The sequence below is a fragment of the Tamandua tetradactyla genome, chromosome 16 (genome assembly GCF_023851605.1).
Source record: "Tamandua tetradactyla isolate mTamTet1 chromosome 16, mTamTet1.pri, whole genome shotgun sequence".
Lineage (NCBI taxonomy): Eukaryota > Metazoa > Chordata > Mammalia > Pilosa > Myrmecophagidae > Tamandua > Tamandua tetradactyla.
This window is the reverse complement of record NC_135342.1, coordinates 51,987,037-52,099,240: the sequence shown is the minus strand read 5'-3', so window position 1 is coordinate 52,099,240 and position 112,204 is coordinate 51,987,037. Positions and strand designations below refer to the sequence as shown.

The 112,204-nt window shown below is 42.4% G+C and overlaps 1 protein-coding gene and 4 pseudogenes across 5 annotated transcripts; 1 reads left to right on the top strand and 4 right to left on the bottom strand.

Moving 5' to 3' along the window:
- Positions 1-33,449: 33,449 nt before the first annotated feature.
- LOC143658436 (small nuclear ribonucleoprotein-associated protein B' pseudogene) lies at positions 33,450-34,024 on the bottom strand (annotated as a pseudogene).
- A 15,982-nt stretch (positions 34,025-50,006) lies between these two features.
- LOC143658434 (tRNA (cytidine(32)/guanosine(34)-2'-O)-methyltransferase pseudogene) lies at positions 50,007-50,562 on the bottom strand (annotated as a pseudogene).
- A 4,981-nt stretch (positions 50,563-55,543) lies between these two features.
- LOC143659527 (large ribosomal subunit protein eL32-like) lies at positions 55,544-62,165 on the top strand (annotated as a pseudogene).
- On the bottom strand, positions 55,723-77,450 carry GINS3 (GINS complex subunit 3). Of its 5 annotated transcripts, none has more exons than XM_077132588.1 (4): positions 77,054-77,445; positions 60,535-60,768; positions 58,929-59,000; positions 55,723-57,828 (listed from the first exon to the last, which is right to left on the bottom strand). In XM_077132588.1, the coding sequence occupies exons 1-4, from the start codon at positions 77,234-77,236 to the stop codon at positions 57,718-57,720; spliced, it is 600 nt and encodes a 199-aa protein (XP_076988703.1). In that variant the 5' UTR covers positions 77,237-77,445; the 3' UTR covers positions 55,723-57,717. The 5 variants fall into 5 exon arrangements, 3 of the variants coding, with proteins under 3 accessions (XP_076988703.1, XP_076988702.1, XP_076988704.1); XR_013163596.1 differs by having other exon boundaries at positions 57,720-57,828; positions 58,641-59,000; XR_013163595.1 differs by having other exon boundaries at positions 57,728-57,828; positions 58,385-59,000.
- A 23,383-nt stretch (positions 77,451-100,833) lies between these two features.
- LOC143658433 (DDB1- and CUL4-associated factor 4 pseudogene) lies at positions 100,834-106,258 on the bottom strand (annotated as a pseudogene).
- Between the last annotated feature and the right edge of the window lie 5,946 nt (positions 106,259-112,204).

The window sequence follows — 112,204 nt, the reverse complement described above, 5'->3', positions numbered from 1 at the left end:
GAGTGACCAAGGCCACGTCAGATAACAATGGACTCGTGAAACTGATGTGAGATGATGTACGTGGAAACCTGGCATGGAGGGGACACTTGATCTCTGGCTGCCACAACTGCCAGTACCAATCACAGATCTATGGCAGATCTATGGTGTCAACCTGTGGTGCTCCGATGTACTTCAGTCTTGGTTTTTCAGGTGAAAGACTAAAGGACCTTGAAGGCAGCATGGCTTGCTGCCCTTCCAGATGCAGAGGCAGCTCCAGCCCTGTTGCCAGGAGGACAGGTGACTGGGTTTTTCCATTGTGGTGATGAATTGGGCTGAGTCACCGTCCTCTCAGGTCCCCTCGTGACCATGACTGGGAGCGGAGTGAAAAGAATTGGCTGATGGGGTCAGGGGTGAAGATGAGCCCAGGGTCACAGAAGCATCCCATCTCAGCAGGGGAGAATGGATTGGGAACAGCCCCTCATTTGTGCTCCCCACAGATGTTGAGCCATACCTCCCCAGAGAGAGAAGAGAAAACCCTTTCTCTTCCATTATAGTATTTTTTGAGCTCTTTGGTGTCAGGCTCTGTGCTGTGGGATCCACTGGAAAACAAGAGCTGACCAAGGCACTGACCTTGCCCTCAAGGTGTCCATGTACCAATGGAAGAAACCAACTTGAAGTTCCATAGCCTGGGTGCCAGGCAGACTCTTCTGAAATGCAGGGTTGAAGTTACCATGGAGCACTGTGGGAACCTGGGGAGGTCAGCAAGGATTTCCTGGAGGAGGAGGCATCTGAACCTGCAGAGAGGTGGAAGGTCAACAGACAGAGATGGGAAAGGCAGTGACTGGGGGAGAGCAACATCCATCCATCCACCCATCTGACATTGGGTGAGCTCCTATATGACCAAACCTTGTTCCACTTTCCAGGAGCCACAAAGCTGAATATTTGGCAGTCACGCCCCCAGCTCCTGGATTGAGGTGAGGAACCCTGGGTGTGTGTGAGCAGATGGTGAGGGAGCTGGAGAGAGGAGGTGGGCGGGGGAGAGCTCCTCGCCTCAGCCTGCCTCTGGCATCTCACCAGTCACCAGAGTATCTGCTTCGTGCTCCTGAGACACTCTGGACCACTCACTGGCTATGCTGCCGCCCCTTGCACCCATGACATGTGAGGACCCTTCTCCTTGAAGGGCCAGACCTTTGCTCCCCAGATAACTCCAAGCATTCCTCTAATACAGTAGACTCCTTGGAAAAGGCACCCCTTACCAGACTCATGGAGCCCAGTTTGTGGTGAGCAAAGGCAGGGGTGGATCTGATAATATCTTTCAAATTTACGCAAGGCTTATATTCTCAATGCAGAAAACTTAGAGGATGCAGAGGGAAGAATGAAAATCATTCATAATGGCCTAAACGTAACCAGCATAAACATTTGAGGGGATATGACCTTCAGCACTTTGTATATATATATACATACACACACTATATGTATGTATATGTACTATATATATAGTATACGTATATACTAATATATATATATAGCATATATGTACGAATATGTTTGTATACACACATACAAAGTGCTGAAGGTCATATGAAGTATGTAGATACAGACACGGTCACATGTATATGCATGTGTATCTCCCCCAGCAGGAATCATACTGCCCATATTTTTGGCAGTCTATCTTTGTTCACTTCCCAGTATATCATGAACATTAACCCTGATAAAAATTCTTCTTCTACAATATAATTATAACAGCTGCACTGTCTTTATTGTGCGGGTGCATCATAATATTCTTAACCAATCCCACCTTGTCAAGCATTTGGGTTGTTTCCAAGTTTTCATGAGTGAAAGCAGCGTCACAAGCAAACTACCCAACTCAGGCTTTGCCCTCAGCTCTCGGAGGCGCTGGTGTGATCCCTCCACAGCCACCCCTCGTCTGGCTACTTCCCTGGTCTCTGCCTCCCACCAGTGGCTGCCCACCCGTCCTTAGGAGGCCAGTGCAAGCCCCAAACACCTAATGGGTCCCAGACCTACAGAGGCTTTTGGGGACACCCCAGGGCAGAGTGGGCAGTTACCGGCCACTGCCTGCCAGAATGTGCCCATCTCATTTTGAAACCTGAGGTGGGATCTCCTGGTTTGATCTATAGTTATGTTAAGATGTTAACCATTAGGGGAAACTGACATCTCTGTACTATCTTTCCTACTTCTCGCAAATCTATAATCCCTTCAAAAGGCACAGGGATGTACTATCTGGCCCCAGGCTCTGTGATTAATGTTAAGTCTACACTGAGTCACAGGGACGAAAGCTAAGATTTCCTTGCCTCGGTTTCTCCTGCAGGGTGGCTGTTGTTTTAGGGAAAGGTACCCTCCTGGTGGGTTGTGGCCTCCAGTTTCTCCTCCATCCTAACGCTCTGTGTGACCCACCGGTGGTCTTGAGGCGGCTGAGCAGCCCTGCTCTTGGTGGGAGGGGAGAATTCGAGGGAGCCGGCAGGAGGCATGGATTCTGGGTGAGCTCCAGGGAGCTTCTCTACGGAAAGGGGCAGAACTCTGGCAGAAAGTGGATGCAAAAATGTGAGTTGCTGTTTGGGGGAGAACGAAGCCAATTTCCTTCCAAACAGATCTCATGTGCATAGAGGAGCCTCTGCCCTGAAGTGCTGGGAGTAACGGCCCCCCTTCCGCTAGTTTTCATGAGTGAAAGCAGCGTCACAAGCAAACTACCCAACTCAGGCTTTGCCCTCAGGCTTCTGGGAAAGCCCTTGTCCCAGCCTCTCTGAGACCTCACTCAGCCAAAGCTGCCCGCAGAGCCAGGCATGACCACCCCCATCTGTGGGGTGAGCTCGGTCCTGTGGCTGGAGCACCTGGGGAAACGCTCCCCTTCTCAGGGGCTGCTGTGTCTTCAGCATCACCACTGGGTTGGGTTGAATCAGGGGTCCCCAGGCTGAATGTCAGGGGCCAGCAGTTTCCAAAGAATAGAAATGGAATCACTGCTTGTTATGGGTTGAATCATGTCTCCCCAAAGACATGTCCATGTCCTAACCCCTGTCCCATGAATGTGAGGGTCCAGGGGTCTGCCACTGCAAGCCCTTTGCACGTGCATTTTCAGGTATTCTCTCAGTCTGGGGCCTTTTTCCCCATGTCCCCTGGCTAATCTTCTCCATCCCGTGGGTGTCACTTCACCTGCTCTGGGAAGATTCCCTTGTTCCCTCCTCTGTGCTCCCATCACACTCTTAGCGCTTAGTAATAATAACATCATCGTTGTTATTAATGGTTACCTACCATTCCTTAGGCTTTACTGTGTGCCAGGTATAACTACCCCCAGCATGGATGCCATCTATTCCATCCTCAGAGCATTTGGATAGAAAGCTAGACCTTTATTCTGATTTTTTTTTTTTTGTATGCTGTATGGTGGGGGTCACATTTCATTCTTTCTCCATGTGAATATCCCCTTACTGCAGCACCACTTGTTGAATTTTTTGTTTGCTTGATTTTTCGTTCATTTGTTTGGGAAGTGCATGGGCCAGGGATCGAATCCAGGTCTCCCACATGGCAGGCAAGAATTCTACCACTGAACTACCCTTGCGCCCTCTTTATTCTGATTTTATAGATGAATAAAGAGAGACGTGAAGTCAATGGCTCAACTCCCCTCCCTTAACCCTCGCTGTACCAGACAGTGGCTGTCTGTGGGCCTGTCTGTCTGTGCCTTGAACTAGGAGCTTCCTGGAGGCAGGGATTGTGTCCTGTTTGCAGCCCTGACATTCAGCAGTAGGTCTGGTATATAGTAAAGGCTCGGTAGCGGGGAGCCCTCCATCAATATTTGCTGAATGAATGAATGAGTGAGTGAGTGAGTGAGTGAGTGAGTGAATGTAAAGTGCCAACACAGCGCTTGGCACCCCGTGGGCAATCAACAAATATTAGTACCTATGAAAGGCAGAATAATGGGCCCCCAGAGGTACCGTGTCCTAATCCCTGGAACCTGTGAATACTTTTGGTTACATGGCGAAGGGAATGAAGGTTGCAGGTGGAATTAAATTTGTTAATGCACTGCCCTAAAGATCAGAAGGGTACCTGGGGTTATCCAGGTGGGCCCAGTGCAGTCACATGGGTCCTTAGAGCGGAAATGGAAGACTGACGAGGATCCAAGACATGGCGATGTGAGAAGGACTCAGTTCTACGTTGCTGGCTTTGACGATGGAGCAAGAAGCCATGAGCCAAGGAATGCAGGCAGGTTCTAGAAACTGGAAAAGGCCAGGAAACAGATTCTCTCCTAGAGCCTGCAGAAGGAATCCATCCTTTCTGACATCTTGATATTACCCCAGTGAGACTCAGACTTATGAGCTCCTTATTATGGTAAGTAATACATTTATGTTGTGTAAGCCACTCATGTCATTTGTTACAGAGCCACAGGAAATGGAAGGTCACAGCTCACACTTAGTGGTCACTTAGGAAATGATTGTTGAATTGATTTGGATTGTTACTGTAAACACCCCATTTACCATCTGGAAAGTCACGTAAGAAAAAAATTCTTTCCCATATTTCGGATTTATATATTGGGTGGGTTTTGGGAATCCTCAATGTGTATTGGTCCTTTCTGTCCATCTGAAGCATGGAACTGATAAGGATAAGAGACCCACTGGGGACAAAGAACTTGCACAAGATCACACAACCCAGGATCCAGCCCAGTTCTGTCTTGCGCGTTGCCTGATAGAGGCTGGGTTCTGAGTGACCTCAGTCATGGGCCAGGAGTGACATTGGCCAATATCAGCTCCCTATAGCCGCTGTAACAAATTACCACAAATGTAGCTGCCTAATGCCACTCAAATTTATTCTCTTACAGTTCTGGAGATCAGAAGTCTAGTTTCCTGGGCTAAAGTCAAGGTGCTGACAGGGCAGGTTCCTCCTGGAGGCTCTAAACGGAGGATTGTTTTCTTGTACCTTCAGCTTCTAGTGACCACCGTATTCCTTGGCGAGGGTCCCTTCCCCCATCTGCCAAGCACATCACTCCAAGTTTAGCGTCCATCGTTACGTGGCCTTCTCCTTGGACTCGGACTCCTCCTGTCCCTCTTGGAAGGACCATTGAGATTAGGTCAACCCACTTGGATAAGCCCCAACTCAAGATCCTTAACTCAATCCCATCCACATAATCCCTTTTGCCATAAAATTCATATTTTCATGTGTTCTGGGGATTAGGACGTGGATGCTCTGTGTCCCATTATTCCTCCTGCTGGCTGTGCAAGGGAGCTGCCTCCACCCCCAGGGCCGGAATGTCGCCTGCCCTTGGTGTTCTAGTTTGCTAGCTGCTGGAATGCAATATACCAGAAACGAAATGGCTTTTAAAAAGGGGAATTTAATGAGTTGCTAGTTTACAGTTCTAAGGCCGAGAAAATGTCCCAATTACAACAAGTCTATAGAAATGTCCAGTCACAGGCATCCAGGGAAAAGATACCTTGGTTCAAGATGGCCGATGAAGTTCAGGGTTTCCCTCTCAAGTGAGAAGGCACATGGCGAACACAGTCAGGGTTTCTCTCTCAGCTGGAAGGGCACATGGCGAATACGGCATCATCTGCTAGTGTCTTCTCCTGGCTTCCTGTTTCATGAAGCTCCCCGGGAGGCATTTTCCTTCTTCATCTCCAAAGGTTGCTGGCTTGTGGACTCTCTGCATCGTAGTGTTGCTCTCTCTGAGTCTCTTTCTCCAAAATGTTTCTTCTTTTATAGGACTCCAGTAAACCAATCAAGACCCACTCAAATGGATGGAGACGTCATCCCCTAATCCAGTTTAACAACCATTCTTGACTAAATCACGTCAACCAGGGAGATGATCTCATTACAGTTTCAAATATACAGTATTGAATAGAGATTATTCTACCTTTAAGAAATGAGATTTATATTAAAACATGGCTTTTCTTAGGGGGCATACTTCCTTTCAAACCAGCACACTTGGTATCTCAGGTTTTTGGTGCAAGCTTGGACCCAAGTGGAGATCTCACTGTAAAGCCAAATCCATGTGTAATTTGGTGTGGTCACCCGTGGCAATGGTGACTGTCCCTAGGGGATAGAAGGGGACAGGGTCTCAAGGGGAGTCTCAGTTTGGTCCTGAGACTGAGCCATTGGCTTGGCAGGCCGGCTGGGGAGTAGCCACTGAGAATGGTATGAGGGTGAGCTATCAACGAGGCTGGACGGGTAGAGATGAGCTCCCGGAGCCTTCCTAATTAGGGCTGCCAGGTAAGGCCCCACAACATCTGCCTGACAGCCCCATCGTGAAAGGCCCCTGGGGGCACCAGTCCGACAGAGCAGGGGCTGACCAGCCCTGGGGCAGCCTCCCCTGTGCCGGCTGTCTGCATGCTGAGCATCTTAGCCCTGCGGTCCCCGTAACTGTGCAGTTTTACAGATTAGGAACCAGACCCAAAAAGGCAAAGTCAGTTGCTCACATGCACAGCCAGAAGTTGGGACTGAGCCCAGGCAGTGTGGCTTCTGGGTCTGTGCGTTCAACCCTGTGCTCTAAATAATGACATGACAACAGGAACAGTAGCCCCTCACATTCGGTTGAGGCCTCTCTATTTATGAGACATTCTAACTCTGTTTCTTCTTGTCATCCTTTGCTGTCATGGTGATTTATGCCTTGGGCTTATGTTTTGGGAAAGAGGCCCGGAGAGGCCCCATCCGAGGCAAGGGAAGGATGCATTCCTGGGTCTCCTGGCTCCAACTCAACTCCAGAGTCACTCTCCTCCCCCAGCCACCCCACTCCCCTTGTGCTGGTACATTATTTACGGCCCATTACTCGCCTCCCACAGGTGCCCAGATGCTGCCTGCCAGAACCTGTGACCTCACTGTGTCCCCTGGAGAGGACCGAGGGTGGCTCCTCCCTCCCTCCCTGCTTCCCATCTCTCCTCCCCTCTCCCCAGGCAGCCTCTTTGGGCCACAGCTGGCTCCTGCTGCGTGGCTGGGCCTTGCCGCCTCTTTCCACCTGAGCCAAGTAGGCTGACACCTTCACCAGATTCCCGATTTCCTGAGCAGAGAAGTGCAGGCCGCGTCCCCTCCCGGGGCCCTGGTGTGAGCATCTGTGTGAGCGGGAATGGGCGTGGCTGTATATGGTGCATGTATGTGTGTTGTGGGGATGGGGTGTGTGTGCGCACATGGAGGCGAGGTGGTGTTCGTATATGTGTGTCCATATAACTGTGTCTACATACTTGTGGTGTGCATAGCACATGGTGTGTATCTATTTGTGTGTTTCGTGTGTGAGTATGTATATACCGGGGGTGTGTGGCACGTGTCTCTGCATGTGAACAAGGCACTTGTGTTCCTGTGTGCGTGTGTGTGTGTGTGTGTGTGTGTGTGTGTGGTAGCATGTGTAGTGCTCACTCTCATCCCTCCCGCGCTGCCCCCAGCCGTACCACCCCTTGGTGAGGGAAGCAAAGGTAGACCCCAGAGCCAGCAGGACGGGTGCTGGCAGGGCCAGGGAGGTGAGGCCCACCCACCACGGCTCCAACCCTCAGACCGCATAGACCTTCCTAGGAGGCGACTGGCAGAGTTTAGCCCCAGAGGGGCAGTGCACCCCAGCAGGTTTCTTTCCTCTCCCCCTTGCTTTTAGTGGAAAGCACAAAGAAAGCCTAAAGTTAATGCGAAAGAAATCATCCAGAATCCCCCTACTTGGAGACCATCATTGGATATTTTAGCCCTATTAGATGCAAGTTTTCCTTACACTGATGAAATCGTATTATAGATACGATGTGGCTTCTTGTTTAAGTTATTATCCAAGGCATTTAACCACATCATCAAGAACACAATTTTAAAGGACTGCCTTAACTGTTTGTCTTATAATTTACTTAACCATTCCCCGCCTGAGAAGTATTGAAGTTGTTTCCAGTCATTTGTGACAATAGCTGTAACGCCAGCATGTAACGCCCTTGACATTGGAAGGAGATGGTCTGGACCACTTTTCAAGCCTCCTGGCTGTGAGTTCAGACCAACAACCTCACCTCCAGGCCTGAGGTGTGCCTGCCGTGGGGCTTGGGTGGAGAAAGGCAGTCTCTCAACTCAGCCCCCCTCCTCGCGGGGCTCCTCAGTGGGAGCGTGTCTTCCATCTGGGTTTTGGGGCTGCCACCTCCTAACTCCCTTGCTTCCTTCCCCCATGGCCTCCTCCCCCTCCCTGGGCGTCCTGGCTGAGCTGGCGAGGGTTCGCCTTTAGACTATGCAGGTGAAATAGGTCCAAAGCGTTCAGATGGTTCGCAGAGCCCAGATGTACCTCCCATGTGTTATTTTGCTACATGAATCTCTTTCCCTTCCTTTGCCTCGATCTGCTTGCCAAATGCCCTCTCCTTTTTCTTCCCCCCCCCCCCCCGTTTCCTTAGTCTGGCTTCACATTCTGCCCAGGGGGGTGAGGGGGTGGGGACTCATCCCATCACAGAAATGCTTCCCTGAACACCTCGGTGAACACATCCGGGGGTGACTGCCCTTCCCTGGGGTGCTTCTGCTTCACGGTTTAGGGTCCTTGGCACTCACAGCATCTCTGATCCTGCTCCACCCTCCCTCCCCTCCCAGACTTTTCTGCTAACAGAGCCTTCAGTTTTGTTTGGCTGCTGGGGAAGGTGGGCTTCTCCTCAGACCCAGGGAAGGAACTTTGCCCCGTCTGGACCCATCGTGGAAACCCCATCCCCCTTCAGGGCTTGGGGGGGGCCAGGTGCTGTAACTCCCACCAGCAAGACCCACGGGCAGCACTTCCAGGAGTTTTCTCCTCTTTCCAAGGGGCAGGGGCGGTAGGCCGGTTTGAATCTGTTGTGAACCCCAGAAAAGCGAATTTCTTTAGTCCTCACTTGGCGCATGGTGCCAAGTCATTTTGGTAAATGTGGCAGCCCCCCCAGTCCAGAATCAGCTTGAACTTCATTACCACCGAGGGCCCACGGTGGACTAGGTGCTCTTTCTATAGCATCACCACCACCATCTGTGACGTACAGATAGAGATGATCCCCATTTGATAAATGAGAAACCAAGGGTTGAAGCTAAGAAAATTGCTCATGATTTCAGTTGGTCAGTAGTGGAGCAAAGAGTCTAAAGCTAGATCCCGAAGCCCATCCTCTTACGTGCTCTGCTGGAGAACCTCCTGCTTGGGCAGAAATACCTGGTTTCAGGGGACAGCCCCTTCCCCAAACCCTCTGCCACACACGCCTCCTCCAGCACCCCTTCTGGTTTGCAGGCCTGAGCCACCTTTCAACTGCTGTGAATATGCTCCCTCCCTGCTGCCTGCTGCTCATTATCTCCAAAAGACATTTGGGAGCACAGTTCTGCTGGGGCTAGCCTGTTCCCTTCTGCTAATTTAATAATTCTGTTTTTAAAAACTGGGCATGCTTTTTAGACTTGTTCCCTGAGGCTCTTGGTTATTTGATTATCCTCCAGATATTTCCTCATGGTTGTTTCCCTCTTTGAACACACGCTCATATAACCCCTGTTCAGAGCTGAGACCTGTATTTTGGGATTGGGACGCCTGCTGGTCAAGGGCAAGGCTTGGCCATGTGTGCCCGGCACAGCTGTGCAGGCAGGGCACGGGAAGTCCAGACTGAAATACCAGAAATCCGAAGTACCAGACAGTCTTACAAAGAAATGGCTTGGGTTCTTACTGGTGTCACCAGAGGCTAAGATGGATTATTTCTGAGAAGTGGATTTTAAGGGAATTTTTAGTCTCTTCTTTATACTTCTCTTTTCTGTTTTCTCTTCCCTTATTTTTACTTTACAAAGGCATGCATAATTTTAATAATAAAAATAGGATAAAGTTATTGTCATTAAAAAAAAAATGCATCCAGTGAGAGGAATAGGGTCATTTAGGTAAAGCCTCAGGCAAGGCTGGCTTTTATGAACTTGTGACAGCTGTTCCCAGAAGTAGACTCCCCTGCAAATGAGGAGCGTGTACATGCAGAAAGAGGAAACCAGACCAGGGCTAACAGTTACTTTCATAAAACAGTTTTTGTATTTTTCAAAAAAATAAATGGAACTTGAGTTTTTCAAATGTTAACTGTATTGCTTGATGGTTTTCTGTTTGGGGAATGAGAAGTTTGGGTAATGGATGGTCGTGATGGTACAGCATCGTGAATGGAATTAATACCACTGCCCTGTAGACTTAAAAATAAAGTGGGTAATTTTATGTTACATAAATGTTACACAATAATTTTTTTAAGAGAAGGAAAAAAAGAAATGCATACCCTAACTCCTGCTTTAAGGTTGTATCTCATTAAAAATTTTTGAAACTAAGAACAGCACATTTCTACATTCTAAATTTAAAGTTAATTTAAATTTAAAGTTACACATTTGAAAGTTAATTTTATTGTTTGTTTAAACTTGAATGCCACTTTTCATTTATCCTTGAGTATGGCTTGCTTATAAATTTGCAATGGACTATTGGATGGCTCTGTTTCTTTCTTTTTTTTTTTTTTTGGTGTTACTGTTGTTTTATTTTTAATTTTTTTCTTTCTTTATCTTATTTATTAAACATACCAACATACAAACACATTCTTACCATATGATCACTCCATTCTACATATATAATCAGTAACTCACAATATCATCACATAGTTGCATATTCATCATCATGATCATTTCTTAGAACATTTGCATCAATTCAGAAAAAGAAATAACAAGAAAACAGAAAAAAATTCATACATACCATACCCCTTACCCCTCCCTTTCATTGATCACTAGCATTTCAAACTAAATTTATTTTAACATTTGTTCCCCCTATTATTTATTTTTATTCCATATGTTCTACTCGTCTGTTGACAAGGTAGATAAAAGGAGCATCAGACACAAGGTTTTCACAATCACACAGTCACATTGTGAAAGCTATATCATTGTTCAGTCATCCTCAAGAAACATGGCTACTGGAACACAGCTCAACATTTTCAGGCAGTTCCCTCCAGCCTCTCCAATATACCTGAACTAACAAGGTGATATCTATATAATGCATAAGAATAACCTCCAGGATAACCTCTCGACTCTGTTTGGAATCTCTCAGCCACTGACACTTTGTCTCATTTCTCTCTTCCCCCTTTTGGTCCAGAAGGTTTTCTCAATCCCTTGATGCTGAGTCTCAGCTCATTCTGGGATCTCTGTCCCACGTTGTCAGGACGGTCCACACCCCTGGGAGTCATGTCCCACGTAGACAGGGGAAGGGTGGTGAGTTTGCTTGTCGTGCTGCTGAGAGAGAGAGGGCTGGCTCTGTCTCTATACACTCCTTCAACAAATTTCAATTGAGAGTTGCCCAGTGCAGGACTTTGTTCTAGACTCAGGGGAGTAGGGAAGGGGGGGATGAGGAATCCCAGCCTGTGGGAGCTGCTGGGGCAGATAGTGACACAGCTGGACAAGCACTCTGGGAGGGCCCTGGGAAGCCCCAAGAGGCAGCCCTTCTTTCTGCCTAAGGAAACCAAGGAGGGGAGTTGACAGGAATTTACTAGGTGGAGAAAGAAGACATTCCAGGTCAAAGGAAGAGTATATGCTAAGTCATCTGGGGTGGTCATAGGAAAAGAGATGTGTTCCTGAAATAGCAGGCTGCTAGGTGTGACTGCAACATAGAGTATAGTGAATGTGTGTGTTGGTTAGAGGGTGATGAGCCTTGGATGACGGATGACGGGCTAGTGAGTAGTATGGTAGGAGATGGGGAGTCGCTGAAAGGTTTCGTGCAGAGGAGTGGCGTGCACGCTGCCTTATAGAGTGGCTGCTCTGGGATGTATTCGCTGAGGTTTCTCTCGGGAGCCAGAAACCAACAGAAATAATTTAATATACAGAATTATTAACGAGTTATAAAGTTGTTAACTGGGAAACCAAACGGGTAAAGTGAGAACACGAAGCTATCACAGAGGTAAAAACTGCAGGAAGCAGCCCTCCCCACCCCTGTCCTTATGGCGCAGTCACCCAGCATCAGCACTACTGGCATTTTGGACAGATCATTCTGCCTGTGTATTTTAGGACCTTCAGCAGCACCCCTGGCCTCTACCTCCTAGATGCCAGTAGCAGCTCCCTCCCTAATTGTGACAATCAAAAATGTCCTCAGGCATTGCTAAGTGAGCTTCGAGGGGCAAAATCACCCCCAGTGGAGAACCACTGGGGCGAAGTTGCAAAGGGAAGTGCTGGAATAAACCATGATCTAGAAGCTCGGAGGAGGGACCTTGCAGAGGTGAAACCCGGAAGTCTGAGGAGGGGGTGCTGTTGGCTGGTGCAGGAGTTGGTGAGGGGTGTAATGCGGCTGGTTCTGGAAGTGTGGGGAAAACAACAAACTGGATCCAGCTGCTGTTACTGGAGGGCGCGGCTGCTGGCGGGGTGAGGAAGCATTGCCGGAGAAATGTTCACACCGGACAAATGTTCACACCGGGCAGGCAGGAGATCAGCGGGGAGGAGTGAGTCCCTGTCCTTCCTCCAGCCTTGCAGTCTCCCTCCAGGGATGCTACTGGCTGAGCCGGAAATGGGGTTTGCTGGGTTTCGGCCTCTGCCTCACAGAGCTGAGCCAAGAAGGGCAGGCTGGGAGCTGGGGCCTCGCTGCAGAACTCACAGAAAGGACCTGAGGAGAATCCACTGGAGGAAGAGAGGGGGAGGGAGGATGCCCAGGCCAGTCTGCCTGCGGAGGGAGGGGAGAGTCACTGGGGAGGTGGGGGAGTCTCCCTGCAGGGGTGAGTGACCTCCCCTGGCGCCCAGGGAGGTGGGCTTGGCAGGTAGGGGAAGGCCTCAGGCTTTAAAGGAGGTGTCCCCGAGAGGTGAAATGTGCCCATCACTTCTCCTGCTGGCTGAGAGTCCCAGGAGCGAGTCACTGCCCTCCTTGGAGAGCTCTGCAAACTGCTCCCCAGGCAGGCGCCCCTTTCCTGCGCTTCATCTAGAATTGTACCTTAGGCGCGGAGAGTGCTTTGTGACATCCGTGATATCATTACATTTATTTATATGTTTAAATAGGCATGCACCGACCGGGTTCAAAAAACATACAAGGAGATACTGAGTGAAAATTCCCTGTCACCCCTTGCCCATCCGCCCAGCCCTCCATTCTGCCCCCCAGAGATAACTGCTCTCGCGTTCTTATCCCATTCCTCCTGATGCATGGACAATTAAAGGCGCTGATGGGGAACCTTCATCTCCCCCCTCCACCCCCCCCCCACCTTCTAACACAAAAGGGAGTCAACTATATACAATATCCTTCCCTTTGCTTTTTTCTCTTAAAAAAATAGACCTTTCCAAATCAGTTCTTAGAGAGCTTCCCTGTACCTCTCCCACCCCCAATATTTTATTATGAAATGGTTGAAATGGAGAGCAGCCACTGAGTGAATTTTACAGTGAACACGCATTCACCCATCACCCACCCTCTCCCGCTGACATTTATAATATATGCTCTATCACATTTCAATCATCTCTCTCTCTCTCTCTCTATCCATCGACACTGCTTAATGTATCGATGCATTCCAAAGTCAATTGCGGGCATCAGTGCAGTCCGTCTCCCAGCAAAAACTTCAGCATGCTTGTCATTAATGAAAGTTCAATATTTGTTCAGTTTTTTTTTCTTTTAATGTAAAACTGACATATAATGAAATGCACAAATCTTAAATATATATTTGCTGAGTTTTGATGAGTGTTTATAATCTGAAACGCTGATGGTTATCAAAATATAGAATAGCACCATCATCCTTTGAACGATCCCTCATACCCCGTCCTGGACAAACCTTTCCTCCATCCCCCAGAGGCAACCAGTATTCTGATGTTTTCCCACCATCAATTATGTAGCCAAGGGACTCTCACCCACAACACTGTTGTTGTTTGGGGCTGGATAATTCTTTGCCACGCATTGTTTAGGCTGTCCTAGAACGTCACTTAAGTAAGGTCACAGAGTCTGTACTCTTTTTTTGTTTGGCTTCTTTTACTTAGCATAACGTTTATGAGAATCATTCATGTTGATTGCGTGTCTTCATGTTTTGTTCCTTTTTTATTGCTGTGTAATATTCCAGAGTATAGCTCTACCACCATTTGTTTATCCATCTCTTGTTGATGGACCACCTGGGCCATTTCCAGTTTTTGGTTATTATGATTGATGTTGCTATGAAATTCTTGTGCAATTTTTTGTTAGTATATGTTTTCTCTTGGCTAAATTGCTAGGAGATGAATTTCTGGGTAATAGGATAGGTGTTTAGCTTTCTCAGATTCCTCCAGAACCATCTCCTAAATGCTGAACCCCATTCCCACATACAAGGTGTGAGAGTTCCAGTAGCTCCATATCTTGCCAACACTTAGTTTCTTCAGCTTTTTACATGTTAGCCAGTGGCTTTTCTCAGTGGTTTAAATTTGTATTTCCTCGATAATTAATGATGTTGAGCATTTGTACTTATCGGCCATTCCTATGTCTTCTTTTGTGAAACCTCTGTTCAGATCTTTTGCTTCCTTTTTATTGGATTGTTTGTCTTCTCATTACTGAGTTGTAGCATGACCCCAGGCCTACCTGAAGAAAGGGGCCTTGCTGAGCTAGCCCAGGACTGAACCACGGGCTGAAGGGGAGCTGGTGGAGGTCCTGAGGGCCCCTTAGCATCTCGTGGGAAGCCAAGAGCATCCTGGGCCTGGGGGGGGGGGTGTTTGTTCTGCTCCACCCTCCGATCTCATGCCCTCCCCCCACCCTGCACAACACCACGTACCTCCTCAGAGAACAGCAAGCCATCCCCTGTGTCACCTGCATTGCTTCTGATCCAGGAGGCTGCCGCTTTCCATCTGGTGCCCTCACCTTGTCAACAAAATCAGAATTCACCCTTGAACAGGTCTAAGGTTAAATAAAAATTACTTTTTATTTTATGATTAAACCTTTGATTCATCGATTCCATGTCCCTCTTGGTCTGAGCTGGATCCATGCGCAGTGGGGCTTCCTGGTCAGGGCATTTTGGTGACATCCATCACACCCTAGCCTCAGGGTTGCCCAGGTGACTTTGCCCCAGGAGGTTCTCAGACTGGGGTGCCAACCAGATGAAAATGCTCTACTGGTTATCAGGCCACAGCAAGGTGTCCACTTTGCAGGGACAGTGAACTGGTCAGCTCACCACCGGCCACCAAACCCCATTTCTAGCTTCTAGGACTCCTGGGAAAGTGGTCTTTGCCCTAGTCCTTAGGTGACCTTAAGCAAGTTCCAGCCCTTCTCTGTGCCTCAGTTTCCCCATCTGAAGGTGAGAGCTTTGACATAAGACAACCAAGGCAAGTTACTCCATCTTTGCACTTCAGTTTCCCCATCAGTGAAGAGGGGACCTCAGTACCAAACCCAGAGGGTTGTTGGGATGCTAAATGAGATAGGGCTTGTGCAGCATCTTGCTCATGGCATTCAACAGTTGATTGGTTCTTTTAAGGGGTCCAACATCCCTCGGTGGTACATACCTATCATTAGGCCCATTATACAAGTGAAAAACTTAACAGAGAAATTTAGGGACTTCCTTGAGGTTCTAAGGGAAGTGGCAAAGCTGGGGTTAAATTTGAGAGCTGGAAAAACTTTGGGGAAAAATATCTTTGACAAAAGCTGTGCTGAATCATCCCATATCCTTTCTTTGCTCCATAGAATACCAAAGTCACGGGAAAATTATGCCTATAAAACCTCTTGAGGTCTTTAGCATAGCTCCATGGAATGAAAGAAACCAAACCCAGAATCAGAGACAGTCTCCAGTGGGTGCTAGAACATCTTTAGTATCTCTCTAGCCCTTGATAATATTTTTTAACAGAGAGAGGTGGCCTCAGGCACAGAATCTCTGCATTTGTGTCTTATATGTATTTGCCATAGTGGTATATTTATTCAAGTTTTAAAGAATGAGTTGGGAATATAGCAAAGAACGAAGCTCCAGGAATCAGTTGCTCTACCAAAACAACTATTGAAGTGGCAGGAACTACATGAATCAACCATTTCAAAACTCTGGAGTCTAGTTGAACACAGTGTAGCATCCAGGGAAGAGCTGGATGAAGAGGCTAACGAATTTCGTAAACATTGGTGAATTTCATTCTCCCTGCAGCATCTACCCCCATCCCCCTTCCCCCAACTGCAGGGCAGGCAGCAGTGGGGACTACAGCTTGGTCTCCTGGTAAAGCTTGCTGGTGCCAGGTGAGCTATAAGGACCTAGTCTTCCAAAATTGGAGAAAGTTGTCTGATTGCTGATTACTGCTATTGATCATCTACTCAGATTACTTGTGAGCCAGTTCTGAGGGGGCCATTTTTCCAAACCACCCCACCCCAGGCAAAAGTGGCAGAGGAGTAAAAGAGGCAGTAGCCTCTTTCTATTCCCTAATTGGAAGCAAAAAGTAGTTTGGTAAAGTCACAAATAAATGGCTTCAGCCTTAACAATAACAACAACAAAATCTGACAATCCCAGGGGTGTGGGAGAACCAGATTTCCAGAATTATGACATCTAATACTCAGAATGTCCAGTTCTCAACAACAAAAAAATTATAAAATACACAAAGAAACAGGAAGGTGTGGCCCAGTCACAGGAAAAAAGAATTTTTTTAGAAACAATCCCTGAGGAAGCACATAGATTGGCACTTTAAGTCAAAGACTTTAAGCCAATTGTTTTAAATATGTTCATTGAGCTAAAGGAATTTATATTCACAAAAATACAAGGAAATTAAGGAAAGTCTGAACAAAATAAGAGATGAAAATTATAAAAAGGAACCAAATAGAAATTTTGGAGCTGCAAAGTACAGTAACTGAAATGAAAAACTCATTAGATGGATTCAACAGCAGATTTGAACAGGCAGAAGAAAGGATCAGTGAACTTGAAGACAAAACAATAGAAATTATCCTGTGTGGTGACTCCCAGGGATAAGTCTGGCACTGTGGGATCAACCACGCCATACTAACCAAAAGGGGGAAAAGAAGTGTAACAAATAAGGCATCGGTAGCTGAGAGAGTTCAAATAGAGTTGAAAATCTACTCTGGAGGTCACTTTTATGCAAGCTTCAATTAGACATTGCTACTATCATAACTTGCCAAACCCTAACCCAAACCATTCCTGCCAATCCTAAAGAACACCTAGGGTATCATATAAGATTCTACAAAGGTTCCATGCACTAGGGTAACTTTCCAGAAATCTACAACCTCCAGACGGCTCCCTGAACCAGAAAAGTCCTGAAATGCAGAGGGGCCATCCCTTCCAGAACATCAACTAGTTCCATCCCCCTTCCCATATTATTGGCAGCCCCTTTCAACATGAAAAAGTTAGAATGGGCATAGCCCAAATACCACTAAAGAGTGGGAGAAAGATCAAAGGTGATGGTGGAGTTATACAGAGAAGGTAGGGTTTAACAAATGAGTATGATTGCTGAATCATTATATTTATATTTCTTTTAGCCTCCAGGACCTTAGAGCAGCTAGAAATAAAAAAATCTAAAATTGTGGAATCATAACTCATACCAAAGTCTGCAATCTGTTCTACAACTAATGGTTGTGATGTCTTTGAAATTTATTGGTTGTTTTTGTCTATGTTATTTTTCACAAAAAAGGGAAAAACCCGAGTATGATACTAGTTTCAGGAAAGAAAAAAAACATGCTGGTGAGGATGCAGACACACAGGAGCCATGTACACTGTCGGAGGCGTGGAAAATGGTGCAGCCACCGTGGAGGACATTTTGGTGGTGCCTCAGGAAGTTAAACATAGGATTAATATATGACCTGGCAATTCCGCGCTTAGGTATATACCCCAAATAATCAAAAGCACTCAGACATATGCATACCAGTGTACATGACATCATTATTCACAGTAGCTGAAATGTGTAAGCAACCCAGGCATCTGTCAACAGATGGCTGGATTAACAAAATGTGGTACAGCCATACAATGGAGAATTATTCAGCTGTAACAAGAAGTGACGTGCTTGTACATGCTACAACGTGGGTGAACCTTGAAGACATTATGTTGAATGAAATAAGCCAGACAAATATTATATGATTTCTCTTATATGAAATTCTTAAAATAAGCAAATTAATAGAGATAGAAAGCTGAATAGTGATTACCTGGGGTGGGGGTAGGAGAGTAATTGATGAGTGAGTATGAGTTTTGGTTTGGTGCGATGATGAAAATAGTCTGGAAATCGATAGCGGTGAAAGTTATACAGTATTGTATTGCAATGTATTTAATGTCAAGAATTGTCCACTTAAAATGGTTAAAATGAATTTTGGTATGTGTATTTTACCACAATTAAAAATAAGTTCAGAATATAGAATTGCCATACAACCCAGCAATACCATTGCTGGGAATATACTCAAAGGACTTAAGGGCAAAGACACAAACGGACATTTGCACACCAATGTTTATAGCAGCATTATTTACAATTGCAAAGAGATGGAAACAGCCGAAATCTCCATCAACAGAAGAGTGGCTAAACAAACTGTGGTATATACATATGATGGAATACTATGCAGCTTTAAGACAGGATAAACTTATGAAGCATGTAATAACATGGATGGACCTAGAGAACATTATGCTGAGTGAGTCTAGCCAAAAACTAAAGGACAAATACTGTATGGTCCCACTGATGTGAACAGACATTCGAGAATAAATTTGGAATATGTCATTGGTAACAGAGTCCAGCAGGAGGTAGAAACAGGGTAAGATAATGGGCAATTGGAGTTGAAGGGATACAGACTGTGCAACAGGATTAGATACAAAAACTCAAAAATGGACAGCACAATAATACCTAATTGTAAAGTAATCTTGTTAAAACACTGAATGAAGCTGCATCTGAGCTATAGGTTTTTGTTTTGTTTTGTTTTGTTTTGACTTTACTATATTACTTTTATTTTTGTCTCTATATTAACATTCTATATCTTTTTCGGTTATGTTGCTAGTTTTTCTAAACCAATGCAAATGTACTAAGAAATGATGATCATGCATCTATGTGATGATGTTAAGAATTACTGATTGCATATGTAGAATGGTATGATTTCTAAATGTTGGGTTAATTTCTTTTTTTCCATTAATTAAAAAAAAAAAAGAGAGAAGGGGTAATTGGAGCTGAAGGGATACAGACTGTACAACGGGACTGGATATAAAAACTCAGAAATGGACAGCACAATACTACCCAATTGTAATGCAATTATGTTAAAACACTGAATGAAGCTGTATGTGAGGTATAGGTTTTTTTTTTTTCTTTCTATTAATGTTTTAATTCTTATTCTGTTGTCTTTTTATTTTTTTATTTCTTTTTCTAAATCGATGCAAATGTACTAAGAAATGATGAATATGCAACTATGTGATGTTATTAAGAATTACTGATTGTACATGTAGAATGGAATGATTTCTAATTGTTTTGTTAATTCTTTTTTTAATTAATAAAAAAAGGCAAAAAAAAAGATTAAAACACAATGAAAATAAAAAAAATAATAATAAGTTCAGGGTAGGCAACAGTGGCTCAGTGGCAGAGTTCTCGCCTGCCGTGTGAGAGATCCAGGTTCGATTCCCGGTGCTTGCCCATGCAAATAATAATAATAATAAGTTCAGGGGGTGTGAGGGTAGTTCAGTGGTAGAATTCTCGCCTGCCATGAGGGAGAGCTGGGTTCGATTCCCAGTTCATGAACTTCCCAAACAAAGAAACCAACAAAAACAAACAAACAAAATAAGTCAACAAATGATGCTGCAATAATGGGATACTCATGGAAAAAGAATGAAATGTGACCCCACCATACAGAATACAAAATAATAATAACAATTTCATCAGTTTTTTAAGGTGGGTTATTTTAGATGAAAATATTAAGTATATAATAGTAAGGTGGTATGCAAATGTGGCAAAAATCTGATCAGGGTACTTGAATGGCTGAAATTTGGGGAATGCTATACCAAGAGGTATCCCCACAGTCTTCTGAGGTCTCAGGAAAATTCCCAAATAATAACCACCCCTGCACTCTGCTCTTCTGAGAGGCCTGCTGGTTCATTCATTTATTCATTCAACTCAGGGACTGCCCAGTTTATTGATTACCTGCCTCTTCCCCTCTGGACATGGGATTCCCTCCACTGCTCTACTGCCTTCTCTCCAAATACATGCCTTTCATTGCTCTTCTCCTGATCTAAGGATCCCATTCCTGATGTGTTGAAAAGCATTAGTTCAGTGGACCTGTGGAGAGGTGGGCCAAGGCCGTACCCCTGGGAGTGCCCGTGATGTAACCTGTCTGCCTTCACAACACCCTCCAGAAAGAAGAGGGAAAGGGCAGGCTTGGATCGGGGCTCCACAAAGCACTCGTGGAAAAGCTCCTCTGCCCACATCAGATATTCTCCAACGCTAATCACCAATCCATCCATCTCCACCAATCCCTAACCAACCATGACTAGCCAAATGCAACAGACAGATATTGTTGTCTTTTATTCACATCATTTTTAAAAATCTGTGATTGGTCTGCGTATGCATGTGCATTCAAGCAACTCTTTCAGTTGTATATGACAGAAACCTGACTTAAGCTGGCTTATACAAAAAATTGTTTAAAGAAAAAGAGTAATTTGTTTACTCGTTGAACTGAAAGGTCTGGGGATGCAGCTGTTTCAGGCCCGGCTGATCCAGGGACTCAGATGGTATCAGGCATGGGTTTCTCCCCATCTCTGGCTCTTGCTTCTGTCTGTTTGCTTCAGTCCCAGGCCTGGTTTGGTGGCCAGATAGAGGCAGTAACTCAGTCCCCCGCCTCCTCTCTGGTTTCAGGTCCAACAGGAGCTCACCTGCGCTTAGGGGGTGGCCCAGGCCTCTGACTTGGTCACGTGCCTGCTCCCATCTTGGCCAGGGGACGTGAATGGCTTGAGCAAAGGGGGTCATGTGCTGCTTTCCTGGGACCGGGCTTGATGTCAGCTTCTATAAATCATGTGAACCAAAGGGTGATCTCACAGGGGACAACAGGGCACAATCAACAGAATCTGAGAATGCGCGCTGGGCAGAGGAAACATCAGCTGGCATTTGAACCTGGAGCTACTGGCTCTAGAGCTTGACCTCTAGGCCTGTATGGCCTGTAGTCTGACTTACTCTCAGAGGTCCCTGGCCCTGATTTAGCAGCTGCGCGCTGAGCAAATTTCCTGTTGCTATGATCTGCTCATTTGCCTGTTGGAACATCCCGTTCCTCTGGACAGCCATTCCGGAGGCCAGCCCCCTTGCCTGACCTCGCACCCTCCAAAACTGGGTCCTATCCCCATGGGTGAGCCCCTCTCAGTCTCCCCTCTTTAAAATTTTTTTTTGCAGTAAACCTTGGTCTGAAGCGAAACATCAGGAAAAAATCCAGTCTCCTGTGCTGGAGGACACCCAGGCACCCACAGCCTGCAGGTTTCGGCAGAGTGGGGAGGCAGTAAGTGTGAGAGCCCTGGGGGGCCTGGGAGCCCAGCTGTGGCTTCCATCCCTGAGTGATGGGAGCGCGGCATGTGGGAACAGAGCGATCTGGTGCAGACCGCCAGCTCAGGGCTGCGCACAGGAAGCCTGGTACTAAGAGGCAGATGGGGGGGCGGGGGAGCTGGGCGCTCGGTTCTGAGGGAGCAGATGGGCAATGGAGTGTCAGTCACTGTCCCAGGAGAAACGCCAAGGGTGGTGGTTGCTGCTCCTCCAGCTGATTGGTGCCCAACTCTGAGCCCAGTGGTGGAGATGGACCAGAGGCTTCGGGAAGCCCACCCATCACCGCGCCTGGAGCTGAGCTTGGTCTTTTCGGTCTATCATCCAGCCTCGCCCTCCCAGCACCCTGTCCCATTTTGCAGACCAGGAAGCTAAAGCCCCAAGGGAAGAGTCACTGGCCCTGGTCCCAGAGCCTGCGTGCAGCAGGGCCAGGGTTTGTATCTAGGTTCCCCTGGCTCCAGAGCCCGCACGTTTAATCATTTATCCCTGCAGCCCTCCAAGGGCCAGAAATCTGCATATAAAGAGGCTTTTGAAAACCAGACCCACCGCAGGGAAGCAACAGTGGAAGGAGAACCACCGCCAACCAAGTATTTATTACCCAGTGAATTTAGGTCAGCTGGCCTGTTGGAGACAGAAAAACTTGGGGCAGTTAAAAAAAAAAAAGCAGACAGAGGCAATTTGCTCTCCATCCTCTGTTGCCGAGAGGGCAGGAGGAGACTCCTCGGTGGTGGCTGCATTGCTAAGTCCTCTCCCTGGGCGTGACCCACACTCGGGCCTCAGCGGACCTGGGAGAAGGAGGGGTGGAGGCAGGAGGATGGGCAGCTTGGACCACTTCTGAGTCCACAGCCTTTAAAGTTCCAGGGCCAGAGCCACATTTTCTTAAACTGCTAATAAATGCTTACGGCCCAATGAGTGTTGCTTCACGAAAATTTTCCCCCATCCTCAACTTAGAAAAATTGCAAATGTGGAAAATAATAGAAAGCAGAAAACAAAACGAAATAAAAAACCCCGCTGATTATAGCTGTTCAGATTTGTGGTGTTTTTCCTTCCAGTCTTTTTTTCGTGCTTAAATTTGTTATTTTTTTTTTACTTTTAACATAGGGATATACTCCACGTTTGAAGATACAATGCAATTTTCCTTTAATTGGCACATCCTGCACATTGTCAGACACAATGCTTCGGCCCTACTTCGGAAGTAGATTCAGGTCTACTTCCCTGCAGTGGGGTGCAGCGGGGTGCACAGAGCCCCAGACTCAGGCCACGGTGGCAGTTGGAATCCTGGGATGTAAGCACTTGAGGACATCTTGGCATTCTTTGGGTTCGAAGCTTTGTTTAACAGATGAGGAAACTGAGGCCCAGAAAATTGCATTCCATCACTCACTAGCTTCTAGTGATCCCTCAACCAGGATTTTCACACGTACAATTTCGTCTGCACAGGCGCCTCCCTTGACCACCGGGTGAGGGTGGACAATTCTCCATTTGCCCCCCAGACCCACGGTTCCCTTCTCCAGCTCCTCTGTGCCCCAGGTGGCCGGTCTGCGGGTCTGCCATTCCTGACCTCTGGTACAATTAGGCCAAGAGAGGACCGGTGGACATGGGAGGGAGGAGGGGGCTGGAGAGGGCATCCCTTGACACCTCCCCCACCAGGCCATGCCTGGCTCCTCTCCTGCAGGAATTCCTATTTGGTGGCCCTCTCCCACAGGTCCTGCCGGGTCTGTGGCAGCTCCCTCTCCTGGCCTTCAGAGCTGGGGGAGGCAGAGGTTTCCAGCTGAGGCTAGTCCCTGGGGCTTCAGGCCCCCAAAGATGTCCCTTAACTGTGCCCAGCCCTCTACATCCAGCCTGCTCAGTAAGTTCCCTCAAGCAGCCCTTCTGAGCGCCACCTCCGGGTGCCCCGGCTGGCATGCCCACCTAGTCCTGCCCAGCCCAGACGTGCTGTCATCCTGCCTTATTTTCTTCACAGCACTGGTCATCATCTGAAATTAACTCGTGTGTTGAGTGTCCGCCTCTCCCCCTGGGCTGAGAGCCCCATCAGGTGAGGGACCTCATATACCAAACACAGACGCCTGAGTAGATCTCAGCGCTTATTAACCAAATGACTGCGGGAAGGAAGGACAGAGGCTGAACTCAAACTCCTGATTCCTAACTCGGTGCCCTTCCACCTCAGTGGCTTCTTTTTTCTTATATTCTAGAAGGGCGATGTAGGAAGTAACCGAATGCCGGCCCTGCCCTGAAGTTTACGTTCTAGTAGAGTGTGATTATTACACAGTAACAATAATACTAGTATAATAATGGCCCTGCCCCAGAGGCGTTATTCTAGGCGCCGCCCCCATCCCCCACCCTGGCCCTCGTGATCACACAAGGAGACAAGGACTGTCGTGGCCTTGACTGACCAAGGACAGACAAGGTTCTTGCTGCAGTGGTCCAGGGCAGGGCTGCTGTTGACTCAAGGCCCTGGAAAGCAGTGAGGGGGGAAGGAAAATTCCATAAAGGAGTGCTTGTCCTGTCCACTGCAGGACCCCGGAGCAAAGCCTGGGGCTCGCGTGGCGGTTCCCAGTTCTCACATGGTGGGTGAGCGGGTGTTCAGTGGATGAGGAAGTGGGGACCTCGGCACCGACGGAAACCAGTGGATGGGGAAGGGGGCGCCCAGAGGTTCTCATAAGGAGGATTTCTCCCTCCCCAAATGCTGGGCATGCCTCCAGGAGAAATGTGGGCAGTGCTGGGGAGTCTCATCTAGGCGCACACCACCTTTGCACCATTTTTGTGCTGGGTTGGGGGACGGGTTCTTGTTACGATGCGAGAGCAGTGGGGATGCCAGGCCGCTTCCACAGCAGTGGTCTTGCCAGCCTGGCTCGTTGGCCTGTCATGTGGCTAACATCATGGAACCTGACCCTTCTCCACCTCCTGGGTTGCTTCAGAAGAGACCCAGCCTGGTCCTCTGGGCAGCATAGGAATTAGAGAACCTACTGCTTCTCTGTCATCTCTCACCAACAGCCCGTTGGGAGGGAATCCGCTCAGGCTGTGGCCCGCATGGCTCCTGAAGCCCTGGGCTTAGGGCAGGGGTGAGGTGGGCTCTGTGCTTAGGCAAATGGAGAAGATGCACAGAGCCAGTGGTAGGCCCACTCTCCTTCCCAGGCAGGCAGGACTCCCAGCAGCTCAGCCATGGAAGATGTCCAGCCTGTCACTTTACCTGTCTGCTCCTCAGTTTTCTCGTCTGTAAAATGGGGATGATGATAACACCCAAACCTCAGGGTTGTCATGAGCATAAACAGAGAGTAGTGCACAGGGAAACCTGCTGAGGCTCTGAGACCTGCTGGGCCAGTCCTGGGGCAGGGTCTCAAGAAAGAAACGCAGCCACGGGAGTTCCAACAGGTCCTCACCGTCTCCTGAAGACCACACAAGGGGTCGAGGCTCATACACCACAGCCGTGCCAGGCCAACTCCCCATCCTAACACCCTACAGCTCCCAGGAGACGCCCAAGCTCCTTTCAAGAAGACTCTCCCTCATCTGCGCATGTCTGCCCCGCCCTTGCCTGGCCTCAGCACTGCTCACGCCACAGTCAGTGGACGAGGTGATCACGCAGCGCTGGCTGCTGCCGGCCACTGCATGTGCTGCCATGGTTATTATTATTTTTTATTATTATTATTTTAACATGGGCAGGCACTGGGAATCGAACCTGGGTCCTCTGGCATGGCAGGCAAGGGCGGGGCAGACATGCGCAGCAGCATAGCCTGCTGCCATGGTTCTTGATTCCCCAAGAGGGTAGTTCTTTTCCTTTCTATCTCCCAGGGAGGGTGGGTGAAGAAACGGAGCAGATGATGCCAGACACCTCTTCAGCAGGCCTGGGACAGCTGGGAACACTCACACCATAATGCCTGTGGTCCCATCATGCAGAGAAAGCACTTGGCCTATGGCAAGTCCACACCCTGCTAAGGTGGCATTTCTAGAACTGCCAAACGGGAAGGCTCTGCTGGAATTTTCCATCTGGGCTAATGGTGAGCTTGCTGAGCCGGGCTAGGAAAATATTTCCAGTCAAGGATGAAAGATCATGGAATGAAGCGGTCTGGGCCCCGTCACTGTCTGTGTGGAGCCCATAACCCTGGGCTGCCCAATGCAAACAGGACGGATGGTTTGTATTTTCCAGGTGATGGATTTGGATGTGTCTACAAACCTTTACTGAGCTGAGAAGTCTTTTTTCTTTTTTCAGTTTTTAAAAAAAATATTTTTATTGAGAAAACAGCATACAAAGACAAAGATTCTTAACATACGAACATGTACAAAGGCTCACAATATCATCACATAGTAGTATATTCATCACCATGATCATTTTTTAGAACATTTGCATCACTCCAGAAAAAGAAATAAAAAGAAAAAAGAAAAAACTCATACATACCATACTCCTTAACCCTCCCTCTCACTGACCACTAGTGTTTCCATCTACCCAATATATTTTAACCTTTGTTCTCCCTATTATTTGTGTATTTTTTTATTCGTATTTTTTACTCATCTTTCCATACCCTAGATAAAGGGAACATCAAACACAAGGTTTTCACAATCACACAGTCACATTGTAAATGTTATATCTTTATACAATCATCTTTAAGAAACAAGGCTACTGGAGAACAGCTCTACAGTTTCAGGTAGTTTCCTTTAACCACTCAACCATAAACTGAAAAGGGATATCTATATAATGCATAAGAATAACCTCTTGACTCTGTTTGAAATCTCTGTCACTGACACTTTATTTTGTCTCATTTCTCTCTTCCCCCTTTTGGTTGAGGTTTTCTCAGTCCCTTGATGCTGAGTCCCCGCTCATTCTAGGATATCTGTCCCACATTGCCAGGGAGGTTTATACCCCTGGGAGTCATGTCCCACTTAGAGAGGGGGAGGGCAGTGAATTTGCTTGTCGTGTTGGCTGAGAGAGAGGACACATCTGAGCAGCAAAATAGGTTCTCTGGGGGTGACTCTAAGGCCTAATTTTAAGTAGGCTTAGCCTGTCCTTTGTAGGGACAAGTTTCATAGGAACAAATCCCAAGATCGAGGGCTTGGCCTATTGGTTTGGTTGTCCCCACTCTTTGTGAGAATATCAGGAATTCTCCAAATGAATTTCCCCCACTTCTCCCCATTCCCCCAAGGGGACTTTGCAAATATTTATTTATTCACTCTTCAGATCACTCTGGGATTTATCGGGGCATCACACTAACCTGAACAAACCTACAAAATCTCATGCCCTATTCAAGGTTCCATGTACTTATGGCGTTCAATTGAACTGTCTATATAAGTTAAATTAGGAAACACACTAGTCAAAATATATATTTTGTACCAAATAAACATTTCTCAGCTGAGAAGTCTTAGTAAGGATCAGAATAAGCAGGCTAGTGGCTACATTCTGGAACTAAGAAACACAGAGACTCCTCCCAGGTAGGGAGACCTTGAAAATGCTGCTGTATATTTCTCCAAGGCGGAGAGCTGAAGGCAGAGCCATTTCAAAGGCCTGGTTGGCCAGGAGGCTGCCTAGGATGCCAGTTTGCAAGGGCCACCGTGACACATTGTAAATGCAATGACAAGGGATAAAAAGGAATGCCTTGGAAAGAGGGTGGAAAGACCCTCAAGGAGCACGAACAAGTAATAACAATAGTTGTTAACTGGAGCCTGAGACAGGTGCTGGAGGAACCCCAAAATTCCAGGGCTCCTGTTTTGCTGAGTAGAGGATACGAGTTTGGGGCCTAGTTACGGCTGCTCAGGATATGAGAGGAGGTGGGTCCTGCCACCAGGTCCTCTTGCTGCAACGTCCTTACCTGGGTCAGCCTCTCCTCTAAACATCAGCCTTGAGGGCTCCCTGTCCAGGTTCCCTCACGTCTCCTTCAGGGCCTGGCTAAAAGAACCAGAGACCCTGGGCCTTTGTCCCTGGCACCCTTTGTCTCCTGGTGGAAGGCACCTGTGATGTGAGTGTGCTGTGAGTCTTGTCAGAAAGTGTCTTCTCCATCTGGCTCAGCACACCTACCATCAGACTAGGTAAAATATGTCCCCAGAGCCATTTCATGAGGAAATCCATAAACCACAATTTAGAGAACTATCCAGCCTTGTTCCCTATCTGTCAAGGGAGGGGCTGGGACGGAATTAGCTCTCTCCAACTTCAGCTTGCTTTGGATTTGTTAAGTATCCTATCCCCAACCAGGCAATGAGGAGGAATTGCTCTGCTGTGTACTGGGCAGGATTCCAGGGAACTGGGCAGGGTCCGGAAGGCCGTCTGGCCCATGATGTGCAGCCTGTGGGCTTCCAAGGCCGCCTCCTTTGTGGCGACACTGGAGGAGGCCTGCAGCTTCCGGGGTCAAATGGATCAGCCTTTGAATGGATCGGCCTCTCTGGCACTAGGAACAAAATAAATTCCCCACATAAATCCAGTTGCTGCTCTGAGCCGGGATCTCTGATGATGCTTTCCCATGAAGAAATTTGTTAGGCCTTAAAAACCTTGAAGGGGAGCCATTCTGATGTGGAAGCTTTTACTCCCTCTATTATTTATGTTACCTCTCTTAGCTTCTCTTCTCTCAAGAGACATCTAAGAGGCCAAATCTACTTGCTTTTCCCATTCTCCAAAAGCACATGGAATTTAAATGGCAACAAAGAACTGGCTGGTAGTTTGATGTGGGAGTTTCTAATATCTGTTTATTTAGACAACGTGAAATTTAAGAGAGATAAATGTCAAGTCCTGCCCTAGGGTCAAAAACAAACAAATGGCACAAGAACAGAACAGCAGAGATGTGGCTGAGGAAGCTTTAGGTATTCAGCTGTCTTCTAGCTTGATGACCACGTGGTTTAATATGAGGTTTCCAAAGGTTCTGATGCAATCCAACAAGAGCTTACTCTGTGGGTGTGGCCAGCAGCTGCTGGAGAGGTGACGTCATTCTGGGAAGCCCGTTCTGGGAGGGGCCTCGTCACGTTAGAAGGCACCCAGAGGTCAGGGATCAGGATGGAAACCACGCATGTATGAGAGATGATAATGGGTTTATCTTTTGAACCAGCAACTCCATTTCCAGGCCTTTTGCTGTATTAGTTTCTCATTGTTACCTACAAGCTTGCTGGCTTGAAATTGCAAAAATTTATGGGTCAGAAATCCAAATTGGGTTGGCAGGGCTGTGTCTCTTCTGGAGGCTATAGGGGAGAATCCATTTTCTTGCCTTTTCGAGCCCACCTTCCTGGGCTCAATTCTGGCCCCTTTCTAGCAGTGGTAGCACCCTGACCAGGTGACCCTCCTGTCCCCTTCTTGGAAAGACCCTTGTGATTACACTGGACCCACCTGAGAACCCAGGGTAATCTCCTTATGTCAAGATTCTTAACGTAATCGCCTCTTCCATGTAAGGTAATGTACTCACAGGCTCTGGGGATTCAGGTGTGGCCATGTGTGGGAGCCACTTGCCTACAGAAACACCCACGAGTATGTAAGGATACAGGCACAATGATTTTAAATACTGAAAACACGGTGACAGCCTAATGTCTGATAACAGGGTCTGGCTGAATGATGGGGCAGCCACTCTGTGCAACACTGCACAGCCATAAAAAGAGATATATGCCAGTCTGAAACTATTGTTTACCCCAGAAAAGACATGTTTTAATCCTGATCCATACTTGTGGGGCCAGACCTATTGTTTTGATTGGATTGTTTCCATGGTGATGTGACATACCTAACTGTGGGTGTGAGCTTTTGATGAGATGGAGCTATGACCCTGCCCATTTAAGGTGGGTCTTGATTAGTTTATTGGGGTCCTTTAAAAGGGAAACATTTTGGAAAAACCTCAGATGCAGATGCTTGTAGAACGGATGCTTGGAATGTTTACAGAGAGAGTAGATGTCTCCATGTACCTTCCCATGAGATGCTAAGTAAGCCAGAACCCAGGGTTGTGTCCCAGAGGAGCTAAGTGAAGGCCCACAGATGTTTAGAGAGGAAACCACTGGCATCAGAAGCTAGAAGCAACAGAACTGGAAACAAGGACCAACAGACACCAGCCATGTGCCTTCTTCCCACATGACAGACATTGGCCTTTCTTGAGTCAACATATTTTTTTCTGGATGCCTTAGTTTAGACATTTTCATGGCCTTAGAACTGTAAACTTGTAACTTAATAAATTCCCTTTTTAAAAGCCATCTCGTTTCTGGTATATTGCATTCCAGCAGCTTTAACAGGTAAATGACATAGAAGTGTGTCCATCATGTTGTTTTGAGTGAGAAAAAAACAAATTTTAGAAATTCATAATTTACTTGTTCAGAAAATATTTTCAATGCCTACCAAGTGCCAGGCACTGGGACACAACAGTGAATTAAACAGGGGGAGCTTATAGTCCATTTCTATATAAAAGCTATAAATGAAAATATGTGTATGCATGGAGAAATAAGTCTGGAAATTGGATACTGAATTGTTAGCCATGAGGATCTGGGAGGGTAAAAGTAGGAAGTGGAAGAGGTGGGGACTTGCCCTTTCTATTTGGATATGTTCAGATTGCTTTATTTTTTTCAATAACATTTATTATTTCTGCTAAAAATTAAAATGAACTAAGGTACACTCACCAGGACAAGTGATCTTTTATGTTTACACCCAATTCATAATGATAAACCACACCACCTACAGAAAAGAAGAAGGAAGAAGAGAGGGAGGGGAGGAAGGAGAGAGACTGGAAAAAGGAAAGGAGGGAGGAAAGGGGAGGGAAAGAAAGAACAAACTGATGAGCGCCAGCTTGGAGAAGGGAAGACTTGTGGGACACCTGCCAAACCTCTGGTGGCACAAGTGTCCACTCCCTGCCCAATGAGAAGGGGCAGCACCTCAGAATTCATTTTTCTATACTTTCCCCTAGGGCCCCCAGCCAAGCAGGGACACACTGTCAACACGGGAAGCAACAAATGGGAGAAGCATCATGCCAGGGAGCAGCTTTGACCCCAAAAGTCAACAGGTACACCTGTCAGCCTCAATCTACACCAGGATTTGCCACCTTCCAGTTATAACCATTTCAGCCATAGCTTGGTACCTTCCACGCCCCTGGAATGTCCTCTTTTTTATTTTGAAGCACAGGTTCTCCAGTTTGGGGAAGTGGCTGGAAATCCCAGGTTAACTGTTTTAGCAATGGTGGTCCCAAAGCTGAACTTGTGCTGCTGCTTCTTTGTACTGCACTGCCACCTCCAAGTTGGCCCCTTGCCCTCTGCACGTGACTCTGGGCTGGCAGCTTTGTGGTCATGAGGTGTGGGGAGAGAAGGAGCAGGAGAGGCCTTGGGCCCTGGGCAATGGCATAACAGACTCATGGGCACTTCCCACAGACCTAAAATCCCTTGAAAAATACTGTCTCAAAGCTGCACACCTGCTAAACAGACTGTCTGGAAACCTGACCCAGCAGTATACAAAACAGGCTTGTGCCTTTTTTTTTTTTACATGGGCAGGCACCGGGAATCGAACCAGGTCCTCTGGCATGGCAGGCGAGCATTCCTGCCTGCTGAGCCACCATGGCCCGCCCTGTGCCTTTTAATTTTACCCTTGGTTCTTCCTGTTCTAGGAGCAAAAGACTGGACATGAGTATATGAAATATTCACGTTTTACTCAGGAAATAAGGAACTGTTGATTTTCTTGGGGGACAGTAAAAGAGTTGTCACTTCCTTTTACTGCTTTTAAAACAAGAAAAACATAATTTCAAATTAATTCTAATTGTCCCCTTGAACACCTACTTCACCTTCCTAGTCCAATAGTTGGACAAAAGTAAAGCTGCTACCAAAGCGTAGTTTGATGCAACCTGCCAGGCCCTGCGTGACATGTCCCCGCCCCTAGAGTGCTCCGTCCTCTCCTCCTCCCACTGCTCCCTCACTCACAGGCTGGGCAAGCTCCTGCCCCGGCTCCTCTGTACTTACTCATTCCCTCTGCCTGGAGTACTCCTTCTCCAGGCATCTGCACGTTTCCCTCCTTCCTTCGGGTCTTTGCTCCAATGTCACCTTCTCTGGAGGCTTCCCTGACCATCCTCTTTAGAACTGCAGTCCCCACCCAGCCATGCAGCCCCTTTCCTGGCTTTATTTTTCTCAGGAGTACTTGTCATCTTCTAACAGATAACTTATTTATTTCGTATACTGCCTACCCCCTTTTTAATGTAAACTCCACATTGGCAGGGATTTTCATCCATTTCTTTCATCATTGTAAGCCCAGCACCTAGAATATTTATTGCATTCGAATCTTTACAGAGGAAAAGTTTGCATTAAGTATTTAAAGTCTTGTAAATATGGTAATGATTCCACCCAGCACATTCACATCCAGGAACTTATCCCTTAGTAATTTGTCCCAGGAGTAATCATGATGTGTGCTAAGCTTTAGTTAGGAATGCTGCAAAAGCAAAACACTGGAAACAATAACAGCTGACATTTCATTAACATATATCATGAGCCAGATTCTCTTCTAACCATTTCACACACACGAACTCTTTTAAACATCACCCATTATTGTCCCTATTTTATAGATGAGGAAAACAGAGACAGAGGGAATGAGATAGGTTGTGATCAGAGCTGAGATGTGAAGCCAGGGGTCTGACCCAAGAGCCCACACTCTACTGTGGATTAAATAATCTATGCTCCACCCGTGCCAAGGGATTAAATGCATTTCAATGATGTTGTAGGCAAGAGACTTTTTTTAGCTTGGGCATCTTAGAGAGGGGGCATGGACTTTTCAAATTATATACAAATTGGGTGTTCGTTCACATTTCTGGAATATCAGAAATATCAAATTCTCTAAGACATCCAGGATCCAGGTATGCAGGATAATTCTTCTATCCTAACAAATTCATGTGAACATATCCTACACTTGCCTTTTTGATGCTGTTTTAGCGCAGTCTCTCTCTCTCTCTCTCTCTCTAGCCACAGCAAATCCTTGTTAATACCTTGGTTTACTTGTTTAATAAACTTTACTATTAGAGCAGGTTTACGTTTACAGAAAAATAGTGCAGAAAGTACCGAGCTCCCATATGCCACCCCACACGGGCTGTACACGAGGTCGTTTCCCTTATTAACATCATGCATTAGTGTGGTACACTTGTCATGAAGAACCAATATTTATATATCTTTAGTAGCTAAAGTTCAGAATTTACATTAGGGTTCAATCTGTGTGGATACAGTTCTATGGGCTTTGATATATATATACTCTTAGGTATCCACCATCCCTGCATCATACACAATTGTCTCACTATTATAAAAAGGCTCTGTGTGCCATCCATTCATCTCTTTTCTCCATCCCAATCCTTCAACCTATGACAAACCAATGATTTAAAAAAATACTTTTTTAAAACAAACACTCCTCATCCCCATCCCTCCTTTCTCTGGTTACCTCTAATTTGCTTTCTATCTCTGCACATTGGCTATTCTTAGTCATCTCTTATAAGTGATATCATACAATTTTTGTCCCTGTGTATCCTGCTTATTTTACTGAACACAATGTTTTCAAGTTTCTTCCATGTTGCAGAATGTCTCATAACTTCATTTTTTCTTATGGCTGAATATTCTATTGTGTCTATGTACCACATTTTGTTTATCCATTCATTAGCTGATGGACATTTAGGTTGTTTCCAGCTTTTGGCTATTTTGAATAATGTTGCTATAAATATCGGTGTACAAGTATCTGTTTGCAACCCAGTTTTCACTCTCTTTGAGTCTATACCTAGAAGTAAGATTGCCAGATCAAATGGTAATTCTATATTTTATTTTTCCACACACTCTCCAACACTTTTTTCTTTCTTTCTTTCTTTTAAATAATAGCTATCCTTGTAGGTGTGAAGCGGTATCTTATTGCAGTTTTAATTTGCATTTCCCTAAAGGCTAATGATCTTGAGCATTTCTTCATGTGTGTATTGGCCATTTGTATTTTCTTCTTTGGAGAAATGTCTATTCAAGTTCTTTGCCCATTTTTAAACTGGATTATTTGACTTTTTTGGTTGAGCTGTAGGAGTTCTTTATAAATTCTGGATATTAAACTCTTATTTGATATATGGTTTGAAACTATTTTTCCCATCCTGAAGGTTGTCTTTTCACTTTTCTTTAATGCACAAAAGTTTTAAATTTTTATGAAAACAAATTTATCTTTTCTTCTTTTTTTGCATGTGCTTTTGGTGTCATATCTAAGAACCCACTGCTGAATCCATTGGAGACCCTCATCCATTGGGGGGACCCACGGGAGGCCTCACTCAGGTGGTGGGCCCATCATGCCTGGAGGGGGTGCTCCTCGGCCCATGATCAGGTAGGTAATGGGTCAGGGCTCCTACAATACTGGCCATGGCAGCAGATGCAGTGGCTACAACAGTGCCTCCCTTGTGGAGTTATCACCTTCTGGGATGTCCCATCAACCCCACGGACTGGCCCTGCAAGTCCTGTAGGAGCCTGGGGGATGGGAACACCAGCTGTAATACCTCTGCCAGCTGCCTTCTCAATCCCTGGGCCTCCAGTAGCTCCAGCAAGTGGCACTTGAACAATGCCAGTATCTTTGGGAGGAGGACCCTCTACTGTCATTGAGACCAGCAGCACCAGACCAAGGATATGCTTCTCTTCTTTTTTGCTTGTTTTGGGTTCTTTGGCTTAATCTTCCTGAACTCATCACAGTCACAAAGGATCAGGTTCATATGCTTGTTAAAACCTTGAAGGTGCCAATGCAGATGCAGCCATTTTGCAGGATGCACCTCATCCTGTAGTTGGTGTGCTGAAGCATCTTGCTGCTCTTGTCCACAGTCATGGCGGCAGTTCCCGATGGCTCAGATTCCCGCAGGATTAGCTCTGCACAGGCCTAGACGTGTGCCAGTGACCCAATTCTTGCTGCCACTACCAGAAATGCCTTATCAATTTTTTAAAATTATTTTTTAAATTGTGAAATATAACATGTATACAAAGCAAAGAAAGAAAAAAGCAATAATTTTCTTTTCTTTTTTTTTTTTTTGACCTAAACAATGAGAATTCATTCGCTTACAGTTTTGAGGCTGGAAAAATGTCCAAATCAAGGCATCATCAAAGCAATGCTTTCTTCCTGAAGACTGTGGCATTCTGGGCTGGATGCTGGTGATTCTGGTCCATAGCTTATCACATAGCAGGGCCTTTGGTGGCATCTCCTGGTCTCTCCCTTCTCTTCCGGTTCTGTTCAGGTTCTACTTCTGGCTTCTTCCTCTGGGGCTTTCTCTCTCTCTTTCTTTTTTTTTAGCTTTTTAATTATATAATATAACATCTATGCAAAGCAAAGAAAGAAAAAAGCAATAATTTTTCAAAGCACACTTGAACAGATTCTAGGGTTTGTCATGGGCTACCATTCCACCATCTCAGAATTTTCCTTCTAGCTGCTCCTAAACACTGGAAGCTAAAAGGAGTATTGATAGAGTGATTCGGCAGTCACACATGTTTGCTAAATCCTATTCTCTCTGTTATGCCTCCTCCTTCTCCTTTGATCCTTCTCCCAATCTAAAGGGATCTTTGGGCAATGCCCGTTTTGACTTTTTCATATTGAGAAGGAGGTGTCAACACTAAAGGATAGGAAGATATTGTTAACTGATAACTTGGGACAGGCTGGTCCCTCTGAGTTTCCAGATTTATATGACCTAGGAACCCTCCGGGAATTATAGGTATCAGGAAGGCAAACCTAGTGCATGAAACCCAAAGAGAGCCTCAGTTAGAGCCATAAGTGTCCTTTTGTTTTCTTCTTCTTCTTTTTTTTTTTTACATATATTCTTTTTTATTATATATATATATATTTCTATTGATAAATCTTCATACACATACAGTCCAGACATGGTATACAATCAGTGGCTTACAATATCATCACATAGTTGTATATTCATCGCCATGATCAGTTTTACAATATTTTCATCACTCCAGAAAAAGAAATTAAAAGAAAAAACTCATACATCCCATACCCTTTACCTCTCCCTCTCATTGACCACTAGTATTTCAATCTACCCAATTTATTTTCCTCCTTATCCCTCCTATTACTTATTTATTTTTTATCCATATATATATTTTTATTCATCTGACCATACCCCAGAGAAAGGAGCATCAGACATAAGGTTTTCACAATCACACTGTCACACTGTGAAAGTTTTATTGTTATACAATCATCTCCTAGATCAAGGCTACTGGAACACAGCTCAACAGTTTCAGGTACTTCCCTCTAGCACTTTAAAACACCATGAACTAAAAAGGGATATCGATGTAATGCATAAGAATAGCCTCCAGGATTACCTCTTGACTCTATTTGAAATCTCTCAGTCACTGAGACTTTAAATTGTCTCATTTCTCTCTTCCCCTTTTTGGTCAAAAAAGCCATTCTCAATCCCATGATGCCGGTCCTGGATCATCCCCGGGAGTTCTGTCCCACGTTGCCAGGGAGATTTATAACCCTGGGAGTCATGTCCCACATAGGGGGAAGAAGGCAGTGAATTCACCTGCCAAGTTGGTTTGGCAGAGAGAGGCCATATCTGAGCACCAAAAGAGATTCTCTGGGGTGATTCTTAGGCATAATTATAAGTAGGCTTAGATTCTTTGCAGGAATAAGTTTCATAGGGATGAACCCCAAGATCAAGGGCTCAACCTACTGATTTGGTTGTTTCCACTTCTTTTGAGAATATCAGAAATTCTCCAAATGGGGAGGTTGAATATTTTCTCTTTTCTCCCCAGTCCCCCAAGGGGACTTTGCAAATACTACTTTATTCACTGCCCATATTACTTTGGGATATATTGGGGCATCACACTAACCTGGACAAACCAACAAGAGCTCAAGCCCTATTCAGGATTCCATGTACTTATCATGTTCAACTAAACTGCCCATTCAAGTTAAAATGGTAATGTGCTACACAAAATATAAATTTTGCACCAAATGAACATCTCTCCCTTTGGTATCACACAGAAGCTGAAGTTTTAAAATATAAACAGTATTATCCTTTACCCTGTATTCTGATTTACCTTCATCCTATCTGGATCAGCTTCTTTCATATCTCTCCTTGAAGTCTGATTCCTTTTTCAACTTTTCAAACAGTTCCGGTATGGGTAATGCTGACTTTCATAGCTTCAGAGCTCTAAATTTGAGTCTCAGATGTCACATAAATATCTGAAATTTCTGGGAACAACCAGGTTATATACAAACAACTCACTATCCCAGAATTTAGAAATAACAGTTACAACTGTGGAATACATGTGACTGCTGTAAGAGCTTACTATCTAGGACCCTTTACAATAGGCCTTAACCTGATAACCTATGCTCTCAACTTCAATTTACTGAGTTTGTATATTATACGCGTGAGGCATAATAATATTTTTCTTTTTGTTTCTGACATCTCATTCAATATATACAGTCCTTAAGATTCATATACCTAGTTGCATGCCTGACAACTTCATTAGTTTTTGCAGCTGCTCAGTATACACCACAGTTCCTCCTTCTTTCCTTCAGTCGTTATGCCCTTAGGCCATCTCCATCCATTGTGAATTGAGAACACTGCCCCCATAAACCCAGTGTGCAAATGTCCATTCCTGTCCTCACACACATTTCCTCCAGCTATATACTGAGCAACGGGGTTGCAGGATCAGGTTGCAGGATCGTGCGGCACCCCCACCCCTGGCCTCCTGTGGAACCACCACACTGCCCTCCGGAGACGCCGCACCTCTCAGTTTCCCTAACAACAATGAATAAGCACGTCTCTTTCTCTGCATTTTTCTCTAGCACCTGTTTCTGTTCATTTTTAAACAGCTTTATTCACACATCATACAATCCAACCGAACTAAATAGACATGCCTATGTCACCATAATCTATAGAAGACATTTCCTTTTCTTCTGCAAAGAATCCATACCCCTTCCTCATGCCCCACTCCTGTTGGTATTTAGTTTTGGCCTAATGCCTTGGTTACATTTAGTGGAAGCATATTACAATGTTTTGTTGACTATAGACCCTAGCTTGCATTGATTGTACTTCTTCCTGTATACCATCCATTTTCAACACCTTGCAACGTTGACATTTATTTGTTCTCCGTCATGCAAGAACATTTTTATATTTTAACATTTAATCACCATCATTGTCCACTCTAGGCACACCTAAGTTATACAGTTACCATCTTCATCCTCTATTTTTCTTTCTGGTTTCGTACGTGCCCCCAGCCCTTCTCTCTCAATCATACTCACATTCAGCTTCAATCAGTGTACTAAAATTACTGTGCTATCATCAAGTAATATTGTGCTATCCATTTCTGAAGTTTTACACTCAGTCCTGTTGTACAGTCTGTATTCCTTCAACACCAAATGCCCAATCTCTACCCTATTTCTATCTCCTGATAACCTGTGTTCTTAACTTCAAATCTCAAAGCTCACTCATTAATGTTAGTTCATATTAGTGAGACCATATAGAATTTGTCCTTTTGTATCTGGGTAATTTCATTCAGCTTAACGTCCTCAAGTTTCATCCATGTTGTTAAATGCTTCATGACTTTTTTTCTGTCTTACAGTTGCATAATATTCCATGGTATATACATACCACAGCTTGTTTAGCCACTCATCCACTGATGGTCATTTAGGCGGTTTCCATCTCTTGGCGATCATAAATAAAGCTGCCATAAACATCAGTATGCAAATTCTGTGTGTGTCCTTGCCTTCAGTTCCTCTAAATATAAACTTAGTAATGGGATTGCTGGATCATATGGCAATTCTATACTTAGTTTCCTAAGTATAGAGGAATTGCCAAACTGCCTTCCAGAGCAGTTGTACCATTTTACAGTCCCACCAACAGTAGATAAGTGTGTCTCTTTCTCCATATCTCCTCCAGCACCTGTCATCGTTTCCTGTTTGCTTGTTTGTTTGTTTATAATGGTCATTCTAGTGTGTGTGAATGATGCCTCATTGTGGTTTTGATTTGCATTTCCCTAGTAGCCAGTGAAGTTGAGCATCTTTTCATGTGCCTTATAGCCATTTGTGTTTCCTCTTCTGAGAAGGGTCTGTCCATGTCTTTTGCCCATTTTTTAATTGGGTGCTTTATCTTTTTGTTGTTGAGTTGAAGAATCTCTTTATATATGCTGGATACTAAACCCTTAACTGATATGTGGTTTCCAAATATTGTCTCCTATTATGTAGGCCGCCTTTTTACTTTCCTGACAAAGTTTTTTGATGCAGAAAAGTGTTTAATTTTGAGAAGCTCTCATTTATCTTTCTTTTTTCAATGCTCGTGCTTTGGGTGTAAGGTCTAAGAAACCACCTAGCTTGTTATTGTAATAACAAATATGCATATATAATAACAAGATTTATAAGATATTTCCTTACATTTCCTAGGTGTTCTTAAGAGTCAACAGGAGTGATGTTGATTGTCATTTGCCATTTGTTTTTGTATTTCTGGACTTTCAATTCTGTTTCACTGATCTATTTGTCCATCTTTGTGCCAGTTCCACACTGTTTTGATTATTGTTGTTTTATAATACAATTTGAAATCAGGAAGTGTGAGTCCTCCAAACCTGTTCTTCTTTCTCAAGACTGTTTGGCTATTCAGGGGTCTCTTGCAGTTCCACATAAATTTGAGGATCAGTTTTTCCATTTCTGCAAAATAGGCTGCTAGAATTTTAACAAGGATTGCATTGAATTTGTATACTGCTTTGGGCAATATTAGCATATTAACAATGTTAAATTTTCCAATACATGAACACAGATGAGTTGCTATTTATTTAAGTCTTCTTTTATTTCTTTCAGCAGTGTTTTGTGGAGTTCATTATACAAGTGTTTTGTATCCTTAATTAAATTTGTTCACAAATATTTTATTCTCTTAGATACTCTGCTGGTTTGGAAGGATTTATGCACCCTAGTGTTTTAGTTTGCTAGCTGCCGGAATGCAATATACCAGGAACAGAATGGCTTTTTAAAAGGGGAATTTAATAAGTTGCTAGTTTACAGTTCTAAGGCCAAGAAAATGTCCCAGTTAAAACAAGTCAGTAGAAATGTTCAATAAAAGGCATCCAGAGAAAAATACCTTGGTTCAAGAAAGTCAATGACGTTCATGGTTTCTTTCTCAAGTGAGAAGGCACATGGCGAACATAGTCAGGGTTTCTCTCTCATCTGGAAGGGCACATGGCGAACACAGTGTCATCTGCTAGCTTTCTCAGCTGGCTTCCTGTTTCATGAAGCTCCCTGGGAGGTGTTTTTCTTCTTCATCTCCAAAGTTTGCTGGCTGGTGGACTCTGCTTCTCGTGGCTATGCCATTCACTGCTCTCTCAGAGATCTCCCATTCTCCAAAATGTTTCCTCTTTTATAGAACTCCAGTAAACTAATCAAGACCCACCCGAATGGGTGGAGACACATCTTCCCTAATCCAGTTTAACAACCACTCTTGATTGGGTTACATCTCCAGGGAGATGACCTAATTACAGATTCAAACATACAGTATTGAATAGGAATTATTCTGCCTTTATGAAATGGGATTTTGATTAAAACATGGCTTTTCTAGGGTCCATACATCCTTTCAAACCAGTACACCTAGAAAAGCCATGTTTTAATCCTCATCAATCTTAACGAGAGCAACGGTTTCTTCTAACCCCTATTCACTGCTATAGGCTGGAAACTTGATTAGGTTATCTCCATGGAGATGTGACTCAATTGTGGGTATTAAACTTAATTAGATGAAGACATGTCTCCACCCATTCTATGTGAGTCTTGATTAGTTTACTGGAATCCTATAAAAGAAGAAGTATTTTAGAGAAAGCTAGAGAATGCCACAGATCCACGAAGCAGAGAGTCCACCAGCCAGCAACCTTTTGAGAACCAGGAAAGAACCGCAGAACCACGACGCAGAACCACGCAGAAACGCTGAATATCATTGGCCTTCTTGAACCAAGGTATCTTTCCATGTATGTCTTAGACTGGACATTTATTTTATTTAATTTATTTTTTTTTACATGGGCAGGCACCGGGAACTGAACCTGGGTCCTCTGGCATGGCAGGCAAGCATTCTGCCCCTGAGCCACCGTGGCCCGCCCTAATTTTTATTTTATTTATTTATTTTTAGATTGGACATTTCTATAGACTTGTTTTAATTGGGACATTGTCTCGGCCTTAGAACAGTAAACTAGCAACTTATTAAATTCCCCTTTTAAAAAAGCCATTCTGGCAGCTAGCAAACTAGAACAGATGCTATCGTAAACAGAATTATTCACTTAATTTCTTCTTTGGACTGTTCATTGCTAATGTGTAGGAATACAATTGCATTTTTCAGTGTATGTTGATCTTGTACCCTATCCCTTTGCTGAATTCATTTATTAGCTTTAATAGTTTTCTTGTGGATTCCTTTGAGTTTTTAAAATATAAGATCATGCCATCTACAAATAGAGATAGTTTTACTTCTTCTTTCCAATTTGTATATCTTTTATTTCTTTCTCTTGCCTAATTGCTCTGGTAAGAACTTCTAGTGCAATATTAAACAGCAATAGTGAAAGGAGGCATCCTTATCTTGGATAGAAAGCTTTATGTCTTTTACCATTGAGTATAATGTTGGCTGTGGGTGTAGCATAGTCTTTTAACTATTTTTTCTTTCTTTTTTTTTTAGTTTCCCCCTTCCATATAAGCTGTCCTCTTGCTCCCAAACCATATTAACAACTTAGATTATACATTGTGACAATATTTTAATTAAAATTCATATGTACCTGTAAGCATGTTAAAAGGAGTCACATAAATAGACTATTTGTTAACAGTTGTTACTTCTGGGTGATAGAATTATGGGTGTTTTAAATTTTATCTTTTGGTCTTATTTGTATTCTTTACAATTTTTTTTTTTGCAAAGAACATGAATTGATTTTGTAATTAAAGAAACTTTTTTTAAGAAAAAAATAGCCTTTGGGAAGATAATTTGGTAGTTAGTAGCTATCAAAATTTTCAATACACATACCCTCCACGTCAGAAATTCCATTTCCAAGAATCTGTTCGACAGAAATTCTTTCATGTGAACCCAAAGACGTAAGTACACTGACATTCACTGCAGCATTGTGAAAACTGAAAACTGCCCAGATCTTTCAGAAGGCTATGGCAGAAGAATAAAATATGGTATCTCTATTTTATTAACAAGCCATGCAGCTGTTAATAAAAGAACAAGGTAGATCTGTATGTTTTGACAAGATACATTTTTTTGTGAAAAAGACCAAGTGATAGAACAAAATATACAATGAAATCTAATATCCATGCAGGACTTCAGCATATAAGTGTAAAGACATTGAAAGAGGTCAAGAAGGAAGCTGCCTGTTTGTGCGCGGTGGCTACCTCCCAGGAAGGCACTGGGAGCTGGGCCTGGGGCTTGTGAGGTGATGGTGAAGAGGACTTCATGTTTTTTCCCAGATTATTTGAATCTTTTACAAATCTGTATGCATGGATATTTATTATTTATAAAATCAAAAGTACACAGCAAAAAATATGAAAGAGTTTTAAGATTAAAAAACAAAAAGCTAACTCACCAAACTCCAAAATAATTTTTTCCCCCATTGGACTGGCAAACAACTCCATTTTCAAGCCAGTCTGAGGCCTCAGGAAGGGGCCACAAATATTGCTAACTTTCAGGATTAGAAACAGACTCAGTGAACCACAAGGGACAAATGGTTATGTAAATGGTGATACAGCCCTACTGCACATTGCTATGCCCCAAGCGGGAACAATAACTGAAGATCCTGGAGCAGTGTGGAAATTATGTGGCCAAAGTTAAGTGGAAAACTGTGTGTTTTAGTTTTTTGAAGTTGTCAGAATGCAGTATACCAGAAATGAAATGGCTTTTAAAAAGGGAAATTTATTAAGTTGCAAGTTTACAGTTCTAAGGCTGTGAAAATGTCCAAGTTAAGGCATCGATAAGAGGCTAGCTTCATTCAAGAAAGGCTGATGCCATCTGGAACACCTCTGTCAGTCAGGAAGGCACATGGTGACTGACATCTGCTAGCTTTCTCTCCCAGCTTCTTCAACAGCTCCCCTAGGGGCATTTTCTTTCATCTCTGAAAGTCTCCGGCTGTGTGGGCTTTAAAGCTTTTTCCAAAATGGTTCCCTCTTAAGGGACTACAGTAAGTAACCCCACCTTGAATGGGTGGAGACAGATCTCCGTGGAAACCAACTAGTGGAAAGGTCCCATGCACAGTTGGGTAGGTCACATCCCCATGGAAATAATTAAAAAGATCCCACCCAGCAATATTCAATGGGGATTAAAGAACATGGCTTTTCTGGGGTACACAACAGTTTCAAACCAGCACACCATGGATATGCTGCTGGCCTCATAGCCAGGGGGACACAAGTGTGGGCTTTGTTAGTGAGGTGGGATCCTAGGGGAACTTTTTACTTTTTTTTTTTTTTTTTGGCATGGGCAAGCACCAGGAATTGAACCTGGGTCTCAGGTATGGCAGGCGAGAACTCTATCTGCTGAGCCACCATGGCCCGCCCTACTAATGTTTCTTTTTATACAATGTTTTACTGTTTTTTTGGAGAGGTGGGTTGGAGTGGTATGTGCAGCATAACGTTGTATTTTTTTTTTTACATGGGCAGGCACCGGGAATCAAACCCGGGTCCTCGGGCATGGCAGGCAAGCATTCTTACCTGCGGAGCCACCGTGGCTCACCCCATAATGTTGTTTTAATCATTACCCAACTCGATCTTCATTCAAACCTGATTCTCCCCAGGACTTCTCATTGCTGGTTTGAAGAACCAGCACCTAGAAGTCTTCTGGAGCCCTGTGCTCTCCCATTCTCCGCATCTAGTTGTCATCATAGCCTCTTGGTTCCTTCACTTATTTTCATCTCCACTGCTGTCCCCCTGGTCCCAGGGACCTTCATCGTTCATATTCATCATCATAGTAGTCTCCTAACAGGCCTCTTTGCTTCCAGAGATGACTCCTTTATCAACTCCAGCTATTTTCACACAGCAGCCAGAATGGTCTCCAACTTTGTGAAAAAGTAACTCAGAGCATGTCACTTCCCTGTCTCCCCATTGCTTTTATAATAAAATCTTTATCCTGATGATTCTGGCCCCTGCCAAACTCTACAGCCTCTTCTTACTCCCTTCTCTTCTTCCATCACCTTGTTCCCACCACACTGGCATTTCCCATCCTGGACACCTATGCTTTGTCCCAACCGAGGGACTTCGTACTTGCTACTTCCCCAGCCCACAACATTTCAGAGTTCTGCATAGCAGCTGCTCCTTCAGCCTCCCTCACGGCTCTGTCTCAAGTGCCTCCATCCCTCACCCCTGCCTTCTCTACCACACTAGTATTTTTAGTTGTTTCATAGTTCGGTGCTTATCTGAAATCACCTTCTGCATTTCTGCTTGCGTATTCCCACTCTCCTCCACCAGCCGATGTTATTATCCAAGAGCTAACCACAGGCGGGACACTACTCTATGCACTTTACATAGAACCCAATAGGGCTTCCCCAGGCCCTATGAATTAGATTCGATTCTGATCTTCATTTTAGATTGGAATGTGAGGCACAGAGGTTAGTAACTTCCCTAAGTCACAGAACTCTCAAACAGGGATTCAAACCCAGGTGGCTTCAGCTCAGAGCCTGGGCCCTTAATTATGAAATCATCCTGCCCAAAATTCCTGAGATAATAACTGAAACCTGACTTATATTTTGAAAATTCTAATTGGATTGCAGAGCCACCAGTGGACTTCATTGGACAACTGGATCAGAAGGTGCCTACAGGACACAGGCCTGTGCACACATGCTACACACACACACATGCAATTTTACTGCCTGGGGTGCTTTGGGGGACAGAATTTGGCCCGTTTTTCCTGAATCTACATTAGGACAAACTATGAATGATAGAATTCTACTGTTTTCTGTTGACTCTCTCAAAATACTGACTACATGAACTCATTTCCCTTATGTAATTCTCAACAGGGTCCCACTGCATGAAGGAGACTGGCCCTGGCACCTGTGGAACTGAAATTCTGGCAGCGCCTCCGGCTACAAAGAACAGGGTACTCAACGCCTATTTGGGTTCTATTTTTATTAAAATCCCATTAACTTGTTTCTATCAGAGCAATTAAAGTGTCGAGGCCTGATGCTCTGCCAGTGCTGTGGAGGAGGTGGTTTGTGTGTGAGCGGCTGTTCTCAGGCAGAGAACTTTCTTTTCAAAAGGACTCTAGGGGGCTGAAGTCTCCAACAGCTCCAAGGTGGGTTTTTTGGGCAGATAATTTGGTAACATCCTCTGCAGCTGGGCTTGAGTTAACTGAGACTGAGGATAACAGAGTTTCCCTTCCGCTTTTCTTTTTTGTCTGATTTTTTAAAACTCAAAACCAGTTGAAAGGCTTTCAACCTGCTGCAGCGAATGTTAATTCATTCCATACGTTGTAAAAAAATGAAGTTTAAACACTGCCTGCGGCACCTGGAGGTCAAGTGTGAAATTTCGCTGGGCAGGGCTAGAGAGTTGCATTTCTGCCTCCGCCTTTGCACCTTAAAATCAGCTAAACCCACATATATGGGCCTTGCCCTCATTCTGTACCAGGCACACACCAACCTCACAACTCTGCGCATCTTAACACGGGGACAAATTCTCAAGTTTGACGGCTTTCAACTCAATGGCACATTACTATGTACAAGCTCATGTGTTTCCTGCTTTGGAGGATTCTCTAAATTTGGGGTGCAGCTGGAGAAGTTGTATTTGTGACAAATTCCCTGGTGATCCTACTGCTGCTACTAATCCGGAAACCAACTTTGAGGTCCACTGCTGTAGATTTTGGCCCTTTGAAAGGCCCTCATTGATAATGCCCAGCTCCCACCCTCACCACTCACACATGCACATACATATACTCTGATTTGAGAAGGTCCCCTGCCATAGGCTCTCCAGGCGATCTTATGGCCCCTCTTGAGATCCTGCTTGTGATGATCTAATAATGACCCCCAACCCCATCCAGTAGCTCCATGTGCAGGGCTGGGTCTCTTCTAACAACCCCCTGAAGGATCAGGGACCTCCTTCCTTTCCTCCATCTCATCTCATCTGGCACTCGCCCTTGTCCTCCATGACTCTGCTGATTAGGACTCCTTTCATTCCTTAGAACAGGTCAAGCCTCAGACCACACCCTTTCCTGTCTCAGGGCCTTGGCACATGCTCTTGTCTCTGACTGGAATGTTCTCCCCAGGCCCTTCATTTAGCTGGTTCTGCATCCTTCCTTAGAGAGGCCTTTCCTGAACACAATGTCTGAAGAAGGTCCTCCACTTGTTCCCCTTCACATCCCCTTCACCAGTCTCACTGCCATGTACATTATATATTACTGGGTTGTAGTCAGTCTACCACTTTAGAATGTAAGCTCAGTAAGGGCAGAGAGAGATGACCACTCCACTCCCCATTATAGAACCTAGTACAGGGCAGAGCCTCGTTTGAGTACGGAATAAATGTATGAATGGGATTAGTTTCTGCTCTCAGTGAGATCCACATTAGAAGAAGCCAGAAGTCAGCCAAGCCTCCTTGCAGGGAACTGGGCGAATTCTATGGGCCCTTCTTGCTGTGGATTCTCCTCTGCCAGGCCAACTGTCAACATCCAGCACTTGGTTTTGAAGCAAGGGGATGAAAGTGGGAGGTAGAGAGAGGCAGCAGATATTTTGGAACAGCCAAAGTTGCAGATTAGACACATATAATCAAATCCAGAGGGCCGCACTGTGTTCTGCCAATTGAGATACCAGATTAAACAGGCCAAGGGCTCCTAGGGCAAGATGCCGTACAAAATAACTTTTCAAAAATAGCAACGTGCAATCTCAGGAATGAGCATGAATTGTCAATGGCATAAGCAGTGTTTTGAAATAGAAAGGCGAGTCCTATTTTTATTGCTGATAATGGTTATAGGACATGGATATAGTTTGGGCTAATTCTTCCAAAGGAGACGCTTTGACATGGTGATTTCTGTGGAAGCTGTTTGAGAAGGACCAAAAAGTCAGAGACACCTGGTGGTATCCTGGGAGGAGGGTGACCACATGGCCTGGCTCCCTGGACAGCGCAGCAGAGAAGTTAGGAGCTGGACCTTCAGAATCAGCCAGCTCTGGGTTCTAACCCAGGGCCCACCACTTCCTAGCTGTGTGACCTTGGGCAGGTTGCATGAGGTCACTGAACCTGTCTCTTTTTCTGTCACATGGGAGGATACAGTAATCTATGTCTTAGGGTTCTTGTGAAGACTAAACGAGGTAAATCACATAAAGTGGGTATCAGTGCCTGGAAGAGAAGGAGCGCAATAAACAATAGCCATTATTGGTGCCACTTTTCTATTGAGGAAGGCACATTACATCTTTGTGCCATTTTCTTTTCTTTTCTTTTTAAAAGATAGGTTAGGTACTTTTCGCTTTCTCCAAAGATACAAAAAATTTAAAAGACAAGCCACCAACTGGGAGATTTTTTTGTACCACAGAAAACTGACAAAGTATCAGTATTCAGAATACTCCTGTAGATTAGTAAGAAAAAGACAAATGACCCAGTAGAAATAGGGGCAAAACACATAAAAAGGCATTTCACAAGGGAGGAAGTATAAATGGCCGATGAACACAGAAAATGATGATAAACCTCATCAGTGCTCAGGAAACTGCAAATCAAGATCACACTGAGGTACCATTTTGTATCCATTAAACTGACAAAGATTAAAAAAATCCAATAATGGGAATTCTTATACACTGCTGATGGGGGAGTAAATTGATACATTTTGACATCATCTTGGGAAAAAGAGCATTCACAGAAATCTACAAACCAGCAATTTTACTCTTACGTCTTCACCCCAGAGAAACTCTGACACAAAGGTCTGCATGTGTCTAAGAAGATGGATAGAGACATTACTTGTAACAGAGGGGGGAGAAAGACTAAAAATAAACCAAAAATCCACTGACAGGAAAACGCATACGGAAAATTGTGGGTTATTTCCACAATAGACTATTACACAATTGTAAAAATTAACCACAACTACATGCAAAAGCAGGGCTGAAAGTTACAAACATAGTCTTGAGTGGAAGAAGTAAGGTGAAGTAGACTGCATACAGTGTGATACTTTTATAAAACTCAAAAAGCAAACCGAAATAATATACTCATTAGGTATAAAAAGCAAGGGAGGGCAGGCCACGGTGGCTCAGCAGGCAGAGTTCTCGCCTGCCACGCTGGATACCCAGGTTCAATTCCCGGTGCCTGCCCTAATGGAAAAAAAAAAGCAAGGGGGTAAGAAAAAAAAATCTAGAATAGTGGTTACATTGGGGGTGGGGATGGCAAGGGAACCATGCAAGAGGAGCACAGACACATTAATTATATTCTGGAAACGTAAATGAGTAGAAGTTCGTGGATGTTCTTTTTTTCTTATTAGAGAAGTTATAGGTTTACAGAAAAATCACACATAAAACATAGAGTTCATGGGTGTTCATTTCATTGTAATACATCATAACCTACATCTATGTTACATCTATTCTTCTCCATGTATCAAATATAACATGATTAAAAGTATTTTAAAAGCATGGTCTTGTTAACCCTTAAGGCCTCATCAACTTCAATTATGATTTCTGAGCAATAAATAGGCAATTTGAAAACAAATTTTCTGTAACCTTGATCATCTGCTTATTTTAGTAAGAATTTAGGTGAAGCTGTATCACTGCATTGAAGTCACTGAAACAAATTTTGGGCACAAAACCCAAAGCAGAGACTGGAGGTCGCTGAAAGAAAGCCCAAGAAAACTCTTTGAGAGGAGGAATAGGTGAACTGTGGTTGACCCAACTCTCCACCTACCCAAGTTGTCTAGGCTACCCCTTCTCACACTTTGGCCAAGGTCAGGCAGGAAATGAGTGGGCCATCAGGCAGATGCCAACCTGTCATCCATTTCATGCTAGACAGGAACAGGGCTGATACCACTAAACAAAGGAATCCCACAGAGAACACTGTCAAGTAGCACCTCTCCACTAATCTCTCTCTTTGATTTCCCAGCCTTAATGACCATCTCATGGGTCTGAAGATACGACCTCTTTGCTGTGAAATTTGTTCTGCAATACAGGTCCCTGAGGGACTTGGTGATATCATGGTTTTGTTTCTCAGAGGCATCAGGCACATAGATGACACTGAGGAGGTGGCTATGCTTGAGTAAGGCAACACAATCATATTCAATCAACTCAGCTAAACACTGGTTCTCCCAGTAGATACATATGCAACCACCTGAAACACATCTCCCCCCTATGATTTTCTTGTTTTTATTTCCAATGGCAGAAAAGTCTTAAATCACAATGGTCTATAGAAACAGCCTTCTTTCAGAATGGAATGAGGTTTTCCTCATTAATTTATTTTAAAAAATGCCTTAAGACCTGGAAAGCTTGTTTTTCACTGCTGATCATAAACGCACATGATGTTATTGTGATATATGGTGAATGCCCTCCCACCCCAACCCTAAAAATCTCTGCAATAACCTAGAAATCCAGGCAGTAGGATCTCTGAGTTGTTCCCTAAGAACTGAGCTGACTCAAAACCTGATAAAATACTTTCTGAACTATTCAGTTATTTGAGAAGAGGCACATTATTTAATATTTACCTGGAATCTTGGATAAAGGAAAAGGAATGAACATGAGCATTTGCTAAATTAGAAAATGACAGTGTCCTTTGAAACAGTTTAAAAAATGTTCTGCTCCTGAACCAAAGAGATAGCCAAGTGCCAAGCCCTCTTGGCTCCATTAAGATAAGCCACTCTGGGAACAACTGTTGTCATCTCTTCCTTCCAATGAGTCTGGCATCGCTGGTTTTTAATTCTGCTTTCTACACTGTTGAAACTATTTCTAGGCTTTCTTCCAAATCTCGAAGCAGATCCCCATCACACTTCTCCTTCAATAAATCACACCATCCTTCTCTCACCTGCTTCATTTGTTACCTTTGAATCTATACACCTTAGCTACCCATAGTTGTTCTGCTCCCAAAGAAAAGAAAATGCCCTCAGGGAAGAATTAGAGTTGCACAAAGGGAGACATGCAAATCAAGAAAGAATCAAATAAATTTCTCTCTCAAGGGCAATGCAGGAGCAGAGAATGTCATAAAAGGTTGACATTGTTTAAAGATGTTTGCAAGGACTAGCTGGTTCTGTGTGCTCCTTTTATGGATCCTGAGACACTAGCAGTTCTCAGGCACTATTTTCAGAGCTGTGCTGGCACTCGTTAATAATGTTGGTGTTTAATAAAGCCGTGCTCATTTTAAACTCATTTAGACGTGAAGAAAATTAGTTAGTGTATGCCAGTAGGGAAAGGGAAGAAAATCACATTACTGCTATCAGAAAGAAATTAAGCTAAAATGTTTAAATAAAATGAAATAATTCTTTTCCATCAGATGCAACTACTGGGAAGAAATGAAATTTTCAGATGAAAAACAAATACCCTCTCATTCATTTCTCGATGAACTTATTGGTAGCTTATTCCTGTGTGAGCACTAACAAGTCTTTAGTTGGAACCAGTTACCCACCCCAGTATAATGAAAGCTTTCCAATAAGCTTAACTTCTGAAATTAGTGTAGGGAAGAGTCTGCTTCAAAAAATGATTGCCCTTAAATGCAATGTGGGATTTTGGATTAGATTCTGGAACAGAAAAAGTTCATAAATGGGAAACCTGGTAAAATCCAAATAGAGCCTTAATTTCTTAATTTTGATCAGTGTACTATGATTATGTAAGATTTAAGGAAAGCTGAGTAAAGTGTATACTGAACTCTCTGTGCTACCTTTACAACTGTCCATAAATCTAAAATTATTTCAGAATTAAAAGTTTAATTAAAATGATGCCCCTTTCTTTGACTGACTCTGACAGATAGTAGAGGACACAATGCTGGAGTTACAGCTGCTCCTGGATGTGACACAGACCACACTGGAGAAGAAGCCACGCGCAGATCAGCATCCAGCACTGTTGCGATGTTTGGAGCAGTGAGGAGTTGCTGGGACTGCATGTACCCATCAACATCATGGAGGCCGTTTATACCGGGAGCCTCATCGCACACCACTAGGTGGGCAGGGCAGCCTCAAAGAACTGGATGGTCTCCTGGGCAGTGAACAGCTGGGTGGTGTCTCCTTGGGCCTGTAATTGCTTGGCAGTGGAGCCACAGCCTGCAGATCCATGGGCCACCAGGTGACAGGAACCCAAGTACCCAGTGTTGTGGCACAGTACTTGACTCCAGCTGCCCAGGCCTGCGCACAGGTCAGCTGCCTGTAACACGTCTTATAAGAGTTGGAATTCCTCACTGAGCTGCAGCAGCTTGAAGGCACCGCAGGCACACGAGCCACTCTCCTTGGTCAAGCGGTAGTGGACGTCCCGTTTGTCTTTGATGTCCATCTCATCTCACACACTCTGTTTGCACAGGGACCTGCTGACAGTAACCTTAGCTTTCCAAGAAGAAGCTGGAGGGAGGAGGCTGGTCTTGAGAGCAGCCCGAGCCTCGGTAAGAAAGCAAAAGGGTGGGAGATCGGAAGACTGTAGTTTGTGCCCTTAGTTGATCTGAGTAACTCTCACGCAAGCCTGAAGGCTAAGGCAGCATAGCATGCTTGGCAGCGTGGAACAGGCCTGTGCAAGGTCTGGACCCGACCTGAACGTATAATGCAAGACCCGTTATCCTGTGTTAATGGGGCTTGTCATGCGAATTGCCAGTTAAAAGAATTATTTCTATATGTATTCGATGTTAAAATTACAAGTTTATACTTGATGAGAAATGCTGAAAGTAAGGTTCTTGTAGTAATTCTTCTTATAGTCAGCGTTACTCCAAGTATAGATTTTTCTCTTGAACCCAAATGTATCTACCTTCTGTTTTTTTGGGGGTGCATGGTCCGGGAATCAAACCCAGGTCTCTTGCATGGAAGGTGGGCATTCTAACCACTGAACTACCCTACACCCCCCCCCCCAGATAAATCTACTTTTAGAAACACACATAGAGTCTCTAAGTAGTCATTTTCTTTTGCCAGTGTGAACCACTATATTTTCACTCCAACACAACTGTTTGAAGCACAAAGATGAAAGTGGGTTTTCTTAAGAGGTGGTGGAACAGAAGAGACCAGATAGAGTAGAACGACTTCTGTATCAACCTGAGTGAGTCACTCAGTACTTCTGCATTTCAGTTTCACTACAGTGTTCTAGAAACTTCTTAGGTCCAGTGGTGCTTGGAGATTATTGAGAAGTTGTATAAGATGCTCAGATTTCTCTTATGAAAAAGTTGAAAATTTTATTAAAATAAAAAACAATCTCAATTTTTCTTCTGTGAAAAGGGGACAATCAGTAAGAATTGGGTGGGGTCAGTACTGCCCCCTGGAGGGCCTTTTTGTTCATTACAGTGATTAAGAGTTTATTTTCATGAATTTCATTTCAGAAAAAGGTTGATGAACTCTGGACCTTGGATTCACTGCTGAAGTCACTTCATCAAAGGGGACTCTTCTGACTACACCGTTTAAAATAGTAAATTCTTCCTCTATCCTCTTTACATTTTTTTTCTTCCTTCCTGGCACATACCACCTTGAGACAAATTAAATTATTCATTTGTGAATATTGGAGAGTATTGAAAACAGATGGTAATTTATATTTTAAAACTTTAACTTATGTGACACTAAAGCAAAAAATGTTTATTTGGTACAAAATTTATATTTTGACTAGTGCATTTCCTAATATAACTTATGTGGACAGTTTAATTGAACACCATAAGTACATGGAACCTTGAGTAGGGCATGAGATTTTGTAGGTTTGTCCAGAGTGATGCCCCAAAAAATCCCAGAGTGATTTGAACAGTGAATAAAAAAGTATTTGCAAAGTCCCCTTGCGGGAACGGTGAGAAAGGGGGAAAATTCAGTTTCCCCAAGTGGAGAATTCCTGACATTCTCACAAGAAGTGAGGTCAACCAAAGCAAAAGGCCGAGCCCTCAATTTTGAAGTTTGTTCATATGAAACTTATCCCCGCAAAGAATAGGCTAAGCCTACTTAAAATTAGGCCTAAGAGTCACCCCCAAAGAACCTCTTTTGTTGCTCAGATGTGGCCTCTCTCAGCCAACACGATAAGCAAACTCACTGCCCTCCCCTTCTCTAGGTGGGACATGACTCCCAAGGGTGTAAACTTCCCTGGCAATATGGGGCAGAAATCTTAGAATGAGCTGAGACTCAGCATAAAAAGATTGAGAAAACCTCCTAGACCAAAAGGGGGAAGAGAGAAATGAGACAACATAAAGTGTCAATGGCTGAGAGATTTCAAACGGAGTCCAGAGGTTATCCTGGAAGTTATTCTTATGCATTATATAGATATCACCTTTTTAGTTAAGGTGTATCAGAGAGGCCGAAAGAAAATGCCTGAAAATTGAAAGGTTTAGGAGGCGAAAGGGTGAGAAAAAAGAAAGGTAGACCAAGAAATTTAAAGTGGGCGAGTTTATTTTTGCGCTCCCGGGTAGAGCTCACCGAACCCAAGATGAAGAGAGGTGAGTCCACGCCTGGGTTTTGGCATGGGCAGCTTTTAAGGGCAGGGGTCAGGTGACGTCCGGAAGGGGTGGCACATTAAGCAAGGGGGTCATTAAGCAAGGGGGTCAGGGGTCAGATGGTCGTTTTGCAAGCGCTTTGTCATAATGGTTCACTTCCTCATTCCAGAAGCCATGTTGGGCTGGGCGAAACAGCTCTCTCAGTCCAAGTTGCAGTGCTCTTCCCCGTTCCCCTGACCTAACAAAAATGTAGAGCTGTGTTCCAGTAGCCATGTTTCTTGAAGACGATTGTAATAATGATATAGCTTTCGCAATGTGACTGTGTGATTGTAAAAACCTTGTACCTGATGCTCCTTTTATCTATGGTATGGACAGATGAGTAAAACATATGGATTAAAAACTAAATAATAGGGGGAACAAATGTTAAAATAAATTTAGTAGATTGAAATGCTAGTGACCAATGAAAGGGAGTGACAAGGGGTATAGAAAAAAATAGGGGTATAGGAAAAAATATGGGAAACAAAGGCTAAAATATATTGGGTAGATGGAAGTATAAGCAGTCAATGAGAGGGAGGGGTAAGGAGTATGGTATGTATGATTTTTTTTTTATATCTTTTTCTGAATTAATGCAAATGTTCAAAGAAATGATCATGGTGATGAATATACAACTATGAGATGATATTGTGAGTTATTGATTATATACCAAGAATGGAATGATCATATGGTAAGAATGTTCATGTTTGTTATGTTAAAAAAATTTTTTTTTAATTATTCATTTGTATATCATTGTCTGTTCCCTGTGATGTAAACTTCACAAGGCCAGGTATGCTGAATGACAATGAAGAGGGTTGAGATTAGGATTAAATAATGCACGTAAAGGCCTCACAACCGAATATGGGCAATGCTAACTAAATGCAAGACTTGCATTTATGCATAATCTAGCAGGTTTGAAACTTAGGTATCAACTGTTGTTAGGTGTAAATTTTTAAATTAAAAATAATAACATTGGTTATATAAAAGAATGGTTCCTATGTATAAGATATATGTGCAAACTCATTCTAATTAGAGAAATGCAAATTAAAAGAATACAGAGGCACCATTTCTCACCCACCAGACTGGCAATACCTAACATTTGCACTGACTTTTTGACCCTGCAACCCCACTTATAGAAATCAAGGCTGAAGATACACCTCCAACAACACAAAGATTTATATTCACAAGATTATTCATGGCAACAATGTTTGGAATTCAAAATACTGAATACAATCTAAATGCCCATGTATAGGAGAGTAACTAAATAAATTTAAGGTACATCCACACAATGGAAAACTATACAGTTGTAAGAAATAGCAAAGACTATTTCTATGAACCAACAAGGAGTGATTTCCAGGACATATTATTATATGTATAAAAGAGCATTTATAATGTGTTAACCTTTATGTAAGAGAGGAGTTATACAAATATAAGAATATATATATCTCTTACGTACTTGCTCTATCTGTGTTGTGCCTGTGAATTCTTTCTTATGGCACAGCAACAACCCAGAAACTGAAATCCAGAACATATTTTGGCGAGCCAGCCAGGAGGAATTTCTCTCCAACTACTTGGACTGGTGAGTTCCAGAAAGCTTGGCCATGTGCTGTTGCTTTTTCTTCTTGCTTAGCTCATTGCTATCCTCTTCTATGTTCTTATTTTCATTGCTTTCTCTAGGAACCTAGGGGCAAGGACATAACCTTGGCTCACCCTGAGCCTCTGGCTCCCTCTTGAGAGGTGGCAGGAGTCCTGGCTCCATGCCATGTAGATCCAGGAGGCTCAGGGTGGTGGATTATACTGTCCTTTATGGCCTGATTGGAAATTTCTCCACATGTTGTACACGAGTCCATTGGGAACCCAACCAAGTCCCTCTGTCTCTCTCTCTCTCATATAATCTAAGGGCTCTAATGCGGCTCCCTCAGGACATAAACCTTGGTGCAGCTCCCTCCTTGAAGGTGATAGGAATCCCATTTCCACGTCGTGTAGATTTAAGGAGGCTCAGGGTAGTGGGTGATACTGCCTTTTGGTACCTGATTGGGGGTTTCTCTCTGTGTTGAGCAGGAATCCAGTGGGAGTCAAATCAAGTCCTGACTCTGTCTCTTTCTCTCCTCAGCTTTCTGAGACTTCCCCACACTCTCTCTTCTCCTGAGGATCCAGACCCTGCCTGCTAAATTTTATTCCCTTTTCACCTGACAGAGGTTCTCTCCCCTGCCTCCATAAAGAAATAAAAAAACGGACAAAAACAACGAACACATCAGGCAAACCCAAAAGGAAGGACCACCTACAAACTAACTGATCAGTAGTATTCAAGTGTCAAGGTTATAAAAGACAAAGAAAGACTGAGTAACTGTCACAGATTGGAGGAGACTAAGGAAATTTGACAACTAAATGTAAGGAGGAAATGCTGAATTGGATCTTGGAACTGAAAAAGGACATTGGTATCAAAAGCAGTGAAATTCAAGTAAGTTCTGCAGTTTAAGTAACTGTGTTGTACTGATGTTAACTTCTTGATATTATTTTCTCTTTATCACTGGTTTTGAGTCATTTATGACATTTTGTGTAGCTTTCTTCATGTTTCTTGTGTTTGTGGTTCACTGAGCTTCTTAGATCTGTGGGTTTATAATTTTAATCAAATTTGGAAAATTTTGACCTTTGTTTCTTCAAGCTTTATTGTCCTCCCTCTATTTTGGGGACCCTAATTACATGTATATTAGCTTGCTTGATGTTGTTCAATAGTTCACTAAAGCTCTGTTTTTAAATATTATTAGTTTTTAAAAAATGTTTCCTTTTAGATGATCTTACTGCCATTCTTCAAGTTCATTAATCTTTCATTTTGTTATGTCTAATTTGCCATTAATCCCACCTAGGGTATTTTTCATCTCAGACATTGGAGTTTTCATTTCTAGAAGTTCAATTTTGACTTTTCATTTACTCAATTTCTCTATGAATTTAACATGTTTAATCTTTCATTTAGCTTTTTTAACATATGGAATATAATTAAAATCATTTCAATGTCCTTATCTGATCATTAAAAAATATATTTTTATTGTGAAATCTTCATACACATACAGTTCATACATGGTGTAAAATCAATGGCTTACAATATAATCACATAGTTGTGCATCCATCACCATGATCATTTTTAGAACATCTGCATCACTCCAGAAAAAGAAATAAAAAGAAAAAACTCCTACATCCCATAGCCCTCACTGACTACTAGCATTTCAATCTACCCAATTTATTTTACCCCTCATTCCCCCTATTATTTATTTATTTTTTATCCATATATTTTTTGCTCATCTGTCTGTATCCTGGATAAAAGGAACACCAAATACAAGGTTTTCACAATCACACGGTGACACTATAAAGCTCTATCTTTATATAATCATCTTCAAGAATTAAGGCTACTGGAACATAGTTCAACAGTTTCAGATACTTCCTTCCAGCCACTCAAATATACCATAAACTAAAAAGGGGTTATCTACATAATGAGTAAGAATAATCTCCAGGACAACCTCTCGATTGTTTGAAATCTCTCAGCCACTGAAACTTTATTTTGCCTCATTTCATTCTTCCCCCTTTTGGTCAAGAAGATTTCTCAATCCCATGCCAGGTCCTGGCTCATCCTGGGAGTTCTGTTCCACATTGCTAGGGAAATTAACACCGCTGGGAGTCATGTGCAAAAAAGGAGGCGGGAAGGATTATAGGAGTCACTGAGGGGGTTAAGATTAGGAGATCAATTTTAGCCGTGTCTAAGTGGACATGTCAAACAGGGGATTGACCAGAGCCTGAGGTCCCAGGGAGAGGTCTGAGCTGGAGATACACGTTTGGGAGTCTTCAGCATATAGATGGAGAGATGGTATTTAAAGTCTTGAGACTGGATGAGATCTCCAAAGGAATTGGTGGGAATGGCTAGAAAGAGATTCAACGACTGAGGCTGGAGCCTTCCAAAGGTCAGAAGTCACAGAGAGCAGGAAGAACCAACAGAGGACACAGAGCCTCATCCCACTCCTCCCAGTAGCACCAAGACTGTGCCAGGGAGAAATGTGAACACAGTAGGGTCTTTTGTATACAGTTAAGGTCACAGTTATCTAGGAATATAGAGTCTTTAAGGGGGAAGCATACATCTACATTTATTCCTTTGATTTTAGCAGAATTTGCCATTTGAGTCATTCTGATAACTCATTTTGAGAAATTCATTTTTGAAAGGACCAAATAGTAATCCAAAATGCTGGTTGGGAAAGGTTGCAGAGGGGTAGTAATCAATGGGCTTGAAGACAAATTTGCAATTAAAAATGGATGTTTCAAAGGCTACTTGTAATCTATCATAATCATAAATACAAATCTTTTCAAAATATAACACAGGGAATAAATTCTCATGTGCATACCCATGAATTCCTGGCATGTGGCCCCTGAGCAATTTTTAATAACAGAAAAAAATGGCAGCAAACTTAGAACTGGCTTTTAACACAGAGCTACCTGTGAAAATGATGATGCCAAAAGTTAAATAATATGCTTTTTTCACTGTGAATTGTTCCCAGGGGCTTGGCTATGTATAAATGCCATGGTGGCAATGGAATTCCCACCTCTCTAGGACACAGCACATAGTGACAGATAATATGCCTCATATTTATGAATACTGTGCAAGCAAAAGAGCAGGTGCTAAAATATGGATGTATTTGGGCATTATTGTCAAATATTATCAAAGACAAAATTCTCTTGAGCGTTGTCTGATCATCTGTAGTACTAGAGTGACAGAAATAGTACTTGTACAGAATGTATGCATGTGCAAAGCAGATAATTTATTTAGCACTAAAATTAAATTATAAAAACATTAATTCCATCTTAAAGCAGGCATTTAAAAAGCATTTCTGTTATTCTAAGCTCGCATCAAAACATCTGTACAACCTGGACACCCAAATTCCTCTATAATTCCCACTGAAAAAGACATTTTTCACTTGTGGATGGGTGTTCCGGGGAGGGGGGACCAGTGGTGTGGGGAAAACTGTCCTTCAGTCTAACAGGTCCCAGGAAATGCTGTTCCCTACTTGGCCCAAGGTTGCCATCTCAATCTGCAAGGGGAAGGCTTTGTGCTTGCTTAGACAAATTCCAAGTAAAATTACCTGAAAAACAAAACAAAACATAATCAAGGTCTTATGCCACCTAAATTTCCCATGTTAAACTTCTCAAAAAAGGGTTCTTCATAACCAGCAACCCTAAAGCCCTGATTTCCAGATGCAATGAAGCCTGGTGAATACTCTTTAATAACTACTTTGCAATTCCAAATGACACCCTGACAACTTTTCTAGAGGGAATGGAATAACTGTGAGGGTGCTCTAGAAATTTCTAAGATAAAAACAAGCTCTGTTTAACCACTTCCTTTCTAGGCTGACTGTAGACTTATGTGTACACCATTTCAGAAAATCCTGATTACAGAATGTGTAAGTAACATCTTCTCTTTAGTAAAACTCATGCCATTTATTTGCCTTTCCTTTTCCTTCCTCATTCTTGGTGACTGTTTCTGGCAACTGATATAACGCCCCACAGGTAGGTGGCAAGAGATATTTACAAGTAAGGCCAGCATTTCAGGGGTATGGTCCTTTGTACAACCACAAAGATGAGGCAAAAAAAGCTCAAGAGGATATTTTTGTGAACTGGCTAAGATGATCCAACTTGTACCTGCCCTTCGGAGCTAGAGAAACTGGATATCTGAGGCTGTCCAGACCCAAAGAATTCCAGTTTCAATACTACTGCAATGGTAAGTAGTTATATATATATATTAATGATCCTTATTTAGGAAGGGCTTTGATTTCTCCTTGGCTATGAGTTCTTGGATTAAGTTGGCCTGGGCTGTAGGTCAGCAGGGTAGGAGACTCTGGGAAGACTCAGGGGCCAGGGATATCCTCCAGCATGTCTTTTCCCATCAAGATGGTACCATTCCAGAAACTGCTGTAGGAAGTAAGCCATGTAACGGGACAAGATTCTGGCCCTTCACAACTAGGCTCTTATCAAGAGAACACAGAGGGATAAATCTACAAGGAGCAATTCTGTGTTCACTGGGTCTTCAATCTTCCATGTCAGTGAATTTTCTCTTCTTATAATTCTGAACAAGGTTGGAAGCTGTGATCTGAGAAGCCTGTCCCTTCTCCCAACACTGAAAGTCATTTAGTCCTTTCTGGCCCGTTTGAAATAAGCCTCTTTCCATTTCATCTAGCCTGGCTACCAGTGCTGAAGTATCTTCATTGTAAGCATTCTGAGACGAATCCATGATGCGGCGAAAACGTCCAATAAATGTCTGAAGAAGAAGGGAGTAAGAGAAATTAGGGTTTATCTCACACTCCATAAATCCAGATCTGTTTTTATCCCTAAATATTTAAATGGCATGAAAAAAAGGAATTTGGGCTCAGGGACTCAGTCAGAAGGAAGTCTGAGTCCTCTTTATCACACAAGTAAGTTATTTCACATTGCCAGACCTTGGTTTTCTTGTCTGTAAAATAAGAGTGTTATGAAAATCAATAAAGCAACACATGTAAAGCAACTAGCAAAAGGCTGGCTCAGAGTAAGCATCTCAAAAAGTATTATCTATAATTGCTATTAGCAACAAAGGTCATAACATTGTTACTGTAGTCACACGTAGACAGTTTTCAATCAGAGAAGACTTCTGATTTAATTGAATGCAGTTTCTTTTCTTTTTTTTGCCTAAGAGTAGGATGGAGACACATAAGATCTAGGGGATGTCATTTTACCATTGGGCCCTGAGCCAAAACCATACCCCAGCTTCAGTTTCTTCAATCATCTTATGGTGTTGTCAACTGATATATAAACACATTCATCTAAAGCACTTTAAAGCAATGACAGAAAGAAGACAGGATTCCAATTTCAGAACATATCCTGGAGACATTATAAGACAATTGGATTTTCTTCATTTTTAGCTTTCTGCTCAGAAGGATTTCATAAGCTTGAATTGCTCCAGTGTTGCTTTCTCTCCCTTCTATAGGTCATATATTGACTTCTTTTTCTGAATGGATACCAACAAATTTTTTTTGCTTACTATTTACATTAAAAACAACACTGGTACATGGTAGGCTAAATGACCCTTAAGCTCGATGGAGGATGTCAGCACAGCACAGAGAACAAATGTGTCTTGAGCCAACAGCTCTTCAAAAGAAATGGAGAAATAAAGCTTTGGCTGTTTAAGTTCCAAGAAATAGAAAGGATGGTTTCTTTCAGCATTAACAGAATAAGAAATAATTACAAAAAGTTAAAATGATGTTCTATTGTAAAGGATGATAACATATACATAGCATTGTTTTGTTCATAAAAAATAATAATAGTTACCATTTATTAAGTGGTACTACAAAATTTCACTACAATGTTATTCAACATTATTTTCAACATTATTATTATCTCCATTTTTAGGGAGGTCAAGTTACTTGACCTAGTCATAACTAGTCTATGGTAGAACCAAGTCTTAATCACAGAATGAGAAAAGGGAACAAATAACTCATGTATTTCCAATAGGATTCTACTGGGCTGGGACTGTGTATTGAAATGCCTGTCTATAACCATCATCACCCTTTTCTATTTTCCTCAACTTTCTGCTGGTCCCAACCCTTAGCAAGCAAATATGAGAAGCATCTGACAAGTCATATTAAAAACAAATATATAATTGGCAGACACGGTCTAATTGTAGGCTGACCTGGAATACTAAACTATCCTATAAATTATATAATTCCCTGGTTAAGAGTGTCAACTGCTGCCTGGCAGCTGCCATGGCTGACATCTGAGACATGCATGCAGTGCCACAGGGTTTCACGTCAATTACTTGCCTGCAGAAGAGATTGGGAAATATCTGCATTCTCTGGACTGTCAAAATGCAAGAGTTGGGAGCCAAATCCATAGAAGTGTGGCCCCATCTTATGGAGATCCACTACATTGGCATCTGCACTGAACACAGTCCTCCAACCCTCTTGATAAATCCTGGGAAGTTCCACTGAAAGAATCCGTCGTTTGTTGTCAAAAAGTCCTTTTGCTAGCCACAAGGGGATCTCAAGCTTTGAGCCCTGTATCAGACCAGAATATAGATTTTAAAAACAGAAATATAACATAATAAATGTAAAAGACAATTAGAAAATACACACTGCCCAAGCAATTATTTGCCTTTTCTCTTTGGAGGGACTGTAAAAAGTAGAAGACTGGTTGTGACTTGAAGAAAAGAAATGTGTGAGCTAAAATTTTATATAATGATGAATTTATGCAACAAAACCATGGTAGAGCTTGAGTCTTCATTGCTGCCTACGGAGATGGTAGCCATCTCCCACCTGGCATTATAGCTGACCTCAGATTCCAAGCTCATCAAAAAGAGGACCAAGAAGTTCATTAGACACCAGTCAGATGGATATGTTAAAATTAAGTGCAGGGTGGGCCACAGTGGCTCAGCAGGCATAGTTCTCGCCTGACATGCCAGAGACCCGGGTTTGATTACCGGTGCCTGCCCATGCAAAAAAAAAGAAAAAAATTAAGGGTAGCCGGTAGAAACCCAGAGGAACTGACAAATGGATGTGGAAAAGATTCAAGGGCCAGACCTTGATGCCCAGTATTGGTTATGGGAATGTGCCAGTTTGAAACTGTTTTGTACCCCAGAAAAGCCATGTTCTTTAATCCTGACTCAATATTGTTGGAATTTTTTTTATTAAATTTGTTTCCATGGAGATGTGAGCGATGCAGTTCTGGGTGGGATCTTTTGATTAAGTGGTTTCCATGGAAATATATCTCCATCCATTCAAGGTTGGCTGCTTACTGCAGTCCTTTAAGAAGGAACCATTTCGGAAAAAGCTTCAGAGCTGACAGAGCCAACATGAGACAGATGTCTGGAGTTGTAGAAAGTAAATGCCCCCAGCGAAGCTGTTTGAAACCAGAAGCCAAAGACTCCAGCAGATGCCAGCCATATGCCTTCCCAAATGACAGAGGTATTCTTGACCCATCGGAAAGTCAAGGTATCTTTCTTTGTATGCCTTAGTTTGGACATTTTTATAGCCTTAGAACTGTAAACTTACAAGTTAATAACCTTCTTTATAAAAGCCATTCCATTTCTGGTACATTGCACTCCAGCAGCTTTAGCAAACCAATACAGGGAACAATAAGAAAACAAAGCAGGGCAGTGTGAACGTGGCTCAGCAGGCAGAATTCTCACCTGCCATGTGGGAGACCGGGTTCGATTCCTGATGCCTGCCCGTGCAAAAAAAGGAAAACAAAGCACATGCTGCCCAGAAGCTTCTGAAAGTGCCTGGCCCACAGTGTGCTGGAGCTTGAAGTATTGCTGTACAACAAATCTTATTGTGCTGAGACTGCTCACAATGTGTCTTCCAAGAACTACAAAGCCACTGTGGAAAGAGCAGCCCAGATGGCCATAAAGTCACCCAATCCCAATGCCTAGCTATGCTATGAAGAAAACGAATAGACAGCTCATTTGCAAGGTTTATTTGTGTTAAAAAAAACCATAAATAAATAAATAAAAAGGTATAGTAGAAAACAAAAATGTAGTATAAAGAAGGATGTTTTCTAACATAAATAAAAATTGTTTAATTGCAGATATTTGAATATTCAGTAATATCCATTCAACATATACATTAACTGAGTGCCTACTATGTACTAAGCATCACTCTAGGTGCTGGAAGAATAAAAAGAAAAACACGATTATTCTATGCTCACTGCAGCCCAAAGCCATCCTACTTCATGATATATAATATAAAATGATATAAAAGATGAGTGTTTCTCTATATTTTTAAAGGCTTTACAGAACTGGAAAACAAGTATGGTAACCATGATGGACCAGAAATTAAAAGAAAAATGAAAAAAGTCAAAACCAAACATAACTGCATCAAAGGTGGCAATAAAAGCATGAAGTGCTCACAAGACAAAACTGCTGCAAAAAGTGAGAGCAGCACAGGGGAAGCGGGTGTGCCAGCAGAGCTTTTAGCAATCTCACAAGCCTACAGAGACAATATTGAGTTCTGAACTGCCAAGGCTGCCAGAACATGAGCAACCAATATTCGATAAGAAGAGAAAGACGGAAGCCAATAGTTGGCACCAAATATCAGACTAATTAGGTACAAACTTTAAAATAAATTTAAAAAATCAAATGGAAATTCCAGAACTGAGAAATACAATAATTGACTTTAAAAACTCAACAGATTAAAATAGACTTAACAGTTTTAACAGATTTCATGTAGATAAAGAAAAGATTGTGATAGGGAAAAGGTCTGTGATAAGACTAAAGCATGGAGAGCAAAAAGGATGGAAAATACTCATGGAGAGCATGAGAGACATATGGAACCTGATAATAATAATAAAAAAAGGTCTAACATACATGTAACTTGAATTCCAGAAGTGGAGGACAAATAGATTGAAGCAGGCAAAAGAAATATCTCAAATAACAGCATGACCTAAAATTAATTTTCCGAAATTAAAAAAAATGCCAAACACAAAATCAAGGAATATTATGAACATCAAATAGGATAAATAGTAACAAAACTACAACCAGGAGAATTGCAGGAAGATGGCAGAACAGGAAGCTCTAGGAATCAGTCCCTCTACCAGAAAAGCTACTAAATAAGCAGGAACTGTCTGAATCAACTATTTTGAAACTCCGGAGTCTAGCAGACCACTGTAGAGCATCCAGGGGAGAGTGGAAAGAGGCTGGTAAATTACATTAATACCAGCAATTGCTCTCCCTGCATCTCAGTTACTGTTGCCCAGTTGCCACTCCTGGGGCTGGCAGAAGTGGGGTCCAGCCACTGATACAGCTTGCTTAGTACCAAAAGTAACATAAAAGTCCACTCCCCCAGGATTGGGGGAGGGCACCAGCTGATTGCTTATCACAGCTTCTGATTAGCTACTTCAGATTACTGGGGCCCAGTTCTAAGGGCAGCTACTGTTGCAACTCCACCCAGACAAAGATGGCAGAGAAGACTTAATGACACTGTGCTTCCTCAGAGCTGCAGAGGTCAGCTGAAGAGCTGTATTTACTTGGCAGGTCAAGAAAGTACAGCACTGGGGGGGCAAGAAAGAAACTCCTAGCACCCTACCTTGCCCCTCCCTCATCCCCCACCAGGGCAGTATAAAGCCAGCCAGCTCCATATCCCATTGTGGGTTCCTGGCCTCATTCTAGGTGGGAAAGATTGACTTGGAAAACTCCTCTGTGGTGTGACACAGCCCCCTCCCAGAATTTGTCCTCTAGGCAAAAGCAGCTTGAGACAATGAAAGCAGTGTAAACTATTGAGGCAGATGGCCTGGGGCAAAGGCTTATCTGCTAACTTGGGGCAGTGGAGCACCCAGGGTAAAGAGGTCTATCTGCTTAAAAATAGAAGGGACATTCAAATTCCTATAAATAGGGGAACTCCTAAGGCCACACAAGCAAATGTTTAGGACAAGACACAGGTCAAAAAAGACAGGGATGATCCTGCACTTCGCATTTGCCTTGGGTGGACCTTTCTGATGTAGGAGATGACAGTCAAGAAAATTTCTGTCATATCTTGAGTTTACTTACTCAAGTAACAGACACCTCAGGGAATATATCCCAGAGTTAATATTTTTAAATATTAAAATGAACAATGTGAAATAAAAGATTAAAAGACAAACAAAGAAACAGGAAAAAAAAAAAGAGGATTCAAATCCAGAAAACATCAACAAAGAAGATCCAATTGTGAACATATCAAAGACGTAAAGAGCCAGGGTCAGGGAGGTGGGTATGCTGTGGCCTCTTTCAGAAAGTACTTGTGGGAGGACTGGAGCCAGGATTGTGGGCTCTTGTAGCATCTGCACTTGGTCTGAATTGTTGGTGTTTTCTGGATGCTGGTATGCTGTGTTATGTGTTTGTGGGCTGTGTTTCACTGGGGCTTTGGGTGGCTCTGTGGTGCCTGGGCCTCAGGTGGAATTCTGTGGCCCTGGATTTGGCATGGCTGCATACAATAATGGTCAGGGTGGCCAAAGGACAGATCGGGCTTTGACTGTAAATAGAAATGAGGCCAGTCTGGCTGGGACTAGGATAGATTAGGGTACAAGAATTATGAACCCTAGAAAAGCCATGTTTTACTCTTGATCCATCTTGTGGAAGCAGCCATTTCTTTTAATCCTTATTTAGTACTGTAGGTTGGAAAAGTGATTAGATTATCTCCACAGAGATGTGGCGTGCCCAATTGTGAGTATTAACCTTTGATTAGAGGGAGATCTGACTCCACCCATTCCAGGTGGATCTTGATTAGTTTACTGGAATCCTTTAAAAGAGGAAACACTTTGGAAAAAGCCCCTGGGGGAGCATCATGAAACAAGAAGCCTGGAGAGAAAGCTAGCAGATGTCACCATGTTCGCCCTGTGCCTTTCCAGTTGAGAGAGAAACCCTGAACATCACCGGCCTTCTTGAACGAAGGTATCTTTCCCTGGATGCCTTAGAGTGGACATTTTCACAGTCTTAGAATTATAAATTTACAACTTAATAAATTTCCCTTTTTAAAAACTATTCCGTTTCTGGTATATTGCATTCCAGCAGCTTGCAAACTAGAACAGGGGTGGTGGTGTGTGTGCTTTGGAATGTCATCTGCTGTGCGGGACCTGGGACAGGGAGGTTTGTTGTATCTGGAGACTGGGTTCCCTGTGACATGTGGTCTGGTTTGACCTGTCTAGATGGCTCATGTGGGTGCCCTGGGCTCATGAGGCCCAGGGTGGGGCGGCGACACCTGTCGTTCTGTGTAGCTTGGTGTGGTACCTGGGTGCATCCCAGATATGGTGGGCCAATGGTTGGAGGGTGTTGGTGGAGTCCCTTGGGGAAATAAAGAGAGAGGTATGGAGCTGATGGGCTTTCCCATCTAGGAGGCACCTATGGGCACTGGGGACTCCTGGGAGGGTGGGCCAGGCCCTTGATTTTGAGGCTTGTTTCTGTGGTGGAAAAGCTGAGACTACCTATAGTGAGGACTGGGAGCTGCTTCTAGAAAACTTCTTTTGTTACTTGGATGTGGCTCCTCCCTCCCTCCCTCCCTCCCTCACCCCCCCTCCCTCTCCCTCTCCCTCTCCCTCGGCCCAACTCTGCACAAATGGTCATTACTCTCCCTTTGCATGGGACATGACATTCGGGGGTGGGAGTCTGCCTGGTGGCATGAGGCGCTGGGTTTGCTTTCCTGGAACCTGTGGTTTCTGGAGGGTTCCTAGGCCTAATGGGTCCTGGGGCCCTGGAGGGGAGGGGCTGGCCTCTCTGGATTATTGACTAGTGCATCCCCCTGTCCTTTGTTGTAGACGCCCCTTCTTAGCGTCAGGAGGCTGGAGTGGGCATTGTGCAGGAGTTCCTGTGGACTGGGAAGGGGGCTCAGATAAGAGGGAGGAGTTGTGACAGAAAGGGTGGGATTTGTCAGGTGAATGTGACTGCTGAATCACTGTAATGTTTCTTTTGGCCTCTGGTGTTTTGGAGCAGGTGGAGGGAGGGGTCTGATGTGGTGGAATGGTAGCCCATAACAGAGTCTGGGGTCTGTTCTGTGGCTGTTGGTTGAAGCTTTTTTTTTGAAAAAAATATTTTTTGAAAATTATTGCTTTTTTTGTTTTTTCTTTGTGTGTGTGATATTTCCCAGTGAAAAACATTAGAAAAAAAAAAAAAAGGAACCAAACAGAACTAGTAGAGTTGAAAACTACAATAACTGAAAGGAAAAATTCCCTAGAGAGGTTCCACGGTAGATTGGAGCTGGCAGAAGAATCAGTGAACTTGAAGATAAAATAATTGAAATCATCCACCCTGAGGAATAGAAAGAGGAAATAATGAAGAAAAATGAACAGAGCCTGACAAATCTGTGGGATACCATCAAGTGAACTAATATATGCATTGAGGGAGTCCCAGAAAAAGAAAGGGGGGGGGGGCTGAAAGAATATTCAAAGAAGTTGTGTCAATTAGAATCTGCCATGGACCCCAGAAAAGCTAAATTCTTTAATCCTCATTCAGTATTGCTGGGTGGGAGATTTTGATTATTTTCATTGAGATGTGACCCACCCAACTGTGGGTGGTAACTTTTGATTAGATGGTTTCCAATGAGGTGTGTCTCCACCCATTCAAGGTGGGGTTGTTTACTGGAGCCTTTAAGAGGGAACCATTTGGAAAGAGCCCATGCAGCCCGAGACCTTTGGAGATGAAGAAGGAAAAAGGCGCCTGGGGAAGCTTCATGAAACAAAAAGCCTGGAGAGAAAGCTAGCAGACATCACCATGTTTACCATGTGCCTCTTCAGTTGAGAGAGAAACCCTGAACGTCATTGGCCTTCTTGAACCAAGATATCTTTCCCTGGATGCCTCAGATTGGACATTTCTATAGTCTTGCTTTACTTTGGACATTTTCACAGCTTTAGAATTATAAACTTGCAACTTAGTAGATTCCCCTTTTTAAAAGCCATTCCATTTCTGGTATATCACATGCCAGCAGCTTTCAAACTAGAACAGAAGTAATGGCTGAAAACATCCCAAATTTAACAAAGATATGAAGATACACTTCTAAGATAATCAACAAACTCCAAATAGGATAAATCCAAATAAACCAATGCCAAAGCATATTATAATCAAACTATCAAATGCCAAAAATAAAGAGAGAATTCTTAAAGCTGCACGAGAGAAGCAACGTGTTACCTACTGTCATGGTCAGGTTCATGTGTCAAGTTGGCCAGGTGGTGGTACCCGGTTGTCTGGTCAGGCTAGCGCTGGCCTGTCTGTTGCTATGAGGACAATTCATGGACTTAAATCATGATTACACTGACTGCATCCACAGCTGACTGCATTTGTAATCAGCTTCAGGAGGTCTTCTGCAATGAGTGACATTTAATCTAATCACCAGAAGGCTTTTAAGGAAGATTCAGAAGAGACTCTTTCTGCTTCAGCCAGTGAGCCTCTCCTGTGAAGATTGTCCAGATCCTGTGTTGGAGTCGCCAATTCCACAGCCTGCCCTACAGACCTTGGACCTTTACATTCCTACGGTTGCCCAGGCAGCCTCTCCTCAGAGTTTGTTGAGGACCTTCATCAGTTGCCAGTTTGCAGCCTGCCTTACAGACCCTGGATTCAGTATTCCCATGGTTACATGAGATGCTTTTATAATTTTTTTATCTATGAATATCTCCTGCTGATTCTGTTTCTCTAGAGAATTCTAGCTAACAGACCTATTTTTTAACTCTACTTTTTATTTCAAACAGAATCTAGATGGCAAATGCATAAAATGGAATGATAAATCAATGGCTTGGGATTCATAATGTATAACTATGCAATTTGTGACAAGAACTATATAAAGGTGGGGGATGGAGTGGTATAGGAACATAGTTTATGTATTCTATTGAAGCTGGTGTTAAAGTAAATGAAATTGCTATAGATTTAGGATGTTAAATTTAAGCCCTTTGGTAACCACAAAGAAAACGTCAGATAATATGTCAACTTATAGTGATATAGAGTACATTATCAGTGGTAAATGGTATAGAAAATGGGGAGTCAATGCAAAATGAATATAGTATCTCTATTTGGGGTGAAGAGAATATTCTAGTAATAGATGGTGAGGAGGGGTATACAACACTGTGAATGTGATTAATCTCACTGAATGGTATGCTCAGGAGGGGTTGAGATGGGAAAATTTACATTGAATATGTTTCCACATACAAAAAAACAGAAAATGTGCTTTCACCAATTGTATCAAAATGTACCACACTAATGCAAGATGTTAATAATAGAGTGGAATATGTATGGAACCCCTGTATTTTATGCATGATTTTTCAGTAAAACTGCAACTTCTCTAATTAAAAAAAAATCAAAAGAAAGAGAAACTAAAGAGATGACAACTAAATATAATACATGCTACTGGATAGGATCAAGGGATGGAAGAGAAGAGGTTCAAAATTACATTATTGGAACATAAAAAATCAGGATATAGAATGTAACATTTGTATCAATGTTAAATTTCTTGAACTTGATAACTGTACTTAAGATGATCACGTAAATGAACATCCTTGGTTCTTAGGTAATGCACATGGAAGGATTATGATGCATGCAATCTACTCACAAATGTTCAGAAAATAGACAAATACCACAAAGGTGGCAAAATGCTAAATTTGGTAGTTCTGGGTATCTGGGTAAGTTGAAATTCTTTATATGGGATTTATATTATTTTTGCAAGTGTCCTGTAAGTTTGAAATTATTTTAAAATGAAAAAGTTAAAAAATAAACTCATGGACTTCCTGGAAGATGGCGGCTTAGTAAGACGCGCGGATCTTAGTTTCTTCTCCAGGACACCTACTAGGGGAGTAGAAACGATACAGAAAGCGCCCAAAGCCACAACAGAGATAAAAAAAGACAGCGTACCCCATCCTGGAACAGCTGGCTGGCTGAGAGAAGCAGCTCGGGTGAGATCGCCGAGGCGCGTGGGCCTTACCGGACGGGGTGGCAAGCGGCCGGAGTTACTCCCTTCCCCCTTCCCGGGCCGGCTGGGAGAATTGGAGAGGCGGTCCCCTGAAACAAAGACGGCTGGCGCCCACACCACGCGCAGCGCCCGGACCAACTGAGAGAATTGGATCGGAAACCCCCAGGCCGCGGAGAACGGTGACGGGTGGGGGAGGCCCCTTCCAAACCCGTGACTCCCGGGGAACGTGCACTCTCTCGGGCGGGCCGCTGCCGCTGGCGCCCTCCCGCCACGCTTGTTGCCCAGGGCCGACTAGGAAATTCGGACGGGCTCTTTCCCTGGCTGCGGCGACCAGCAACCCTCCCTGCGTTCGGACCCCGGGCCGGCTCAAGCCGTTTCGGCTAGCGAACCCCCAGGACGGCGAGAGTTTTCCAAAGTTTAAGGTCCCACAGCACCTTTTACTGGTGGGACCCGCAGACAAACGGGTGCCACGAGCGCCACCTACTGGGCAGGATAAGAAAAACAGAACCCAGAGATTTCACAGAAAAATATTACAACCTTGCTGGGTCCAACACCAAGAGAAATCTGAAGAAATGCCCAGACGCCAGCAGCAGAAGATAACTGTCCACGCTCAAAAGATTGAGAATATGGCTCAGTCAAAGGAACAAACCAATAGCTCAAATGAGACACAAGAGCTGAGACAACTAATGCTGAATATACGAACAGAAATGGAAAACCTCTTCAAAAATGAAATCGATAAATTGAGGGAGGACATGAAGAGGACATGGGCTGAACATAAGAAGAAATAGAAAAACTGAAAAAACAAATCGCAGAACTTATGGAAGTGAAGGATAAAGTAGCAAACATAGAAAAAATAATGGATAGCTACAATGATAGATTTAAAGAGACAGAAGATAGAATTAGTGATTTGGAGGATGGAACATCTGAATTCCAAAAAGAAACAGAAACTATAGGGAAAAGAATGGAAAAATTTGAACAGGGTATCAGGGAACTCAAGGACAATATGAACCGCACAAATATACGTGTTGTGGGTGTCCCAGAAGGAGAAGAGAAGGGAAAAGGAGGAGAAAAACTAATGGAAGAAATTATCACTGAAAATTTCCCAACTCTTATGAAAGACCTAAAATTACAGATCCAAGAAGTGCAGCGCACCCCAAAGAGATTAGACCCAAATAGGCGTTCTCCAAGACACTTACTAGTTAGAATGTCAGAGGTCAAAGAGAAAGAGAAGATCTTGAAAGCAGCAAGAGAAAAACAATCCATTACATACAAGGGAAACCCAATAAGATTTTGTGTAGATTTCTCAGCAGAAACCATGGAAGCTAGAAGACAGTGGGATGATATATTTAAAATACTAAAAGAGAAAAACTGCCAACCAAGACTCCTATATCCAGCAAAATTATCCTTCAAAAATGAGGGAGAAATTAAAACATTCTCAGACAAAAAGTCACTGAAAGAATTTGTGACCAAGAGACCAGCTCTGCAAGAAATACTAAAGGGAGCACTAGAGTCAGATACAAAAAGACAGAAGAGAGAGATATGGAAAAGAGTGTAGAAAGAAGGAAAATCAGATATGATATATATAATACAAAAGGCAAAATGTTAGAGGAAAATATTATCCAAACAGTAATAACACTAAATGTCAATGGACTGAATTCCCCAATCAAAAGACATAGATTGGCAGAATGGATTAAAAAACAGGATCCTTCTATATGCTGTCTACAGGAAACACATCTTAGACCCAAAGATAAACATAGGTTGAAAGTGAAAGGTTGGGAAAAGATATTTCATGCAAATAACAACCAGAAAAGAGCAGGAGTGGCTATACTAATATCCAACAAATTAGACTTCAAATGTAAAACAGTTAAAAGAGACAAAGAAGGACACTATATACTAATAAAAGGAACAATTAAACAAGAAGACATAACAATCATAAATATTTACGCACCGAATCAGAATGCCCCAAAATACGTGAGGAATATACTGCAAACACTGAAAAGGGAAATAGACTCATATACCATAATAGTTGGAGACTTCAACTCACCACTCTCATCAAGGGACAGAACATCTAGACAGAGGATCAACAAAGAAATAGAGAATCTGAATATTACTATAAATGAACTAGACTTAATAGACATTTATAGGACATTACATCCCACAACAGCAGGATACACCTTTTTCTCAAGTGCTCATGGATCATTCTCAAAGATAGACCATATGCTGGGTCACAAAGCAAGTCTTAACAAATTTAAAAAGATTGAAATCTTACACAACACTTTCTCGGACCATAAAGGAATGATGTTGGAAATCAATAATAGGCAGAGTGCCAGAAAATTCACAAATACGTGGAGGCTCAACAACACACTCCTAAACAACGACTGGGTCAAAGAAGAAATTGCAAGAGAAATTAGCAAATACCTCGAGGCGAATGAAAATGAAAACACAACATATCAAAACTTATGGGACGCAGCAAAGGCAGTGCTAAGAGGGAAATTTATTGCTCTAAATGCCTATATCAGAAAAGAAGAAAAGGCAAAAATTCAGGAATTAACTATCCATTTGGAAGAACTGGAGAAAGAACAGCAAGCTAACCCCAAAGCAAGCAAAAGGAAAGAAATAACAAAGATTAGAGCACAAATAAATGAAATTGAAAACATGAAAACAATAGAGAATATCAATAAGGCCAGAAGTTGGTTCTATGAGAAAATCAATAAGATTGATGGGCCCTTAGCAAGATTGACAAAAAGAAGAAGAGAGAGGATGCAAATAAATAAGATCAGAAATGGAAGAGGAGACATAACTACTGACCTCACAGAAATAAAGGAGGTAATAACAGGATACTATGAACAACTTTACGCTAATAAATACAACAATTTAGAGGAAATGGACGGGTTCCTGGAAAGACATGAACAACCAACTTTGACTCAAGAAGACATAGATGACCTCAACAAACCAATCACAAGTAAAGAAATTGAATTAGTCATTCAAAAGCTTCCTAAAAAGAAAAGTCCAGGACCAGATGGCTTCACATGTGAATTCTACCAAACGTTCCAGAAAGAATTAGTACCAATTCTCTTCAAACTCTTCAAAAAAATCGAAGTGGAGGGAAAACTACCTAATTCATTCTATGAAGCCAACATCACCCTCATACCAAAACCAGGCAAAGATATTACAAATAAAGAAAACTACAGACCAATCTCTCTAATGAATACAGATGCAAAAATCCTCAATAAAATTCTAGCAAATCGTATCCAACAGCACATTAAAACAATTATACATCATGACCAAGTAGGATTCATCCCAGGTATGCAAGGCTGGTTCAACATAAGAAAATCAATTAATGTAATACACCATATCAACAAATCAAAGCAGAAAAATCACATGATCATCTCAATTGATGCAGAGAAGGCATTTGACAAGATTCAACATCCTTTCCTGTTGAAAACACTTCAAAAGATAGGAATACAAGGGAACTTCCTTAAAATGATAGAGGGAATATATGAAAAACCCACAGCTAATATCATCCTCAATGGGGAAAAATTGAAAACTTTCCCCCTAAGATCAGGAACAAGACAAGGATGTCCACTATCACCACTATTATTCAACATTGTGTTGGAGGTTCTAGCCAGAGCAATTAGACAAGAAAAAGAAATACAAGGCATCAAAATTGGAAAGGAAGAAGTAAAACTATCACTGTTTGCAGATGATATGATACTATACGTCGAAAACCCGGAAAAATCCACAACAAAACTACTAGAGCTAATAAATGAGTACAGCAAAGTAGCAGGTTACAAGATCAACATTCAAAAATCTGTAGCATTTCTATACACTAGTAATGAACAAGCTGAGGGGGAAATCAAGAAACGAATCCCATTTACAATTGCAACTAAAAGAATAAAATACCTAGGAATAAATTTAACTAAAGAGACAAAAAACCTATATAAAGAAAACTACAAAAAACTGCTAAAAGAATTCACAGAAGACCTAAATAGATGGAAGGGCATACCGTGTTCATGGATTGGAAGACTAAATATAGTTAAGATGTCAATCCTACCTAAATTGATTTACAGATTCAATGCAATACCAATCAAAATCCCAACAACTTATTTTTCAGAAATAGAAAAACCAATAAGCAAATTTATCTGGAAGGGCAGGGTGCCCCGAATTGCTAAAAACATCTTGAGGAAAAAAAACGAAGCTGGAGGTCTCGCGCTGCCTGACTTTAAGGCATATTATGAAGCCACAGTGGTCAAAACAGCATGGTATTGGCATAAAGATAGATATATCGACCAATGGAATCGAATAGAGTGCTCAGATATAGACCCTCTCATCTATGGACATTTGATCTTTGATAAGGCAGTCAAGCCAACTCACCTGGGACAGAGCAGTCTCTTCAATAAATGGTGCCTAGAGAACTGGATATCCATATGCAAAAGAATGAAAGAAGACCCATCTCTCACACCCTATACAAAAGTTAACTCAAAATGGATCAAAGATCTAAACATTAGGTCTAAGACCATAAAACAGTTAGAGGAAAATGTCGGGAGATATCTTATGGATCTTACAACTGGAGGCGGTTTTATGGACCTTAAACCTAAAGCAAGAGCACTGAAGAAGGAAATAAATAAATGGGAACTCCTCAAAATTAAACACTTTTGTGCATCAAAGAACTTCATCAAGAAAGTAGAAAGACAGCCTTCACAATGGGAGACAATATTTGGAAATGATATATCAGATAAAGGTCTAGTATCCAGAATTTATAAAGAGATTGTTCATCTCAACAACAAAAAGACAGCCAACCCAATTACAAAATGGGAAAAAGACTTGAACAGACACCTCTCAGAAGAGGAAATACGGATGGCCAAGAGGCACATGAAGAGATGCTCAATGTCCCTGGCCATTAGAGAAATGCAAATCAAAACCACAATGAGATATCATCTCACACCCACCAGAATGGCCATTATCAACAAAACAGAAAATGACAAGTGCTGGAGAGGATGCGGAGAAAGAGGCACACTTATCCACTGTTGGTGGGAATGTCAAAGGGTGCAACCACTGTGGAAGGCAGTTTGGCGGTTCCTCAAAAAGCTGAATATAGAACTGCCATACGACCCAGCAATACCATTGCTAGGTATCTACTCAAAGGACTTAAGGGCAAAGACACAAACGGACATTTGCACACCAATGTTTATAGCAGCATTATTTACAATTGCAAAGAGATGGAAACAGCCAAAATCTCCATCAACAGAAGAGTGGCTAAACAAACTGTGGTATATACATACGATGGAATATTATGCAGCCTTAAGAGAAGATAAACTTATGAACCATGTAATAACATGGATGGACCTAGAGAATATTATGCTGAGTGAATCCAGCCAAAAACTAAAGGACAAATACTGTATGGTCCCACTGATGTGAACGGACATTCGAGAATAAACTTGAAATATGTCATTGGTAACAGAGTTCAGCAGGAGTTAGAAACAGGGTAAGACAATGGGTAATTGAAGCTGAAGGGATACAGACTGTGCAACAGGACTAGATACAAAAACTCAAAAATGGACAGCACAATAATACCTAATTGTAAAGTAATCATGTTAAAACACTGAATGAAGCTGCATCTGAGCTATAGGTTTTTGTTTTGTTTTGTGTTGTTTTGTTTTGATTTTACTATTATTACTTTTATTTTTTTCTCTATATTAACATTCTATATCTTTTTCGGTTATGTTGCTAGTTCTTCTAAACCAATGCAAATGTACTAAGAAATGATGATCATGCATCTATGTGATGATGTTAAGAATTAATGATTGCATGTGTAGAATGGTATGATCTCTAAATGTTGGGTTAATTTCTTTTTTTCCGTTAATTAAAAAAAAAAAAAAAAAGAGAAGGGATAATTGGAGATGAAGGGATACAGACTGTACAACGGGACTGGATATAAAAACTCAGAAATGGACAGCACAATACTACCCAATTGTAATGCAATTATGTTAAAACACTGAATGAAGCTGCATGTGAGGTATAGGTTTTTTGTTTTTGTTTTTTTTGTTTTTTTTCTTTCTATTATTGTTTTAATTCTTATTCTGTTGTCTTTTTATTTCTTTTTCTAAATCGATGCAAATGTACTAAGAAATGATGAATATGCAACTATGTGATGTTATTAAGAATTACTGATTGTACATGTAGATTGGAATGATTTCTAATTGTTTTGTTAATTCTTTTTTTAATTAATAAAAAAAAATAAACTCATGACACCTGTAAAAATATTAAAGCATCTGTTCTAGTTTGCTAGCTGCAGGGATGCAATATACCAGAAATGGAATGGCTTTTATTAAGGGGAATTAATAAGTTGCTAGTTTACCATTCTAAGGTCAAGAAAATGTCCCAATTACAACAAGTCTATAGAAATGTCCAATCAAAAGCATCCAGGGAAAGACACCTTGGTTCAAGAAGGCTGATGAAGTTCAGGGTTTCTCTCTCAAGTGAGAAAGTACATGGTGAACAAGGTCAGTGTTCCTCTCTCATCTGGAAGGGCACATGGTGAACACGGCATCATCTGCTAGCTGCTTCTCCTGGCTTCCTGTGTCATGATGCTCCCGGGGAGACATTTTCCTTCATCTCCAAGGGTCGCTGCCTGGTGGACTCTGCTTCTCATGGCTATGTCATTCTGCTCTGTTCTCTCTGAACCTCTCATTCTCCAAAATGTTTCCTCTCTTACAGGATTCCAGAAACCTATCAAGACCCACCCAAATGGGTTGAGACAAGTCGTCACCCAATCCAGCTTAACAACCACTCTTGATTAAATCACATCTTCAGGGGGATGATCTGATTACAATTTCAAACATACAGTGTTGAATAAGGACTACTGTGCCTTTATGAAATGGGATTCAGATTAAAATATGGCTTTTCTAGGGGACATACATCCTTTGAATCCAGCTCAGCATCTGTGTTAACAAACAAAACTTTGTGTATGTAATATTTTGATAAAAATTAACTCAAAACAGGGTGCAAGGTAGTTCAGTGGTAGAATTCCAATCTGCCATGTGGGAGAACTGGGTATGATTCTGGCTGTGCCCTTCCCCCCAACCCACTTCCCCCAAAAGAAAACTCAACAAATGTACTTCAATAATGGGATAGTCACATGGAAAAAGAATGAAACGTGGCCCCACCACACAGCATACAAAAAAGAAGAACTAAAAACAGACCAAACAGAACAACCCTCCAAATGAAACTCAGGTCAAAGAGGAAACCAATCACGGCCATTATAGGCCATGCTTTCCTAGAAAGAATTTGGATTTCAAGTCTTACAGGCCTAGGTTCGAATGGCCAAAAACTGTGGGCCCAGACATGTTACTCAACCTTTCCAGGGTCCTCGTTCGTAACAATATCTACAGACTGCTGAAAGTTTAAAGGGGTAATAGATGGAAAAGGTTACCTCCCTCACCCCCATCCTTACTGGCACTAAATCCTCAGGTAATGGTTTTTGACACCATCACCATTATGCAGGAGTGAATCTAAAATTTGTGGTTTCCAGATCTAGCACATGCTCTTACCCAAAGCTCTGTTTTAAGGTAAACGAGATTGCAACCCTGATCTCCTGAAGTATTCAGTACCAGCCTATTCTCAGCATTCACCTCAATGTGGGGGGAAAAGATTGCTGAATTTGGACAATTTCAAAAATGAAATCAATGTTGCAGCAGTCAGAAAACCTACGTTCAGTTTAGTTTCCGCCTAGGTGGCAAGCGCCAGGCCAAGACACCTCTGCTTAGGCGCCAGGAGACAGGAGGGGAGAACTCATTGCAGGGCATGGCCCGTCCTGCCCCGGAAACTACAAATCCCAGAGGACGCCGTGGGCCCCGCCGGGCGACGCGGTGTCCGCCAGGAGTTGCATGTAGTCTTTACGGGTGGGAAGCAATAGCGAAGGATTTACCTGAGGGATCGCGTTGTGAGTCTCGGGGCCTCCGCTCCGCTCCAAGAAGGCGCCGAGGCGAGGCAAGGCGGTCTCCGTGCGCACCGGGAGTTTTTCGTGGGACGTGAGAATGTCGTCTAGGGAAAGAAAGTTCTCCTCAGGCCCCAGCGCACCCGACTCCACCGGGAAATAAGCCTCCGACATGGCGCCGGCTTCGGCTTCTTTACTTCCACTCGCGTGACTCGGAAGGCCTTAGGTGGTCGGGCGTGTGAAAGGCGGGGGCTGCTTGGCTTTGTTAAGAGTATGGCGATAGCCGCAGCCCCGGGCCGGCTTGAAAAACTGCTCTTTCCCGCGCTCTGGGTGGGGCCAGACCGAAGCAGCCGATCCAGGCCAGTCTGCTGGGTTGGGCACATTGCCCAGGCAAAAGCAATCGATAAAACCTGGCGACTAGGTCCAGAGTTACAGGCGGAGGCTCCCGGTGGGTGGATCCGCCGGAAGTTGATCTCCTTTCGAGGGCAGATCAATGTGGGAGTGTTATAAAGAAGCTGTAAATGCCCATAGACGCTTCAGTATGCATTTAAACTGGCTTATGTTTATTCGGTCCTTTAGACTTGTATATAAAATTAAAAGTACTTTGCAAAACTTTTGGGGGATTAAAAGAAAAAAACAATAAAGCATCGCTGTGCCCTCCACCCCAGGCCTGATTAATTCTGACCCATTTGTTGCAGTTTTTTACTGTGCATCTTTGTTAGTCTTGGTACTTGAAATAAAAATGTAAAAAAAGAGAGAGAGAGAGACCCCAGAACTACCCCCCAGATAAATATTTGGACTAGATTATGAGGTATTTGTAGGATTTTGGTGGGAGTATGGGTGAGGTGGGAGGAGGGGTGAAGCTGGACTGCATATGGCTCACAAATGTCTTGAGTCTATTTCATTACCTCACAGTCACCTTACCACCAGCTGGCATTCTCCTTTTGTGGCTTTTCATCTCTTTAGTCTGCTATTTTTCACTGTTATCTCCCCACTGCAAAGCGCATGTTAGGCACTTAATAAATCTGTGTTCAATGAATAAATGGCTCTTTATTTATACTAGTGATATTAAATTTCCTTTAAAACATTAAACAAAAATAATGAATCAACTTTAAGTAAATAATAGTACAGATGGTATGCAGATACTGTAACAGTCACAAAGGGTAGTGGGCAAATGAATCCCTGAAAAACTGAATTAAAGTGGTAAACAGTTTTGCCAAGGTACAGGTTAAATGCACATATTCTCTAGATCTATAAGCTCGAGTTGTTAGTATCAAGATGAAAACTCAATGGTTGGGCTCCACTAATTTAGATTTATATTTTGTTGAAGTTTTGGTAGGACTGTATCGAATTTTACCTTTACAAAACTGTAAAAATAGAATGCTTAAGCAAACGGAGTTAGCAAGATTTGAAATGGCCTAGTTCCCTACCTATGAAGCATTTCAATTACAGTGTTACTTCTAGAACCTTACAAGCCTGTAAGAGTCCAATTTCCACCACTTTAATGGATTTTATGACCTTGGATGAGTTGCTTACCTCCCAGAAACTTAGTTTCTGAATCTATAAAATGGGATAATGACGGTAGCTCACAGAGTATGTAGTGAGTGAATGAGCCAATGAAGACAGAACACTTAGCTCAGGGTCTGGACCATAGTTAGGTCTGAATAAACATTCCTTCTTATCATCATGATTCACACGTTTGTTCACCACTGTATCCTCAGTACCTCAATACCTGGCATGTAGCAGGCATTCAATGAATATCTGTCAACTAGCAATCATTCTATCATTACTGATATAGACTTGGCTATACCTGCCTCTCTCCCTAATCCAAATTACTAAATGTACTTGGAGGTAATACAACATTATTCTACAATTCAACTATTTCCTGCAAAAATTCAGGTAGAATTTCTATCTTTTCAGTTCAAATTATTAGAGGTTTTTCTCTATTTTGAAATCACTGTACTAAGTAAGGTTAATAAATTTGAATTACTGGAGTTCATTTTTATATAATGTAAATGTTCTTTTGGTTGAGCTATTTCTTGAGCACTGCTCCAAAACGCCTTCCTTGAGATCAAAATAAATTGATGGGCACAATGTGACCTTATGTGTGGGTAGTGCCAAGTTTAGATTCTTCCCACAGTCTTCAGCAATACTAGCAGAAATTGTAAACCCAGCTTTATATATTCAGAAAAATTTTGTATGTGTGTTTCACCCTCACAACTTGGCAAAGGAGCAGCTATCACATCATTATAATAGAGGTAATTTAATCCAACTTTTCTTTTTCTGTGTTCCAGGTCCATAAAAATATCCTTTTCTACCAACCTTATATTTTCATCCCTTTCTGGTAATTTATTATGTATTTAATCCATGATCTGATAGCTAGAGTTTCTCTCTGTTCAAGAGGGAAAGTGGGCAGATTAATTAGTTTGGGGAGAAAATGCAGAAGAATGGCTGTCATTTCCTCATCAGATTGTTCAGATGCTATTTGATGCCCTGCAGATGTGGATACAAAGAAGATGATGAACTGTTCTGGACTGTTAAGGAGCTCAGTGTCCAATGGAGGAAAGAGTAGTATGATATGATAAAAGCTTTGAGAGAACCATATCCAAAATGTTATAGAAGCTCAGAAGAAGGAGTGGTGAATTCTGAGAAGTGGTAAATTCTGAGAAGGTGTGGTGAATTCTGACCAGGACGAGAAGATGGGTTTATGAAGTCTTTACAGAGGGAGAAAGGCCAGAACAGGGCCCTAGGACATGAGTAGGACTTTCTTAGCAGGCCCACAAATGTAAAGAGGGGAACATTTCCAGCTCAGGGATCAACTTGGTGCAAAGATTTAGAACTCTGAAAGTTCAGGATGAAACATCTCTCTTTTCAATGCACGCTCTCCTTTTTCCTTGTATATACTGTTTAATGACCCCATCATCCATCTAGTTACTTGTATCTTTATATGGCACGTAAGAAAATCCAATTCAAATTGACTCAAAAGACAAGGGGATTTCTAGGCTCCCATAACTGGACAGTCCAGGGCTTCACAGTTGGTTGATCCAGCAACCCAAGCTTGTCATTGGGAATCCAGCTCTCTTTTTTCTGCACAGAATGAGCTCCCATCTATGGCTCATTCCTCTGAGATCTCAAGATGATTGCCAATTATGTCAGGGCAACAAGCTTCCTTGTTTTCATCCTGTGCTTCCCATTTGGGTCCCAGCATTCCAAACTAGAGTTCTGACATTCACCCTGATTGGCAGGTTTAGATCACATGCTCATTCCTGGACCAAGAAGTATAGCCAGGGCAATGGAATGTGCTAATTAATGTAAGTCTGTCAAGGCCCACCTCTAAGGTAGGACTGAGGTCAACTTCCCTAAAGCATATGGGCTGCACAACGGGGGAGGTTGAGGGTGTTTTCCTGAGTAACAATCTGGGTGCTTTTAGGAAGGGAGCAGCTGGGTACAATAAATAAATGTACATTGCAATCATTATCCAATTCAGAAACATGGGAATAATTCACCATTGCTTCCTTTCTCACCTCCCTGTATCCAATCAGTCAAAAGATCACCCATACAGTTAACGTGCCTCCTAACTGGTCTCTCTGCCTTCACTATCTCCTTGTCCCAAAGTTCCATTGTACTAGTCTTATTGCCATCTTCCTACCCCAAAGACCGATCTTGTTACGCCTCAGCCTAAAACCCAACTGGCTCGCCATTGGTTACAGAATAAATTCTATACTCCTTGGTATGTCATACGAGTCTTCCATGATCAGATTTCCGTCTTCATTTCTCTGACACTTCCTCATAGTTACTCTACAGTACAGTTTCCCAAGATCACAGTTTGTTCATGTCTCAATGTCTTTGCCTGTGATGTTCCCTCTCCCTGGACTGTCTTTTCCTTTTCTCTTCACCTCGCTAACGTTTAGTCCTCCTCCACCTCTCAGCTCCAGATTGAGCTAAGTTTCTTTTCTCTCTGTACTCTAACATCTGTTCTAGTCTGCTATCTTAATGCTTACTGCATTACAGTGAAATTACTATAACTCCCCTACTAGACCACAGGCTCCCCAGAGGCAGGAATAATGCCTTTATTCATTGGCATATACTGGTATTTGGTGACTGCTTGCTTAAATGCCCCACTAAAGCATGAAAGAAATATGTACTGAACCCCACGTTGTTTTAAAAATAGAGCCTTGAGAACTGGGTTGAATTGAAAACAAAATAGTAATATTATATACCCCTAATATATGGAAAGATAATACAGTACCCATCTATGTTTAGGAAGTAACCTTTTGATTTCATTTTAAGCAAAATTTAAACTCTTCATCTTCAAATTAAGTAAATCCAACAAAAAATTTTCCTTTTTTTTCACCTATCAGGTTGGCAAAGATTTTAAATTTATGAAGACACTCGGTTGGATGGGACTATATTGGTTCAACCTCTTTGGAGGGCAATTCAGCACTATCAGAATGTAATATGAACATACTCATTGATCTGGCAATTCTATTTCTAGATTTTTTTCTACAATACCCTGCAAATGTTTGGAAGGATATGTACAAGGACTTCAACTGACGCATTGTTCCTAATAAAAGAAAAGGTTAGAATCAACTAAATAACTATTAATAGGACACTGGTAAATAAATTATGGCAATTTTACTATTGGAATATTGCAAATTCATTTAAAAAATGAGGTAGATCCATGTGACTATATGAAATGATCTCCAAGTTATATTCATATGTTTTAAAAAAAAACCACTGCATGACGGAAAGAAAAAGAAATGAAAGGCATACAGATTGGAAAGAAAAATAAACCCTTCTATTTGCAGAAAAGAATAATGGCACCTCAAATGCTGATGAGGATGCAAAGAAACTGGATGATTCATACATTGCTGGCGGGAATGAAAAATGGTATAGCAACATTGGAAAACAGTTTGGGAGTTTCTTACAAAACTAAAACACACAATCACTAATGACGTAGCGATTGCACTCTTGGGCGTCTATCCCAAAGAAATGAAAATTTATGTTCACACAAAAACTTGTCCATGAATGTTCATAGCAGCTTTATTCATAATGGCCCCAAACTGCAGACAACCCAGATGTCCTCCAACGGATGATTGGTTAAACAAACTACGGTACATCTGTACCATGGAATACCACTCAGCCATTAAGAGGAACGGCCTATTGATACACACAACTTGGCCGAATCTTCAGGAAATTATGCTGAAAGGAAAACCGCCAATCCCAAAATATACTGTCTCCATTTATATAACATTTTTGAAAAGATAAAATTTTACAAATGGAGAACAGATTAGTGCTTGCCAGGAGTTCCGGATGGCGGACGGGAGGCAGGTGGGAGGTGGATGTGGTTATAAACAGGCAATACAGGGGATGCTTGTGGGGGCGGAACTCTTCTGTAGCTTGTCTGTGGTAGTGGATACATGAGCCAACACCCAGGATAAAATTGTCTAGAACTTAATATGTATAAATGAGTACAGGTAAAACTCGGGAAACCTGAATCAGGTGGATCGATTGTATCAACGCCGATATCCTGATTGTGATACTGCATTATAGTTTTGCAAGATGTTCCATTGGTGGAAACTGGGTAAGGGTTACTCATATCTCTCTATATTATTTCTCACCATTGACAATGATCTCAAATAGTTTAATAAAGAAAAAAAGCAAGGTGGAGAACAATGCGTCTAGCATGTTATCATTTTTATGAAAATGGGGGCTATCAATTTAGAGATATGCTTATATTTGCATAGACTATTTCTGGAAAGATATTAATAAAAATGGCCATGGAGGTTGTCTCTAGGAGTTGGAGGGTCAAGGAGACTGGCTTTTCACTGAATACCCTTTTGTACAGTTTGAAGTTTTAAAACTAAGCATGCATTGTTTTTATTAAAAACTCTAAGAACTTAAAAAATAAAGCAACTATGCTTTTTAACTTTATTCCACCCTTGTTTGGTTCTCCTCATGGTTTAGTGATTTGTTTCTCTGCTCCCTGCTCTGAAACCCACGACAAGTACTCATTATTCCCCTTTAAATATACAGGGCCCATATGTTTTTTGACTGTTATACTTAATCCTTAGTTCTCATTTGTGTGGGTGTGTACGTACAGTGTTTGGCATGTACACCTGTGATTCCCAGCCTGAGGCCAATAAACCCCTGGCAAAGGTTAACAATACCTGCTCACTTATTTTTGATGCTAGAAAAACTGAACATATCTCCTCATTAGAATGTATAAATAAGTTAAAGGTTTTTAAAGTTTTTACTCACATTACATATCATTTCAAGTTTGTTAACCTGGTTATCTCATGCTTATTAGGAGTTCTGATTGGCAGCTTTAGAATTCTTGATAAAAACCTGAACTGATTAAATAAGTTTTAACAGATCTTGCAAAATAAGGGGTTCTTGGTAGAAAGATGGGGGACTGTTCTACTCGAGGCTTAGTGAAAAATTTTAAATTGATATGTATACCAGTTATTGTTACTTCTTCCCTAAATTCAAAGTTTTCTTCAAGTAAATAGTAATTTTTCAAAAAAAAAAGCAAATGTAAAATTTAAATATATATATATGTATATAAATATATATTTATTTTTGTAGTGACAGCAAAAGCAAGAGTTAATATACCACTGCTTTATGTAGCATAAAGGCTCTATGTTCCTTTTAGTAGGGGGAAATTAGGGCGTTTGCAAGGAGGAGGGAGAATGGATTCTGGGCCGGGAAAAGAACGTGCACCCACCTCAGAAGGCCTGATGAGTTTCTAATTTGTAGATTCAGAATGGGGAGGGGGTGCAGTGCACCCCGTGAACTGCCAAAAGCACCGCTCCCCAACCTTCTGCAGCCGGGTGTGTAGACAGCCTGATTCCACTTCAAGCCTCCACAGCTCAGCCCCAGGGGAGGCTTTTATCTTCCAAAATGTCATTCCACCTAATTTAAAACTTTACATTAATCATCAGTCCCAGCCACGTAGGTGTTCTTATTGTGGGTTCACGCGCGAGTTGGAGGCTGTGCTGAAGGTAAGGGGCCCACGCTTCCAGCAGGAACGCCTCTGACAATTTTGATCCCTTCAAGTGAAGCTCCTTGTAGCTGTCTGACCTTTGAAATGGACCCAATTGCCTGTTTACTTTGTTTTCAGGAACTAGTATGACACTTCGTAAGTACTGAGTTTTTTGCCTTCCTTACAGTTTATCATGTCTACCTACTATTTGTTGGTAAGATCTCGTTTTAGGAGATAAAGATTTGAATGTAATGAAAATTTAAAAACTAACGGACGAGTCTATAAAAATGCACTTTAAAAAAATCTTGCATCCTTCACTACCAGGAAAAAAAAAGGCAGTCTCACACCACTGAAATTTAAAATGCAAAAGGTAGTTTGGTTCCATGATGAACAGTTCAAGTATTTATTAGGTAAAAAACAATTATTTCTCCCTACCCAGTCCCCAATACCATGAAAGATCTAAAATATTTCAGACCTGAAAGATGCCCAAATCTGTCAGCACTAGCAGTTGGAAAACCAAGGCAAATAGAACATCACACCCCCCCCCCCCGCCCAAAACCTACTGTTTCTGTTCCTACCACACAACGAGGCACATTACAGGCTGTGAAAAACATAAGCCTTATTGGTTATGCTGAGAGTAATACCAGAAAACGTTTAATGCCAGAAATTGAGCATTCAGTTCTCTTGCAAGACATGCAGTGTGGAAAAGTAAATAAATAGAAAAGTGGTACCTTTGGCAGCTAGCACATTTAAAGAATAATGCACGAAAACATGTGGGAAGAAATGGATCTTAGGTTTGCTGAAAATGCACGGTTTTTATAATACTTCTTTACAGAAAATGCTCTTGGCTTTGTAGGAGTTCAAGCTTGGATGCACTTTGGTGTTTAAGGAGAAGGCCAGGTGGAGCCAAAGTGAATCCTGTGGAGTGTGCACACGCACGAGGGAGTGTCGGGTTACTGCAGTAAACCCTTTGGCCATGGATTCTGCAGCTACGAACAGGATGCTCTGCTGGGGGGCTCTGAAAGCGCCCTCTCTTTAGCCCACCCAATCCTCAGAGACTATGCTGGAGGGCCCCCATTCCTGGGACACCAAAACCATGCTCTGTGCAGGCGGAAGTCCTCGGGTGGTGATGCCCCTGCCTGCTGGGGTGTGAAGTGTGGGGAGGGTTCTGGCCTCTAGAGCTCAGCTGGGTCCACCTGTAGGGTGCCCAACTGTCCTGGCTGACATTCTGATGGGCCAGCCTGAGTTACATGACCACCCAGGCTCATCCACCTTCTACGAACCACAGGGGCTCAGAGTCGGGAAGGGGGAGTTCTCCAAGGAAAACTCAAGGGCAAATAGATTCTGAGCAAGCAAAAACAACTTACTCCTACCACCACCAGCCTCTGAGGCTGGAAATACTTTAAAATGTTTCAATTTAATAAATTAAGGGTTAGAATAGATTCTGGGGCATAATATTTTAAAAGGCTCCAATCCTCTAGAGCCAGGTTTTTCACCTTCAGTATTATTGATATTTTGAGCTGGATACTTCCCTGTTGTGGGAGCTGTCCTGGACATTGTAAGATATTTAATAGCATCCCTGGTCTCTACCCACTAGACACTGCCCACCTCTTTCCATTCTGAAGACCAAAATCATCTTCAGACATTGCCAACATCGCCCCCAGTTGTGAACCGCTGCTCTAGGCTATGTGATTTTCTCAGGTTTGTATTTGTTATAATTATCCAGATAAAATCCAATTTTATCAACTGATTCCAAGCCCACAAGGTTTTTCAGTGAATAGAACTGACTTTTGAGAAGCTGGGGAAAGAAATCCTGTCAAAGTAGCTCAAGTGAAAGGAGGGTCTTATTTATGAGGATATACTGGTAAAGGGATAGGCATGTGCCCCAAGCCAGACCAGTCCTGGGATTCAGAGCATGCTCCTCCTATGGGAGATGATGCTGTGGGACTGGATGTGAGTCTGAACTGTGGGCAGCTGTCTTGTCACCCAGAGGGAAGCAACTGTGCAACCTGGGAGCTCATGAGGCAAGTGCAACTGAGAAGGGTGTGAGTGAGGCTGGGTTCCTTTTTTATTTTTATTGAGAAATCTTCACACACACACAGTCCACCCAAACTTTACAATCAGTGGCTTATAATATCATCACATAGTTGTGTATTCATCACCATGACCATTTTTTGAACATTTGCATCACCCCAGAAAAAGAAATAAAAAGAAAAAACTCATGCATCCCATAACTCTTATCCTTATCTCTCATTGACCACTAGTATTGCAATCTACCCAACTTTTTTTTTTTTATCCCTCACCACCCCCATTATTTATTTATTTTTGTCCTTATTTTTTTACTCAACTGTCCATATCCTGGATAAAGGGAGCATCAGACACAAGGTTTTCACAATCACACAGTCATCTTGTAAAAGCTATATCATTATACAATCATCTTCAAGAATCAAGTCTACTGGAATACAGTTCAACAGTTTCAGGTACTTCCAGCTAGCCACTCCAATACACCATAAACTAAAAAGGGATATCTCTATAATGCATAAGAATAATCTCCAGGAAAACTTCTTGACTCTGTTTGAAATCTCTCAGCCACTGAAACTTTATTTTGTCTTATTTCTCTCTTCCCCGTTTTGATCAAGAAGCCTTTCTCAATCCCATGATGCTGGGTCCTGGCTCATCCCTGGGAGTCCTGTTCCACATTGTCAGGGAGATTTGTACATCTGAGAGTAAGGTCCCACATAGGAAGTAGGGCAGTGAGTTCACCTGCCAAGGTGGTTTCAAGAGAGAAGCCACATTTGAGCAACAAAAGATGTTCTCTGAGGGTGACTCTTAGGCATAATTATAAGTAGGCTTAACTCCTCTTTTGCAGGAATAAGTTTCACAGTGGCAAGCCCCAAGATTGAGAGCTCAGCCTATTGAATTGATTGTCCCCACTGCTTGCAAGACTGTCAAGAATTCCCCAGATAGGGAAGTTAAATATTTCCTCCTTTCTCCCCAGTCCCCCAGGGAACTTTGCAAATACTTTTTAATTCTCTCCCCAAATTACTCTGGGATAGCACAGCAGCACACTAACCTGTACCAATGAACAAGATCACATGCCCTTGGGACAAACTGACATCATGTACTTCCAGATATGATATACTGAAAAGGATGCAGCAACACATATTCTATACTGTAGAATGCATAACTTGATTTAATAATGATGAAATACCAGACAAACAAAAATTGAAGGACATTCTACAAAATAACTGGCCACTACTCTTCAAAAATGTCAAAAATCGTAGAAGACAAAGTAAGATTTAGGAACTTTCTTTACAGATTAAAAGAAATTAAGGAGACACAGCAGGTAAATGCAATGTGTTTTCAAAATGGATACTGGACCAGGAAAAGGACATTAGTAGGACAATTTGTAATATTTTAATATGGTCTGTAGAGTAGATAATAGTATTTTGTTCATATTCATTTCCTGCTTTTGATGATTGTACTGTAGTATCAATATTTTGGGAACTGGGGGTACATAGAAATTCTTTAAACTATTTTTGCAACTTTTTTATGTCTGAGATTATTTCAAACAAAAGGTTTTAAAATTTTTTAAACTGAAAAACAACAAAAGAAAGACCGCATGCCCTATTCAAGATTCCATGTGATTATGGTGTTCGAATAAACTGGCCATACAAGTTAAATCAGATAATGTGCTACCTCAAATATAAATATTACACCAAATAAACATCTTTTCCTTTGGTCTCACACAGAAGTTGAAGTTTTAAAATAAAGACAATATATCATCCTTTACCCTGTATCCTGATTGACCTTCATCGTATCCAGATCAGCTTCTTTCATAACTCTAGTCGAAGTCTGATCCCTCTTTCAACTTTTTAAATAGTTCCTGTATAGGTAATACCGACTTTCATAGCTTCAGAGCTCTAACTCTGAGTCGCAGGTATTACATAAATAACTGAAGTTTCAGGGAACAGCCAGGTGATACACAAATAGCTCAGTATCTCAGAATTTAGAAATAACATTACAACTCCAGAATAGATGTGACTACTGTAAAGGTTTACAGTCTAGGACTCTTTACAGTAGGCCCCGTGCTCTTGACTTCAGTTCTCCACATTTTTATATTACAGTTGGTTCATATGAGTGAGGCATGATAATATTTCTTTTTGTTTCTGATATTTCCTTTAACATACTGTCCTCAAGCCTCATTCACCTAGTTGCATGCCTCAAAAGAGGCTGGGCTCCTTTTAAGTCACTAGATCAAGTCATCCCAGACCCAACCCTTTCAATTTTCAGTAAGATGAACCAGTCTATTCTAATTTGGGTTTAAATTGGATTTCTGTCACTTGATACTGGGAGACACAGTGTCTCAGATAATAGTTCTGTCATAGATTTAGCAGAGCATGGGAAAGAGAGTGAGGGTAACATACAGTACCTATCCACATGTATGTTACCTGTAGAACACGCACACATATTATGGATATGAGTATATGTGTATATATTATATATATGCATGTATTAAAATAATGATACCATTTGGAGTCTTGCTTTACTGTTTTCCTCAACAGAAGATGCCTGTGCCTTGCTTCCACTCTACCTAACCCCCTTCACTCTCTTTCAGCTTCCTCCCAACATCCTCTCCTTTCCCAGTTGAGTGCAGTCATTACTGCCTTCAGCCCTTTGAGTCTGCTGGTCCTTTCCTATCAGCTTCTTCCTATTGGCACCATTGAACCCAACGTGGGCTCACACATACTGAGCACCTATTAGCCACCATGCACTGTGCCAGGCGCTGCATATGTATTGCTTCTTTTGACCTGAATAACCACCCTCTGGGGTAGGTCCTATTATCTTTCTCACTTTACAAATTTGGAACTTGCCCGAGACCACCCAGCCCATATGAGGTTGACCTGAAATTCAAACTCAAGTCCACTGGGTTCCATCTTAACCTCTACACCATACTGCCATCTTGGTTTTACTGTTTGTCTGGTTTTCTTTTTTACAAAACTTAACTGCTTGAGCAAGAAAACGTGTTCTATGGAATCGAACCAATACTTTTCTGAATCATATTTTCCTACAGAGACTTAGATATGAAGAAAGCTGCAAGTTCTCTGTATCTATGGATTGGCTTTCATAATCTCAAGGCATTTTTAAATCAAATATAGGTTTCAACAGTTTCCACAAAGGGAAATGTAACTTGCATAGTTGGTTTTCCAGCTGTATATCATTATGCAATCTTTTTAATCACTGTTTGACAATGCATCAGCGCTGCTTGGTAATATATGACACCACGCGGCTCTGTGTCAGCATTTCTGAGTCATGGCCTGATACCTATAACAGCCGAGCGACATATGCGTTAATGGGGTCTGAGTCACTTACGTGCCATTAACTTGACACAGAGTTTGATTTTATAAAGTTGAAAAGGACTCTGAATTTTTTAGTCTCTCTATATTACGATGAGGCGATATTGAAATTATCTTGTGACCCCGTGTGACCTTGCTCTGGCCGCTGCTCAGCTGCTTTCCTTTCATCTTGAGGGAAATTTCCCAAAGGATCATCTACCCTTGCTATCCGCATCTCTTGCTCCACACTCGGCCTCTGCAGTCTGGCTGTCTAGCTCCTGCTCTTTCTATGCTGCTGAACTAAGTTATGACTTCTAGATTCAATGGACCCTTTCTAGCTCTTACCTGGTTAGGTTTTGCTGCAGCATTTGATGTTATTTACCACTATGTTCTTTGTGATATTTTCTCTCTTACATTCCAATAGAGCATTCTCCCTTGGTACTTCTCTTGCCTTTTGGCACTAAGTTTTAAGTCTCACTTGCTGGTTGCATTTCTCCCCCTCTCTTTTCCAACCCCTTCCCCTCTCCAGTCCAGGTGATCTTTCTCTAGGTGATCTTGCCCACTCTCTTGGCTTCCATTATGACCTCCTGGGGGTGACTCCCAGGTGGATGCCTCACTTTCCCATCTCCCACTGAACACCCCCACGTGGATGGACATGGACACCCAAACTTCACCAGGTCCCAGAAGTGCATTCAGCACTCTCGTTTACTCTTATCTCAGTGAATGGTGCCATCTCCCAAAAGCTCAAGACAGAAACCTAAAAGCAATCTTAGATGTCTTCCATTCTTCATCCCCCACATCTGACCAGTCACCATGTCTTCCTGCTTCTAATTCCTAAACACTCAGGAATCCATCATTTCTCACCTGAAATATTGAGCTTACCTTTTAAATAGTTTCCTAATTGGACTCACCACCTGTCTTATCTTCCATGAGTCTATTCTTCACCCCGTGGCTTTGGTGAGCACTAATGCAGCCTGACTGAATCTCAGGGTCCCCATTGCCTTCTCGGCATGGTGTGGATTTCAAAGATATACATCCCCGTAACCCAAGGTAATTTAAAAGATTTCCAATTTTCACTTCTACATTGTGAAGCACATTGAAAGAGGTTCAATGCTTAACCCTAGATGCTGCCTCCCCGAATCCCATTTCCTTACTATTCAGTCATTTAAAGAGTGAGGTAAGTTTACATGCACTGATCTGGAAAGCGAAAATCAATGGCTTACTCTTAAGTAAAACCCACAAGCTTCAGACAATGATGTATAACACAATTCTATTTCTGGTTTTAAAAAAGTATAGGTGAATTTATACAGGAAAAAATTCAGCATGAAATGCACAAAACTGTTAGCAGTGGGGACAAGAGCAAGGCGATGTGGAGGTGGCAGGGGAAAGGGCGGAAGGCGGTTTAGAAGGGTGGAGGCTTTTTACAAAGAGAGAGAGAAGGATTAGTGTGGGCAATTTTAACTTCATTGTGTTGTTCAGTATGTTTTTAAAATCTAGATAATTCTCTCTGTATCATTCCTCTCGTTCTCTGCACACCCCCCCCCCCAAAAAAAAAACCTCCCCAGCACTGCACTTGTAGAGGTTCATTTCTCCCCTGCCTTTTCCTTCCTTCTACTTTTCTCTGCAAGCAAATTCCACATCTGGCAATTTCACCGCTCTAGGAACCAGACGGGGCAGTGGGGAGGAGAATGGGGGACTCCTACAGTGTCTGCGGTCCTGATGAATACTACACGTTGCTTTCTCCTCTAAAGCCCTTCAACGGCCTCAGGAAAACACTATGGCCTTCAAGACCCTGAACTTGCTGTCTAACAAGACCCTGAACTTGCTGTCTAACTTTTTCTCCAGCCTGAACTGCCATTCTGCCAGCCTCCCACAGCATCACGTCCCACCTTCCATACCACCTGGTGTGAAACTTTTAACTTGCCTTCCTCCCGCACTACACGGGAGCAGTGGGGGGAAGGGAGTCAGAGACTCTATCTTTCCTTTCTTCTCAGTGCCCTCTGCAGTGGCTGGGACACACTGTGTGCATGTTCTGAGGATGAACTGACACCTATGGATAGCCCACTGTATATGTGGCCAGGATGGTACATGTCTTAATCTCTGTTCTCTTCTCATAGAAAACAGCTCTGCCCCTTGTCTGTGCTGACATAGCAGCCACTTTCTCCACCATGAGACCCTCTTCTGGGCCACAGCTGCCCGAACAGGGCTGAGTAGCTGACCAGAGCCCAGCCACCTAGGAAGGACTAGGTCTGGGAAGGGTCTGTGTAATCTGACCCAGTCAGATTGGATGGTGATTAGAGGCCATTGAAGTCTCTCTTGGGAATTTCAACTGGAAATACCAAGAGAAGCCCAGTTAGTGGCAAAAGTAAAAGAACAAAAGATGCGTGGTGAGAGGCCATTAGGTTTTTAGCTCCTAAGTATTTCTTGACCCTGCCCCTTTCTGTCCACCCTTATCATTGCTTTGATTCATAATCTCGTTATTGTTGCCAATTATAATTGGCCTCTGTTCTTCTTCCCCCAAATCCATCTTCTCCAAAGCCCACCCTAGAACTGATCCTCATTCTTACTCAAATGATCTGTTAATGAATCTGTCTCTCTTTCACTAGACCACACATTTCTTAAGAATGAGGCCTTTGTCTTAACTGTCCATATATTCCCAGTGATAGGCTAGTGCCGGCCATGCAGTGAATGGATGCTTGGCAAGTGTTGAAAAACATCTTAAAAAGTAAAAAAATTAAAAATTGAGATATTTGTGTAAATACGTAAAAAAAAGATAACAATTAATAACTGTACTAACTACACAAAATGTGCAGACACTGACATTAAAATATACATACATATATATTTAAAAATATCCCTATATAGATATTTTTAAGGTCATCAGATAATAGCTAACATGAGTAAGCAGAAGCATGAGGTTCTGCCTGGAGAAAAGGTCCAGGGCGAGGGGCAGAGTGGCCGTTGGGAGGACAGGAGTGAGAAGAGCACGGGTGGAGCGAGAGGAGCTGAGTCTACATGCTGGTGAGGATGGAGGATCCCCCACAGAGGGGGGGTGGCAAAATAATCTGATCCCCAGAGCGGGGCTGCCTCCTTCCTTCCACATATGACATCGGCCTCCATCTGGCCTGAGCGGTGGCTGTTTCCGGGAGGCCCGGTGTGGGGGAAAGGGCCTGGGTGCGAGTCAGACCATCCTTAGTGCAGGTGTCTTTATGATACACCCCAATTCCTGGCCTGGGTCTTTGTCCTGTGAGACTAAATAGGCTGCCGAGTGCAGGTGCGCTAGATTGACGCCTGGGTTAGGCTTCATAAGGACATGGAGGCCCCCGGGGGTGAAGTGACCCCCAGAGTGGTAAAGCCAGGCTGTGAGGTCAGGTTCCCTTCCTCCAACGCCTGTAGGGTGGGTTCCATCTGCGGGGTGCTAGTGTCTAATGTCTTCATTGATAAGATGACAAATAAATCCAAGTGTGCCAAACCCGGTCTCTCCCTAAGCAATGCCATACAGGCTCTTATTCGACACGGGCTGGATTTACATTAATCACGTTTCCCTTTGTGGAACATTGAGACTCATCATTAATCTTTATTATGACTGTACCAGATCATGTCCCAGGCTCTGGGTGTGTGTAATCAATTCAATTTCAACCTGGTGACAGTGATAGCAGGAGACAACTAGGAAAGAAAACACTGGATCTTATTTATGGTGGGTGAATATTGCACTTCTTGCTTTTCTGCCCTGAACCTCCTTCCCCCCTTTTTTTCCTGGAACATCTATGTAGTCTGAACGGTAGCTGGTCGTTTTAGAATCCACACCCCTGATGTAGAGTTAATTGTGACAGGGATGGACATGTTCAAAGCCAAGCCTTTCTCGATATTACCAATTCAATGTGTAATATCTACGCTCTGCCTTGCAAATGAGGGGAATTCAATAGTTTTGTAATAGTCATTGACAGTGGAATAATACTTAAAGAAAAGGAACTTTACTGGTTTCTGAATTTGCCCACGATTTACGAACATTCTTAAACATATTATGGTCTGCTTATTTAACCACAGTAGGATGATTAGCCCATATTTTACTTTTTGGAATTTCCCAGATAAGTCACGGCAGATAGTTTCTTCATTAATCTTCATAATGACTGTACCAGATGGTCCCCAAACCCTGGTGTGTTTAACGAGTTCATTTGCAACTTGGCGACAGCTCTGCTTTGGTGCCTGAATCTGTAAACCAGGGGCTCTCCACGAGGGCTGATTTTGCCCTCCAGGATACATTTGGCGATGTGTGGAGACACTTTTGCTTGTCACTACAGGAGTGTAGGTGCCATTGGTGTCTAGATGGTAGAGGCCAGCCCTATTGCTAACATCCCCACAGGAAATCATCTGGCTCAAAATGTCTTTGGTGCTGAAGGTGAGAAATCCTGACGCACGTGGTAGTGACGTTTCCCTGCTCCAGGAGGTCACACTTTTCTAGTGAAGGAATCATAACTGCCGTAATGGAATTGAAAACTTGAATTTTCCCTGAAAGGAGATCTCGGGAGGTTTTAACTACTTCAGTCCACTACCAACAAAAACTATTTCTGAAGAGTCAGTTAGGCTTAAAGATCTTTTCCCTGTTTAGTGATTCTAAATCTTGACCTCACATGATGCTGTATGACTTTTTTTTTTAATTAGAGAAGTTGTGTGTTTACAGAACAATCACGCATAAAATACAGGATTCCCATATGCCACACCTTGCATTTGTGTGGAACATTTGTTACAATTGGTGAAAGCACATTTTTATAATTGTACTATTAACTCTAGTATATGGTTTAACTTAGGGTGCACTCTTTGTGTAGTGCAGTTCCATGGATTTAAACAAATCTTTTTTTATGTTATTACCATATATACAATCTAATATTTCCTCTTTTAAACATATTCGAATATATATTTCAGTGCTAATTGTGTTTGCAATGCATTAATAACTTTTATAACCTCTTCCTACACCTACCTTACTTTACATATTCAGCATTTGACCATGGAAACCACAAATTGTGCCAATACCCCAACTTTTTGGAGAGTTAATGGTCAGATACTTTCTTTTAGTAATTAAGAAGCACTTACAAATTCCTGGACCTCAGTGTCCTGGAAAGTGAATATAATCCCCAAATTTATCTCTTTGCAGCAAATGCTTCCAAATCAGTACCACCACATGGCAATTAATCTGAAATATATAGGACCCAGATAATTTCTTTTCTTGGCAGCCAAGATCCTGTGCCTAGTTTAGAAATCCACAGAATTCCCAGTAATGGTATATTCTTTATTTCTTTTGTATGCTGCATGGTAGGGGTCACATTTCCTTCTTTTCCATGTGAATATTCTGTTACTGCAGCACCATTTGTTGAAATTGCTTTTCTTTTTGAGTGCTTGGGCTAGGAATTGAACCCATGTCTTCTGCATGCAGGTGAAATTTCTGCCACTAAACACACCCTTCTTGATTTCCTCAGAGGAATAGGGAACGTGAAACTAGGCACTTTAGACATTGTAGTAGTTTGGGGCTGAGTACTCCAGAAAAACGTACTCTTCAACTTAATCCATACCCATAAGTGTGACCCCAAAGGTAAGTAGGACTTTTGGTGGGGTTACTTCAGTTAAGCTGTGACCTAAGTCAATCAGGATGGGTCTTAAACCTAATACTGGACTCCTATATAAGCAGAATGAATTCAGACAGAGAGGGAGAGAGAGACCCACAAGAGGCAAGAAGCTGAAGGTCAACAGAACTGGGAAGAGAAGGGAAAGACCAGAAGAGGCTGCCATGTTCACTGCTATGTGACGGAGAAGCCAAGAACCAAGGATCATCAGCAGCCAGCCCCAAAATACTAGTTTTCAGGAAGAAAGCATCATCTTGATGATGCCTTGTTTTGAATATTCTCCTAGCCTTAAAATCCAATACATTAGTTAATAAATTTCCATCGTTAAAGCCAACCCATTGCATAACATTTGCTTGAGCAGTCAAGTAAACTAAAACAGACATTATTTAAGAAAAGTTCTAATCAAGAATAGCCCCAGGATTTATGAGCTAGTTAGTGACTACAGGAGTCCTTGAGTGTAAATTATATACTTTGTGAATGTAGCTAATTTCCCTGTATTATGCTAAGTATCTATGCCAATTTACCGAGTAAGTATCTTGTCAGTTAGAATTCTTGTTATCATAAGTTTCAGAAACCCCAACCCCAACCAGCTTAAGCAAAATGGGAACTTATTGACATTTCTTGAGAATTTCTTGGGGACCTGGATTCCAGACCTCAAAGTAATGTGTTCGGGCCCCCTTGTCTGGATGTGTTCTCTGACATTCAGTCTCAAGCTTTAGGTATAGGCAAGGTGGTAACAGCTGCACCTTCATATTCTTCCAGGTTCAAGTCTAGCAATAAAGCACAAGCAAAGACACCCATTGCTCTCCTAGAAGCCCCATCCAAAGTCACAAGGCACATCACTGGGTCACATGGTATCTTGTGGCCAGACCTGAGTCTCCTGTCCCATGGTAGGCAGAGGTAGGGGAAAAGGAGTCAACTGCACTCAAAGCAAAGGACTGAGAGTAGACTGGAGTGGGCTTCAGGGGTAAATTTGCCAACTGTGAACGAAGAAGAGTAACCTTGTGCTGGGCCATCAAAACAGCAAATGGCCACCACTAGTGTAAAACATACATAGAACCAATAAAGAAAGTGAAAGAAACTTTTGAGCCAGCTAACATGTTAGCATTTTAAAAACTTCAAAGTGTTTTTATAATGGTTTTCTTGGACAACCCTAGCAACATTCCCATGATGTAGTTAAATCAAGGATAGCTGCTCCTTCTTCTTGGGGGTAGAAACCACTGCCCTACTTGCTTGTGTAAGGACCTCTACTTAGGGGCAGAAGCCTAATGGAAACCAGGTCTTAGGCTCCTCAAATTGCTCTCTACTTCAGCCCCAGGACAAAACTGCTTTGTTTACAGAGCATAATGCAGGAGGTATTTGTGTTGTTGCTGTCTTAAGTAGCATTGGCTAAGCTTCTGCTTCAGGGAAGTCAAAAAACTTGCCACCCAAGTGCCTAGAAATGTTCATGCACTATCTGATGAAACTAGAATGGTCTCAGGAATCATTTTATTTCCAGAATCTGGGCAAGAAGAGGTCAAAGAATATGGTGGAGATGTAAGTAACGTGTGGTTGACTTTCAGATTATCCATGAAATCATAAAACTCTCAGTTTTACAAAAGCCTTTAGAGGGAGATGTGCTCTCTGCCCTTGTAACTAACTTGAGCTATCACCCAAGTGTACCCCTCCTTAGAGGGCTCCATAGGCATCAAAATCTTGGGAAGTAAGGAGCCTTCAAATGGTTGACCTGGCAGTCACTGCTAGCCTTGTATCCTTTTAGGGGTTAAAATCTTTCTCAAAGGTGCTGGGTGGATTAAGCCTTTGTGATTTGGTTGGTGGCACTCAGGAAATTTCTTGTCTCCTTTCCTAATTTTAGAGCCAGCAGCTGTCACTGCTTTGTTCTAACAAGTCAGTAATTTTCCATTTCCCTTACTTGTATTCCCTTTATGTCTTATCACTCACTCCACACAAACTTCTAACTTGAGGTTATTCTTCTCAACCTCAAGGAAAGATGTGCATGCCATATATTGTAATTGAGTATTCTGTCTTTTCTGTAATGTAGTAATTGCCTTTTTTAAAATTAGAAATTTCTATCATCTTTTATTTTACCTACACATACTTTACTCATATGAGCCTTCTTACATTAGTTCTAATATAACATATCACATGTTTTACAGTATATAGCGTTTGGTGATTTTCATCTTCATAACGGAGGGTTGTTTATTTTTGTTTCTTCCTTATTTGTCCATTTAATTTTATTTTTAGGATTCCATGGGTGCTCACTAAAAATTCCTTGAAGGTATGTTACAACTGGTGTCATAATTTAATTTTTCTATTTTAATTTTGTATTAGTCTGAGATTTGCTTGGGAATAATCCATTTTGGGGGCAAGAAGCAAGGAGTAGATATGGGCTGATGAAACAAGGCTGGCCAAGACTTGCTAACTATTGAAGTGGGTGTGTGGGGGGGCATGATAGCTCATTAATCTCTCTATCCTTGTGTATGCTTGAAATTTTCCACAATAAAAATTAAATTTTTTTTTGCATAAATCTTAATTCTAATAATTTCCCTTTAATAAAGATGATGCTAATTGTACATGTATTGCCACCTATAGGTGGACAATGTATTACAGATATTCTTCTTTGCTTTGGATAAATTGCGACTATAGAAAAAGATGAAAAATTTATTATAATCTTCATCTCCAACCTAGCAAGTAGTAACTCTAAAATAGTATTGCTAACTTCCTGTTTTTTCAAAACTCTCTGTTCATGAGTTTCTACCCACACACATTTTATTTTATTGCAATCTGTAGTCTATAAATCATTAAAACTAGTATTGGAAAAGGGTCAAATTGTTTTTCAATATAAAGACCCACGATTTTTTAAAGTTTGTAAACTCCAAGTAAGACTATAATAAAAAGTGTATTTTTGATACTTCAAATGTCTTTGGTGACTTGAGAATGTGTCTCTATTTTAGGTTCACATATCCATGTGAACTTGGCATTCTTCAGAAAGTAAAAGAGCCCACAGAAAGTACTGCTTTCAGATTTTGGGAAAATGTAAAAGGAACTGCTTTAAATCACATAGAGCAGGCATAGGTAACTTTAGAGACACCATAAATGAGTGAGAAAAAAAATAGGTACTTTTAGGGTTAAGCAGAATGTACTGGAAAGTGTTCTTGAAGTTTTTGATCGTTCTGATGCCAGGAGAGGCACAATATTGCCATCAGAGCATATTTGAGACCTCCCTACCTGTCCTGTGATAAAAGTTACAAATTCAATTAACGCTTCTTTGTTTTCCCAGGTATAAGTTGGATTCTACATAGTAGCTGTACTTACCCCTTTCAGATGAAACTTATAAACTATTTGACTATTACAATTCCAATATTAACCATCTTTTCTGAAGGGGCTTGCTCCTCATTTTTTTCTTCATAATTGTGCCTGTTGTACCATGTCTGCCCACTTCTGCTCCTTACAAGGTGTTTTAGTTTGCTAATGCTGCTGGAATGCAATATACCAGAAATGGGTTGGCTTTTATAAAGGGGATTTATTAAGTTACAAGTTTATAGTGTCCAGAGAAAGATACCTTGACTCAAAAAAGATACCTCTATTTGGATGGCATCAAGAACATCTCTGGCAGCTGGCAAGGCACGTGTCTGGCATCTGCTAGTCCTTTGGTTTCAGACAGGTTCCACAGGGAACATTCCTGCATCTCCAAACGTCTGTCAGTGTCAGCTCCAATATTTTTCCAAGATGGTCCCCTCTTAAAGAACTTTACTAAGGAAATTAAGACCCATCTTGAAGGGGTGAAGATACTCTCTCCATGGAAACCACCTAATCAAAACGTCCCACTCTAAACAATAAGTCTGCCTCCACAAGACTGGATTAGGAAAAAGCATATGGCTTTTCTGGCATATATAACAGTTTCAAACCAGCACACAAGGTATTCAGAAATGCATGAAAGTTTGCCCAGTAATGAAAGCAAGTTGGCAACATTGGTCCTGTAGGCCAAGTTCATCGGTGCAAGGAGTCAAGACACAGACTTTTACATCGCTCTGAAAAGTCTATACAATTGGCTGACCCTTGCACTGTTATTACTAATCAGGCACAACACAAAGTTAATATCTAAACTTACTCAATAATCCAAACACAATTCCTAATCAAAAATAATTTCAATTCATCGTGATTTTTTTAATGAGGTGGTGACAATGCCTGCTTGGAGATGTTGAATTTCTAATTTTTTAGAGTTGAGCCCATTTTGGAGGACCACCTTTCACTGTCAAATCGTCAGTTTGTTGAAAAAGGAATAGTTTTTGAAAGAGAGAGAACTTCAAAATAAAATGAAAAGCATGAAAAATTTAGATGTTGCTGTGAAATCATAAATTCAACTTGGAGCCATCTCCATTTACTCAAACAACAGGAACTTTAATTTCTTTCTAGTGTTTTTTCTTTATTAGAGAAATAAAGATTTCTCTTTATTTACCTGTGGATTTATAGAACAATCATGCATAAAATACAGGATTCCTACATACTACCCTATTATTAACACTGCATTGTTGCGGAACATTTGTTACAACTGATGAAAGCACATTTTTATAATTGTACTATTAACCATAGTCCACGATTCAACTCAAAATTTACTGTTTGTGTAATGTAGTTCTATTAATATTTTTTTAAAAATTTATTCTGTCTTTCTAGTTTTATTATTTGATGGAAAAAAGGCTCATTCAGCACTTTGTAAAAGCTTTTCACAATTACTTCTTCTAGATTACAAAAAAGTCAAAGCCAACATTCTTTGCTGGGGTCTTAAAACTTATATTCAAGTCACCATAATAGAAATATGAATGGTTATACCTAACATTCTGGGGGGTACCTCAACAAAGGCATTTAAAGACCTGTCTGTTTAATATTCACTAGCATTTAAATGCTTACGAATGATACCAAAAAGAGATTTCCAGAGATCTATTGATATTGAGTGAGCTTTATTCAGAAAGACCAAATTTAATGACTCTAAACTCCATTCTTTACATTTGCTTTGTAGAGACACAGAAATGACTGCCCCCTTCTTATTCCATCCAACTGTTTTTCTCAAGCACAGGTGCAAGACTTCCTGGGACCCAGGCACTGACTAGCCTAATACAGCCTCTCCCAGTCTCATCAGCTGGCTTTGGCTTTTGGTAAAAGAGGAGGCAACTAATTTCATTTTTGTTTTCACCAATCTTCAGTACTGGGAAAAAAAGTCTTGTTTTTGTTAAAGACAAACAAACAAACCAAACAACTAGGGGTAGGGAAGCTATTCTAAAGAATTCAACAAGAAAGAGAAATAGGCACTTTTTATGAAAAGTACTTCCAAGCTCTCTAAGCCCACAATGTAACTAAAATATTTAGATATTTTATAAAGATATTTAGGTACTGAAGTATCTCTGTATAAACATGTTCATCTTCAGCCTAGCAGCTAAGCAGATCGGATATGTGTACAATGAGTGTTCATTTAAAATGCCCTTGTTACAGGAGAGCTATTTATCCCCTTTAGTCAAATTCACATTCATCCAGTCTGCACACTATAGAATGAGTTGCAGGAGAAAAAGTAAAGGTCCTGTGGGACTGCAATGACATCTGCAATGTGGCGTCTCTCTCTCTCTCTCTCTGAGCCCAACCTACAAGTAAAATCATGACCCTCCCCCCTACATGGGACATAACATCCAAGGGTGAAAGTCTCTCTGGCAACATGGGATAGGACTCCCAGGGATAAGCCTGGCTCTGGCACCCCAGCACTCCCAGGAAGCCCCCTAACTGAGAAAAGAAGGCCGCAGTGGAGATGTCTACTTTGGAGATGGGTGCAGAGAGGTATGGTTCTCAGCAGGTGGGCATCACAGGGGAGTTCCAGATTCTTGTGTAGCAGTCTTGGCTCACTGCCACCAGGAGTCCTCCTTCCTCGTGCAAGTGCAGGACAAGTAGGTGTACTCTTTCGTGTGACCCTCATACTGCTTAGCGTACTCAGTGGCCCACAGTTCCCATAGCTTGATCTCTCCGGCCATATCTGATGCCATCAGGTATTGGTCTTGTTGGAGATCCTGTACAGAGGTCACAGCAGAGTCATGGAACAGATGGCCAGTCTTCCAGCCCTTGCTCTGATTTATTTCTTTTTATTAATTGTGAAAAATAACATATATACAAAAAAGCAATACATTTCAAAGCACACTGCAACAATTAGTTGTAGAACAGATTTCAGAGTTTGGTATGGGTTACAATTCCACAATTTTAGGTTTTTACTTCTAGCTGCTCTAAGATATTGGAGACTAAAAGAAATATCAATATGGTAATTCAGAAGTCATACTCCTTTGTTAAATCTTATCTTCTCTGTTGTATCTCCATCTCCTCCTTTGATCTTTCTTCCAATCTTTAAAGGTATCTTAACTTTTTCATGCTGGAAAGGGCTGTTGATAACATGAGACGGGGGATGGAACTAGTTGATATTCTGGAGAGACTGGCCCCTCTTAATCAGGAATTATCTGGCCTAGGAACCCATCTGGAGGTTGTAGGTTTCTTGAAAGTAATCCTAGTGCATGGAACCTTTGTAGAATCTCAGATAGAGCCTTAGGTATTGTTTAGCGTTTGAGGAATGGTTGGGGTTTGGCAAACCATGATAAATAGCAATATCTAACAGAAGCTTGCGTAACAGTAGCCTTCAAAGTAGCCTCTCAACTTTATTTAAACTTTCAGCTACTGATACCTTATTTGTTACAAATCTTTTCCCTTTTTTTGATCATGAAGGTATTGTGCATCCCATGGTGCCAGAGCCAGGCTTATCCCTGGGAGTCATATCCCATGTTGCCAGAGAGACTTTCACCCTGGATGTTATGTCCCATGTAGGGGGGAGGGTGATGATTTCACTTGTAGAGTTGGGCTCAGAGAGAGAGAGAGACGCCACATCTGAGCCACAAAAGGTCCTCTGGAAGTAACTCTTGGGCAAAACTATAGGTAGGCTAAGTTTCTCTGCTTTATAAATAAGCTACACAAGAGCAAGCCTCAAGATCAAGCTCTTAGGCTCTTGACTTGGGAGTCTCTAATGTTTGAGACAGTATCAGGGGTTTCCCCAGTGGTAAAGTTTAATAGTTGCATGTTTTTTTCTCCCATTCCTCAAGGGACTTTGCTATTATTATTATTATTATTGCACGGGCAGACACCAGGAATCAAACCCTGGTCTCCAGCATGGCAGGTGGCTGATACTTTTAAATTATCTGCTCAACATACTCTGGGATGTATCCAGGCATTACATTAAGCTATACAGGATTACAAGCCCTCATTCCCATTCTGGGCTCCTTGTGTTTGGGTTATTTAAATGATCTATCCAGACAGGTTGAGTTAGATTATGTGCTACAGAAAACTTAGGTTCTGGACAAAATAAACCTCTCTTCCTTAGGTCTCTTAGAGTAGGTGAAGTTCTAAAATACAGACACTGTCCTCCTTACCCCTGTACTCTGATTTACAACCCAATCAACTTTGTTCTTATATCTAATTGAAGCCTGATCTCTTTTTCTATTTAACAGTTGTTGTGTGTGGCAATGCCCACCTTCAGAACTGCAGAACTCAAACTCTGAGTCTTAGTTGTCACACAGGTACCCAAAGTTCCAGGGAAATCCCAGCCTCTCAAAATCTAGAAATAACAACTACCACTTCAGACTAAATATGACTGCTATAAGAGCTTACAATCTGGGCCCCAAATTTCTTATAAGTTTTTTTCTAAATGAGACTATACAATATCTGCTCTTTTGTTTCTGGCTTACTTTGCATCACATAATGTCCCACAGGTTCATTCACAACATTGCATACTTCACAATTTCATTCTTTTCTAGCAGCACAATATTCAGTCATATGTATACACCAGAGATCACCATTCTACTTCTTTGTCAGTGTATCCTTCAGCCACCTCCATCCATTGGGCATCATGTATGTCCAAAGTCAACAGTCCATGTCTGACCTTATTTGTCACTTAGTGGCATAATCATCAACACTCACAATTTTAGACAATTTTCTTTGCCTCCAAGAGAAAAATAACCAATAAACACACCCTCACCAAATAGAAAAACCTCCCTTAAACTCTTATCTCCACACACCCCCCCTCCCACTATTTACCTCTGGAGTTGCTGTGGTACTGTTGATGTTTTCCTGCTAAACATAACCCATAGCATGCAATAGAAGTTTCCGCCCATACCCTGAACTTATACACTCTTTATACAAGATTTATACTTTCAAAGTTTGTATTTGAAGTTTATACAAATAAAACACTACTATATTTATAGTGTTAATCGGTGGGGTACATGGCTCTATACAACCCCTTTAAATCATGTTCACCTTCAATATGGCAATAGTACTTATAGACCCACTAATGAATTACCTTCATTCCTGTACATTCCCTTGTATTTAAGTTCAACCTCATTAGCTAACCATTCACTCATCTCTAGCTTCCGCCATCTCTAGGTGCACCATATTCTGTATTATAAGCCTCTGAGTTTATCTTTACCATGGTCATAAAAGGGAAATCATACAGTATCTGTCCTTTTGTGTCTGTCCCACCAGCAGTGCATAAAATGTCCCATTTCTCCACATCCTCTCCAACATTTATAGTTTCCTGTTTGCTTTATACTAGCCATTCTTATATGTGTTAGGTGACATCTCAATGTAGTCTTGATCTGCATTTCCCTGATAGCTAATGAAAATGAACATCTCTTCATGTGCTTTTAGCCATCTGTATTTGATCTTTGCAAAAAATGTCTATTCATATCTTTAGCCCATTTATAATTGGGTTGTTTGTTCTTTTGTTGTTGAGTTCTATGATTTCTTTATATATATACAGGATATCAAACCTTTATCCAATATGTGATTTCCAAATATTTTCTCCCATTGAGTTGGCTGCCTCTCCTTGCCCTGATTTTTTTTAACTTTTTAAAATTTATTTATTTATTATTATTATATAGTATAACATATATACAAAGCAAAAAAATAAAAAAGCAATAATTTTCAAGGCACTCTTCAACAAGTAGTTAGAGGACAGATCCCAGAAGTTTGTCACAGGCTACCCTACGATCCTTTCAGATTTTTCCTTTTAGCTGCTCCAGAATATAGGAAGCTAGAGGGCTTAGGTATTTTTTTTATCATTGCAATTGACTTTCTTTCCTTCTTTTTTGTGTGTAAAATAAAATATATACAAAAGAGCTATAAATTTCAAAGCACAGTACCATAATTAGTTGTAGATAATTTTTCAGACTTTGACATGGGTTACATTTTCACAACTTTAGGTTTTTACTTCTAGTTCCTCTAAAATACTGGAGACTAAAAGAGATATCAATTTAATGATTCAGCATTCATATTCATTTGTTAAATTCTATCTTCTCTGTATAACTCCATCATCACCTTTGATCTTTCCATCCCTCTCTTTAGGGGTGTTTGGGTTACGGCAATTCTAAATTTTTGATATTGGAAGAGTCTGTCACTAACATGGGGTAGGAAGATGGAACTATCTGACGTTCTGGAGAGGCTGGGCTAGGTTTCAGGCCTTATCTGGACCAGGGACCCATCTGGAGGTTGTAGGCTTCTGGAAAGTTACTCTAGTGCCTGGAGCCCTTGTGGAAACTTATACACTGCCCTAGGTGCTCTTTAGGATTGGCTGGCATGGTCCTGGTTGGGGGTTGGCAGGTTATGATAGGTAGCAAGGTCTAACTGAAGCTTGAGTAAGAGCAACCTCCAGAGTAGCCTCTCGACTATATTTGAACTCTCTCTGCCACTTTATCAGGTACACTTCTTTTCCCCCTTTTGGTCAGAATGGAATTGTTGACCTTGCCCTGATTTTGATAGTGCAAATCAAGTGCAAAGTTTTCCCCAGAACGAAAGCCCTTCCACAGCACAGAGATCATAATAGTGAACTGCTGGGCCAAGACATAGCTGTTGGTACTGTAGCTGGTGTCTGGCTGGCAGTGGTGCCAGCTGAGCCCCAATCCATTAGTCTCAAAACTAAAAGAATTTAGAGACGAGAGGGCCAATAGGTATAAGTAATAAAGTTTATAAAAGAGAAGGGGAGAGAGTACATGTTTAAGAGATTAACACAGACATACCCAAAGGAGGGACATGCACTGAGTGGGTTACGTTAAGCTACCTTTATAGGAAGTTTTGTAGGTAGTAGGTTTCCATAGCAACTTTTGAGCACCAGGTGTCTTCTCTGTGCAGGTTCCCATGGTGGTCTTTTGGAGGTTTTAGGAGGAGATAGCTAGCTGGTTTGCTATCACATACATAAAAATTGTCTTTGGGTAAATGGTTAACAATCTTTATGACCCTGTGATTCCTATCACTAACCAAGAGTTTACTTTGGGCCCAGAATTTTACAAGCTTTTGTGGTTTGGAAAGGTTTCAATGGTTTGGAGAGGTTTGGTGGCTTTAGGGAAATATTTGTCCCAGGAAGTTTGCAGCTCTGTATTCGTTCCTTTGGCATGAAATGAGAAATAAGGGACTAGCAGAAATCACATCCTATTCTATCCTGCCTCAGTCCCAAATGACTGCCAGCGTCCTGTTCCCATGTCAGTCACCGGGAGCCACTGAGACAATCCTATACTGAAGCAGTTATTTGCCTGGATATTCAGGGACCATGTACGGGACCAGGCATCTGGGATGTGGAAACTGCAGTGCATGTCAGGCCATTCTCCCCCTGGATTACTACTAACGAACAGGAATCCTGGGAGGAGAGTGGCAAAGCCTGGAATGTCTGTGATTCCCATGAGTCACAACAGAATGTGGGAATTCAAGTGATTCAGTGAGGCGCAGCACACAGAATTCACCTTCTGGTTAGTGAAGTAGAGGTTTCCATTCATTTTCACGGTGAGTGCCACAGTCTGAAAACCACCCAGGTGGATGATACCATGCTTAGAGCCTCCGACTTTTACATCATTCACTATGAAGTCTGCCCCTGATGGGATCTGCCAGAACGAGATTAAATTGGTCACTTGCCAAAGCAGAGGGATCTGCGCTCTGAGGTTGGACATTTTTCCTCTGCATGCAGCTTATGGGTTAGATGGCAGTAACTGGTGTCATTGAGAAAACCCAGCTGTCCTTTATGTAGCAAGGAAGACGCATTAAATCCCATCCTGGCTATTTTCTTTTCCTGCTTGTCCTGCTCTAGCAGCTATACTCTTTGCACTCCATCTCTTACTGTGGATGCTCTCCTTCTTGGGGTGGGGGTGGGGGGTTTACAGCTGTTATGCCAGGGGAGCAAGCAGAAGTAGTGTTTCATTTCAAGGTCAAAGCCATATTACTGGGCAAAGGCCATGGATTCTTTTGCCTGATGTGCTCAATAACCAAGTCCTGAAGATACCAGGTTTCAAAGAGAGAAGAGCTTATTATTAGGCACGTGAAGAGCAGATGGCCCTGAGTTTAGGGGGTTCAAGGTTTTCAAGAATTTTAGCAAAGAGAGTGAGATCATTTCAAATAGCAAGTTCAAAACAGAAAAGGAGACAGTGTAATCATTACCATTTCAATAGGAGAACATAAGGCGAAAGGAGCAGAGGCAGAGCTATCGCTGCAGTACTAAAGGTATAAGCCAAAAGGCAGAAGATAACTTGTCTTTCAATAGCAGAATTTAGCTGATATGATTTACAAATATCTGGGGCTGAGGCTAGTCAGTAGCTGACTTCATTAGCATTAGGGCATTTGCCCTACAAGAAAATAACCAGATAAAAGGCATAACAACTCTTACAGTCACAAAGGTACAAGATAAGGGCTTTTACACGCATTTCTGATATCAGAATAGCTGAATTATTGTTCAGGGATTTCAAGTATTCCCCTGTCTACTACAGTATCCCAGAAAGCAGAAAGGAATATGATTCAGTAATCAAAATCATCCTTAAATCCTAATTTCACAGTTACAATTCCTCCCTCTCATTTGATAATTATCTCTCAATCTTGAGGGATATCTGGGCCATGAGTCTCTAACTGCTTCAAGGCTGAAAGGGGGCATTGTTATTAAGGGTCATCTTTTCAAAATAACTTTGTTATAGTTTTTCACTCTGAAACTTGGGTTTCTTGAACCTTCACTTACAACTCAAGCCAACAAACACTAACTTTTGAGAACGTATTCAAATTGACCATAGCAAGGTCTACATACCATTATTGTAAAAGGTTCTATCATTGCCAAACAAATTTATTTCTCAAGTCAAGAAACTTGGAATCTAATCCCTAGTCTGCTTCTCTATGCCCCTTGACACGTCTGGGCCTCTGTATAATAGTGATTTTCAACTAGTGTTCTCCCTTTTAGCTGCAACAGAGAATTTCCATCAAATGGAGTCTCTTTTTTAAAAAAAACTTTTTTTCTGGTAAAATAGTCATAACATAAACTTTACCATTTTAAAGTTCACTATCAGTAGCACTTAGTGCATTCATAATGTTGTACAACCCAACCTCTATCTAGTTCCACAGCTTTTAAAACTAACACTGAACAGAAACCTATACCCATTAAGCAGTCACTCCCATTCCATCCCACCTCCCAGCTCCTGGCAATCACAAATCTGTTTTCAGTCTTTTCGGATTTGCCTATTCTGGATTCTTCATATAAATAGAATCATACAATATGTGGCCTTTTGCAATTGACTTTTTTCACTTGCCATAATGTTTTCAAGGCTCATTCATGTTGAAGCATGTATCAGAACTTCATTCTCTTTTATGGCTGGATAGTGTTCCATGGTGTGGAAATACTACGTTTTCTTTACTCATTATGGAAATACTGTATTTTCTTTATGTATTATCTGTTGATAGACACTTGGGTTATTTCCACCTTTTGGCTATTGCTATAAACATTCAGATATACGTTTTCATTTCAGTTCTATTGGGATATACCTAGGAAGGAATTTCTGGGTCACATGGTGTGTCAGTTTGAAAGGATTACGCTCCCTTGAAAAGCCATGTTTTAATGCCTTGTAGAAGCAGCCATTCCTTTTAATCTCTATTCAGTACTGTAGGTTGGAAACTTGATTAAGTTGTCTCCATGGAGATGTGACACACAAACTGTGGGTATTAACCTTTGACTAGAGGGAGATGTGACTCTACCCATTCCAGGTGGGTCTTGATTAGTTTACTGGAATCCTTTAAAAGAGGAAACATTTTAGAAAAAGCTTCAGAGCTAGGAGAGTAGAGAGCCACAGAGCCCACGCAGCGAGGGGCCTTTGGAGATGAAAGAATATCCCTTGGGGGAGCTTTATGAAACAAGAAGCCAGGAGAGAAAGCTAGCAGCTGTTGCTGTGTTCGCTATGTGCCTTTCCAGTTGAGAGAGAAACCTTGAACATCATCAGCCTTCTTGAACCAAGGAATCTTTCCTGGATACCTTAAATTGGACATTTCTATTGCCTTGCTTTGATCTGGACATTTTCACAGCCTTAGAACTGTAAACTTGCAACTTATTCAAGTCCCTTTTTTGAAAGTTCTTCTGCTTCTGGTATATTGCATTCCGGCAGCTTACAAACCAGAACATATGGTAATTATATTCATGACTTGTTGAAATAAAATAAAATCCTACCTTTGATCTCCAGTACAAAAAGTAGGCAGAGGCCAAAGTGCTCAAGCTAAAGAGGGTCCTTTTTAGACCTCTGGGCTCACACCCCATCCGTAAGCCGAAGAGTGATTGGAAATCTTGAAACCAAGTTTCAGTGATGCAGAAATAATAATGTTTTAAATGCCACTGGTCAGAGAAAAGACAGTGACAGCTGCAGACAGACACTTTCCTGCATGGTCATCAGCCATTGGGCCTTTAAGAGTTCATTTCACAAAAAGTCTGGGGTGCTAAGCTGCTGTGAGTCTGCCAGTCAGGTTTACTTGAGACGAGGCAAGTGAAAGAGACACCCGGGCCTTTCCACAAAACAGTTTCTGGAGCATTCCTTTCACCCTCATCCTGGATCTCCTCTGTCCAATTCTGAGAACTGAGATTCACGATGATGGAAAGCTGCAGCCTGCGTTCCGATGGCCTCTTCAGAACGGAGGAAGGGGTGAGCTATGCTTTAGGCTTCTTCACAAGACAGTTTGTATTTTTGTTTATGGATGTTTTTCTGAAGTGAGCATGCATTTGTCTTGAAATAGCAAAGGAAAAAGGAATACCCACCTTGTACCTTCTCTCCCAGCTCTTCTGTCCCTAGAAAAAACTTCTTCTCCCAACTTTGAGCTTTCACCTAGAGGTCCCTCTGCCCAAAGTGTCCTTCCCTTACTCGTGCTTCAGGTCTTGGGCATAACTTCCTTAGACAGGTCTTCTCTGGCCACAGAAGAGATTGAATTCCCTTGATATACCCTCCCATACCCCCTAAAACTCCTATCTTGTTTCTCCCACCCACCCTTGCATGCTATTGCTTGATTAACGGTTGTCTCCACCACTGGAGCTGAGTTCCATGGGAACATGGGACAGTCTGTCTGGCTCGCCACTGTTTTCCCAATGACTATTCCAATGTCTGGCACCTGGTAAGTTCTCAATAATTATTTATTGAATTGGCATTTAGATAATTAAATGGTATTTAATTAACTCAATGTAATGAACCTTTGTGTGGCCACACCGGCATCCACCTCATCTCCCACCTTCCCAAATGCTCCTGGTTTCTGTTTGGGGATCTGATTGGCCCTGCAAACCTAACTTTTCCCTTGAACCAGCCACAACAGAGGCAGTGGTAGAACGTGTCACCCAGCTGCTGAAATGAGCCCACTTTAGCTTCCTGGCTGCAGGATTGGCTTGGGGATGGTCATGTGACCTGAACCTGTCCAATCACATGAGCCTCGGGACTTTGCTGAGAGTTCTGGGGAAAAGATTTCATTTCTCCGCCTTGCATGTCATCCATGTAGAGGAAACAGGAAATCTGATGGCTACCAGGCGGTAGGGAACCGCACAGGATGAAACAGAAGCTTTGGAAGGCAGAAGAGAAGACAGGAGTTAGGTTCCTGGTGCCACAGTTTGAGCCCTTCAATAAAGCCTTGCCTAAAGCCTGTTCTGCTCCAGGACTTTTCTGCTGCATGAGCCAACAAAGTCTCTTTATTGTTGGAGTTGAGTTTTTAGTTAATTACAGCCAAAGTCCCCCAAGTGGTACTTTATGGGGATCACCTTCTCTGATGAAATCAGAAAGAAAGAAGTATCGCTATTTACAAAAATCTGTATATGCAAAACACAGCTGCCTTGCTATGATATTTGCATTCTGTTAAGGTTCTTCACTTTGAAAAGGAATTAGTATTTAAAAATGATTAATTATGTTAAACACCAAGTTACCTATTTTTATAGATGTAAAGATTTAATTTGATGTGTCAGGATTACATCTGTTGATTAAAGGGAAATAAACCCATCACCTGGGAATTGTGTCCAGCTCACCCATAGGACATCTTTGGGGAATGAGAAAAGGGCAGCGCTCTGAGTGAAGGCCAACCCTTGGGTGTCCTGCATGGTGGGTGGGGTGCTGAATTTTAGCTGCCCCTGTGCAGTGCAGGATCTGCACAGCCCATATACAGACCCTGCCTGGAAGACTAACAAAGGAATGGGAGGTTTTAAATTTTAATATGGGATTGATTAGAAGTATGTGTCAGTGTAAACCCAGGTTAAAATGGTATTTTCTTTTCAAAATAGATGTGTTTGGAGTATGTCTCCATAAATTATGCCAAATTTAAATTTTTACATACAGGGATAACATTTTTGGATATTCTCTTATTGGGAAACAAGTTTCTTCCCAAGCACCCCCCCCCACCCCTGTTCCTTGTCAGCCATAACCAGTCCTAGGACAGAGGCAGGGTGCAGAGAAGGGCAAGGCCACCTCAGGGAACAGGAGGGTGAAAAATGGGGACCGTCTCGTCAGTCAGGAGGGTGATGTGGAATCCCGCCCCCTTCGATGGAAAAAGGGGCAGAGGTCATGGTAAGCCACGACATGATATGTCGTCATGGCTCCCCCCAAATCCGAGAATGAGGGTGCTGTTAGCTAGGTTGAGGGGAGTGTAACAAGCAGCAGCAAGCTTTGAATTAAGTAATTCTGGAATGGAGTGGCGAGTGGCGTGTTGTGTTCTGTCACATGAGGGGTGAGGCATAGAAGTCAGAGTAGGGGCCGGATTAACAGTGTGAGGGAGAGGGAGCCCAGGTTAGCAGCCCCTGCCCCGCCTGGCGGCATGGAAGGGACCCAGCACGTCCCACCTCCCTGGGATACAAGGAAGGGGCAGAGGGTGAGCGCATCATGGAGGTCTCCTTGGTGGTTGCAGTCTGGACAGATCATCTGATGGACAGGGATGAAAGGAGCCAAACCCCAGTGTGACTGGAGTGGGGCTGAGTCTGCCGGGGAGAGAGGCCATCTGGCCCCATCTAGTCAGGGGGACACACCACACATCAGGCAGCTGGAAGACATAGGAGGCTCGGGAGGACTCAGAGGATGTAGGGTGCATGTGGCACCTCCTCTCCTCATTCCACGAGGTCATGGAAGCCCCTTCCTACAGTCAGATACCAAGTGGGGAGAAGAGGGAATAAGGACAATGGAGAGTAGGACCAGGCGAGGGCTGAACGTCTCGCTCACAAAGGCTGATTTAAACGGAAAGGGCCGTGTAAACTGGAGAAGACTGATGCACCATGAATGGGCACGTCAAACTAGCTCACCCTCATTCCCCTGCCCCTTACTTCCCTCCACCCCATACTCCAGCCCTCCGCCTGCCCAGAGGAGGCGGTGGTGGGGTATGAGAAAGATGAAATAGTATTGGTCATGGAGAGCCAACTGAGATATAGTGGGGCAAACTGGCAAAGCTGGTACACGATATGAAAAATGGTATTGGGTTATTATGTGGATAACCCAGTTATCCCGGATACACTACACCCGTGTGCAACTGAGAATTTAGGATTTAATTCTAAATTTAGGATTCTAAACCCTAAATTCTAAATGCCATTCTAAATCGGGGATGATTTTGATTACTGAATGATTATATAGAAATTCCTTTTTGCTTTCTGGTGTATTAGAGTAGACAGAGAGAAATATCTGAACTCTCTAAATTGGAATCCAGCTGCCCTGCTCTCTAAGGATTGTATGGCTTCTATCTTCTGCCCCTGGGATTGTAAAAACCTTGTGACCAATCTCTGTGTGTACCCATTTATCCAGTTTGAACTTGAGAGTCTTGTAATCACTAAAGACAGCCCCTAATGTTTATTAATGAAGGGTCTTGGGCCAGCCCAGAACTAACCCACCCCAAGTCCAAA

What these genes read in the sequence shown, in the direction of transcription:
- GINS3 (XM_077132587.1), bottom strand. Translation starts at nt 77,236, where the DNA reads ATGTCGGAGGCTTATTTCCCGGTGGAGTCGGGTGCGCTGGGGCCTGAG. An exon ending in CTCACAACGCGATCCCTCAG is followed by an intron (nt 60,769 to 77,053) that starts GTAAATCCTTCG and finishes GGTCTGATACAG; the next exon opens with GGCTCAAAGCTTGAGATCCC. An exon ending in TTTCCCAATCTCTTCTGCAG is followed by an intron (nt 59,001 to 60,534) that starts GCAAGTAATTGA and finishes CTTCTTCTTCAG; the next exon opens with ACATTTATTGGACGTTTTCG.